This window comes from Cydia splendana, chromosome 1 (assembly GCF_910591565.1).
Source record: "Cydia splendana chromosome 1, ilCydSple1.2, whole genome shotgun sequence".
NCBI classification, from domain to species: Eukaryota; Metazoa; Arthropoda; class Insecta; order Lepidoptera; family Tortricidae; genus Cydia; species Cydia splendana.
The window spans coordinates 31,766,599-31,910,777 of NC_085960.1; the positions used below are offsets into that span (position 1 = coordinate 31,766,599).

At 39.1% G+C, this 144,179-nt stretch overlaps 9 protein-coding genes and 1 long non-coding RNA gene across 11 annotated transcripts; 6 read left to right on the forward strand and 4 right to left on the reverse strand.

The window, feature by feature from the left end:
- Window positions 1–306: 306 nt before the first annotated feature.
- On the reverse strand, window positions 307–10,413 carry LOC134793204 (ATP-dependent DNA helicase Q5-like). Its single transcript, XM_063764786.1, has 12 exons — window positions 10,098–10,413; window positions 8,923–9,569; window positions 8,373–8,478; window positions 7,423–7,523; window positions 6,990–7,049; window positions 6,514–6,704; window positions 4,331–4,537; window positions 3,746–3,953; window positions 3,447–3,656; window positions 2,582–2,741; window positions 1,112–2,503; window positions 307–615 (listed from the first exon to the last, which is right to left on the reverse strand). The coding sequence occupies exons 1-12, from the start codon at window positions 10,189–10,191 to the stop codon at window positions 515–517; spliced, it is 3,477 nt and encodes a 1,158-aa protein (XP_063620856.1). The 5' UTR covers window positions 10,192–10,413; the 3' UTR covers window positions 307–514.
- A 136-nt stretch (window positions 10,414–10,549) lies between these two features.
- On the forward strand, window positions 10,550–14,666 carry LOC134793338 (DNA polymerase beta-like). Its single transcript, XM_063764883.1, has 5 exons — window positions 10,550–10,982; window positions 11,269–11,391; window positions 12,635–12,797; window positions 13,129–13,315; window positions 13,677–14,666. The coding sequence occupies exons 1-5, from the start codon at window positions 10,555–10,557 to the stop codon at window positions 13,769–13,771; spliced, it is 996 nt and encodes a 331-aa protein (XP_063620953.1). The 5' UTR covers window positions 10,550–10,554; the 3' UTR covers window positions 13,772–14,666.
- Window positions 13,933–51,174, reverse strand: LOC134793193 (ATP-binding cassette sub-family C member 10). The gene is given in 23 exon segments (XM_063764777.1): window positions 13,933–15,381; window positions 31,280–31,511; window positions 31,952–32,146; window positions 33,447–33,538; window positions 34,648–34,775; window positions 35,329–35,535; window positions 35,932–36,105; window positions 36,430–36,562; window positions 36,748–37,233; window positions 37,720–37,859; window positions 38,173–38,352; window positions 38,650–38,763; window positions 42,610–42,732; window positions 44,067–44,262; window positions 44,816–44,998; window positions 45,399–45,518; window positions 46,210–46,358; window positions 46,849–47,086; window positions 47,463–47,727; window positions 48,269–48,512; window positions 49,405–49,563; window positions 50,104–50,221; window positions 50,399–51,174. Coding segments are annotated over 23 exon segments (4,731 nt in total). The 5' UTR covers window positions 51,005–51,174; the 3' UTR covers window positions 13,933–15,132.
- LOC134793391 (uncharacterized) lies at window positions 41,782–41,988 on the forward strand. Its single transcript, XR_010144538.1, has 2 exons — window positions 41,782–41,891; window positions 41,932–41,988. It is a non-coding gene; the product is annotated as an uncharacterized LOC134793391 (long non-coding RNA).
- A 443-nt stretch (window positions 51,175–51,617) lies between the features above and the next one.
- Window positions 51,618–52,714, forward strand: LOC134793157 (coiled-coil domain-containing protein 97). The gene has a single exon (XM_063764743.1). It carries the CDS (start codon window positions 51,692–51,694, stop codon window positions 52,709–52,711), a length of 1,020 nt encoding a protein of 339 aa, XP_063620813.1. The 5' UTR covers window positions 51,618–51,691; the 3' UTR covers window positions 52,712–52,714.
- A 647-nt stretch (window positions 52,715–53,361) lies between these two features.
- On the forward strand, window positions 53,362–79,874 carry LOC134793164 (mucin-2). Of its 2 annotated transcripts, none has more exons than XM_063764761.1 (3): window positions 53,362–53,381; window positions 77,561–77,663; window positions 77,812–79,874. In XM_063764761.1, the coding sequence occupies exons 2-3, from the start codon at window positions 77,576–77,578 to the stop codon at window positions 79,764–79,766; spliced, it is 2,043 nt and encodes a 680-aa protein (XP_063620831.1). In that variant the 5' UTR covers window positions 53,362–53,381; window positions 77,561–77,575; the 3' UTR covers window positions 79,767–79,874. The 2 variants fall into 2 exon arrangements, with proteins under 2 accessions (XP_063620831.1, XP_063620824.1); XM_063764754.1 differs by lacking the exon at window positions 53,362–53,381 and adding an exon at window positions 60,921–61,102.
- Window positions 79,875–83,418: 3,544 nt separating this feature from the next.
- LOC134804165 (uncharacterized) lies at window positions 83,419–85,934 on the reverse strand. The gene is made up of 3 exons (XM_063777138.1): window positions 85,722–85,934; window positions 83,703–83,850; window positions 83,419–83,584 (listed from the first exon to the last, which is right to left on the reverse strand). The coding sequence occupies exons 1-3, from the start codon at window positions 85,915–85,917 to the stop codon at window positions 83,443–83,445; spliced, it is 486 nt and encodes a 161-aa protein (XP_063633208.1). The 5' UTR covers window positions 85,918–85,934; the 3' UTR covers window positions 83,419–83,442.
- A 251-nt stretch (window positions 85,935–86,185) lies between these two features.
- Window positions 86,186–91,107, reverse strand: LOC134793275 (mitochondrial import receptor subunit TOM70). The gene is made up of 2 exons (XM_063764845.1): window positions 89,446–91,107; window positions 86,186–88,170 (listed from the first exon to the last, which is right to left on the reverse strand). Exons 1-2 carry the CDS (start codon window positions 90,936–90,938, stop codon window positions 88,017–88,019), a joined length of 1,647 nt encoding a protein of 548 aa, XP_063620915.1. The 5' UTR covers window positions 90,939–91,107; the 3' UTR covers window positions 86,186–88,016.
- Window positions 91,108–92,552: 1,445 nt separating this feature from the next.
- Window positions 92,553–94,758, forward strand: LOC134804246 (uncharacterized). The gene is made up of 5 exons (XM_063777257.1): window positions 92,553–92,688; window positions 92,782–92,889; window positions 92,960–93,093; window positions 93,877–93,979; window positions 94,502–94,758. Exons 1-5 carry the CDS (start codon window positions 92,662–92,664, stop codon window positions 94,703–94,705), a joined length of 576 nt encoding a protein of 191 aa, XP_063633327.1. The 5' UTR covers window positions 92,553–92,661; the 3' UTR covers window positions 94,706–94,758.
- Window positions 94,759–140,759: 46,001 nt separating this feature from the next.
- LOC134798400 (keratin, type I cytoskeletal 9-like) lies at window positions 140,760–142,916 on the forward strand. Its single transcript, XM_063770819.1, has 4 exons — window positions 140,760–140,964; window positions 141,520–141,751; window positions 142,176–142,216; window positions 142,587–142,916. Exons 1-4 carry the CDS (start codon window positions 140,959–140,961, stop codon window positions 142,914–142,916), a joined length of 609 nt encoding a protein of 202 aa, XP_063626889.1. The 5' UTR covers window positions 140,760–140,958.
- The last annotated feature ends 1,263 nt before the right edge of the window (window positions 142,917–144,179 follow it).

Sequence of the window (144,179 nt, forward strand, 5' to 3'; positions counted from 1 at the left end):
CTCTACGTGTTGTTCGCTTCGACTCCGCGCACGCATACCAAATGTCCGCAAACAGCAAAGTTCCGTCTGGGTAGACATCAGCGGCGGTAGCATTGTCACCATGCCTGCCACGTTCATACAAGTGCGAAAGAGACGCATGACACACCAGGCGATAAAACGCGACCATGCTACTGCCGCAGGATTTCTAAAATAAGTGGATCTACATGATATTTTGTGAATTAGCGTAAAATGGACAATTTATTATAAGAATATTTATTTAATTAGTTGCATTAATAGTGGAATTAGTTGAAATCATACTTGAAATCATTTTAGAGAAACAGTGGTTTTAATCGTGATTTGATCAATCAAACCATTTGTTACAACAATAAAATAGCTGTATTAAGCTTATTTACAAACAAGATATTTCTTATCTCATGCTTGACCATAAAAATAATTTTATTATGTAGGGAATAATCACACAACCGCGACAATAAATATAAATAATGTAAATACTATATAAATAAAACAGAAACCGTCATTGGCCAAGGTTCAGCTTCACCGCCAAGTCACTTTCATTCTCGATTTTTATTTCTTTGCTAAACGCTTTCTTGAGTAACATGTCGATAGCCGCTTCCTCTGCAAAAATAACATCGTGTTAAATCACTACACCTTATAAAACAAAGTCCGCCGCCGCGTCTGTCTGTTTGTGTGTTTGTTCGCACTCAAAAACTACTAAACGGATTTCCATGCGGTTTTCACCTATTAATAAAGTGGTTCTTGAGGAAGGTTTAGGTGTATAATTTGTTAATTTGTTAACCCGTGCAAAGCCGGGGCGGGTCGCTAGTTATATATATAAAAGTACTTATACTTTGTTGACAATAACGGCCGCGCAGACACCGACAGACAACTCAATATTAGTAAAAAAAAGCACGGCAAGTGTCTGGCACGCTCAATGTCTGTAGATATCAATGGACCCTAGGGCTGATTTAGACGGCACGCGAACTCGTATGTACATTGAGGACTATTGGTTACAACCAATTCAGCCTAACAATCAATAAATGAAACTCGCATGCGAGTTTTCGCGCCGTCTAAATGAGCCTTAAAACTGTAATATATCAGACTGTAGTCTTACCGGTGACTTGTATGGCCAGCAGCTGGTGCACGATGTGCCGCGCCGTGACCTTGAACAGGTCCCGGTTGTCGATCTTCTTCTTCTTGTAGTACGGCATCAGCAGCTTCACCACCAGCCCCGCCACGTCCACCTTCTCAGATTTCTTCTCCTCCTTCACTATCTTCTCAATTTTATGTTTTTTCTCCTTATGCCTTTCTTTATGTTCCTTATGTTCTTTAGATTTACGTCTTAAACTTAACTTACTTCTATCTTTAGAGTGATGATCACTTTTATGCTTATGTGATGTTTTTGTTTTAGTAGGAGAGATCGGCTCTTTAATAGGCTTTTCTTTTTCTACAGGCTTTTCTATAACTACTGGTTCGGGTGGATTTTCTGAGAACATTTTCAGCGCTTGTAATACTTTGTCGGCTTCTTTGCTGAGCTGGTGCGCTTTGTCCAACTTTGCGTCTTCCTCGCTCATTTCCACTGGGTTAGAACTGGCTGCTGATGAATTATGAGATTGCTCGGATGAAATATTTTCAATACTTTTTTCTGTTTTATTCTCGTTGTTAGATTCAATTTGATCATCTATAACTAGCTCTTTTTCTGACTCACTACCTGAATTATTGTCCTCTGCGATTGATATCGGTTCTGGTTTAATTTGTTCTTTTGGAGCAACCGTTTCTATGGGTTTCTTTTCATGCGAATGGTCAGTCTTTTTGTGATGCTTCTTATCTTCGTGCTTTTTGCTATCCTTTCGTTTTTTCTCTTCTGTTTTAAATTTCTTAACTTCCGGTTTTTCTTCGTCACTTCCAGACGATTCTCCAAACAAATCTTTAAGTTTTCTTTTTGCTTGTTTTGGTGATTTACTAGGTGATTTATTTTCATTAGATTTGTTATGTTTATGCTCTTTATGTTTTCTATCAGATTTGTGTCGTTCAGGCTCTTTCTTGTGGCTTTCACTCTTTGAATGTTTCGATTCTTTATTGTTTTTGCTGCTATGTTTATCTTTATTAGGCACACCTTGCAACGTAATATTGATCACAAAAGTTTTCGTTTCAGAATCTTCTTTAGAGTCATTTTTAGAATCATCGGTTGTCTCAATATTATCTTCAGGTTCAGAGTTATTTTCTATCTTGAAGGTGGTGTTGTTGTGAATATCTTCTGCGTGTTTAGATGTAACATCTTTAGTGTCTTCCAGTTTGAATGTGTCTTCACACGGGCTCTTGTTGTCGTCTATGAAAAGTGCGTCATCCTCACTTTCATCGGGAGTATTATCTGAAGATATTTGAGAGGCCTTTTTGAAGAAGCTCTGCAACTTTGTTTGTTGAAACGGGTCTCTTTTGAAAGAGTTCGCTTTTCTTTGTGCCTCTTTGTCCGCTTTAGAGAGAACTCTTTCTTCTTTTTTCGATTCTACGACATAAAATAAATAAAATATATAATTATGAAAAGGCAAAAGTAAATTGATGTAAAGATTTAGACTTAACATACCCATTTCTAGTTCGGCCGCTGTGACAAAGCCCATGTTCTTCTTCCCCTGCTTCGATTGTTCAAACTCCTTCACAAACTCTCTGAGAGTATTACGTTTCTTCGGTTCGTAGGTTTTGAGCGCCGGATAGAGACTGTCGTCGTGAGATTTTATCGAAGATATCTGAAATGAAAGTGGTGTTGGTGATGTATCTAATAACGTAACTATAGGATGTTAATTATATAGGATACCACTCCGGGTAGAGGGTTGTTTCATTTGAAAGTAATGCCATTCGGGTCAGTAAACTCTTCTTAAACACTGCTTTGACTTAAAGATTAATGTCGCGTTTTACTTGAATGTTGAACGGGTGAACTCGTACGCGGTATGGCGGATGGGCGACGTGTACAAAATGTTTGGTTGTCCCATTGACAACCCCTATGGGTTGTACGTAATGTTTATTTTTCTACTCGTCGACTGTAATCTTTGAATTAAGATTTCGTATACCAAATTGCAATTGTATACCAACTTTTAATGTTTGGGCTCCCAACTCAACCATAATATTCACTTCGATACGGTTTATTCTATAATGAAATTAACCAATCACAGCTCGCCGCGGTCAAGAGGGCTAAACATTTTGTTGACTCGTAGAAAAAGTATTGTATACAATAGTGATATAATCAAGCTTTTCAATCTCGTACCCACTAAGGCCACTCAGCAGCTGCATCGTGGCCTTAACACGGTAATCGACTTAAAAGCTCTCCATTAATATATCACGATTGTATAAAATACTATTTTCACCTATGATTTGCGGGCCCCGGCGACTTCCCATAGAACAGCATATACGGTTTGAAGAACTCTGTTATGTATATTTAAGCCGTTATTACACACCGTTTTGAGAACAGCGCGGCGGTAAAGACTGATGACGGTGCTGGCGCAGAACGCTTCATACTCCAAGTCTGCGGCGCACTGCTCCACGTCGGTGCGAGTGAGAGGGTGCACCGGTTCCTCCCTCCCTTTCATAGCCGCCATGTTGTTGTTTAACGCGTCTTTCACGAGGGACAGGTAGCTCTCGCGGGTTGCCACTGTTAGCCCATTTACCTGAAATTAAAAACTTGTTTGGACTCAAAACATTAAAACCTACAGAAAATCAATAGTATTTAAAGTTGTAGTTATTTCAGTAAACATACCTTTGTGCCCGTGCTTTCCGCGGCCCTGCACTTGGAGTATTTAGCAGCCTGTTCGTCGCCATCTTTATCCTTTCTTTTGTCCTTCTCTGTACTCTTCTTTCTTTTGGCGAACTCCTCGAGTATGAGCGAGCGCGTCTCCTGCGCGACGCGGCGGCGGCTCTCCTCGCTGTCCGAGCCGCTGTCATCGGCGCCGTATGCATCCGCTTCCCTGTAAACAAATAGTATTATTTTTATTTTAGGGCATAATAAAAATAAATACAAATGATGAAATTAATTCCTTTGTAAATTTTACATTTTCAACGCTTTAATAGCCATGACATCCGCTGATGCTCAACAAGACTGACTGAGTTAGGGCTTATTTAGACGATGCGAGAACTCGCATGCCAGTTACATTACATTGCGAGTTTTGATCGGTCGGTTGAATTGGACGTAACCAAACAGTCCGCAATGTAACTAAAATCGCATGCGAGTTCGCGCGCCGTCTAAATCAGCCCTTATGCATGTTGATGTGACGACTTAACGTGCCCAATTTCCTCTCTGATGTTGCATCCTTCTCTAACCTACATATGTGTCCATAGCACTCACCTCTTCTGCCCGTACCGCCCCTCCCCGTACAGCTGCGCGGGGTCGACATTAGACACCAGCCCGCCCTGTAGCCGCGCCGACATGGCTCTCCTCTGATGTTGGTCTAGCGCTCGCCTGACCGCTCGCTCGTCGGCGCAGACGTCGCAGCGGTCTACGCATTTCGGCGACTCCTCGCCGAAGAAATCCGCGAACGTTTTGTGTCGACATCTGTGGATTTAAAAAAGTACTCTTATTACAAAATCATATATTATGTGTTCCGTTCTCCGCCTGAGATCATTATGAGAGAGCAACGTCCATTGTCCGATCAATAGATGTCGCCAACCTCTATGTAGTCGCTCCGCTTCTCGCCGTGACGTAGTTTCCTCCTCCCCTCGCTGTAGCGTCGGTGGGCGTCGAGTACATAAAGTAGGCCCGTGGTTGCTCTACTTTGGTTACTTCCATAGTATAATTACTTACGGCCTTATATTGTGGGGAAAAGCTGATGAGAATTAGCGTATCGCCGGTCAGTTTCCTAATTCGTCAATTTTGCTGATTCAACAGTTTAATGATTAGACTGTTTCTTAATTCACCAATTTCCTTTTTTGCCAGTTTCACTAAATTGTCAGAGCCCCTATTAAGCCAGTTTCTTGAGTCGCAAACTTCCTTATTCCTCAATTATCTTAAGTTGTCAGTTTTGCTATTTCGTCATTTTCCCAATCCGTTACTTTCCTTGTTCATCTCATGGTCTAATAAAACATGGTCTTCCATTCCCAGAGTGACACGCGATTACGTCACAATAACATTGCCACTTTATTTCAACATAACATGTTACATGGGTACATTATACCTATGGTTAATAAGTTAAAATATTTCTTTATAATTTTATAATTTTCATTTATATGTATTTTAGCTTAAATTTTACAATAACACGTCATTTTTAATTACTCGTTAGCAATATCTTCCGATTCACGAAAGAAATTTCAGACTTTCGGGTAATTCTGTTTATACTACTGGCAGCACAGGATAGCGCTGGGGACATTTGACAATTCGGATCTAGATAACTTCATGCCCTGACCGTCATCCTTGTCGAACGCGTGTTAATTGTTATTTCCTTCTCGCTCAGTGTCAGCAGTCGCAGTGTTTTCCAAACTTTTCACGTCGTAAGCTTGGTAATTAATGTGTAACTGTGAATTAGTTTTTTAAACGTTTGTCTTGTATAGATAAATAAAGTTTAATTTAATACATTAGATTTGTTTTATTTTACTATGTTTCTACATAAATAACTTAAAATTAATGCCGTTAAAATAATTTTCACCGTTGGTTAAAATTCTCCCACATTTCAAAGTTTGAGAACCTGTAAACAGCATGATGACGTAGGCGCGTGTCAGTTAGGTCATACGCGAATCTCGGAATGGAGTACCAGGCGGAGTATATTATTATACCATGGTTCATCTGATAGTTTAGTTTGTCAGTTTTCCCATCTCGTCATGTTTATGATTTGCTACTTTTTTGGGGTTCCGTAGTAAACTAGGAACCCAGCTGTTTTTAAGGCGATCTTAAGGCGATACAAGACATATTTTTGTACTCAGCTAAAAGTCACGAAATGTAAGTTTAATATTTTTAAACCACATTGCCATATTCTTTTTAAAAAAACATAGTCATGTCTTATTTTACACTAAAACTGATGGAATAATAAATAGATATTAAATATTATAGGACAATCTTTACACAAATCAACCTAGTCCCACGGTAAGCTCAATAAGGCTTGTGTTGAGATTATCTGGTGATACAAGGCACTACGGTACGCGGGACACAATAATCCCAAGGTATATTTTATACACCGAAACACGACTATAAGACCCTGGCAACTAGTGAAACTGTCGAATATAGAAACCGATTATCTAGGGGAAATGACCATTCGACCAAACTGACGAATAATTAAATTAGCACATAAGGAAACTAGCAAATTTACGAAACTGAAGCCTAGCAAAACTGGCGAAAGAGTAAACTGAAGGTTTAGGAAAATGACCCACTAGCGAAATTGTCAACCTAGTGAAAATGACCAGAAGGTAAACTGTTGAATCAGCAAAATTGACGAATTAGGAAACTGACCGGCGATACGCTAATTCGCTGATGATTTATGTAATATTTATTTTACAAAAAAACTTTTCTATCCTAATACGTATATTTTGAATAAACCTAACCTGATTTGCTCGCAGTAGTTGACCATGATCTCGAAGCTCTTGTAGGCGTTCTTGCAGCGTTTCTTCTGGTCGGGCGTCTTGGCGCGGCCGAGCTCCGTCTTCAGCAAGAAGTCCACGGCGTTGCGCTCCGAGCGGCAGTAGTACACGCGGCAGAATGACGGCTTCCCATCGCGGCCGGCGCGACCTGATTCCTGGGATGATTGTCATTGTTTGATTAGACGATTTATAGAACAGGTGGAAACTACAATAAAAATAAAATATGTACAAAAGCGAACTTTTGCCTTTAAGGGATCTCTTGCAGTTAACATTTAAAGTCACTTTGGTTTTTTTACTTGGGTATTTTTTTTTTTAATTTAGTGGGTTTAAATTGGGGTTATTCGACGAAAAAGATATGCGAATTAAAATTTCATTGCTTGTTTTCTATTACTGATGAAAAGTTAAGGAAGAATAGTGCAATGAACAGCCCTTTAACGTACCTGGTAATAGGCCGCGACGTTTTGAGCCAGCCCCCAGTGCGCCACAGCTCTCACGGTCGCCTACACACATTTAGATAAATACATCAATAACATATATTCATGCAATTTACACAAATACGTTACCCGCATTTCAAAATTAAACCTACTTGGTAGCAGCGATACTATTTGTCAACCGCGCCGTTATCTTTCTATTTCCGAACTTACAGTAAACACATTTACTACAATGTTCGAGAAGCTGTTATGTTAAAATAGGTACTAAAAATAATTAATACCTACTCCTTCATACTCAAAAAGACCGGACTGCTCCCGCAGGAATTCCCTCGAGAAACGGGTCGTTGTTTATGGACATCTGTTGCGCACGCCTCCATTTTCGCCCTCTAAAGATCAATAGTTGGCTAGATGCTAGTGCTACACTATAGTAGCATGATCTGACCTTATCCACGCCCATGCCGAAGGAGACGGTGGCGCACACGCACGGCACCTCGCCGCGCGACCAGCGCTCCTGCACAGACACGCGCTCCGCGGATTTCATACCTGCAGAGTTTCGTGACAGGGGTAATGATTATATCATCAAATTATTGCATACAACAGGCTCTGATGGACGAGAAACTACTACTGGGAAAAAATAAGGAGGCCTCTTCCATCTTGAATATATTGACTTCCCATCAAAGCGATATTGAGATGTCAAATAGAACCCAATAATTTTAAACTTGAAGGTCGTTTTTTGGCTGGCAAACTTAAGATTCTTGGGAGTTGAGAGGTTTAGTATGTACTGTACTGGACAATTGTCTCTCGCAACTATTTAAGCCAATACGAAAACGCCCTTTACATCCCCAATTGTGGAATTTGTTTGCAAGCTTTTTGGCCAACGGCCAAACAAATGTATTTATGTGCTGGCGATAAAAATAATATTGGATCAAAAATAGTCATAAGAGAAAACAAACTTTCCACAAAAATAAACATTTAGGGTAATTCACCAGTAACTGGCCACCCTAAACTAAAAATGAATTTGATTTACCTATATACAATAACTTATGTCGGTGCCATAACCTACTCAAGAATGCATTTTAGTATAAGGTTTCAATAACTGGCCATCAGCCTTCAATAACTAGCCACCTTATACTAAAATAAATTCTGTTTATAAGTAAATATAATTCATTTTTAGTTTAGGGTGGCCAGTTACTAACAGGTGGCCAGTCACTGGCCAATTACCCTACATAGCTCAGGTAAAATTTGTTTATTTGGCGGCAGACTGCGTTTCGAGTTAAACGTCAAATAATATAAACCTGATCAAACAACAGCTGCATGCATTGCTTGAACAGCTACTATCCACATATTTACCTAACATGAAATTTTCCATAGGTACATAGAGTAGGTACATACCTCCATGATATGCCAATGATGGTAAACCTCTTTTGTTCAGCATATTTGATATTTCCTCAGTTTGATCGCGAGTTCTACAGTAAACAATAACAGCATTATTGTCTTTCTGAAATATAACAAAAATTGTATTAGAATATTTCATAATGTCAACAAAAAGTTAGAATAAAAGCAACAAAAATAGTAGTTTGTGTTACAATGGATCAAAATGATATATTTCCGTCAAGGGCGTACATTGAATCCTGAATGAAGCGATGGATTCTAAAGTAGAATCTTGAGCATAATGAGGGATTCAAGTGTTAACGCCCAAGACGAAATAATTTTGATACCGTGTGACACATACTGCTTTTCACAAAATATGTATTATTTGACCAAAAAAAATAGTATGCAAGAAAGAAAAAATCGTGTCCTAGAACAAAAAAGTACAACTTTAATCCCTCCTAGCAGGGAAGAAAAGTGCCACTTTGATCCCTCCTAGCGGGGAAGAAAAAGCCCTTTTTCGAATATAGGTGATATAGGTGAAAAGTAAATTTACAAAATCTGTGAAACTCACTGGCTTAACATTTTCATCCTCCTTTAAACTCTTCTTTAAAAATTCCATTAAATGTCCAATTTCATCATCAATACAATTTTGATAAACAACATCATAAAATAAATTCTTCCTAAAACTAGGCGTCTTGAACTGTGCTACCGGGGTCAGAAGCTTGAGATTTGCCATTATGTCTTTGGTGACTTCTGAACTCGCTGTAGCAGTTAGGGCAACCCATGTCACAGATTTATATTTCTCTCTCAGATCACCTAACTTCAAATAATCTGGCCGGAAGTCATGACCCCATTCACTGACACAATGAGCTTCATCAACAACTACATATGAGATCTTCTTATACTTAATGAGATGTTCCATCAATGATTTGAAAGTCGCTGTTGCAGCCTGCTCAGGCGTTACATAAAGAAACCTTGTGTTGGGCTTCATACTTCTCAAATCATTTAGCACTCTTTCTCTATCTTTTGTAGTCATTTTAGAGTTGATTGATTCTGCAGTGATTTTGATCTTGGTGAGGTGGTCTATCTGGTCCTTGATCAGGGCCAGCAGTGGTGAGAACACAATAGCCACCTTGTTGTCTTGCAACATGGCAGGCAGCTGGAAGCACAGGGACTTGCCCGAGCCCGTGGGCATGGACACATACACATCATGGACCCCTGTAAGTGTACATTATAAATCTTTCAAGTTTTGAGCCAGTAAGTATAATGAAGTTAAAAAATAAATAAAATGATAGGAAAATAATCTTTGTAGCATCTTGCCTGATAAAAGATAAGTTTGCATTGCATTTTAAGACCTTATTTAGTCTTTATATTTTGATAATAAAATTGTGACTTGATGACTGAGATTAAATAATTAATTAAGATATTTTTCAAGATTTATTACAAATATAATAACAATTATTTTGAAATCCCTTTTCAATTTGTTGTTTTTGTTTGATAATAACTGATAATAATGAGATAAAAGAAAACAAAAAGAAAGTGCGATTTTATCATACCTATCGCATCTTTAATTTGGCAGCACTGATATAATACGACTATTTTGAAGCGTGATTCTTCTCGTGCAATACAAGACCTTTGTGTTCTTACCAAATATAGCAGTATAAAAAATATTGCGTGTAATATTTGGTGTTTATTTATAAATTATTACTGAACTCTTATACATATTTGTCTGTTTCACACGCTTACCTCTAGCTACCGCCCTTACAGCACGTTCTTGAAGTTCACTTTTAAACTTTCGGTGTCCAAAATACTGCGACAGTTTCTGTGTTATATTATCCATATCGAAGACTTTCTTTTTGTCGCACAGTCGTAACAGGTATTTCACTTAATTTTAAACACACAACACAGTGAACTGTGTTATCATCATAACACATTATTTATTTAAATATATGCAAGTATTTTCAACAAAAATAACAATTATCAAAACAACCTCAAAATCAATCTGACATTTGCGAATTGCCATAGAAATTCCGCCAACCGCTAACTTTTATCAGACCGTTCAGATCAGGCTGTCCAACTGCAGAACCAGACACCCGCAAAAATTTAAACTTTGTTAGACATTTGCTTTAGATATTTTAATAAAATGTGTATCGTATATCGTATCATAAAATATTCAAAGTTTTTGCCACAGATTATACCTACAATGAGTAAACGCAAAAATCCTTCGGGAACGGACAACTTAAATGGGGACTTCTGCGAGTTCTTGATGGAATTAGCAGAATTTGAAAAAAATGTTAGTCGGAACATACACAAGTACAATGCCTACAGGAAAGCAGCAAGTGTTCTAGCTTCTCACAGCAAGAGAATAGAATCCGGAGATGAGGCCAAAAAATTAAACGGAATTGGTGAAAAAATTTCAAAGAAAATTGATGAATTTCTACAAACCGGAAAACTGCAGAAGCTTGAAAATATCCATCATGATGCGGAAGCTCAATCCATCAGTTTACTTACGCGAGTTTCAGGAATAGGTCCCGTGAAAGCAGCTGACTTAGTTAAGAGCGGAATTAAAACTATAGAAGATCTCAGAACTAACCAGAACAAATTAAACCATCATCAACTAATAGGTCTAAAGTAAGTACACATAAAGATAATTATAGGTACCACGTCGATGGCAAATAAACAAACGGCCCGCCTTGTGATAAGTGGTTACCGTAACCTATGGACGCCTACACCTCCAGACAAGCAAAATGCGCGTTGCAGACTCTTTACAAACCTGTACACTCCTTTTTAGAAGAACCCCATACCTACTAACTGTAATCTCTCGACGAAACAAAAATGATTGAATTTTTTGTAAAATTTCACACATTTATTATCAAAAAGATGGTGATGTGGTTGTAAAACTAATGTTAATTTTCAGATATTTTGAAGATTTTGAAAAGAAGATACCAAGATCGGAGATACAAGAAATTGAAACAAAATTGAGAGCCAACATCTTGCAACTAGATCCTCAATTCACCGTGACAATTTGTGGCAGTTACAGGTCAGTTTACAATTGTTCTTCTTTTGTAGGTAGGTAGGCTACATACCTTTATAAAGATTAGGTTGATTTACGATGCTTTCCTTGTTGAACTCTCATTTAACCTCTGCAATACGGTCCCAATTTGTTGCTAGACTAGGGTCTAGGTAAGCCGGTAAGGGTGTTGTTGGTAGGCCAAAGAGGTCCAGCATATCTGCAGTTTAACCCTTAAATGCATGGTGTACGATGCAGCGTGCAGCGTACATTACAAAAATATCTAATTTTATACATAATTAGATAAAATCTATTTATTCCTATATATTATTCCAATTGTAAAACCAATCCGTTTTCCGATTTTTTACTTAAATTAACGCAATATTTTAATTTATAAAAATTACATTAATTTTAAGACGAAATGTCGGAAAATTTGAAAATATCCAGTTTGATGATTTTTAGTATGTGATTTTGGACGTTTTTTTTTGGGGTTTGTAATTATTTTATATTTAAAAACTTTATCATAAGTGTATCTAAAATAGTGTATCTTTCTGATGGTAGTAAGATTTTTCATATATCTCTTCCTGATAATTATATATTTACATAAATATGATTTAGCCTATGCAACTTCTAACACTGATTTCGCAGTGAAAATCGATATTGTAATTTTTTTACCATTTTTCCCATAATCAGCAAACAATTACGTAACACATATACACCGTGTTTTTATTGAATTCCGTTAACTTCGGGGTATAGTTAAGTACGTTTATAAGAACTAAATGGCATAGTTAATTTTCAAAAAAAAATTTTTTTTTTGTTTTCTTTTTTGTTTTTTTTTTGTTTAAAAAGTAATTAAATGTAGCATATAGCGTTGTTGTAACACGGGCATTACATTTAACTCAACCAAACAATTGAAATCTGTGACATATCAATGTCATTTCGTACATCAATCGACCGAGATTGTACTTAAGTTTAGTAGCAAATGTATGAACTCATTCTAAACACTAATCAATATGTAAGCCGGCCCTAAGGCAAGTGTACACGCTTGTAGAGGCCTTATAGGAAAAAAATAAATTATGGATTATCTCCGAAATGGACTTAATTAGAACATCGGTGTCTTTGAGAAAGTTACTTGATTTAAGCTCAGGAATGCACCCTTGAAATTAACGGAAATCAAAAAAAACACGGTGTATTAATTTCGGGCAAAAAGAAAAATTCATGCATTTAAGAGTTAATAAGAAATACTTTTATCTCCTTCTGTAAATAAATGCAGGCGCGGCAAGCAGGAAAGCGGTGATATAGACGCGCTCGTGACCCACCCTTCTGTGGTAGCGGACAGTAAGAAGAAGCACAACGAGCAACTGCTTAGGAACACAGTGGATGCCCTGAGCGGATTGGTTACTGACACTATTTCTATGGGAGACACTAAATTCATGGTATGTGGACTAACGCTTTGTAACTAAAACATTTTTCACGAGAGGTAACGCTAAAAAGTTTACTCTGCTCATTTTATTCTCTATTATTATACGGCATACTCATCTGGGGTAACCTAACGTACCTATGCGATATGAGTGTGCATGTGTGATGTGTGTGTAGAATGACGTGTACGATTGCTTCATATCGTGTTGACAAAGCATTTGCATGGAACATAGTTTCTAGTAATGAACAAGTGCTTTAAATGCGACTCATTATTTACTTTATATGATTTCGCAATTAAACATTGCAATGATGAGTAAGCTAAAACTGACATTTCCCATTTTTTACTAGGGCGTATGTCGACTACCCGCATTACCGGCGCGCCGCTTGGACATCAGACTAGTCCCACCCGCGCAGTACCACTGCGCCGTGCTGTACTTCACGGGCAGCGACGTGTTCAACAAGCAGATGCGTGCACACGCACTCGAGAAGGGGTTCACGCTCAACGAGTACTCGCTGAGACCGGTAGGAGTTACAGGTAGACACAGACTTCTGTCTCTGTAGTGTAGGAGAGTAGTGTCGGGTCTGAAGGAACTTTTATTTTTGACCTGCTAAAAGGAAGCGTCTCTCGCGTTTCTCTTCGCCAAAGGCCATACCTCGGATCAAAACGTACGCCGCTACTTCTGTGTCTCGCTTAAAAGGCGGCTATAGCATTTTTTGTTTGCGAGCTTTTCAGGTGGTATAATAGCAATACAATTTTGTGACACTATTTAATGGCGAGACAACGACCTTGTCTGACCCGCATCGGGCTAGTTTTATGACTGGGGCGTCCTAATCGTATTCGTTCGACAATCAAGAAGTTTCTGGCCTTTAACACAATAACTATTACTGCTCCCCAGGTGTGCCTGGAGAACCAGTGCCGGTATCCTCGGAAGAAGACATATTCGAGTACATTGACTACCCTTACAAGAAACCCGAGGATCGCAACATGTAGGCGGGCATAACACCGTAGCACCCGAAAACCGCTTCAGTGTGTAGCCACCATAAAGGAGTTATTACATCTATCCTTTTTTACAAAGTTACAAGATACAAAAGGTGCTCGGCAAATGGATGGCAATAACCCCTTATAATGGCGCCAAAATAAAAGTTTCGTGAATTGGATATAAAAATATAATATCACAAGGGAAACTAGGACGAGATAACATAATTCAATTAACAAAGTAATTGTCTTACAACTAGTTTCGTATTAAATTTATTACATAAGGAAGTCATGAGGTCGAATTTAATTGACTAATTATTAGATTTTTTAACAATTTCAGTCAGTTCATTGCTTTTTACAATTTAAAAAAGTCTGTATTATTTTACTTTTAATATCAAAAAACTATAATCTCATTATCTGCCAATTAATTTGTCATGTGATTGTTAAATGATTATTTTATAAATACGATATTTAAGTTATAATGGAGCAACATGATTCTTGAATACCTACACTAAAACTATTGTTTAACATTACAAGTACAGTATGCAAGTAAACTTTGGTAATCACATAACTGTTTTATCATAAATACTTGAATTCATAAGTAAATAATTAACCTAAAAGTACAAATATTCATTCAACATACTCGTAATAATATTATATCACACCATATCATAGTAATCTTTTGCAGACTAGTAATATTTTAGCCTTATTATGCTTGACTTCAAATAGTACTGTTTTCATTTAAATACAACATAAAAGTTTTCATAATACTTAACGTAAAAGGAATGCCATCATTCAAACTTCAAAGTACATATAAATCAGGCTGAATTAATTTAAAAATAAGTATGTTTCGTCTTCTATTGGGTTAATATTGTGTCGTTTATGAAAATAAATTGATTTTGCCACTGAAGCTATATTTTATATGTTTTTAGATTGAATATCGTGAAACTCCATGTGATGTCAGTCTCCTGCCTTCTATCACGAGAACTCACGATTACTTTGATGACTCGATGTTAGCATTGTCCCGCATGTAACAAAGACAGATCAGCCGATGTTATTTCTTGTCTTGTGTGTCATAGACGAATCTTAATTTGACTATTACATTTATTGTGTAAAGAGTTTAATTCAATCTTCGATTTCATTGGTCGTGACTGCGACGTAGAGTTCGCAACTCTGTTGGTGTGTCAAACTTTAGCAACCTCCCCTCGCCCATGACGAGCACTAGAGCTTACCGACCACTCCATTCATAATCAGACTTGCGTTCGTGTTTCGTATCACAGACAGATCAACCGACGTTAAATCTTGTTTTCGTATTTTTACGCGCGCGTCATTAATAAGACTACTTTTCACTTTATAATAAGGGCTAAAGAGATCGGTCACTGGTCGTGAGCATGCACCAACGCGTACAACTGCGACGTAGGGTCCGCGAGCAACTCCGTGGGCGTGTCGAACTCGAGCAACCTCCCCCCGCCCATGACGAGCACTCTCGAGCACTCGAGCACGCCGACCACGCGGTGCGCGATTAGGAGCACGGTGGAGCCGCCGAACGCGCTGCGTATCGTGTCGAGGATGAGCCGCTCGGTTTCTTGGTCGAGGTTCGCTGTCGCTTCGTCTATTAGGACGATCTGAAATGAAATTGGAAATTCTCATGACTAACGCTGGGCAGTAGCCCACAAGGCAAAGTCTATGTCCAATAGTGGACGTTTTTCAGCTGATATGATGTAAAATGATGATTATTAGATTTAGATTTCTTTATTTCAGGATGAAAATTACAAAGCTGTGGAAGCAGCCATTTGTTACTCCTGTTTTCAAATGCGGAAATAAGCATGACGTACAGAACTATAGGCCCATTTCTAAACTTAACACAGTGTGCCTAAATTGTTTGAGAAAATCATTTATGATCAGATTTTTCCTGTTCTCAGACCCCTGTTAGTACAAGAACAGCATGGATTTATTGATAAGAAGTCCACCGAAACTAATCTTTGCGAATACGTTGATAGAATCTTATCTGGCATGAATGATGGTTACCAGGTAGATGTTGTGTATACCGATTACTCTAAAGCCTTTGACAAAATATCTCATCCTATACTTTTACAAAAACTAGAGTTAGTCGGAGTGCATGGCGATCTCCTACGGTGGGTTACCTCGTATCTGCGGGACCGATCTCAGGCAGTAGCCGTTAAGGGTTTCAGTTCTAGTTTTGTCCCTATCAGTTCAGGCGTCCCTCAAGGATCTCATTTGGGACCCCTGTTCTTTAATGTTTTTATAAATGACGTGACTTCCCATCTAAAATCTTCAACCTGCCTTTTATACGCCGACGATAAAAAGATACTAAAACTTGTTAAGAGCATTAGTGATTGTCAAGCTCTACAGGAAGACTTAACCCGATTTCATACATATTGTCAATTAAATCGTTGGCACTTAAATATAAATAAGTGTAATATAATTACCTTCAGTAGAAAAAAACAAATTATTTACTACGACTACCATATAAATAACGTGTCATTATGTAGAGTTTCTACCATTAAAGACTTAGGTATTCATTTGGATAGCAAATTATTATTCAGCGACCACACTGAGAGCATAATAAATAGGGCCTTCAGTTTACTTGGGTTCATCTTGAGAACTTGTAAAGAATTCAAAGAAGCTATCACCTTACTCACACTCTTCAACTCGCTAGTCAGGCCAATTCTAGAATATGGATCTACAGTATGGAACCCTAACTATAAATGTTATATTCATAGTATTGAAGGAATTCAAAAGAAGCTCATCAAACATTTAAAGTATAAAAACCTTCGGTCAACCCAATCGTTTAACCTGGATAAACTGGTGTCGCTCGAAAGCCATTAAGAGCCAACAGGAGTGGTCATTCCTCCATACAAACGTAGTCCTCGTTTTCCTCCGTGGTTTTTGAAGCTAGAGCAATGATTTTTTCAACACAGATTAATATTGTCAATATCTGTGTCGGACCGTTTTGCTTTTTTTGATATTTTTGTTTTTTAAGGCGCTAGAGCCCTTCAAAAACGGCCAAAATGGCCTAATAGACTATGCCGCAATGAGAGGCGTGGTATTCAAAACTGATATCAATTAGCCAAAAAAGCAAAACGGTCCGACACAGATAATTTCATAATCATTTAGATTTCCAAATTTGGTTACGATTGGTTAAGTTTTGGGGGAGGAAAAAGAGGACTACGAAACCTCGATTTTTGTCATTTTTACGCAGGATTTTTCGCCTCAGCTGCAGTTGTCCCTATCGCACTAATTTTAGGGGCGGAGTCAAGTTTCTAAATACGTACACAGCCAGAAAAGTGATGGGCAATAGTCGACATTTAATGTCGATAATCTAGTGATGTAAGAAGTTATCGATAAACCGTCTTGTGTGAAAATATCTAGATCCTAAGATACAAGGGGTTTTGGGTTGAGAGTAGGGAACACATTTTTGTAGTTATGATATACAATCTATTATGAACTTTTTGATTCTAATATTTCAAATTAGAAATCAAAATCAAAAATATTTTATTGCATGGTTAAAATGGGTTAACAAAATTTTTAGGTACCTACAGGCACGCTTCGTAATTGTCGAGCAATTTAGGGTCCTAGCTGAATTGGTTGTTCCATACTTACTCGTGCTCTATGGAATGTCCAATTTAGCTAGAACCCTAAATGGCTCAACAATCACGGAGCGTGACAGTACAAATGATTCATGTTCTGTATATCCTGCCCTACAATGGCGTTAATATTTGGTTGTCATGTCTAAGGTACCTGCGCCTTGTAAGGCCCATTTTTTGCAATACTTAAATAAATCAAAAATAAAAAAATATTTCGGAAATAAAACTTTATTGAAATATTCCTTATTTATTTGCGAATAAAATCAACATAAAAGTTAACAAATAAAATTAAAATTTTTAAAGAAAATAATCATTTTTAAAAACCTCGAATGTGGGTCTTTTTAGGGACATAGGCACTTATCATGGCCCAATTTTAAGCAAGTAATTTTTAAACGCTATCGAAACAAAAATTCTCTTTATGCATTAAAATTTACGTATTAAATGCGTTTCTTAGGTAATCAGTCTCTTATAATATATTTTTTGGTCATAATTGGACGGTGGGCCACCTTGGGCTTAGCAAAACATAATCTATCAAAAAAACAAATAAAAACTTTATAAAACATAAAAATAACATTTTTCCTCTGCTTATTCTAACATTTGTTTAAATTTAAACAACGAATAACCTTACAAATTGCAAACATTTTTTTAAACAATTTTAGTGGGCCTTATTAGGAGTATAGAAAAAAGTTTCCGATCCCTTTAGTATTTGGCGCCATGAAAAGTATTAAAAAAAACCGGGCAAGTGCGAGTCGGACTCGCGCACGAAGGGTTCCGTACCATAATGCAAAAAAAAAAAACGAAAAAAAAGCAAAAAAAAAACGGTCACCCATCCAAGTACTGACCACTCCCGACGTTGCTTAACTTTGGTCAAAAATCACGTTTGTTGTATGGGAGCCTCATTTAAATCTTTATTTTATTCTGTTTTTAGTATTTGTTGTTAAAGCGGCAACAGAAATACATCATCTGTGAAAATTTCAACTGTCTAGCTATCACGGTTCGTGAGATACAGCCTGGTGACAGACGGACGGACGGACGGACGGACGGACGGACAGCGAAATCTTAGTAATAGGGTCCCGTTTTACCCTTTGGGTACGGAACCCTAAAAATTACATTGAACAAACCAAAGATCTGACAACTTTAAATTCAAACCAAAAATAGTAAAATAAAGTATTTTAACCTATAAAAAATAAAAATATTTTATTTTGCTACTATTTCTATTACGATAGTTATATTATATTTAAAAAAGAAATTATAATGGCCCATTGTCATTCTATGATCCAAAAAATTATCATATTCAACAGTCCTAATAAGGCCCATCCCATCGGGCTATCTTGGGAGCCCGTGTGGTGGGCCTTTATAGGCACTTCTCTCGGCAGCGACAATTATTTCTATATAATGAAAATAAACAAAAAATATAAACAACGCTTACCTTCATAGGAATGTCTTTGAATCTTAGAAACTTTGTATCAAAAAGGAATACTAAAACTATTTGTTTTTTTAAAGAAACACTAAAAAGTATGTGAGTGTGAGGGTATAAACAGCAAGCCATTTGCGACGTGACTGACAAAGTGTCAACCACTACAAAGATGGCGGCATCTACCATTTGACATGAACTTGCAGTTATCTCTATAGCACTAACCGAACACGGGCGCGAAATTTTAAATCATTCGAACGGTTGTAAGTATAAATTTTTGAAAGTGGGCCATCTTAGGAACAGGGCCATCTTTGGCGGAGGTACCTTATACTTCGTTTTTAAGCATTATTGAAAAAAAAATAGTAAATACTAATATTAACCACTAAGTACATAACTACATATTACAAAAAAAGCTAAATAATTATACGATTGCATGCTTAAAAAAGACACGTCACCTTCACTCTAATGCTAAACAAACGAAGAATAAGAACTAACAGCGATAAGACCGCCTGTTGCTACCTTTATCTACATTGTAAATCGGTTTTAGGGTTCCGTACCCAAAGGGTAAAACACGGGACCCTATTACTAAGATTCCGCTGTCCGTCCGTCCGTCTGTCACCAGGCTGTATCTCACGAACCGTGATAGCTAGACAGTTGAAATTTTCACAGATGATTTATTTCTGTTGCCGCTATAACAACAAATACTAAAAACAGGATAAAATAAAAAATTTAGTGGGGCCTCCCATACAACAAACGTGATTTTTGACCGAAGTTAAGCAACGTCGGGCGGGGTCAGTACTTGGATGGGTGACCGTTTTTATAAATAATGGTACGGAACCCTTCGTGTGCGAGTCCGACTTGCACTTCGCCGGTTTTTTTTAAATTTGTTTTTATGTTTGTGGTGTAATAAAGAATATTTTAGAGTCAGACCAAGAAAAGTCTACAGCAATTTTGATAGCACACGCAGTGCAAGTCTTATTTATATGTCACAATTTCATAGAAGCGACGTTTGAAATAATACTTGCACTGCGTGTTCTATCAAAATCGCTATAGATTTTTCTTGGCCTAACTCTACTTTAAATTACAAAGTAAGGCCTAAATTATAAAATAAGGCCCATCAATGTTTTTTTTTTTGTGTTTATTAAACTTGATATTTTGTCTATAGTATTAGCGGACATGGCCTCAAAATTTAAACCCGCTTAAGAATCGGGCCTTATTTCGTGCATTATATACAATACTACCCATTTTTGTGTAGTCATTATTTATACTATAGAAGCATTGTTTGAGTAGCCAATTATTTAAACAGTATTTTTTTAAAGGGCAACGGTGGCAATATTTTAAGGTCTGGATAATAAGATACAGATCTTAATAAGGATATCAATGTAAGTGAATGTTACCATGACTACCAAACAAACAAATGTGATAGAATTTCCCAGCTGGCATTGTAACATTCAGACAGTTACCTATGTACCTAATCTGAAATATGAATAAATTAGTAATATTTTAAACAGGAAAGTAAACCGAATTTTGGCCTTTTGCTGGACACAATCACAATAGTAATTTGTTTTACAAGAGGGCAAAGATTATCGCCACCGGTTGATGCATTTGCAGCACCAATGGTAGAAAATGCAAGCTCATCATCAACTGCATAATCGACGTTTGATATGACTATTGAATCCGAGCTTTTTGATCATGAATCATGATAAAACAAAATTTTAGAAGGTCGCAGAATAGTGGATTTAAAATATTTATTTTCTGTGATCTCAAATATCAGGCACGATCATACAAATTGTACATTTGCTGATCTTGCCTTTGTCATTGAAAGACGTAAGGGTTTACACAGAGAATATATATTTAAGTGTAATATGTGCAAAAAAAAGGAAACGATACACTCTGAAGACCCAAAAAGAAAATGTTAGTAAATATTGCTCCTCCCCATGGTTACTTGGTTCCTTATTCAACCTACCTGAAATTAAACGAGTAGGTTAGTAAATTATATCATTTTACATTATAAAGTTAAATGTTTAGGTATCTCAATCACTTACTCACTGGTGGACATGGACGCAAAATTTTTGCCCATCTACTTATACTATCTTATAAAAAATGAAATTTTGAAAGTTAGCACGCTTAAAGTTCGTTTTTTTTGCATTAAGGTAACAGATTTTGACATGTCTTATTAAAAATTACCATTGAAAAATAAGTCATAGCAAATATGTTAGAATTATAAATCATATTAATCATATTAATGAGCAAGAGCAACCTAAACCGGCGAGCGTGTATGAGGAATGTTATGAATGTGAAGGAAGCGAAAGTGGTATGTCAGGATCGTAGCAAGTGGAAATCCGTGGTCTCTGCCTACCCCTCCGGGAAATAGGCGTGATTGTATGTATGTATGTATGTATGTATTAATCATATACTTTTTTATATTCTTTTGCTTTCATAAGATCATAAGTAATATAAACTAATTTTTGAAAGCGTTTTTCAATAATTATTAATAAAAAGACACGTCATGATTGTTTACCTTCTTTCTAATGCTAAAAAATAACGAACTATAATAACCGGGCCTTATTTGGTACAGAACCTTGATTTGATAGGTACATCGGATATTCTGGGCCCCTGAGTTTGTTACGTAAAGGACAAAATGGTGACATGTGGTTAGAGCTGATACTGTTAAACTAGTGGTTCTGTGCGCTAAGTATAAAAAATAAGCTTCAGCGAACTCATTAAGCCTAGAAAAAACCCTACACCCTACTGCCACTTAAGTCAGTCTTGAGTCTTTGAATCAATTTCCGTAGTAGTACTACTACTACTAAGGTACTAGGAGGTAATAAGGCCTATAGTAGGTATAATAAGGCCTACCTGAAAAATAATGTTCTTACAACAGTGTAACCGTGTTAGTTATTTGAGTAACATATATGTAAAGTGATACAATTAAAAGCTAACAGCAAACCAGTACATAAATTATATCTTATGTACTTCTTATGAATTACACTCTTATAAAGGTTTCGGCTAATTACGCTTAATTACTTGAATAAAGGTAGATGAATTGCGTGCGGTCCAATAGGTAACCACAACTCACGGAGTCCAAAACAATAAGCTGATCAGCAAAGTCAAGTAAACAAAGCCAAGTCACAGTAGTAGAAAGATTATCGAGTTCCGTAAACGTAAGCCGGGTCAAAAAATTCAATCGCAACACAGTAAGTAATAAGTGAACGCCTCGTGGCAGTAACGCACGAAAAATAACATTGCAAATTGTCGGCAATGAGGCGCGCGCGGGTGCAAGCGTACGCATCTGTGTGCGTGCATTACACACACAAATACAGTCTCTCACGCCCCGTCAGAGCGACGGGTATATTCAGCTTGAAATCTCAAAATTGACTTTTAGCTCAGCTCCCGTTTCGTCTTAAAAGATCAAATATTTTTGTATAAAGTATTAAGAAATTTAATTGACTCCCCTTATTTGTTAAGTAGACTTAGCTTTACAAACGACGTAGCAATAAATTATTCCATATTCCCTTTACTAAAAAGAAATACAAATCAAACTCCTTTCTGATAAGAGCTTGTAGATTCCAAAATGATTTTTTCTCAAAAATTGATATATTTAATGACTCCTTGACTAAATTCAAACATCAAGTACTTCTGGTTTTAAATGAACAATCGAATTAAAGACACTGTAACTTTACACTTTAATTGTATATTTAATGTATAACAATAGTTATATCTTCATTAATTAAGCCCTTGTCCTAATTTGACTGTTGTTGTTAATTTTTAATTTTAGTTATCCCGTATTTTGTTTTTCTTTAATGAGCTAATAAGTGGTGGCAACTGTATTGGTTTATGAAGTTTGTATACATTAGTTATAAGAATCATGTACCGTTTGTGCCCAAATAAACATTAAAACAAAACACTATAAATTTGCTACATTCGTGTTCGATATCAATAGTCCTCTGCTAGCCAGGTAGGTATTGGAATTTGAATTAACGAAGCAAAGCCAGTATGGTATCTTCAGCCCCACACCGTTCTATATCATGTTATATCTTCGCGTCAGAATTGAAGTATAGCAGGAGATCTAAGGTCCACCACCTTGCATTTTGGAGACAAAGCAAACCGCTTGGAACAGGTGTTCCTGGGGGTGATCTGAGCTGATTAAGCCCGGTTGCCAAGAGGTTCCCCCCAGCAGGTGGGCAGGGGGGGGGGGGGAAAAGTGCCTCCGGCGCGCCTCACTCTAAGCTTTATATCTGCATACATCTTGCAACTATTTTCTGTTGCATGAAAGAGATGAATGATGTGATGAATGATAGGGGAGGTATCCTGGATGTCGTCCTATCTCGGGAGTGCGTTGGTGAGGTGAGAGTGACTCGTGCTGATACAGACCTGGTGTCTCTGGACGCCTACCACCCACCGCTAGACATAGATATCACATTTAGTGCCAAGGTAAGGTCACGACCGCAGGATCCTAGTAACGTAAATGTAGATCGCGACTACAATTTCAAAAAAGGGGACTATTCACGTCTATATAATTTACTTAAAAGCGAACAGTGGCAAAATGTATTTAGGGAATCTGACTGCCTAAACACGGCTACAAACCACTTTTACGAAACCCTGTATTCACATTTTAACGCCTGTATACCAAAGAAACGACGCGCAAAAGGTCGTAGCAAGACGTACCCCGTTTGGTTTAATGGCGAAATAATAAAGGACTTGCGCCGTAAAACGGAGTTACATCGCCGATGGAAACGCACTGGTGACGAGGACACCGGTCAGCTGTACAACACCCTACGAAATGAATTAAAGGTAAGAACAGTAGATGCATACAACATACATATGAAACGTACTGAAAATAATATTAAAAATAACCCACGGGATTTCTGGCAACACATATCTAGCTTAAAATCCAAAGGCGGTATGGTGCACTATGTTACGTACAAAGACGAAGCGCACAGTGGCATTGAGGCGGCAAATGCATTTGCTAATTACTTTAGTAGTGTATTTCTCCCAAATAACCCTACTCTCAGCGCCGACAGCTGTAGCAATGCACGCGAGTCCCTTACATCTAGCAGTAACCTAAATATACACATCCGACGTATTACAACAAAACAAGTCTGTGACGCACTAAAAACTTTAAAACCTAACAGTGCAATTGGACCCGATGGAGTGCCGCCATACATCCTACGTGCCTGCGATGGTATCCTTGCCAAACCGCTGTGTCATATTTTCAACCTTTCACTTACAAGACATACATACCCATCCCCATGGAAACTCTCCCGGGTCACGCCTATACCGAAAACTGATGATAAGGTAAAAGTAGATGGGTATCGACCAATAGCCGTTCTCAACTCAGCAGCTAAAACTTTTGAGACTATTTTACATAAGGAAATTTACCGACAAATCGATCCATTCATCTGCGACGCCCAGCACGCTTTTAGGTCAGGCAGGTCAGTGAATACTAATCTACTGATTCATGTTGACTTCATCAGTAAGTGTCTTGATAACGGTACCCAAGCTGATGTAATTTATCTCGATTTCCAGAAAGCATTTGATACCGTTGACAATGACGTACTTCTAACTAAACTATGGGGTATAGGGTTCAACCACGAACTACTCGCTTTTTTTGCTGACTATCTAAAAGACAGGACACAATTTGTCAAATATGGACCCTATATTTCATCTCCGTACCATACTCGATCGGGTGTAAGTCAGGGATCAAGCCTCGGACCTTTGCTTTTCTTAATCATGGTGAACGATCTTGTGAGTGACCTCAAGTACGCCAAATGCTTACTATACGCGGATGACCTCAAGCTGGTGATGGGTATCGAGCAGGAGTCGGATTGCTTAAAGCTTCAGGAGGATCTCGATCGGGTATATCATTGGAGCGTCGCGAACAAACTTCACTTCAATAACAGCAAGTGCCAAATAATGACATTTACACGTCGTCAACGTCCAATTAACTTTAACTATGAGATAAACGCTCAGGCGATAAATCGTGTAGTTTCAGTTAAAGACCTTGGAGTCAAGTTTGACCGCGAGCTCACATTCCATGAGCACATTAATAGCCTCGCCAAAGAGTCGTATCGGAGGTTAGGTTTCGTGATGAGGAACGTTAGGGACTTTCACAATGCCGGCGTCATCAAACTCCTCTATACGGCTCTAGTTCGTTGCAAGCTGGAAGCTGGCGCCTGTGTCTGGAGTCCTAGTGAGGCCAAGTATAAGCTTATTTTAGAAAAGGTCCAAAAAGCGTTCCTGCGCTTTTTCTACAAAAAGCTCTATGGATATTACCCATTTATGTATCCAACTAAGTTTTTACTTGGCGTTCTAGGTCTTAACTCATTGGAGGTTCGTAGAGGATGCGAGCGGTTGGTAACAGTGTGTAAGGTGCTTAGTAACAAAACTAACAGCATGGAGCTACACAATGTTCTCAACTACATAGTTGTGCCTCCGAATAACTCTCGCCGGCGACCATACCTACAGCTGTGGGACGGTACAGGACCGCGCGCGACCGCTGCGCGTCGCAACTCACCGCTGTGCGACATGATCAACTCAATCAACGGGCTCCTGCGCACGAATCCACAAGTGGATTTTTTCATGGATAAGTGGCCTAAACTAATGTCCAGGTGCCTCGCTTATAGTGAGAGTGAATGAACGTGTGATATGTGATATAATAGGTGATGAATGGAAAACTTGTAATGTGAGATTTTATTGTTATAATTGTATAATTTTTAATGATGTTATGATGTGGTTAATTTTTTAAAATTCTATTGATATAATTGTATAAGTAGTAGCAAGTGTAATTGGTATAAGTACTGTAACCGTTCTTGTGATATTAATAATAAATAAATAAATAAATAAATAAATCAAGTTTGGTGTCTTTTTCGTGTAATTCGAGGATGAAGAATTCATTTCTGTGACTAAATTTTCACTCACCCATACAAAAAAATCGAGAAATTCAAAATTAAAAAAAAATCTTGTAATTTTTTTTTTCGTAAATCCTCTAAAAAATTTATACTATGAGGATTTGCTCTAGAAAAAAAATACCTGTGAATAGCCCAGTTATCCTACTATACAGAATAGTAAACTTGTCCAACATTTTTTTTCATAACTCTGTTTAAAAAAAAATTTTTGTGTCGCGCGGCGTACCTGCATTGTAAGAACGGTATGCAGCGTTTAGGATTTTTAAGTATGTTTAGATGATTTCTGATAAGTTGTTATTCTTCTGGTTGTAGATTGCATTAATAAATTACTTCTGGACGTGATATATATACAAATATAAATTAAATATATAAATATAGATGTTGGGAAAACCTTCGCCAACAGAGTTAAGTATTATAAATGTGATAAAATTAACATTATTATTTGTATGTCTTTTCCATATCTCGGGACCATGGGGTCCCGGACCTTTGGGAGGCGTACGTGGGGCCGAAGCCAACAGAGCAGAGGCCCTTTAAGGCACTTTAATCTAAAAGCAAGGGATACATGTGGTGGATACTATCCCCGAACGCACAATGTGATACATCCGGATATGGTCCCCGCCAGGTGCAAAGACTATTGCAGTGCAGCACTTTTGTGCTGCGATGGGAACTAAGGTCATGGGCTATAGATTTGAAAGTTGGATGGACTGGATAATGGGCTATGGGAGACTCTAGCGGACACCTGCCGTGACAATCAGTCTCAAAATTGTAAATGACAGGTGGTGACTCGGCAACTCCTTGAGTGGGCCCCGCAATGGCCGCACGCACAATGCGACAACAGGGCAACACTTTGGAGTGGCTGTGAGGTTGTCGAGATGTGAGTCTGCGGTAGCCAGATCCCGGTAATCCGTTCAGCAGGCCGCCGGCGTTATCACATTTTACACTTCCAACCTGGATCATAGGTCCCGCTCTTGCGACTCCATTCTGGCCGGCCAATCAAGGCAAGCACAGAGGCGAGGGCCATATGACAGGGCCCTCTGGAATAAGGGTCCGCGGTGTCGCCACTCACCGTCAGCTCGCCACAAGCTGCCCCCGCGGGACATTATTATTATTATTGTGGTGTTGTGGGCCTTTGAGTGATGCATTGACCAGCATTGATCTATTGTGACGGCCCTTTAAGTTCATTACTAATGCCCGTTGCATCCAGAAAGTTCCAGATTCTTTGGGCCGTAATGTTTTGTACCTCATAGGATTGCACTACGTGTCATTGCAGTCTTCTCTGACTCCTGACTAGATATGAGCGCCGATAGGCATTTAGCCGGCGGCGGCGCGCCGGTCAAAATCGGTCGGCGGCGGCGGCGAATCGGCGGCGTGGCCTTGAAACACCTTTTATTAATGAAAAAAGAATTCAAACCAAAATATTACCGAAAAAACATGTTTTTGCTGTAAGAAAGTTATAAAATAAGTTTATTTTTCAATTTCAAGCAAATTGTATTGAATAAAGGTACGAAAAAAGTTTTATATAGTCTAAACGGCATTGCGCGGCATCAGATGCGGTCTTAATCTTGGCGAGGCCCTGGCCAGAAGATCTTTGCGAGGCCCTTGTCTTTTGTGCTTAGTAAAAAGTAGCGGATTGACTGTATCAGGGATACGTCTGGTCGACAGTCCAAAGAGCCGAAGTGAGGAAAATCAAGCTCCGTCATTAACCAATATCGACCCAACAAACCGGTTTATGTCAAAAAGTGAGGCCCAAGGCCGAGCTCAACCTAACCCCGAACACCTGATTTCGACGCCTTCCCATGCGAGGCCAGAGGCTGAGCTGCAAGTAAGCATACAGCTTAGAATCGAACGCCAAGTGAGCCCGGAGCGCCGATTACGACGCGCTTCTGTGCGAGGCCGAAGGCCAAGCTGCAAGAGAGCAGAGCTTAGAATTGAACTTGGTCCAGTGTAAGCAAGTCCGAAGGCCGTTAAAGACCGATGCCATGTGTTAAAGACCAGGAGCTTTCTGCAGGTGCATTCGTGCGAGGCCAAAGGCCGTGCTGAAGTGGAACTAAGATCGGAGAAGAATGCATTTTAAATGCGAGGCCGAAAGTTAGGCTCCAAACAGGGCCGAAAACTTGGAGGTTCAGGTAGCGTCTTACTTCTATGCAAGCGATGCGAGGCCAAAGATTGAGCTGCGAGAGAGCAAAGCTTGAAATTTGAACAATGGCCAAGCTTAAATGAGACCCGATTCCGTTTTCGACGACTTCCGTGCGAAGCCAACGGCCGGGCCTTTGAGCGTGAAAACGCTTAATATCTGAAATTAACCCCTTTTTACACCTTTAAAGACATTCAAACCATGGTTGCAGTAGTTGCAATGATTAAATTCGCGGTGAAGACGGATGAGCTAGCCAGCTGGCAAAATAAGTCATTTCGTTGCCCTGACACTAGTAGCGCGGTTACCAAACAGAAAAGTTTGAATTTACCATCAATATTTTTGAATTATATGGATCTAAAATACCTTTTGAATGTCTATAAGCTATTCAGACTGGCGCCGTTAAAGATCTAAACTAGATAAAATATATATTATCTGATTCTGAAAGTAGTAGTATCTAACAAGGTCACGCCGATGCCACGCCGATAGCGCAGCGTCGGCGGCGGCGGCGCGAAAATTTTGTCGGCGGCGGCGGCGCGCCGGCGCGGCGCTCATATCTACTCCTGACAGAACCTGCATGTCGCATCTTGTTTCTTGCCAATTTGAAACATACGTTTGTTCAACTTGCAGTGTCCAGTCAGTATTCTGGTCACCGCGCAGGTTTTGTGCCCTTTGAGTCCTAAAAGCTCCTTAGCAGTTTTGCTGTTGAACCCTTTGATCAGAGCTTTCGAGTGTTCTTGTCCTTTAACGAACTTCCACCAATCGATTGCTCTCGTTTTTTCTGTTGCTGAGCAGAGAATATGCATCTCGTTTTGTGCTTCCACAGAACGGTTCTGGGCCGACCAGGGGTGTGTCTGCGCCCTTTCTAGCAAGTTCGTCCGCTTCTTCGTTTCCGTTAATGTCGGAGTGCCCTGGTACCCATCTAAGTGTAACTTTGTTGGAGTAAGCCAGTGCATTTAGGTTTGTTTTACAGTTCTGGACTAGTTTTGAGTTTGACTCAAGGGATTCTAGTGCCAGCGGAGCAGCCTGGCTGTCTGAGTTGATTTAGAAATGCTGGTGTCTTAGGTTTCTATCCAGATTGATCTCCGCACATTTGTTGATGGCGAAGACTTCTGCCTGCAAGATTGAGGCCAGTGTGCCCATGCTAGCTAGCGCTCTGAGCTTAGATCTCTCACCATAGATCCCACATCCTACATCATTGCCTTTCTTGGAACCATCTGTAAGTATACCAGATGTGGCTTCCCTTTTCGACGTACATTTGGTTGTTGATCCATTTGTCTCTAAGAGGTATTTCTACTGTGTACAGTTTGGTGAGATGACATTCGGTGTGCGTGTCATCAGTGGGTATGCTAAGAGTTCTATTCGCAAAAACCCAGGCCTTTAGATCGGTTAATGCCTGAGAGCGCCATTTTGGCCTGTTTAGCGTGCATATTCTGTAGACGCACTGCTTGGCCTCCTTTTGCACCTGCAAGTGGAGTGGTATGATGTCCAGCAGTGCATCTAGGGCCGCTCCCGGTGTCGAGGAGTAGGCGCCTGTTACTGTTAAACAAGTCGTGCGTTGCAGGCTGTTTAGAGTGTCTATTGCTGTCTTTTGGCTGGTTTTGTTACACCAGACTGCGGAGGCGTAGGTGACAATTGGCCTCACTACCGCTGTGTATAACCACATAGCAATTTGGGTCTTAAGCCCCATCTTGCTCCTGCCATTCGACAGCATGACCACATGGCCATTTTCGCTTTTTGTATAATGTTTCTCAGGTGAGGGTTCCAAGTTAACTTTTGGTCGAAGGTGAAGGTGATTTGTCCATTAAGTCTTGGTTTTGTGAGTTTATCGAGCTTCCGTTTCCTTGTGAATGGTTAAATGGCTATTACAGTCTTGCTCGGATTAATGGACAAGTCATTTTCTCTACACCATTTGAATATTGTGTTTAGAGCTCCTTGCATTAGGTTGGATATTGTGTTGAGGCAAGGGCCTTTGACGATGACTACAAGGTCGTCGGCATATCCTTGTGTATCAAAGTCTTGGCCTGACATGATTGCAAGAAGTTGGTCCACCGCTAGGGTCCATAATAGTGGGGATAAAACGCCTCCTTGTAGGCACCCTTTAGTGGTATAAAATTCATGCTCTATATATAGTATTGATGGTCAGAGTGGCTACTCTGTTCGAGAGCATGCTATGTACCCATCTGGTGGTTTCGTCTACTCCCTTTGATTTCATACCATTGAGTATGGTCTCTGTGGGTGTATTGTCGAAAGCACCTTCAACATCAAGGAACGCACATAGAGCGGTTTGCTTTTCCTCTAGGGTTTTCTGCACCTTGTCAACCAGGTTGACATTTCGGCGACACGGCGGTTTTCAGTTGTGTCGCATGTTCCGGTGTAGGATTTGGTCTATGTTTGGGGACAGATTATAGCCCCTCAGCAACAGCCACCATGCCCTGCTGACTGGGGCTGGTCCAAACAACATGGTTATTCGGAGCCCATATGGACAAGCCTACCTGCGGCGGCTGCTGCTTGTTTAGAGCTTATTCGTTGTCGCTGCAAAACAAAATGCTCAGGGAGGTGCAACTGCGTTAAAAAAAACCTAAAATGCACAGTCCCATGGGCATGTAATGGCAATTACGAACAATATATATCTTATTTTAACCCGCATTTTTTGTCAAACATCTCCTATGTTAATTTTATCACATTTACACAACACAAGCTTTCTTAAGCTTACCGTGGGGCTTAGTCAATTTGTGTAAAAATGTCCTTAATATTTATTTAATTATTTTATTTTTAATACTTAACTCTATTAGCGAAAGTATTCCCAACATCTTTATTTATATATTTAATTTATATTTGTATATATATCACGTCCAAAAGTAATAACAACTTATCAGAAATCATCTAAACATACTTAAAAATCCTAAACGTTGCATACCGCTCTTACAATGCAGGTACGCCGCGCGACACAAAACATTTTTTTTTAACAGAGTTATGAAAAAAAATGTTTGACAAGTTTACTATTCTGTATAGTAGGATAACTGGGCTATTCACAGGTATTTTTTTTCTAGAGCAAATCCTCATAGTATACATTTTGTACAGGATTTTCGAAAAGAAAAATTAAAAGATTTTTTTTGAATTTTGAATTTTTCGTATTTTTTGTATGGGTGAGTGAAAATTTAGCCACAGAAATGAATTCTTCATCCTCGAATTATACGAAAATGACACCAAACTTGATATAGTTGCGAGATGTATGCAGATATAAAGCTTAGAGTGAGGCGCGCCGGAGTCACTTTCCCCCCCCCCCCCCCCCCCCCCCCCCCCTCCCTTGCCCACCTGCTGGGGGGAACCTCTTGGCAACCGGGCTTAATCAGCTCAGGTCACCCCCAGGAATACCTGTTCCAAGCGGTTTGCTTTGTCTCCAAAATGCAAGGTCCCCTTAGAAAACGGGACCTTAGATCTCCTGCTAGTACAACTAACCTTAGCCCGCTGCAGCAGCGCCCTCGCAAGGCACAACAGTTGCGCTAACCCCCTGGACAGCTGTGCGGCGGGCGCGGCCAGGCCTCCTCGAGCACGCAGCGCCTCCTCGGCGCCGCAGCGCTGCAGCGCGCGCCACACCTCCGTGTCCGAGTGCTGGCGCAGCGGGTCCACGTTCTCGCGGACGCTGCCCGTGAACACGAAGGGTTCTTGCGGGATCATGCCTATCCGGGACCTAACAAACGAATGGAATATTATGTAATTTTTATTAAAAGTAAACGTGAGGTAATCCCTTCTAGTGGTAGGCAGCCCGATTTTAATTTGATAATAAATTTACAAAAAATCTCATTCCAAGAGATCCAAAATGAAATATTCCACTTGAGGGATAAGCCGGAGCGAGTGTTACGAAAATGGGTACCGCATCTATGTATTTAAACGGTTGCCTTCTATCTATAACACTGCTCACGCTTATATTCACGCTTTGTGCCTTGAATACCTACTTGTATTTTTGCGCGCGGAAATGAAAGAACTCCTGTGGCATATTGTACACAATACAGTACTCTTTACTCCACACCTCAATGATGATGATGATATCCTGTTATCCCTCATCAGGGACATAGGCTTCTCAGAAGGGATTTCCACACCTCAATACAAGAAAGAATATAGCTAATGCACCTGAGCGCGTGCAGCTGCAGCGTGTGCACGGGCACGCCGTCCACCACGACGCGGCCGGCGGCGGCGGGCGCCAGCTGCAGCACGGCGTGCAGCAGCGAGCTCTTGCCGGCGCCGGTGCGGCCCACCACGCCGAGCTTCTCGCCCGGGTAGCTCGCGAACGTGACGCCGCGCAGCGCCGCGCCGCGACCGTCGCGACTAGAATATCATATGTCGCTCAATTGAAGAAGGCATTTTAATTCAAACAACGTATGTAATCAAAGATACCAATACATTAGAGTGAAGTTACCTATCCCACTAGACCTTAGGGGCTGTCCATAAATTACGTCATCGATTTTTGACGATTTTTGACCCCCCCCCCCCCTATAATCATCCAAAAATCATGCTTCAAATGACCCCATTTCCTCCTACTTCATGCTACCGTCATCCGATGTCCAGACCCCCCCCCCCCCTAATTTGAAATGACGTAATTTATGAATAGCCCCTTAGCCGCTTCACCTAAAAGATACAGGTTAATTGAACTTTTTAATTATCCCATTATCCCACTGACTGTGCCAATTAACAAAGGATTTATAAAAAAAAAATGTGCATGCTAGCATTTTTTTACGTTTTGTTCAGATTTATTAAGTTAAAAAATACGTACGTAAATGTATAGATTAGATTAGATTTATTTATTTCATAATACAGATTACATTATAAATTGCAGGCATGTCAATCTACAGGAATTCATATTATGATCGTCAAAAACAGGGATGTCACAACAATATAATCAATAAAATATCAAATTAAAAGTGAAATGATAAGATTTTAAAATAATGTCAAGATAGTATCTCCTGTGGTGGATCGTCAAAATCTATACATCATTGATAAATTCACTAACAGAATACAACGGTTTATCCAACAAAAAATCTCTTAATCGGCGTTTGAATGCTTGATCACACAATTCATTTCTTACAACGGCCGGAAGTCGTTCATAATAGGTAGGTCCTATGACACGAGGGTTTTTCTGTGCTAGGGCCATACGGCGAGGAACCGTTCTTAGCCGTCCCGTGGAACGGACGTTTATACCCTCAACGTGAACCCGTTTAAATTCTGATATATTGTTTCTCACGTACATTATGATTTCAAAAAGATATAGTGAAAAATGCGTCATAATGCGATATTCAACAAACAGATCCCTACACGAGCGTCTAGTTTTCACCCCAGCCAAAATACGTAGCGCGCGCTTTTGAATAGTAAAAACTCGTTTTGCATCTGTCGAGTTTCCCCACATTATTATTCCGTATGATATCAATGAGTGGAAATGTGCGTAGTACACAGATCTTAAGGCATCCTGAGATATAAGGGGTTTTAGTTTTCGTAGTGCAAAAACGGCACCACTCAGTCTAGCGCAGAGTTTATCCACGTGACATTTCCAGTTCAGGTTTGAGTCAATCGTGAACCCCAGAAACCGGTTTTTATCGCACATTTATACGTTTATACGTTATTAATTTATTACCTGTAATTAAGATGGACATCCTCGAAGCTCACTACTCCCTGCGAAGGCCAACCGTACGGCGGTGGTTCGCCGTCAATTTTCTCACTCTCCACCTAAAAAAGAAACTATTGTATCCTCTGTGCAATTGTACTGTATTTCGATTTAATTACAAAGTTTTCAAAAACGAGCGGCAGGCCGGATCTTAGTCTCGAGCCCTTACTTTTAACCCTCGGAAAAGAAACGGGAGAGCCAATAACCATACAATTCCGCCCGCGAACCAATTCCGCCAATTCCGAACGGGATAGCTGATGGTTAAGCGTGGTATCCGGGTCAAAAAGTTTGGACGCCTTATTTAATTAATTAATGTATTTTTCACCTCAGCAGCTCGAACAAGGGTACTTTGCTTCTTAAAAACAGTGAGCAAAATGCGATTTTGCTCACTGAGTCATTTTGTCTCACCCAGTGAGCAAAATCGCATTTTGCTCACTGAATGAGACAACTCAGTGAGAGTGAGACAAAATGACATTCAAGTGACCTTTATAGTCAAATGTCATTTCAACATGCGGGGTCTAATACAAGTTCGATACTTGGGTTCTATTACCTCTGTCCCTCTAGGTATGTTCTCACTGCTTAGGGTGAAAAATTTTGTGTACTACACGAGATCAAAGTTATTTACATCTCGTGCGCTTTTGAATCCCTTACTACGCTCAAGATTCTAAATTAGATTCACTCGCTACGCTCGTGAATCTATTATAGAATCTTTCGCTTGCACGGGACTCAAAATAAGCACTCGAAGAAATATCAAACTTTGATCTCTTGTTGTACAAATAACTAATTCATCATAAAGTCAGTCATAAAGTAGGTACACAACAATTTTCTAATAATTTTATTCTTCGCCAAACTGCGATTGCAGTTTGTTGGCAAGATAGCGCTCATTTTTACATTTTAAGCATGCACTAAATACTAAACTTAGATCATATCCGAAAATTTGTGCGATTAATAAAATAACATGTCGCTTTTATACTCCTACAATATTTGTCTAGTATAATTTGAGACGTCCCACGGGTAAAGGTACCTTATGGCGATTGGCGCTTGCGCTATTATTAACGCCGCTCCAATATTATTGCGGCGCTATGCGACGTAAGCGTTAGCCGCAATAAGGTACATTTTGCCGTGGAATGTCACAATAAGAATTTTAAGACATACTACAAGCTCATCCCACCTGTGTAATGTACTCGCCGACGCGCTCGACGGCGATCATCTCGCGCTCGGTCTCGGTGAAGGAGTTGAGCACGTTGCTGAGCATGGACGTCATGGACAGTGCGTAGGAGATCGCCAGACCCACCAGACCTAAACGAGTAAATAATACACTGTAGGTATGGTATTCTTTTGTGTTATGGCCAAACTACAGACTATGTATAGAGCCAACATCAAGTAGAAAATAGAAATTTCAAAAATTTCGTTAAACTTTTTTTTTTACAACTTTATTGAAGTTGAGTGACTCATAAAACCTGGACAGGGAGCTCTCTTTTCGGCCGGATAATTTTCTTGATCCAAGTCGCACGAAACAGTTTTTCTTCATACAAAAAATACCGGTATTATTACGTTCTTTTTCGTTCTTTGGTTTATTATTTCATTTTTGATGGGTCAATCAAATAATACGAAGTCGTTACCTAAATACATGATTCAGTCCTACGGAAAGAGCATAAAATAATTAAAAATATTAAGCTATTTTGGGATTAAAAAAAACCGGTTCCGAGCCCTGGTCTGCAAGTTAGGTATTCTCATCGCGTAGGAAGATAATACATGCTTTGTTTCCGGGAGTGTGTATGTGTAGAGTGCTAAAGTAAGAGGCCCGGCCCCTACCTCCCCTGACATCTGAATACATGTCGTCTTAACATACCCGGGTCTAAAGCATGAGTAGCGCGCTGCGCAGCAGCCAGCAGCGCCGCAGCGGCCACACAGGCGCCAGCACAAGCCTGCAGCCTCAGGCCGAGCCACTGCGCGGCGGCAGCGCCGCACAGCGCGGCGCGCTGCCACGCCTCCACCAGCTCCTCGCCGCGGTCCGCCCAGCGCGGCCCGGAGCCCAGCGCGCGGATTGTCGATAAACCTGGATGCACCGTTTACTTTACATTGACAGAATTAATATTGGACACCGAGTAGATATAGAATAGGTACTTTACAAGTAATAGTAGCCGTTTCATATCGGCAGTTGGACTTTTGCACATAAAAGAAGGCTCCTTGGACCCTAAAATATATATAAATGCATTTTATTGTTCGAAGACTACACACTAACATCTCTGAAACGCACGTTCGACGCTGACACCTACCGTCATAAATTGGTAAAAAGATATATGTCGGCGTCGAACGTGCGTTCTATAGCCCTTAGGTAACGCGCTGCATTGATCTATCTTAGCGAGTGTTAAGCAGCATAATCAATTGATCGCAATCGCAAGCACGCAGACATTGATTTCCATATTCCCTTCAAAATGGGGAAATTCTATACCTTCTAGCGTATCGTTGAAATGTGCGTACACAGGTGATAGAGTAACGCTCTGTAGCCGTTTGAGTTGTCGAGATGTGACGCGGTATAAACGCTGCAACCGGTAGTATATGAATGCCACGGGAACCACGCCCGCTAGAAGCCACGGAAGTCCGTATACTGTCACTGCCACCGCCCCTGAGTAGAAAAAACATTCAAAAATTAACTTTAAATTAACGTTGGTAGAGTTTACTTTACAATGCAAGATCTATTGAAAAAACAATCGTAATAAACCGTCGAATTTAAACTGAGTAGTACTAACATTAAACTAATTTCACGGTTTAACTCATGTATTTTTATTCACTCACGCAACCCAGCCAATGCGAATGTTGCTCATGCCCTGTTAATACTTGAATTGGTGACCTAGGCGCTGAAATATATCGCGCAAGATACGTGAACACAAAAAATACGTGAATTAAACCGTAAAATGAGTTTAATGGTAATAAACCGATTTTGACTTACCTACTAAACCGAATACTTGAGCTAAAAATATGTTCATAATAAATGGCAGCGAGTCGTCAACTGTATACGTGTCAGATGAGAAGCGATTGAGAATCCGCCCCGTCGGGGTCACGTCGAAGAATTTTATTTTTGCCTAAAACAACGGTATAAAATGATAAATGTACCAATGTAAATTAAATGTATGTTTTAAAAAATGACAAAAAGCCTCCATTGTTAATGTACAATTATAGTTTTACTCAGTAAAATGGTCTAAAAACAAAAACATCAAGCAATTCGTAAAAAATATCATAAATTATCATTTACTAGTAGGTTGCTTACCTTTGTCACGACTCTAAGAAGGATCTTATGTATCCTAGTGGCCGCTTGCACGCCGCCGTAAGCGAACAGGAACGCTCGCATCACCGTAAACAACAAATTTAACCCCGCTAGTCCAAAATACACTTCCAAATAGAAGTCATCGTCATAACTCGGCGTCACATTCGCTGGCGCTTGTAGTCTTATAGTTGGCGTAACGTTGCGATCCAAGTGGCTGATAAACTGTTGTGACATGTTCATTATCGTGTCAATAACTGTGTCTATAGCGTTAAATCCATGGTCTAAAGCTGTTGTGTTCTCGTGGGCGGTGGTCTCGGTGATGTTGCGCGATTTGTTGCGCACCCAGAAGGTGAGCCACACGAAGGTGAAGTTCTGAGAGAGCTGCATGAGGATGAGGGAGAGAATGATGGCCACGGAGAGGAAGAAACCGACGGAGCGGAGGTACAGGCCTAGCACCCACCAGCCGACCGTGCCTTCCGACATCGCTTCCTAGAATAAAAAAATTATATGTAAAAGCCTGCCAATAACAACTAACCAAATAAGATAAAACTAGATGCAATAATAATTCTGGTCACGGCACCAAAACGTAAATTATTTGTCATGCTTTTATTTTATGATTTTCAAAGGAACATAACTAATTTATTCGCAACAACAACAACATTCATTTTCAACTATTTCTAGTTTAAAATGAATGGAGACGCTTTTAATACATTTATTTTTATGCCTAAACGTAAACAGAATAAAGTATCTGTAAACAACAAACTAGTGGTAATTAAGGTATTTAATGGTTACGTCTTAGTGGAGCCCAGGTTCAAAAGATGGGTGCAGACATATTGCGAAAACGACTGTCATCCGAACTTCCATTACAGCGGAGGATAGAAGACTATAGCGAGGTTCGGATTCATTTACTTGCGGCGATAATTGATACAAAAACGTACTGCGTTCTAAGTCCATAAGGTAATTAACAGAACTTACATCCTCGTCCAAGCTGTTTCGACTGACACTGTCTTGATTATCCGCTACGGGTGCGATGGCCTTGGGAGGCTCCTCTTCGAACGCATCTGAGTCGCTCGGTAGGAACTCCTCGATCTCACTTAGCACCGCTTCTGGAGGTCCTGATTAAAAAAACAATAATATTCCGACATTATCATGTAGTGACATAAAATAATAATAGTGCAACGCAGATGGCGTCGCTGAGGTCGTGTTCCATAGACAGATCGGTTGACAAAAGACTTCATTAAAACGAATCGTTAAAAGATAAGAAAGAAAGAAATCGTGCCGTGTTATTGAAGAAGGCATTCACGTTATTTACCTGCTTCAAACTGCATATTAACCCTTATTAGGGTTAGCTGTGTTACAAATGTTACAGTGTACTTACACTGTAATATTTATACATGGCGACCCTGCCGTAATATAGTAGGTACTTACCCAACGCTTGTATGCGGCCGTCATGTACAAGCACCGTTCGTGAACAGCGCGCGAGTATACGCGGCGATGGTGACACCAGTATTCGTGTTGTTCGCTTCAGCAGGCCCAGCACACAGCGCTGCATAATATGTTGAGCTACGCGCGTGTCCACGCCGGAGAATATGTCGTCTAGTAGATACACTGCAACACACAGAAAAGTATAGATTAGAAAAGGTGCACGATTATGACGCCGCCTCATATTTGACAATCGAAAGATGTCCTACATTTTTTCTATGATTGTCATAACTTTTGATTTTTCGCGATCTTTGCATTTAAGAGTAAATTCATTCTCTTCAAAGTGTCATTACACGCCAGAATTCGCACCAATCAAGTAGAAATATTGCACCCAATTCTTAACGTTATGATAGCAAATGGCCTCAAAGATGGCCTTCACTCTTGGTTAAGAAAAGCCAAATGACGCGCATAGTTTCTTGTTACCTTGCTTGTCCTGATAAACGGCTCGTGCTAGAGCGATGCGCGCGCGCTGGCCGCCGCTGAGCGTGCAGCCGCCCTCGCCCACGTGCGCGCCTCAGCCCAGCACGTTCAGGTCCTCTGTGAACATTCATGGTCATTTTCATTTTTTTTTTCATTTTTTAGTGTTCCGTACAAAACTTTGTTTACGGAACACTTATGGGATCACTTCGGTCTTGCAAATCAGTTAAATACGTTTTTCTCAGAGACCGTTTGACATAGATACCTAAAATTTGGAACAGTTATAGCAATTACCACCACTCATATTGTAAATAAGTCAAAACTGCTTATTTCTTATTAAAGGGGGAAATTTAGGGGGTTGAGAGGGGTAGGCTGAAACTTTTTTCATTTGTAAGAATCGTGTGGGGTACCATTAGAAAGCTTGCAAAAAATTGAGTCGATGGACTGATTTTGACTTCATTTTAGACTGCAATAGTTTCGTCAAAAAATGCATTTAAAGTTGCAAGTTTTCATACAAAAATTTTCACCTCTGTCCTGGCGATTTTCGCGAAAACTATAGCTAACAGGCAGCTGACCAGTCAATACCCAACTTAAAGAAGCATGGAGACGGCGGGAAAATTATCAGCTTAACTTTATCTTTATTAGTTTTTCAACTGCAGCTTGATCTTTGGTTGCTTAGGGCTAGCTAACTGATGCTTACACTGGTCAATTCATATTAGACAGTAATTTTAGCGAGAAAGATCCTTAGTTAAAACTTTGGCATTGAAATTTATGACTTATGTCTTTGACACAAAGTTTAATTCTGCTTGCTTATTTTTGTGGGATATTTAATTTTATCTGAATAGCCTACTATAAGTATGAGAGAGATCTACAAAATTCGACCTTATTATATTGCAAATAAGTTTAAATTTCGAACGGGCTTTCCAACCAATGGACTAGGCATCTCAAAAATCTGAAAAATTCAAATTAAGAATTCCGTTCTTCACTGTCGTTGTGTTTTATTTTTCCACAATAGGACACATAGAGTTAGTAAGGCGTATAGAGATAATAAAGTCATTTAATATTTATTATGAACAGCTGTGTGGCCTCATCTGTAGATTTTATTGAGAGTATCTGATTCGTCGAAACAATATACACAATATTCCTTTTCATTAAGTACCATTACATTTATGTATTAATTGTATAATTATAATATCTATTAATTATATTCAGTACTTATGTATATTTTTGAACGGATAGGTGAGCAACAAGATTCAGGGCTATAACTGCGAAAATAGAAGTTCGCAAATTGCGAGCATTTTTCTCTGTCACTCTAATTAGGCCTTCTTTGGAGTAAAAGAGAAAGATCCCCGCAAGTTGCGAATTTCGGTTTTCGCGGTAGCCCCTCAGTCCTGTTACGAGAAAATAATTTTGGAAGACATTAATAGTACCTATATGACATTTAAATATAACAGTTTTTAGAAACAAAGGTAAAATTTACGAAATATTTAAAGTAAGCCGATCTTGTTCAAACTTGTTTGAGAGATATTTCGTCAACCTTACAGCCAGCGCAGAGACAAAAATGTAAGTTAAGATTTGGTACTCATGAATCCCAGTTCTACTAAAAAAAATTTCTTTTAAATACAGTAATCGCAAAAATTTTCTTTTTTAAATTCTCTGAAAAACACGTTTCCTCGGCCAAAATTCAAGACGTGCAGAAAATATTAATAACTCACTCATACTCATAACTTATATTTTTTGTCAGCTTAACTCTACAGTAATAACACTAAATAACCTATTAATGCGGTTTATATTGCATTAGAAGTACTTACATTATAAAAACTTTAAGTTAGACCAAGAAAAGTCTGCAGCGATTCGATTTTGATAGCCCACGCAGTGCTTATTTATACGTCATAATTTCATAGAAGTATGATGTTTAAAATAACGCTTGCACTGCGAGTGCTATCAAAATCGCTGCAGACTTTTCTTGGTCTAACTCTAATTATATAAACTCGGACTGAGTTTAGTATCAATTGAACGTAGTTTAGCGAAAAGGATTCATCCATAAACTACGTCTCTTATACTCTCTCACTTTGTTAGCTTAGACGGACTCTTTATTTTTTAGTAGTTCTAAATAATATTAAAGTCTATATATATGGCATGGAACTAGAAACAAAATCAAATAAAAAAAATAATGAGTTCTAAATTCAAATTGTAGGATATATATTGTAGGATATTTATTATATAGGCCAAGCGCGCAGCACGATTTTAATTTTTGCGACACGATTTTAGAATCGCGCTGTAATATATCGCAGAAAATTCACTGCGCGCACTGAGATGAAAAAGTCGACGATTTGTTCATTCTCAACATGGATTTTGTACCAGTCGCTTGTCATGAAACGTGTCTTTAATATGCGATTGCTGTATGACTTTGAGCATTTATAACACAAAGGTGATCCCCGTCTATTTCCATAATTAAATGGTCAACATCTAGCGTCTCATTTTGAGACTCCATTGGAGATGCAGGTGCCGAGATGTTGGGGTTTGCAGAGCGAAATGCCGACTGAGGTCCAGCCGGGGTGCGATTTTATTATCATAGTGCGCGCGGGGCCATACAACTCCGCATGCTGCAATTCACTTTGCGACAATCGCGTCGCGAACAATCGCGGAAAAATTTGACAAATCACAATTTTAAAATCGCTGCGATTTTTTTGTCGCATATGCGCGCACTAACATATAAACACATACGTTGCATTTCTGCGACAAAATTATCGCACGACAAAAAATCGTGGTGCGTGCTGCTTGGCCTTACTCTAAATTATTATAATACATCAAGCATTCGCGAGATGCTCGACTTCGGTATTTAAACACAAAGTAATAGTACAAGAATCTAACTAAATGCAAAGGCCGAAGGAGCGATTCGAAGATCCGAAGCGTCCGACAGACGCGCGCCTCCCGTAACTTTTCCAAGTATTTTTAAGTACAAGTGTCTAAATCGTAAGATCCAAAGGCTGAAGTCGCATTGGGCCGAAAGCCCGAAGCATCCAGGAGGTCAGTTCTAAACACAGGTAATTAATACAAGTGTCTAAATGCGAAGGCCGAAGGCCGAGCTCCGCGAAGGGCCGAAGGCCCGAAGCCTGCAAGATGTCAGTGGTTGCCTGGCATTGACATAAACGCTACCGTGGGCGTGAACGTAATTTACTTTCTATGCATCTCGCTCGTACTGACATATTAGTGCGAAAAAGATATACCTATAGGAAGTAAATTACGTTCACGATATCTTTTATGTCAATGCCAAACCGATGGTAGCCGTACGGAACACTAAATGCCTCGAGCTATCTCGGGCTTGGCCAAATTATTTTCAAACATATTTACATAACATTACAGTCATAACGAATGCGTCATCAAATATAAATTAACAGCTTAAAACTACACAACAGTTGACGGCCTAGCATCCATCATCTCACAAAATCTCAGGCATTCTCAGGCATTAGGTAATAGAAGACAAGTCATGAGCACCTCTTTCAGCACGAGATATTTCGAAACTTCGAAACACACATACGACCCGAATCCATTCGACAACACCCGACACTCGAAAGCTATCACACATTCTATAGTATTTGATAATTTGCAGCATAAATAGTCCTTACAAAATCAGCATTTAACTGAGTAACATTTAGGGCCAGTTGCACCAACCACATTTAACGGACTGACTAACGTTAATCAGCAGTGTAGTATGAAACTTCCCATACAATAAAATTTAGCGAACGCTTTAACGGTGACAGACGGTGCAACCGACCCATCATCTTTCTGGGGTAAAACTGACTAAGGGCCGGTTGCACCAAACCGTCTGTCACCAAATGTGGTTGGTCCAACTGGGCCTAAGTTTATAGTCAATATTTTAGCGGACCGAGAAACTTCCGAATTTTAGTGGGTTTGGGCTTAACGGTACCTAAATTTACCACTCAATAATAATTTTTCACTTACCGGTAAGAGCACAAGCTTCCACAACTGTCTGGAATTTGGTTTCGTCGTACGGTTTCCCGAATAAAATGTTATCCCGGATTGTTCCCCGTATCAACCACGGTTTCTGAGACACGTAGCCAAAACCTAAAAATAAAAATTGCCCAATTAAATTTTTAGAAGGACTTCTTTCATCTCGAGACAACAGGTTTGAATCATATCGTTACCGACGGTGACGATGACGATAATGATGACGTGTTGACGTGTCAGTAGGAGAGTTGGGGTGAATGATTACTGATTACATACACATCGACATAACTATACAGGGTGGCCAAAAAATAACTACATTCCCGTTGCCAGGGAGGTTTTGGGATTATACTGAGCAACTTATACTATGAGACCAACCCCGAAATCGCGATTAAAAATTTGGCTGTTTCATACATTTTGGCTGGTCCACTTTCTATGGGAGGATACATTTTTTTTTCGCGATTTCGGGGTTGGTCCCATAGTAAAAGTTGATCAGTATAATCCCAAAACCTCACGGGCAACGGAAATGCAGTTATTTTTTAGCCACCGTGTTTACACAACTTGCAAAAAAGGTAGTGAAAGGAAGAAACTTCCTCTTCATAACCACGCGATGGTTTACTAATGTGTCGCAGAAAGATTTTTGACATATTTTTGTATTGCATAATGTTACTTGGCAGAAATGTCGTTTGGCAGAATTACCTTTCCCATATATCATTTAGCATACAATCATTTCGCAGAGTTTTAAAATCCAGAACCATATTTTGGCATACTGTTGATGATCATAATAGTCTTTTAAACGAGTATTAATTTCGCAGATAAATGTATTGCATAATATTTAGGTAGCATAAAGTTATCAAGATGCATTAAAGTTAATCAGATAACCTAACCTAACCTAACCCACTTTTCTGGTGGCCGTTCGTTTTGTATGAGGTCGCAGTTCTAACCTAACCTAACCCACTTTTCTGGTGGCCGTTCGTTTTGTATGAGGTCGCAGTTCTAACCTAACCTAACCCACTTTTCTGGGAGCCGTTCGTTTTATACAGGAGGCCGCAGTAACAACCTAACATAATCTTCTTATCTGGCACAGGTTCAATTTTGTTTGGGTGTCACAGTTCTTACTTAACGTAATCCACTTTTCTGCAAGTATAACTTTATGCTGCAGGATAATTATGGTACATAAAATTATGCTAAACCAAAGTCTGCAAAAGTAATCTTCTGCTAAATGTATTGTATGCTTAGTAATAATAATGCAAAGTCATATTTATGCCTAATTATCATTCTACTAAAAGTGTTTCTGCGATACATGTTTTGCGAAGTGTATTTCTGACAAACAATATTATGCCAGAAGAGGGGAACCCCCACGCGATGGGAGTAATGTCATCCCACTGCCAACGCTGCCAGTGATTCCTATTAGCTTCTCGCTCGTACTCTAGCGGTATAAAAATGATACTCACTGTTAAGGCTCTCTGGGACCTGTATAACCCCACTCTTCCTAACCATGTCCCCCATAATGGCGTGTAGAAGGGACGTTTTCCCACTGCCAACGCTCCCGGTGATGCCTATTAGCTCCCCTCGCTCGATTTCTAGCGATATATGGCGCAGCATGAATGGTTCGCTGTGTTCCACCACTTCGTTTGACGAATCGCTGGCCTGCATAAAATAATAGAAATATCTTCAGTCTACCTACTATACAAGATGTTCATTTAAATGAGCAGTGATCCTTAACATCAGAAACTACTAAAGAGGAAGTTTTTTTATAGGAAATACGACGTCGAATTTCAAGATAAAACAAATCTACTTTAGTTCAAAGGATTCTCTTAATAAGACTTTCTTTCTGTAGATTATTTCGACATTTGTCTCTGTTTAGAGAACCTCCTTCTTTTTTTTTAAATGACGGTTTTAGTTTATCGTCAACACAATACAATGATCCCTCAACAATATCTGGTTCGTAGTATATAATTCTCGGTTCGGAGGTCAAGATTCTCTTTGGATCGCTGAGCCAAAATAGTTAGTTACTTAGGGCCACTTGCACCATCCCACTAACCCGGGGTTAACTGGTTAAACCTGGAGTTACCATGGTTACCAGTACAATTTGATACTAGGTTAACGGTTTCCCCAATTAACCCCGGGTTAGTGGGGCGGTGCAAGTGGCGCTTAGTAAACTATCCATTTCCAGAAGGTGCGTTATAAATTGTAAGACTACCTGAATGTTCCTCTTAGACTGTTTCTTCTTGGACTTGCCCTTGCTTCTCCTACTCGGTTGGGGTGTCCTACGCTCGGGCGGCTTGGCCCAGGCGAAGGTTGCGTTGTTTATCATGAACATGTTGTCTTCGTTGCGATTCGTGTTCAGTTTGTCGTAGTAACGCTCCGGGTCCATGTCTGGGAGCTAAAACAGATATGTTAAGTAACATTTATGTACATACTGGGCTAACCAGTCCAGCTTTTATATCAATGTATATTTATTTGTGTGTCATTGGCGAACGTGTCGCCATACATCAACTTTAGATTAAGTCAGGTCCCCACAGAAAACCAGCGCCACGGTTTGCCGCGGCTGAGTGGGATCCTATTTTAGCGTCCAAATGTCTTTTATGTCATGCAGCCTTTCTTTTTTTCATGTACTATGTTGTGGCGTTAAAATAAATGTATTTCTCCTTTCTTCTTCTTCTTCTAAAAAAGGCGCTAAATTTTTAAAAATCTACAGACACTCCATGTTTTGCGCTCACTTTTTTTCAACTTACCGCTTTTTCGCTTTAACTATAAATATAAAATAAAAAACCTTTACTCACGTCTAATAGTTTCTGTATCCGCTTGATAGACACCCAGGCCTCAGTAAGCCCGTTCAGCACCCACGGGAACGCGTTCAGCGGCGCGATCAGCATGTTGATTAGAGCCACTGTTGTAAACACCTGGAAAATGTTTTAAATTTAGTCTTTATATGAACGGGGATATAATGGTTGTCAGTTGTGCAAGATATTATTACAGGTGTGAGAGCGCACACTAGGGCAGGCGTGATGGGCCCGTTGACGGAATACGTATAGAGTAAATACTAATCTCTCATTATTCTCTCAGTACAAACATGACTTCCAAAAACTTTTCAGATATTATACTGACAGTTATCCTATCTCCATACACAATTTTCGTCACAAAAAAGTTGTGATTGGTCTGGATTGGGTTGGCTAAAACATACGCATTACAATATTTGACGTTGTCAAACTGCGCGCTGAACAATTTATACGCTCGGGGCACAACGTGGGGTAATTTTTAGGGTTCCGTACCCAAAGGGTAAAAACGGGACCCTATTACTAAGATTCCACTATCCGTCTGTTCGTCTGTCTATCTGTCACCAGGCTGTATCTCATGAACCGTGATAGCTAGACAGTTGAAATTTTTACAGATGATATATTTCTGTTCCCGCTATAACAACAAATACTAAAAACAGAATAAAATAAATATTTAAGTGGGGCTCCCGTACAACAAACGTGTTTTTTTTTGCCATTTTTTGCGTAATGGTACGGAACTCTTCGTGCGCGAGTCCGACTCACGCTTGGCCGGTTTTCGAGCTCTAGTCAGGTTGTTCTAGTTGTTTGTTGTACGTACGGTGGGCGCTAGGAGCGGCTGCCCGCGCAGCGCGTGCACGCCCAGCGTGAGCGCGCACACCAGCACGGGCGTGGTGGCCCACAGTACCACGCAGATTGCGTCCAGGTACTTGCGCCAGCGCAGGTACTTCAGCTCCAATGTTCGGGACTCTGTCAACAATAGTATATTGTGTTTTTTTTTAAAGTGGGACTTGAGAAAATCGAAAATATCCTTACTCTAATAATATTAATACGATAGTATTTCTGTCTGTCCGTATGTTACCTTTTCACACTTAAACCTCTGAACCGATTTAGATAAATTTTGGTATGGAGATAGTTTGAGCCTTGGAAAAGGACATAGGATGGTTGTTATCCTGGAAATCATCTCTAAGTAAAGTGGAATATACATATAACTACATACTCAGTCTACGCAGACATGGGCGCGGAAGAAAAAATCGACCCTTAATAGTAAAACGTTAGTTTAATAAATTACCTGTTACTCTGTATATGAAGTAGTCCTCCCAAACACTTTCACGGTCCTAATGCCCCGGAGTAAACCACTGATCAGAGTAACACAGGAATCCTTACGTTTCATCAGCTCTTAAAATTGCCCGATTTTGTTGTAGAGAAGGAAATATGCAAGTTAATATTTATTAGTTACCTGTTACTCTGTTTATGAAGTAGTCCTCCCAAACATGCACTTTCACGGTCCTAATGCCCCGGAGTAAATCGCTGATCAGAGTAACACGGGAGTCCTTGTGTTTCATCAGCTCCGTGCTGAGCTGGCCGATCTTGTTGGCGATGAGCTTGTTTATGGGGATGAGGAGGACGGAGAACGCCACGCCGGCGAGGAAGGAGATACCCACTTGTTGGTAGAGGAGGAATAGGGTGATGAAGAGCTGTAACAATAATTAATTTACATTAAAATGTTTTAACGATTGACTGGTACATAATTGTGGGTGGCCTTTACATTAGGGGTTTGCTCTAGTTTCGGCCGAAATGACACCTTAGGCCGAAATATCATTATTATGCCGAAACCGAAACGTTCGGCAATTTTTTAGCCGATACCGAACCTTCGGCTGAAACACGATTTTTATGCCTAAACATGCCGAAATGACCGAAACTTCGATCGGACACTCCCATTACTGCAAATACGATGGCACCAGATATTTTTGAGCGTTTCAGTACGTACAATGTTTTGACGTTTTGGTGTGTCAGTTGGCGATCACCAAAATACAGAAAAGTTTTAATCTAGAAACATAATTTCATACACACCTGTAAAGGAATACTCCACAAAGAATGAAAACTCGGACAAGAATTCACAATTCTATCCGTATCCGTGGACATAAAATTCGTTATCTCTCCAACGGAAAACGACTTATTGAGCTCAGTGGACGTCACGCTCAGGGTCTTGCGGAGTATGGTCGAGACGATGGCGCCGCGCATCTTGAGGCCGATGAGAGACATCAGCCAGTTGAAGTGCACGTTGAACAGGGTGGAGATTAGGGTGGAGGCCATGAGACCTGCTGCATAAATGTAGCTGAAAAAAAAAAAGTGATTTATGAGCAATAACAATGGAATTACTAACAGGGCGTGAAGCTAAGAGTTCTAAATTAAAAATGGCGCTGACAGTTTCATGTTTACAGACAAGGCGTGCGACTTTAAAACTGAAGGTCGCAGGTACAGTCGACGTCAAAGATATGTTTACACTTTTGCACCTTACTCCATTGTAATAAGGCGACAAATGTAAACATATATTTGACGTCGACTGTACAAACCCCAACTTGTACTATTAACTAGTGAGCTTCTTTCAACTTATGTCCGAGATATCATTTGATAGGTACTTAGCAGTCACTTTTAGGTGTTGAAAAACATTGTGAGGAACTGATTTCAGTTAAGCCAAGTATCCCTTCTTAGTTAAAAGGCCAAAATGGCTGTCACTCTCATGAAGGCTGTTTCTTGCGCCAGCTCTTGGGGTTAGGTTAGAATGACAAAGCGGCCGTCGGGCTCCTTTATGATTCAACAACGAAAGCGCAAAAATAAGGAGTTACACAAGTCGTCTTGCCAGAACAAAATCTTACCCATAATGCTGATCAATACTCTCATCCTCCACGAACGCGACCAGCCTATTGAGTAGCATAGGGCCAGCGAAGCCAGCCATGTCCGATACCAACTTCAACACGCCGATGCTATAGAATTGGTACGCGAAGCACGAGTGCAGTGCCCGGAAAAGAGTCACATTTCGGCGACGGCGCAGCGGTACACGCGAGGTCGGCGTTACCGGCGTGGACGACTGCGGCGCCGACTCGCCCAGCGCGCCGTAGCCTGCCAATTCATGTTTAATGTCAGTCCATGTCTGACTCGCGAAAATGGTGGTTCCACTAATTGTAAATAATAATATGTTACTGACAAAGCAATTAAAGAGTATTTTTCCTTTAATTATTACCATACATCGGGGTTTTCGGTGCGGGAATGTTTTACACTAGCCAAATAACAGGTAAAAACTGTAAAAAACGATACTAATTTAACATTTCTAAGCACATTTGGAGCTTACTACCTACGTTTAATTCATAGTTTGGTATTTATTTTACAATAAACAAAGTTATAAATACACGAAATCATTCCCGCACCGAAAACCCCAATGTATGCTTATTACTTACATAAATGCATCGATAGTTTAGTGAGTCACAATACAGCCCTAAAGTAATTTTACTGAGGTAGGTAGGTAAGTACATAAAAATACCTAAACATTTATGTCATACTTCGTATATTCTCCTTTTGTTTACTTCAATGTTATTTAAGGAAAAAGTCTACATAATCTATATCCTGGACGACCTTGATTTGTTAATTACTTTTATCAGCTAGTCAAGGTCTAGGTATACTGGTATAGGGATTCTTTAGAATTGAAAACACTAAGATAGGGTAAAGAAGGCCAATTGGAAGTGTTCTGTAAGCAACTATTTTTTTTCTCATATACATCATCATCAGTCGTTCCCTCAATGCTGAGGATCGTGACATCATGTCCTAATGTTACTGACCAGTCTCTTCCATAGGCTTCTGTCACCCGCCATATGTACGGCTTCCTGCAGATGTAGATGCAGCGGTGTCGTGACTTGTGCGCTCCATCTAGCGGGTGGTCTGCCGCGTCTCATATACATACTTGCTTGAAAAGATTTGTTTGCATTAAATGTGTTGAAATGTACTAATTGTTTCTGACCTGAACTGATAAAAGGTTCATGTGGTATCTCCGCATACTGCTGGTAGTTGTCTACATTGCCAATCAGTGCTCTGTCCATCTTAGCACCAACATAAGCACACCGGTACTTTGCAGGGATGTCAAATAGTTCCTCTGGGTCTTGCAGTTTCTTGTCAAAACCTAAAATTAATTTTTAAATAAGTTTTGGAAGTTAAAACAGGATACTATACTTGGTCAAGCAGATCTTGTCAGTAGAAAAAGGCGGCAAATTTGAAAAATGTAGGCGCGAAGGGATATCGTCCCATAGAAAATTTGAATTTCGCGCCTTTTTCTACTGACAAGATTTGCTTGACCATCTATATATTCTTTATTGCTCCCATTAATAAATATAAAATGGAAATGTATACTTGGTGCATACAACACTCAATACAACACAAAGGAATCAACAAATATGAGTAGGGTGACGCTAGCCAAATAAATACATATTTTCCTGCACAACAGATGTTTTTAGCTGGCTGATTTAATTAATGTAAAAGTTGTACAGTCACCTGCAATAGTATGCCGCAAAAATATCTGACACGATCTTATTTGTAGAGCCATAAGAGCGTGTCACATATTTTTGCGGCCTTCGCGGAGTAACATATTATTGCAGGTGACTGTACTCCTACAAGTGTAATTAGTGAAACTTTTCGTGTAAAAAATAAATAAATAGTTAGTTACCTTTCTTTAGCAGTGGATTCACCCATAAAAACAGTAATTGTGATATGCAGCCATTGCCTTGCATAGCCGTGCCTAAGACACCTTCGTCCATATGGGGCAACAATGGTGTATACTCATCCTGTAACATCAAATTATGAGTCAGGTTTTAAAAATATTTTTTAATGAAAATAATGTATTTCACATAATATATCTTCTTTGAATCTTATGAATATGGGTAAATATGCATTAAAAACTATAATTATTTGGGAAACCCATGCATTAAGATTCAACTTACATAAAGTTAAAAAACACTTACATGACCATGTTGTGATCCAACCAGGCAAGCTGAGTAGTAAGTAGGCCTGGATTCACTTGATGGTATTAGAGTAATAAAGTACACTACATGGCAACACAGTGTGGCAACATAGAAGGCAACAGGGCCTCCGAGAATAACACAGCTACGCAGAGATATCACATTGAGCACCACCGTCAGCCCCCAGAGGAACAGCAGCACTGACGGCCCGCGGGAACTCGAGCCCAGACGGTGCTTCAGAGACAACACATATCCAAAATGCACCAGCCAAGACAAGCATGATGCTCCAGCCACAAAATAATCTACAGGCAGCAACACAAAGTCCACTTTCGTAATAAAAATATACAGTTCTACTATCGGTATAAAAACTAAAGTCAGCACAACAAAACTACGGAGGACTATTGCACGCTCCTGCAACTTCTCTCTTATCACCCAATCCCTCCTGTAACCGATATAGTACCCCGACACGACCGCAATGATGAAGTACAGAGGAATTTGCAGAAACAACTGCTGGAAGCACAGTCCCAGGTCCTTTGACGCGTGATCCCAGGGCTGCAGCCCGGCCGATCCACACATATCTTCCCATCTCCATGGTATGTCCCAAAACATTCCAGCCAAGATAAACAGTTTCAGCACCAACACACCAAGTCATTTACCCAACTATAAAATAACTTGTTCCAATTTATGACTTTATTATGCTAACGTTGATCTAATTATGAGTAATACGCATCTGGATTTCTAGTTTTCTGTCGTTAGTGAATCCCCGAATCAATGCAAAATATTTATTTGTCAACCCATACACATAATACACCTTGACAGCCTGACTCAATAAAATTATGACAGTTGGCTCTGAAATTTATACAATTATAGTAATATTCAAACGGTTATTTCTGTATCTGAAACAGATTTTTCTTAATATGGCGTACGTTCAGCAACACCACTAAATCAGCATTCTTTTCATGCTCTTTTTGCAACACAATGATATTATCAGGTTTACTATATCATGCAACTATGTTGAAACACAAATGATAAAATTCTGTAACAATAAATATCGATGAACTAACCCGTAGAATTTATTAATTATGTTGTTACAAGATCTAGACAGTAAATTAATTCAAGGTTTCTGAATTAAAAAAAATACAAATGTCATTGAACTGTCAAAACTCAATTGTCAATTTTATGTCAATTGTCTGAAATAAATTGCTAATCTCGGCTCGTAGTTAACAAATTACAACACGGTATTGAAGATAGGTCTTGATTTTACGTTTATCTTTGGTAAAAGATCAATAATTTACCATGTCGGTTAATGAAAACTGTTATGCTGAAGACGATATCGAAGATCCTATCACAGATATTGTAGATTATTTAGTGAGATGCGCAAAGATTTCAATAAAAACAGCTCACGTTAATGAATCAGAAATACGGACACGGGACAAAATAAAGTTGGCCTGTGATCTCTTCAGAAGGGCGCCGACTGATTTTTTACTACAATTTGGAAAATACTTAGCACCACATCACATAGAATACTTTGATAACTATCGTCCTGAAAGTGGGGATAGCAAATATCGGGAATGTATAAAGGAATTAAAACAATATCACTCTGATGATACAAGGCATAAAAGAGTGAGAAATAGAAGGTACAATGCATTGAAGAAGCTGCAAGATGAATCTGATTATTTTAATGAAAAGCAAATGATGTATAGAAGCCCTCTTCTCTATGATCAACTAGTGGGGCAGTATTTGACAGAAGCAGAAATAAAGGAGCGAGACGGAGTGGACAATGAAAACCTTACATTTCTAAACTTGATATTGGAGACAGTTGATAGAAATCAAATGAGACAAACAAAAGACCAACAAATGCTTGAGGAAGATATAGAGTCTATGGATATTAATGGACCAAAAGAAGACCATGATGAAGATAAACAGTTTAAGAAAAAGCAATGGGGCGAGTTTGATGATCATGAAATACCCGAGTCTTCTTCTAAGCCTGAAGTGAGAACCCAGAAAACAATAAGCGCTCCAGAAAGAAAACTTCTTAGAGAGGAATTCATGCAGGAGATGTACTCCAGCTTCGTGGAAGGCAGAGATGATATAGACTACACTACCATAGACAACAATGAGCAGTATGATGACCTAAAGCAAGTTTCACAAGACGCTGAGGACAAGTACTTTGATTCGGAGCCAAATGACTCGGAGAACCTGGAGGAGCACATGCAACTGGTCACGGAGTACGGAAGGAAAAACTCCACTGACAGTGGTGAAGACCCTTTAGATTTATTTATGGAACATCTCAATAAAAGGCATGTTGAGAGTTGAAACTGTTTTTTTTACTTTTCTCATGTCGGTAAGTGCTTTCCCAATTATTGTAATAGTCATGTTACTTCCTCATCATGTTAGCACTAGATGCACTAGTCAACTTAATTCCAGGAATTGGCAATTTTCATATGGAAATTAAAAGGAGCTGCCTCATCTTTCTTTCTCTTGCCCAGAGGGAAAACTAGGCAAGTGTTGGGTTAGTCCAATTTCCTCGCAATGTTTTCTTTTCTAAAGAGCTATGGCCAAATATCAAGTGATAATAATCTGTCAGTCTCTGACAGAAACCAATTTTTTTTTCAAAACCAAAACTTCGGTTGGACATTACTGAAAATACATGGTATGGTGCGGCAGTTTTTTAGCTGAAACCAAACCTTCCAAATCTTCATTTTTATCACTATACACAGGTCCTAAGATTTATTGATATGAGTTGGAGTATACACCTGCATGCTTTACACTCTCCCAATTATCAGTCTTATTTAAACAGATAGTTTAAATATTTCTGACCTCCTTGGTTCTTTATTTATCTGTTTTTTTTTGTTCTATCCAAACTTTTTTCTTCTTCCAATAGCAAACATTGACCAACTGCCGAATCTGAAATAAAAAAAGAAAATTGCACAAGATACGGTTGTACCCAATGATCAAGTCCTCATATTGAAGATCCAGTTTACAGGTATGTTTTAAAAGTTTCTCTCCTACACTGAACTTGAAGACTTGACATCTAATAGGTAATTTCGCTTTTATTGGCAATTTGGCAGTGCACCCTTGCACGTGCGCGTGATGGTGGCTAGGGAATGCAATCTCTAGTCAATATTGGAGATTCGAAATCACGTGCGAAAAAAATTAAATCCAGATTTCGGGCCTATTGCATAATAAAACACAAGCTAATACTATTTTACATACAAAATCACTAATAGGATTAGCTTGTATTTTATTATGCGATAGGTGTGTTGGTGTTTCGATTTATCTCGATGAGATCGATATTTGACTAAGTAATAAAAAATTAGTTATTTTGAGCATAAATCCCTCAGAATTCAGTATATACTCGTACTAGGTAGTTTAGGGTACTTGCTGTTATATTCACAAAGTAAAACAGCAAGTTACAGAAAAATGTAGGATAAGCGATCAAAAATCATATATAATTGTGGATATAGGTACGCTAAGTCCGCCCGATTCTTCCGCGCAGAGCGCGCCACAGCGTTAAAGCCGGCATAAAGTACAGTACAGGTAATAATTATGTATATTAAATTTGAGCTTTCTTTAGATATTTGATATTTACTGCCTAATCAAATAAATAAGTGCTTATTCACATCAACATCGGCACGTATTTAACGACAGTTGGAAGCTAATCCCATAAATTAATGAACACTTTGATTTCCGGTTTTCCCTAGAGGTAGGTAATGGGTAGGTAAGGTACTACGGTAATTAGATAGTCATGATGGAAACGGGAAACATATACAATTTACCCCTCGTAAGTAATAAACGGTCGTATCAATATCAATACTAATCCTGTCAATACGCAGCTATAATTGAAAAAAAGAGGTTTCCTAAAAAAAATAGGTAGAAATTATAGATGGTCAAGCAAATCTTGTCAGTAGAAAAAGGCGCTAAATTCTAATTTTCAATGAGACGATATCCCTTCGCGCCTACATTTTTCAAATTTGCTGCCTTTTTCTACTGACAAGATCTGCTTGACCAAGTATATAATATACCTACTGAAATAGACTAGCGGGTGGCCTAGTGGTGAAAGCCGCGTCAAGCTGAAGACGCCGGTTCGATTCCGGCCTCGGCCACACAAATATTTAATAAAATAATTTTGATTTGTTCCCTAGGTTCAACTGGTAGGTAACTAGGTAGTCATTTGGCTCTCCCCCTAGAGTTTTTTTTTCGTCCCCAGGTTCGGTAGTAAGTAATTAAGTAAAGAGGCATCAACCGGAGCTAACATTCACATTTTATTATATTAGTATGGACATTTACAGCCGATATCCATTTTGGTGTTAGAATATATAAGAATAAGATGTATTATAGGTTAAGTTTTATGTTTTACACCAAAAAAAAAAATTGAAGTACCTGAGCGCGACCATACCAGCTTTCAATCTGGAGGTCGCGGGTTCGGACCCCGGCTCGTACCGAGTTTTTTCGGAACTTATATACATACGAAATATCATTTGATATTTACCAGTCGCTTTTCGGTGAAGGAAAACTCGTGAGGAAACCGGATGAATCCCAATAAGGCCTAGTGGCTCTCTGGGTTGGAAGGTAAGATGGCAGTCGCTTTCGTAAAATTTAGTGCCTACACCAATTCTTGGGATTAGTTGCCAAGCGGACCCGGGGTTCCCATGAGTCGTGGCAAAATGCCGGGACAACGCGAGGAAGATGATGATTTGTTGAACTACCTACCTATCATGACTTTTATCACTATCATCAAACAAACGATAATCAACAATGGCAACGATAGCATGCAATTAAAGTAGCCTGCTCCTTCTATTACATTGTTAGCTTGTTGATATAACACAAGTAACACTTCCTTGTCTCAAAGATAGAGATGTTGCACAACCTTAATGTATATTCGGTCGTTTGGACCCTGGCGGCGTTTCACTATCATGTAGGCTGGCTGTTTCTCTAAATGGTCCTGGCGGGCATGGCATGCATACGAATTAAAGGAGAATTTCACATTTCTGACGCTTGACTTTATTTCCCCGATGAATTCTTGATATAACTGCGCGTATTTTGTACTACAACGACCCGGATAAAGGCAAGCGAACACCTCTATGGGAGCTTGCATCTCCAGAGGGCGCGTTGTCGACCCTTTATAGCTTTACAAGGATTAATGAAATGGTTCAATTCAAGGATTCATCAAAATTTTAACTACATTACCTAACCTAGAAAGGCAGATTATCTTGCTTGGGCCAAATAGAGGGCAAGCGAGCGCGAGGATAAGCACCCACGAGATGGTCTGATGTTGTGAAGAGGGTGGTTGGCGGCAACATGCAGTGCGTGACCCATATGGCCTATTATGATCGCACACTGTGGAGACGAAGCATACCTACATGGTCGCGATCCTCAGCAATGAGGGACCGAGGAAGAAGAAGACCTAACCTAACCGAATTTTACCCAGCACAGGAAAAGGCTCATCCTCATTGATCAAGCCATCAGAAGTCACAAACACTTCAAACTTAATATATGTACTTGAGCGCTTGTCAGGTGAACTTTTGACTCCGCCAGCCACCATCAGCCCAAGCCGAAAAGTTCACCTTTAGCTTTACTGTACCCGTATTAGCTAGGCAATCTCATCATGCAAAAATCGCTATAAATAGCAATCTGCGAACATAGCTAATAGTTATTACATATTTATTTAATACGACTGTTTATGTTGTCATATTAAATTTCTCTTGTTACGTAAGGTTACCGTAATCGGCTGGCCACGCACACCGTTATCATTAAGTAACAATTATCACTCATCGAATGTTAGATTGATGTGAAATCGGCGAATAAAATATCGGCGAGCTTAATCGGCATCAACAAATGTTTGAGTGTTTTAGGATTTGCGCGCAAGTTTCGCGGTCCCCTATTTACCTATTTTGCACGTACTGATGTTCCAATTTTTAGGGTTCCGTACACAAAGGGTAAAAACGGGACCCTATTATATACTAACACTCCGCCGTCCGTCTGTCTGTCACCAGGCTGTATTTCGTGAACCGTGATAGCTAGGCAGTTGAAGTTTTCACAGAGAATGTATTTCTGTTGCCCGTAAAATAAATATTTAAGTGGGGCTCCCATACAACAAACGCGATTTTTTTGCCGTTTTTTGCGTAATGGTACGGTAACGGATAATAGTACATTATTGTCGAGGCTCGGAAGTAGCTACTTGCAGGCTGAGGATTCGTTTTAAACGGACGACCTTGGGAGTCCGTTTAATTGAATCCGAAGCCAGCAAGTAGCCTTCCAGCCGAGTCATATATAGTGCTTTTCTCAAAAATGGTGGAAGAAATATAAATATCATAGACATATTTTACAAAAGCAACGTTGTTACGTATATATTTTCACAGAAGAAAGCCCTTGCCGCCTTTTTATTTTTTTAATAAAAAAATAGAAGTGTATTTTTCTGCCGAAAATACGCCAACCTATTTGAGACAACTAAATAGTCGCGGCACTAATCATCTGTTTGGCTGTTCAAAGGGCCTGTGCCTTCAATTGATATGGCCATTTCAACTTTTAAAAAGTTTGGAACTCGACAAATAATGGAATTTGTATGCGACATTGCAGTCCCAAAATCGAGACTGCAATGTTTTTAACTTTTTAATTTTTGACTGACCATAAACTAAGCGCTTCGCAACCTATTTTTTAGACGGCAAAGTCGACTTTGCCGTCCATTTTTGAGAAAAAATAATTACCCCTGAGACGTCGGCCCACCGCTCTGCGAAGTGATCTATCGAAAATTCCGCAGATTTTGAAGAAGCTTTACAAAGTTGGTTGTTGTTGCACCTTCGTTTTATTATTGTTAGGGTTCCGCAGCCAAAATGAGAAAAACGAAACACTTAGGCCGGTCGTACATTGGATACGGATTCAATTTGTACGGTTTTTGTAGATATCATTATTTTAATTTTACGTGGCATAGAGCGGCGCCTCTTCTATAAGACCAGGTAAACGTTATTCCATAAGCGATCTCTTCCATAACATCATGACTAGGTATCTTGTCTTGTGCCACGATCCCGCCGCAAAAAATCCGCTCCCATATACACATTTTTAAACGACATCGACATGCTGAAATAATATGAAACTTGGCATGTACATTTTTAATGTTAGGTACCTATTTAATTGAGAATGATTATTCATCGATAGATACAATTTTGTGTTACTCAGGTGACCCACCCGCGCTTGCCAACGAAATAATCTGTCGGTCTCTAGCATGAGTTGCGTTCTCGCGCGCGACTCCATACATCTAGCGCGACTACCTACTTATGCTGGACCGCCTGGAATGGTTTAATTATTTAGACACGATAATTAAATAAAAAATAACCAGACAGGAACACAAATGATTACAGGTTATTGTGTAAAGTCTTAATCAAGTAAGAAGCTCGGTGGACGTGTATCGTATGATAATTAGTAGGCGCACCGCGGCGCGCGCGGCGCTTTCTCGCGCAGGCGCGGGGTCAGCTCGGGCCCACAGTATTCTCTTTGCTGATCGAAATTAAGCGAGTTGAACCCAAGGGAAACCATATAATGCACACTTGGTTTTTGCACAACAACGATAAGGCTAAAATTAAGGGTAATTTTGGTGTTTGACTATTGACCAAACTTCGAAAAGTATTACATTATTTATAGAGTCGCACCATGAAAAGTCTGCAGCGGATTTGATAGCCAACGCAGTGTAAGTGTCAATTATACGTCATAATTTCATAGATGTTTGACGTTTAAAATAACACGTGCACTGCGTGGGCTGTCAAATCCGCTGCAGACTTTTCTTGGTCTGACTCTAGACCCTCTTATCTTGGCAATAGAGCCCACAGCAAAAACTATTTACCCGCCGGGCAGCAGCCGTACCTAACGCCTTCAACGCTGCTCTCCTCCACCTAGACCAGAGGCCCCAGGGGGCCTACCGCAAAAATCTAAAATGGAAATTTCGTTTTATGCTTCTTTATCGCTTTTGCAGATAAGTATTCGCTGTATTCGAGCGGGCAGATAACGAAATTTATATTTACGATTTACGCGGCAGACCTTCAGTTACAAGTTTAAATACGGTAAAATAACCTTAAATAGTTATGTTACATTCTGTTTATTTCCCTCCTTGAGTATAAATAACCATAAATTTTATCCTCGAATTATATCAGCTCTCGTCTAGTGGCAGGCGTGGCTCACTCCGCGATTTCGTCGCTTTGCTCCAGGTAGCTAAAAGACTAAAAGTACATCCGTTCCACACCAATTTTGGTGGCTATTAGCCATAAGCCGCGCGTGGCGCTGTCGCCACCTAGCGGCCATATCTGTGCTGATCGTAACAGACGCGTTTTGTTAGAGAGTGAGTCTTCTGTACCTAGTACTATTATTTATTCTGTGCTAGTGGTTCGATCTCGTGATTCCGGTACCACTGGCCAGCTTGAGCCCTCGACTCGTTTGTTCTTAAGAGCAAAGAACATGCGTACTTGTCACAGAATAATGACTAATATGGAGTCCCCTCAGACCCGGCATTACCATACAATACCCAGCGGCTCGAGGATTATGAATGACCCAAACTCCACTGGTTACCAAAAGCAAAAGTTTGCATACCTATAGCATCTTATGACAATTTCATTCTGATATTAGTTAATCTTTAATCTTCGGATAACAGAGTTGTTTTTACACGCTTTTAATTAGGTTCAACCTGAATAATACAGGCTGATTTTGTTGTCTGATCAGTGATCATACAGACATCAACGTAACTCAGTGAAAAATTCTCAGAGTATAGTCAGATGTATTAATAAAATCACCCTGAATTCCGTACCACAGGTATATTTGATCCATATCCCGATGTCTGATTTTGTTGCAATTTGGCAAACTAACGTAACTTGTTCCTCAAGCTGAGCAAAATATTAGATCCAGTAACCACCGGAGTCACCTTCTCCCGTTTTTTCTCGTCTGGAGATTGATTCATATCTTTCAGCATATCTTTAATTGTCTCGATGTCATCTTTCTTCTGTCTTAACAGCGCACTCTATGACGCCTTAGCGGCACTATTAGCAGGCGTGGCTCACTCCGCGATTTCGTCGCTTTGCTACAGGTAGCTAAAAGTACATCCGTTCCACACCAATTTTGGTGGCTAGCTATAAGCCGCGTGTGGCGCTGTTGCAACCTAACGGCCATATCTATCCTGATCGTAACAGACGCGTTTTGTTAGAGAGTGAGTCTTCTGTACCTAGTTAGTACTATTATTTATTCTGTGCTATTAGGAAGGTCTTGTTTTAAAAGATATATTTAAAAGATTGGGTTGATCGAATATCGTATGTAGGTCATAGTTATGTAAATTAAATTGACTACTCTTTCGATCTCGTTAGACGCTTCCTGTAAAGATAAAGATAAGATAAAGATAAGATACGAACTATGGCGCGAGTGAGGTTGATGAATGTCGATTCACTTGTTTAATTGGAATTATTAACATCTAACATGAGAATACTGTTATTTTAAGAGCTTTTATAGGATGTGTCATATATGTTTTAGCAAGTCTGTTACTAAGCCGACAAGGAAAGGCCGATTTCACATAGTTCGACGTTGGTGGGCGGTGTTGGGTCCATACAACATTTAGACGGTGCGAGAACTCGTCGTATCGCATGCGAGTTTCATTATATTGCGTTATTGTTATTTGGTCGGTCGGTTGAATTGTTGTAACTAAAATCGCATGCGAGTTCGCGCGCCGTGTAATTAGGGTAGGTTGCACCAAACCGTCTGTCGCCATTTAGAACGCTCGCTAAATTTTATTGTTTTGGGAAATCTCAGTTTACTGAACATGCACATGTCTATCTTGATAGTGGGTATATTCTACGATCTAGATATTGTTACTTGAATGTTCATGTCAAGTTTCATGTTATTTTAAAATGTAGGTTGAATTGAAAATGAGAGTGTAACTTCGATTGTATGGTAGCGGCTACAATCGTGTGACTCTTAACAGCGCGTTTATAAACTACACAAAACGTATGAATATCCGGTGTTAACATCTACTTAAGATTAAGATTGCGCTTGTTTGAAGACTTTAAGTATCTGCAAATACTCCCACTGGCTTTTCCATTGGTTTCTCTGTATAAAAGATTTGTTCTTTTTACGTTTACATGGACATGATGACAATACAAATACACAATACATTGTAGGGCCAACAATCAGAAATTAACCCTTGGTCCTGTCGTTACTCAGTAACGTAAGAAAAAATCTGCGACAGAAATATAAGATCAATAGGAGTAAGTGAGGCCGAGGGATAAGCTTTCACACTGGGTTTGGGACCTGTTTACACCTTGCTTAGTGTTTAGTTGCAAATATATGAACTCGTACTATCCACTAATTATTCTAATTAATGTGCGAATGGCGGTACACTTATCCCACAGCCACACTTATCCGTATTGCCTTATAGGAAATAGTCATGTTGGTGAAATAGGCGCCAGAAATTAAGTTATAATCATCCTTAACTGTTGGGGAGGGACAACTTTTGTTTAAATTCTGTAGTGTGTAGGTAGGTATACTGTGTATGACCCTTAAATAGACGTTAGAGGCACCTCGACCAGCAGGTTCGGTGGCATCGTAAACACTTCGCCGGCGGGCGCGTGCGCTATGGCGGCCTGCGCAGACGCGCCGCAGACGTCGCGAAGCACGCGCACCCCATGCCCGTGCGTGTTCCCACCGTAGTGAAGTGATAAATGAATCATGACGTGTTCGGTGAGTTCGGATCATACGTTTTATATATCTGTTTAAGTTAGTTTTTTTTGTGGTGAAGTGCTTTAGCGTGTATAAAAGACAAACGCGTGCGGGTAACTAACTTTGCCGGCTATTTTTTTTTGTGATTAATGTTAAATATATATTTACTTGTAGTTTTTTCATTAATGACAATTTAACTGGGCTTGCCCGCGTAGAACTGGAAGAAAAGTATGGTATGCCCTTCGGAATAGTAACAAAGTAGGGACCTCGATAAATTTATGAAAACCTATGTAACATACAGACAAAATTACTTAAGCATAAATGCTACCTACATATACCTATTGTATACAATACAATACAAATACTCTTTATTGAGCACCTCATTACAGTAATTACAGAAAACAATATACTAATAAGAGGTTAAACAACAGGCGGTCTTATCGCTAAAATGTATATTATGTATGATGTAGTTTCAAATCGTCGGGTGACAAGCAAAAGTCACTAACTAACACCATTGAAATTATTGGACAATAAACCGTGTTACAAGTGTAATAAAGTGCATTGTTACTTTAATTTTTTGATAGTACTTAGTGACTTTTGCTTGTCACTCGACTAAATACAAAATACCTATTGTTTTAAACTTTTTAAGTCGTTTTAACAGATTTAATTGAAATATATTTACCTAGTATTTTTATCAGTAAGCAATAGACTTTAATCTCAATAACACTTACACGTGTGACATCCGGACCAACTTTCCATTTCATTAATTAACACCATAAGATAATCAGAAAAAAACCACATAAACTTAAATAGACAAAAAAAGCTCATCCACCGACCACCGGAAGTTGTCTCCGCGGCGACGAATGACGAACAATATCCGGAAGTTAGTACACTTGGTTGCAAAGAAAAGGAATACTTTGGGTACCTAAACGGAAAAATGTGGCCACCATTTCCGTTTAGTTGATAACGCGAAAAATAAGCAAAATAAAACGTATGTGACAAAAACCGAAAGTTGAGGAATCAGTAGGACAACAATATTAATATATCACTATGATTTATACATAAGTACATTTATTGGTTTATTAATTTTATTAGAGAACACAATTCCCCCAATGAGAGCGTCACTGGACGGTCGACGCGGTCTTAAGCGCGAGATGTACAGATGTAGTGCATAATTGTTTTCCATCTAATAAGATAAAAACAACATATTCTCGATTTTAGATTTAAAATATTCTCGGAAACGTTCGTATTTGTCATGCTACTTCAGTCAACCTCACTACTTTTTGTACCGAGAGACCGAGACTGACTGAAATACAAGACACGTTCGTACGTTTCCGTAAAAAAACTATCGAAAATAATTATGGACTACATCTTTAAACAACGACTTCGCTCCCTTTGATGACAAATAGGTAGAGTTAGACCAAGAAAAGTCTGCAGCGATTTTGATAGCCGACGCAGTGCAAGTGTTATTTATAGGTCATAAACTCATAATTTCATAGAAGTTTGACGTTTATCGCTGCAGACTTTTCTTGGTCTAACTCTAGGGAACTATTACCATTACCACTGAACTTATTGTGAGCGTTAGGTGAGATATAAACAAACCTCGTTATCAATGTTGCAATTCATTGAAAATCAGGGTTGGCAAAAGTATCTATACCGTAGGTAGGGTAGGGAACCCACCCTAACTTCGCCATTGGTGACCATTGCAACTTCGTAAAAATAATATATTAAAATAATAATTTTACCAAGAAACGAATGATATGCATTGAATTCACAATAAACTTAAACTTATTCCAAATCCTAAATGTTGAACGAATACGCCCATGAATCCCATGGTACAATTTATAGCTATTATGATTTAATGCTAGGTCAAGGTCCAGTAACTAAGTGTTCTTCTCTCTCTCTCACTGAGCGTAAGCACAGAATAAATAATAGGCGTAAGCGAGATGGAAGTGCGTGCCCGGGAGCGCGGATATCATGTATTTTTTTATTTTAATTTTTTGTACGTTTAAATAAAATAAAAAGTATCTATATGGGTGCCAAGTTCTAGTTTGCTTGGGGTGTAATTAAAGTTCAGGATTTGACTTGTGTAATTTTTAACTTGGGTTTCGTGGATTTTTTATTTTATTTATTTCATTGCATGTTTGAGAAAAGCACTATACATACCTCGGCGGGAAATGGGGTTGCCCGCGCTCAGACCTATCCGCTATATTATTTCTCCTATGTTATACTTTTCTAAAATTTAGTTTTTTGGTATAAAAACTAGCCAAGACAAATCCTAAACTTTAATTACACCCCAAGCAAACTAGAATTTGGCACCCATATAGATCTCAATTCTTTTTCCGGCGAAGTCAACAACGACGAATATTCTTAATATTGAACTTGGCTCTCATTTCACATTTATGTTTTTGATGGGATATCATTACTTTTTGTACGGAAATTATTAGTATTCATTAGTTGATTTCGAAACTAAAAATTATTTTTGCTATTACAAAATCGTTAGGCGCTAAGTAAACACAAACTGTTTTTTGGGCAATTTTACAAATCGTAAAAATACACTGTTTCTTTATCTCAATTTCGTAACCACACAGTTAACCAGCTGGATGCCTAATTTCAGCTTGCTAGGTCATCTGGAAGTGGGTTAGGTTTTTGATGATAGGTCAGTACGTAGGTACGTGAGTCAGTCAGAAAAATCCCGATTTTTAGATGTTTGTATCTTAATAACCGGTTGAGCTATATTCAGGAAATGTGTGGTTCTAGTTAGCCTTAAAAATGAACCAAATTTCATATCTTTATGTTTAATAGATTCTGAGTTACGCAGGGGTTAAAACTGGCTCCAAATGGTTCGTGTGGTATAACACACGGCCGCTGCGTGAGCTGCGTCGCCAGTTCTTTTTAGGGTTCCGTACCCACGAGGGTAAAAACGGGACCCTATTACTAAGACTCCGCTGTCCGTCCGTCCGTCCGTCCGTCTGTCACCAGGCTGTATCTCATGAAACGTGATAGCTAGGCAGTTGAAATTTTCACAGATGATGTATTTCTGTTGCCGCTATAACAACAAATACTAAAAACAGAATAAAATAAAGATTTAAGTGGGGCTTCCATACAACAAACGTGATTTTTGACCGAAGTTAAGCAACGTCGGGCGGGATCAGTACTTGGATGGGTGACCGTTTTTTTTTTGCCGTTTATTGCATTATGGTACGGAACCCTTCGTGCGCGAGTCCGACTCGCACTTGCCCGGTTTTTAACCGACTTCCATTTCATAGAAGGAGGAGGTTCTGTATTCGGTTGTGGCTGTTTTTTTTTTTTATGTATGTTCATCGATTACTCCGAGACCCGTGGGCCGATTTGAGTAATTCTTTTTTTGTTCGAAAGGAGGTACTTCCAAGGTGGTCCCACATTAATCTGGTGCTGTTCTGATGATGGGATCCATGAGGAATTGAGGGAACTCCTCAATTTTTAAATGCACATGTAGGGTGATTTGGATGTTTTCTTAAGCAACTCGAGCATTTTCTCTCGAAAACCACCAATTTGATGAAGTGGACCTGATGATGATGATTGTTTTGATGATAATCATAACGATTTCTTAAAATGTACGACGTTCTGCGATTGTTCCGAGACCCGTGGTCCGATTTGAGCAATTCTTTTTTTGTTTGAAGGGAACTGCCTCCAAGAGCGTCCCACATTAGTCTGGTGCTGTTATGATGGGATCCGTGAAGAATTGAGGGAACTCCTCAATTTTTAAAGGCACATGTATGGTGATTTGGGTATTGTCTTAAGCAAATCAAGCATTTCCTCTTAAAAACCACTAGTTTGATGGAGTGGACCTGATGATGATGATTGTTGATGATAAATGATGATGATTTTATAAGTGCAGATTCCTCCGGAACCCGTGGTCCGATTTGAATAATTATTTTTTTGTTTGAACGAAGTTACCTCCAAGGTGTTCCCATAATATTGTTAGTTATAATCTGGTGACGGAATTCATAAGGAAATGAGGGAACTCCTCAATTTTTAAAGGTACGAGTATGGCGACATCGTTGTTTTTTATAGTAACTCAAACATTTCCTCCCGTTAATAACCCATTTGATGAAGTACAACTGTAGCCTTACCACGAGTTTGACACTACATCTTCGCTATCGTCTTCGTAACTTACTTTCTATACATCTCGCTCGCACTAATAGGATGCCAGTACGAGCGAGACGCATAGAAAGTAAGTTACGCACACAGGAGTCGGGAAATGGCGGTTGAAGGGTTGGTGGTTCAGGCTTCAGGGTCGAGGGGTTCCGTGATCAGGGGTTGCTGTGCTGTGAGGTTGAGTGATCTGGGGGTTGAGGGATTGGGTCAGTGGCAGGGCGGAGGATGGATTTTGTGTTTGTGCGCTGTATAGTGACAGGAATGATTACGAATTTAGTGATACGCATCATTATTATTTTCATTCATGCGTCACGCGTCACTCATAAGCTGTTAACAATGCCTTACAATTAAAAATGGAAAAATAAAAACTTTTACAAAAAAAAAGAAGACCGACTTCAAAAAGGATAAAATAAAATATAATCCGTTTTTAAGTATATGCGTTACTAACTGATATGTTTGAAGTCGGTGCCAAGACAAATAGTAACAATACCGGTCAAAAATAATCAGCTTTATGTCTATAAATCACATTACGACTGTACTAATAGGTATTATAATAGTGAAAGTAATTCTGTCAGTCTCTTTGTCACCTTTTCAGCTAAACAACTGCCATGTAAACTGGTGAAATTTGCCATGCAGGTAAAAAGTTAAAGCCCTGTAGATGGTTCTTGAATTGTTTTATATTTTGAAATCAAGTTCTCTGGATAAGAGGCGGGAAATAACTCAGCCCCAATCCCACACCTGAGTACTATGGACAGTTCGAAAATTAGTAAAAATTGCTGTTTAAAAAACATATCGGCAATCGCATTGGTTTTATACACTAGTACCGACAAACATGGTACGCACTGCGCCAAGGTGGATTGACAGTGGGTTCTTAGGTATCTACAGAAAGTATGATAATTGCTGTCGTGTAAGGCAATCCTTGTTATGGCAAACATTGTTACCGGATCGCCCTAAAATCATGGTATGTTTCAAATTTGGCTTGGCACCGACTTCAAACATATCAGTTAGTAACGCATATACTTAAAAACGGATTATATTTTATTTTATCCTTTTTGAAGTCGGTCTTCTTTTTTTTGTAAAAGTTTTTATTTCTTTTTAACTTGGCTTGACACGCTGCCGCGTGCCTAGATCGTTCGCGCGTGTATTTCGCTCTTACTCGTTCGTAGGACCTTACTCTCTTGTAGTCGTTGTATATGTGTCGTAGGCCGATTGTAAGATCAGGCAGATCGTAATGTTCCTGTGTAATGTTTTGACGATAGTCACATTAAACCAATACATAGGTAGGATAGGTTCGTTAGGTTGCTTCAGATGCCCGAAGGGCAAACTGCCCAGAAATAGGAGCCCCGCGTAGCGGACGGTTTCTGCTCGAGAATTCTCGAGGCGAGAAATCTCGAGAAATTTGTCCTAAGTCGAGACGGGGAAAAAACACTTAATGCCTCGAGAACTCAAGAAATAAATCTCTTGTGATAAGTAACAAGAAAACACGCGTATAACACGTGATGTGTCTATTAGTGTTGTTTAGGTAGTTAAATAAATGTAAACAATGTTTTTTTTTTTACATTTTCAGGTACTTAAAACATTTATTAGGTACCTAGTTAAGCAAAAAATAAAACTCTGCCTTAATCTGTCCCTTATCCTATCGTTCTGGCTTCAACCGATTTTCATCTTTTTTTTATTAAAAAACGCTTTAAAATATATTACTATTACTTCTGAAAGCAAAATAATGTAAACTATCGTATATGATTTGTAATTGTTACAATTTAATTTTTAAAATTACTTTTCAATAAAAAGCGATCGCTTATCTTCTTTCTAAAGCTAAAAAACGAATTATAGGGCCATATAATATTTAACAAATATACTAAATTACTATTGATAAATCAAATCATCCCGATATATTCCTATTAGCAAAATATCACAATTTTAGCAGCTTCATTGTTACGTTGACTATTTCGTAGTAAAACTTATTGACTTGAATATTCTTGCCTAATAAAATACCATAGGTATTGTGGTTTGATAAAATTTTGTTAAATACCTAAAGAAATACACTATAGCATGTCACATCGTCGGCGCACACGGCTGCACCTATAGTTTTTTTGTTGGTTGTTTAATTTTTTGATTATTAAGTGAAATTTATTGTAACTAAAAATTTACCCTATGTTTATCAATTATTGATTTCTCCTACGATTCCTATGAGTCTGATTTGTAATAAAGCAAAAAAAATAAAAATAACATGGTGTTTTTTGATACTTTCAAAATTTCTCGAGATACTCGAGAAACTCGAGAAATCTTGGCCGAGAAATCCCGTGCCTCGAGAAATTAAAAAGGTCGAGAAACCAGAAACCCTAGTAGCGGGGCTCCGTCGACTCAGGGAACGAATCAAAGATTTTCACGTTTCACGATATGCCTAGGAATTTCACGATATGCCTGATCTTACGATCGGCCGCCGACATATGTATGACGTCGACTGTATAATTGTATATGTATTGGCTCGAACGAGACACACGGGCGAATGCTAGCAAAACGACATCACTTAAATAAACTCTGACCACGCTAACTTTGCACAAACTTTCCAGTAAGAATGCATACATACCCTAAAGCACTTGTCATGAAAACTAAGCGTGGTCCGACTCTATCAAAATGTACGTTCAAATTGGCCTCCTTATTTATTAATTTTATGACCGTAAGAGTTGACATTTACATAGTCCCGAATGTAATGTTAACCGGCGAAGGTACAGTGACATTCAATTACTAAAAGCAACTCAAATGAAAATGGCAACCGACTTTCACTACCGACCTGATCCGAACAAATTCTGAAAATCGCTTCTGAAATGGCCTATCTTTAATTCGATTAAGTAACGACTTATGGGCGTTTATGCACTTTTGTTTACCGAAGTACTACTTCTATTTCACGCTATGTTAAGTAAAATATCTTTAAAAGGCTCTTCGAGTTATTACTTGTGTGAAAATTCGTATTCATCAAAATATGCACGAACGGCATTACCTTTGAATACACACAACACATAGGTAGTTTTCTTAAACTCACGAAGGAATTGTAATTGCTTAGGGGTCATCCATACATTACGTCACACGAATTCATGATTTTTTTACCCTTCTCCCCTCATTGTCACACCAGTACGGTTACCATCAGTTTGTCACTGACATAAACGCCGTCGAGAACGTAATTTACTTTCTATACATCTCGCTCGCACTCGCATATTAGTGCAAACGGGATGTATAGAAAGTAAATTACGTTCTCGACGGCGTTTATGTCAGTGACAAACTGTACGGCTACCACCAGTTTTGACATTGACATAACGCTCACGTTTAAGTAACTTACTTTCTATGCATCTCGCTCGTACTCGCATATGCGAGCAATAGTGGAAGCGAGATGTACAGAAAGTAAATTACGTAGACGTGAGCGTTATGTCAATGTTAAAACTGATGGTAGAGGCTCTGATGGTAACCGTACTGGTCACATTTGGCAACACCTTCACCCCTGATGTGACGTCATATTATTGGCATTTTTTTTTTACGAAATCAGCAATTCAAATTAGGTACTTAGGAATTATTATGTTAGTAAAAATATTTTTGATAAAAGCAATATTAGACGTTTTATAACATAAAACCGATTAATAATCAAATGTGTATTAATAAAAACGTTTTATCATTGCAATCAAACTAGTTATTTAACTGTATAGCTAATAACAAAATTATTTTTCGGTTACAGATGAAGTTAAAGTGACGTCAGCGTCACAAAGTTTGGGACTCCCCCTCCCCCTTATCACAACATGTCACATTTTCTTGTCCCCGCTCCCTGCCTCTAATTGCGTGACGTAACTTAGGTAACAATTAGGTACTTTTACCTACGCGCTACATGTTAAACGACCTCTCGGTGTTACAAACGGTCTCATTCGGCAAGGGGTCATCCATTAATTACGTCACACGTTTAGGGGGAGGGAGGGGTCAAGAAAATGTGACATGTTGTGACATGGGGGAGGGGGGAGTCACTAACATTGTGACGTCACTTTAACTTCATCAGTAACCGAAAATTAATTTATATTTTTTAATGTGTTTTTGGAAGTCATTTTCGTTCCTAATTGGTTTTGTGTTATAAAATTACTTAAGTACTAATATTTCTTTTACCAAAAATATTTTTTTATTAAAAAAATTATGCCGAGTTAGTATTGCCGATTTCGTTGAAAACAAAATTGCCTAAAATGTGATTCACACCAGGTGGGGAGGGATTTGCAAAATGTGACCAAGTGTGACAAGGAAGGGGGGAGGGGTCAAAAACCTAGAAATTCGTGTGACGTAATTAATGGATGATCCCCAATAATTAATTAAAAAAATCAATGTAATTATCAGAGCATCGCGGTTAAGCATATTTTGCACGTACTAGGGCCAAGAGGTATCTAAATATACACATTTAATCAACACTATATCGACATCGTCATAGAAAAAGCTTTTGGAACAGATTTATTAATTTTATAGCCATTTAATTAACTCCGATAATGAGAGGATGTTGAACGGTGCGGTGTCAAAATATTAGACTGCATGAAACTCGTATAAACATAGTGCCTTATATATACATGTTATTTATGTTACTTTCAGACAACAGTAGATTCTCATGCCCACCACGTGCTCAGGTTACAATACAAATCACGGATTCGTCTGCTATTCCTGTAACTCACCCAGCGCTTAAAGTTCAACCGATATATTATGACCCCCAGATTTGCAGTTAGTATAAATTTGTAATCAAAGATTACACTTACACTGGCTCGCTTGAGACTGAGACTAACACTCGGCAACCGATGACAATGCAGCAACTGTCTCCTTAGTACCTGGTTAGAAAGTTTTAAACTTCACATTTACTAATGTTAGGTAAATTTATAAATCCTTCTAAACTCTGACATGAGTAATAGCGCGTGGGTGGCGGTCATCGGCACAGCACTAAAGAAAGTGTTATTTATTCCTTATGAGCCCACACGTCTAGGACGAGAGGACACCAAACTGAATTGTATTCATTTATGCTTGTCCACTTTCTGTGCGGTTTCGTCTGACGCCAAATTTGGCGTGATGAGCTTTGACATTATGTCTCTTCAGTTCATTAAGAACTGGTTTGTTTGACCATTAACCTCAATTTGAGGAAAAAAAAATAAATACCTACCATACAAGCTTTGATTAATTTCAATAATGGAAAAAACTGACTGAAAAGTTTAACCTTCTAAGACCCTGCGTACAATTTACAATTCCACAATCTATTTTGAACTTTTATTGAGTAAATAAGGGTCCAAATTAAAAAACGAAAGAAATGCTTCTGTGAGTTCTGGGTCTGAGGAGGAAGACTATTTTCCTTGTACAAAATCGAGGGTCGGACTGATCTTTCAAAAAGCTTTTAACCAGTGCATACAACATTTTCAGGATAAAGTATAATTGTCGGCATACCTTCCAACGTACATCAGCGCGCTGCATAATTTCATGCATAAAGTGACCTGACCACTGCGACTGAGTGTACAATCCTTGAGTATTTTACCTACCGTATGTTAATTGCTGTATCCTGAAATGAATCTAGAGAGATAGATAATTCGCCCTCGCCAGACAAAGAATGAAGGACTTTGGAGCAGGATACCTGTAACCAAAGGACTTTAAAACGCTACCCATGAGCTCCATCATCCGACACATGGATATGGTGGGAAAAGCTCTTGAGTAGTTGACGGATCTTTTCTAGGGGGCAATTGCACAAAAGATCCCTATGGGTCGAAGTGCTGTATCCGCACGGGCCCCCGCAAACAATAAGATAAGATAAGATAGATAATTCGTCAATGAATAAAGCGTCATAAACACGCAACCTTCGACTCCCAACTACCCCAAGTAGACCCGCTCCGCTGCCACGTGTCTGTTTTTCTTAAAAAGTTATGTCCTATAACCGCATAAACTTTTTCGACTTGTGTCCCTAGCCGGTGTTATCTCCGTTGACATCAGCGCTGATAGTGGTGAGTGGTGACAGGTCGAATACGGTAGGACGGCGCACTTGCGCAGCGACAGATGTGTCGGGCGCATGTCGGACGAGATTAATGGCCTGCATGCACCCGCGGCGGTGCGGCGGCGACAGCCACAGAAGCCCCGTTCTGTATTTACTGAATGTATGACTCTTTTGCACTTATTTCCTTATAGGTATTCATATATCTAGTATATAACTGGATCTGGCATGAGTGGTGGGGTGAAGCGACCGAACAGGATAGTCTTATGTATCTTTCAGTAGGAGTAGCAGCGAAAGAGCTACTATTGTTTGTCCTTGTCACAGTCTCACATTTTATTTGTTCCTCACCATAATTTTGTATGGATTATGGTGAGCAACAAATAAATTCGACCAATCATAGTGTCGCATTGCGTATGTTTTGTCCCTCACGGAGGCACGCGTATACCACTTCTATAGGATCCTAACCTTCTATGCTTATATTATGTATTTGAGTTTTTGTATTGCCTCTTCGATCTCCTTTCGGAGTAGTTATAGCAGGTTTCAGATCACTGGCTGTGTCATCTCGTTAAATTAATCGAGACAGCTGAACCTGATGATAAATTTTCAGTTTTCGAAGAGGATTGTTGGACTCACATATTATTTGCTTTGACATCCAAAAAGGGGCAGTAGATTGGTGCTTTACTGCTTCATGTTCTCTCTTTTGCACTGTAATAGGGTTATTTGGATAGTCTTTCCCATACTTTTATGCCACTGCCCCCATAATTTAGTTATAGTCCTCTGACACTCTGACTTCGACTTATTACGCATGACGATTGCCTTCGTTTCTAAAATAAGACATAGCAACAGCATCTTTGGCCGGAAAGCAGCTTCAATCATTATCTGCGGACCTTCTGTAGGCTCGCTGGCTTGCGTCAGCGTGGGCGCGAACCGCCCGTGGCGCCACTCGGTCTGCGCGCGCGTTCCCACGCCTCCCCACACCCCGGCCGCCCCGCCCGCCGTATCTTCTCGTGTATCAACCAATATGACGTTTTATAAATAAATGCTCAAAACTTTCACCGCCAAATAAAATACGGGTTTTGCTGAAGTGCGTGAATAATTATTTAACCATGTAAAAAACCTGTTTAATTCAGACGCTTAGAGACAAACGTAGTGTGTCGTGTCGCATTATCTTCTCTGGCCAATATCACTTCTCGCCATAGATCGTCATAATTCATAAATCATGGATCTACTCGGCTGCTATTTTCCGAACTACAACAATTCAGAGATAATTTTGAATTATTGATTTAATAACAGGGTTGTTCCAAAGTTCCATATTGCATCTTAAGATAAATTCGTAGGTTCCTATATTACATCAGTAGGTAGATTAGCCCATCTTTTTTAAAGTTTATTATGTATTATGGTACATTGCACTCCATACTCACAGGTAAACTGTTTACCTACTCGTGAAACTGGTTTAACCTGTATACCTATAATCCCAACGTTGATGGCTAGGTCTAGTACTCTTTATTATACTGTGGCTAGGTGCTGCTGGTGCAGTGAGTGTTTGCGATAACGATACATCGTGACATTCTTCAAATTTCTTAGCGAATGTCACTATTGACCGTGCAACCGCGAAGCGCGAGCGGAGCGTCTTCTTTGTTTCAGCTTGAGCAAAATGCTTTCGTATTATGTCGGGTAGTCCCGCTGTTCTTCTCTACAGGTCCCATTTCTCAGCCGATTTTCGTGAAATTCTGTGACCATGCAGCAGGTTAGATAGAATACTCTTTATGCCAACACCTCAGTAAAAGATACAACTTAAGGAAAAAACAATTAATTGGCAGACTACAGGCTGCCTTATCGCTAAACAACTTTGTCAGTAGTTAACAAAAAGGCGCTATATTCAAATTCTTTATGGGACGATAACCCTTCGCGCCTACATTTTTTAACCTTTTCGACGCCGTGTCAAACGCAAAATGTCTTGGGTAGTCCCATTCGTTTTTCGTCATGTTCTTAAATTAGTCCTATTCTGCTTTCGTCGTTCATTAAATTCTACATTCCTCACAATCGTCGGTGGTTTTCAATGTAGAATGCGTGACGAAACCAGAATAGGACTAATTTAAGAACTTGACGAAAAACGAATGGGACGACCCAAGACGACCCGCAAAAGCTGTCACTCGGACGCCACGTCACCCAAGTGTCAAAACTGAAATTGAACTTTATGCATATGCACTTAGGTCTATGTTACTCTGTGGTCTGTGACCGATTAATCGGTCTTTGGCGTTGAAACTGCGGTGCGGATATATCGGTCATTGGCGTCCAAAAGGTTGAAATGGCTTAACACTTACAGGCAGACAATTTAGCTATGGGAGTTGTCGAGGTCTACACCTCACAGAGCCACTAGTATAGCAGCTAGATATTAGATATCCGCTGTAGCAAAGGCAGTCCGTTTCTAGGTAGATGTTTATTATGTGACAGACTACAGTAGGTCGCATACAAGCGTAGCCAAGTGTTCCAAGTTTATTGAAGCCTAACGGAACCTTTGTTGAGGACAGGTTCAGGGGTCCGGCGCCAAAGTGTAGCTTTGTCTAGATAAAATTACATGCAAACATTGCAAATCAACATAACATTATGTAAATCTGCTCGTCGCCCCGCATTTAGAATCGAGGAGATACATTTAAATATCCTGTATATTAATAGGTATCTCAACAGATGTCGCCTCGACTGCTGCAGAGGTACCTCTACAGCAGACATCTTATATTACCAATTTTTATACATTTGGGGGCGTCCATTAATTATGTTAGGTGTTCAGGAGAGAGAGGGTAGGTCACGTCACGCCGAATCCTCAAAAACACCTCACGCAATTAATGGACGCCCCCTTATTAAATCAGCCGTCTGACCTTCCAACATAACAGAAGAAAAAAGGTCGAGCATTCAGAACTAAACTTAATCTTGATATTCCGTTCATATTTTACATATACGTTATAACTGGCAGCAACAAAGCAAGGTAATCTGCGATTAATCTACCCCTCCACCTCCACGCATAACAGCCGTATAGAAACTGAAGAAACAGTTTGCACGATATTTAATGCGATACCATGGAGTTTTCCGATGACGGTTACTGCTGTTATGCATGACGACAATAATAAATAAATAAATAAATGTTATTTATTAAGGTATCAAGCCATTACATTAAAATTAGGTACATGTCAAATATTAAATACAAATCAAATCACGTAATATCTTTTCTAAATCAGATCTTTCTAAGTTCTAATGCGCTCTAGCTTTTATCAGACTTTCAGGCGTTTGTATCCGATGCGATATTATTATTTATAATAAGCCCATTGTGTCTCGCATACTTTTTATTGTAGACGATAATGTTGTTGGTTGCATGTCGTAAATCCAGAGGAGCCGAGAGCGGACTCGGGCATGTTCTAAAACGTTAATGGCGGTTAATATCGCTCGTCCGCCAAATTACGCCCCATAAAAATTATAATATTATCGCAACTTACCTAGAAATACATCCATCAACTTGTTTGATCCATTTTCAGCCGGTTCGATAAATGGGCACGCGGCCTATAATTAAACGATTTTAGTTCAAAAGTACATTATTGGAGCTGTTCAAGCTGTTTCAACAAAAATTAAGTGATTGAATTAATCCCACTTCATCAGTAGTTTACTCTGTTTTCTAGATCGTAGTCGTAGTCACGTGTACCTACTCAGGTGACATATCACCTACTGTCACTTTCTCGAATCATATTGTGTAGTCAGCAAAATTTTGCCTATTTATAAGAAAATCCAAGTTCACTTTTCTCATAATCGCCCCGCAAATAGCACGTAACATAATACACCAACCACCAGCCGCGGGTAACATGCAGCTCTCATGCGTTGATTTCACTAGCACGTGGTCGTGTGGATTTCATCCGGCCGGTCCGAGTAAAACTAGAGGATTACCACAATAGTTTATGAATTAGAAATGGAAAGTCGCGTCCGGACAAATGTTTGCTGAACGTGCTGATTGCGCGGACATGTGATGATGCTAATCGAGCGTGGAGCGAAGTTGTCGACAAATTCCACCCAAAACGCACAATAGAACGGAGACTTTAGGTGTAGGTGCAATCAGTAAAACTATTAGCTTAGCACCCCCGCATAAAAATAATTATGTATGCAGGTGCGCTAAGTAATCGTTTTGCTGACGGTATGTGATCTGATTTAAATATCTGAGCTGATTTAAATGATTTAAAATGCAGCTTTATTGTTAGCTAGCTAGCTAGTGTCACTAGGAACTTAATTCACCCCGGGCATTCCGGTAGACAGTTTAAAACCTTCATCCAGCTTATTTTATTATCAGAGTAATTAGCAACATTTTAATAACTTAACTTAACGTTATGATGGGAAAATATCTAAATGTTCTGATATGTACCAGTGTACCTCCATGTACCTACTGTCAGCATAAAAATGCGGCAGCATGCAGCTGACTGACTGATTCTACTCTTTTTGAGAAAGGTTTAGGATAACTAATACTTATTAGAATATTTAATGAATTCAAACTTTGAAGAAATTGTCGCCAATTCAAAAGTGTAGGTAAGAATTAAAACCGTATTCCGACAAAATACTAAAACATAGAAAGTAAAACAACAAACCGGGACAAAATACACTATGACAAAGAGAGTGAAAGGGCCAAGAATAGAAGGTAATAGATGTAAAACACCTTAGCGGGATTCCCGTCAGGTGCGCTCCCGCTCGCGATGCGGCGCACGCGCGGCTTTCACTGCGCATCCTGGTTAGCGGCTCCTGCTCCTTTGAGACAATAAGTGACAGACTATAAGTTGGCAGTGCGAGATTAATCAATAAGCAAAATAGTTTTCATATCGAGTGCCACGTCAAGTATATGTAGATTACTGCCAAATTTATACAAAGTTAGTGTGGTCAGAATTTAAGCCGTTTCTTAGGACACCACGTCAATAGTTGACCCCGAAAGGAAGAGGTCTAGAAATTGTATGCTGGGGCATCAAAGTGTATAAGTACAGAGTGATTTTGTTATGTCTGACCATACTCTAAGGGGTGAATATGTAGGTCATACTGTTACTGAACAAATTTTATTAAGGGACCGACCCCGAAAACGCACATAAAAATCTGTTGTCTCATACATTTCGGAGAATCGTATATGTCAATGTTTTCTAAGGAACAGTATTTTTTTTTCGTGATTTTGGTATTGGCCCCATAGGAAATGTTGTCCAGTATGACCTACATATTCACCCCTCAGAGTATGGTCAGACATAACGAAATCACCCTGTATCTAGGGTTAAGAAATCCGATCGGTAGTGAACATAGCGTTCGCAATTAGCCCGCATACTCGTATATGAATCTGAAAGTAGGTATACATAATTAAATTAAAACTATTGTTCATATACCTACGTCGAATCGATAATGGGACACGAACCGGTCGAATCCAAGTTTTTTGAGGCAGAGAAAGAAATCCATAATAAGGTATCGGGGTCAGGCCGTATGGGAACAGGGGATGGCTGGTTAATGCGTTCTTTGCCGGCGCGGCATTTTAACGAGCCGCGGCCAAAAAACCCGCGGCAACGAACAGCTCTAATTGCACAAAAATCGCGAGGCGGGTATTCTGCACCATTCACAATGGTCCCGAACGCATCGCCTCTGGCGATCCTGTATGAGCGATGAGCGATCTTTCATAACGATTGAAGTTACGGGTAGGTACCTAAAGATATGTAAATAAAACATAGGTACTTATACCTAGGTAGATAGGACAAAAGAGTAAAGACTAGGACTAGGGGATATTACTTATAGGTATTTAGGACTCTTAATCTAGAATATCTAGATGGTTTTTTACAAGGTTTTAATAATCGTTGTTAGTTAGTTTGCTTATGTATTTGCATAGTCAAATCTTGCCAACAAAAGTTTTTAACTGTCCCGATATTACCTACCTATATTTGCCTATATCAACTTGCAATTTAAATAGCATAACTACGTAACTTCGGTGGCAATATTCTGAGCAGGACAGGGCCGGATAGCCTGGAAAAGCTCCTTATTACTGGCCGCATGGCAAGGAAGCGTAGGGGTGGACGTATGGCCACACGTTGGGCGGACAGAATAACGTCAGAGACAAACGCCACATTGCAGGCTAGCATGCACTGGGCCCAAGACAGAGCGGCTTGGAGAGCGCTGGTGAAAAGTGTCCACATTCGTCACGTCCCTCAGCCATGAGGATACGACAAAGAAGAATTATAGGTATTATTAAGTTGGCCGGTGAACAGACTGTAGACAGTTGAACTCGGCAGATCGTCGGGGTGGTTGCGCTCATTGAAATCGTGTTGATTATGATTGATAATTTTTCATGCTATTTATCGTATCCACAGAACCACATCCGTACTATGGTGCTGCTCGGGCTGCTGGCGGCGGCGGCGGCAGAGTTCAGCGCGGCTGACAGCTCCTCGCTCAAGCACATAGCCAACGTGTCATGTGAGTTAACCCAACGATATTAGCCCGTTCGTTCCATAAAGGAAAGAACGAGACAATTTATGATAACCATACGAAAATGTCACAATTCACATTCAATTGACATTAACGCACATTTATATAATATAAAGTAATTTTATTTGAATTCCAGTCGCCGCAGAGGACCCGATGGCAAGCGGATCCGCGTCGATGTTCTCCCCGCGGATGGACTTCGAGCAATGGCGGCCGCTGACGGGGCGCGGCGACCCGCTGCGGAACGACCCCACCTACGACTACGAGCCGCCCGTGCTCGAGCGCGTGCACTACTGGGCCGACGACACCCGCCTCGAGAGAGAACACTACCCCGAAAGGAAATCAGAAGTACTCATGCTCGGAGTCTCCTCCCGCAAGCCCAGTTTGGGGACCCGACAACCCCTTCCTTCCCGACGGCCCCACCGACCCCCGCCCCCCAAATACGAAGACTTCCAATACAAACTCAACGACCATTACCCTATGACTATCCTAGTTCCACCGCCACCTCCGCCTCCGGGCCACAAGACTCCACTCTTCGTCCTCGATGATAAACCTCACCAAACCCCACACCCCAAACCAGAACCACAAACAAAAGAACCCACAACTAACGGTCCGGAGCACCTTACGTCACTGTACGCCCTACAGGAATCAAATTTGATCTACCAGTCGTCGTCAACGAATCAAAATTGGATACTTAACACCAATCAAACAAAATCTAACTACAGTTCGGTGAGCAGCGACTACGCCGGCTGGGGACCAACGACGCCGCTCGACGAGAGCAACGTCAACGACACGCTCAACTTCATCCTCAACGACCACTTCGACTTGTCCAAGCAACCGTACGCGTTCTACAAACCAGTGTTGTCGGAGGCGCCCCCTCCGCCCCAGAAGACTCTTAATCCGATATTGCTGCCAATGTTCGTTCCTACGGCTCTTCCGCCCACTGAGACACCCGCACCTGCCGCACCAATCACAAGTTTCACTGATGCTTCAAGCGCTTGGACAGTGTATGAATCCACGACGGAAACCTCAGAATACTATGAAGATACGACAACCGACAAGCAAACTTCATATTTCCAGCCCAGTCCTGTCCCCACGCCGGTGCCTGCTCCTAGACCGACCCCTGAGAAGACCTCTTTATTCGATATGTTAGGCTCCATGATGAGCATGCCGCTGGTAAATGGTCCGGAGAGACCCGAGGACAACCTGTACGCGCACGCGTCCAACAACATCCACGTGTTCAAGGAGACCGAAGACCCGGCCAAACTAGATACCATTCAAACTATGCAGCCGCCGCCAGTTACAAATACAAAAACCACAGAAGGCTCGTCAACACCTGTCAAACAGGCTCAGAATGTGAATCCCTTCATTCCAAGTGGCTTCACTCCGAGACCCCCGCCGACTAACGTTCCATATTTGCACTTGCGACAGACCACACCGGTGACTTTAACTGCCGATGTTTCAGAACGAAAGCCGACAACGGAGGTACCTTCAGTACCGTACTTGATCATACAAGGACATTCAAAAGTCAAAACATACGGATCGAAACCTAAACCAACTCCAATTCGCAATGATGCAATTAGTAATGAAATTATAAAACAGAATGAAACTAACGAAGTGAAACATTTACACACCAAAGAGAAGGTTAGACATGACAAACCTTCAGCGTATAGAACAAGCCGAACACAGAATTTACAAGCGTTAGTAGAGAACGGGTTAGGTTCTATAGAAATTCAGGAAGCTAACGTAGGCATAAAGTATGACGTCAGTGATGGAAGCAATGTTCCTGTGGAAATATACAGGAAGGGAATTGTCGACAGCGACGTCGACATAAATAATTACAAGAAGAAAGGCAAGAAAGAGCCACGAAAGAAAAGACAGGTAGATTTGGAGGATTTGATACCTTTTGACGAAGATACTATAGAAGAATTTGTGTTTGACTTTCTGAAGAGCCGTAAGAACGACACGAGCGTGACGGGGCTGATCGCGCAGGCGGTGACGAGCAACGCGGCCAGCGAGATCGTCGACGACCTCGACGACGACGACGACGATGAAAACGATGACGATGATGATGATGACGACGACGATAGATGAGCTCTGTGAAAGAATGTTTAGGTAAATTATTAAAATGTAGTTATTGTTATTATCGACTGACCATATTAAGTTATTTCCGTTATTAATAAAGTTAGATAAATAATGCAATCCATTTATTTTATTTCTCGAACCAAACCCAGAAGACTTAAAATAAGAATAGTTTTTTTAAGTTAAATTCATACGTTTATTATATTTTACGAAATAACTCCTATGTACCTTTTTCTTAGGTAGAGAAGGTACGTAGTTTTGTTTGGAACCCAATATCGTTTCTATCGCACTCAGAAACGTTACATTTTTACATCCTGAATATTTCTTGGAAAGAACTATAAAAAGCTAAGGTCTGTGAAAAACAGGTTTTAGAGATTTTTGTTCGGAATTACCCGAATAGACTGGTTTTATTTTTCATAAAATCGATTTCGACTGGCAAATCATATTACTTTTTGGCAACCGGGTTTTTTAACCTAATTAGACCCCGCTGAATCCGAAAACCTAAAAATAGGGACCTGGAAATTGATTACAATTAACTTACCCCCTTTAATACCTCTTTAAATATTGATCGTAACGAAAAAGTGTACAGAACCTTTTTTGTGGACAATTTTATGTTTAATGTTTATGTATAATATTGTTTTGCAACGGGCCACCGTTTACGAGTTATTTACGAAAAACTAAAAAAAAGTGACCTGTGAACTGATTGTAATCAACTTTCTTCCTTTAATATCGCTTTAAATATTGATCCTAGAGAAAAGTATTCGAGATATTTTTTGAGGAAATTTTATGTAGATAACTTATTTTTAAAAACCTATTTTGCAATGGGACACCGTTTACGAGTTATTTACAAAAAACTAAAAAGGGACTTTAAAATTGATTATTTATAACTTACCCGCTGCTCTGTCTTTTTAAATATTGATCCTAGCGAAAAGTGTTCTACATGTTTCTTGTAGGAAATTTTATGTTTATTATTTATGTATAAGATATTTTTTGCTATGAGTCACACTTTTCAAATTATTAACGAATAAATAAAAACAAGGAAACTTAGAATTTATTATACTAGAACTTTCCCTCTTTATTATCTTTTTAAATATTGATCCCTGCGAAAAGTGTACTGAATCTTTTTTGTTCAAAAATGTGTGTAGATTATTATCGTTTAACAACATTTTTGATATTGGCCATCGTTTATGAGTTATTTACGAAAAACTAAAAAAAGGGACCTTAGAAGTGATTATAATTAAATTTCCCGCGTTAATATCTCTTTGAATATTGTTCCTAGCGAAAAATTGTACTGAATCTTTCTTGTAGGCAATTTTATGCAGATTACTTGTGTAATAGAACATTTTTTGCTATGCGCCACCGTTTAAGAGCTATTTACGAAAAACTAAAAAAAGGGACCTTTAATGTCAAATATCTCACTTCCGGTCAAGATTTCGATTAAGCAACCGGCAAATTCGGATTCAGCGGGGTCTAATTATGTTAAAAAACCCGGTTGCCAAAAAGTAATATGATTTGCCAGTCGAATCAAGAAGGAGAGCGATTTTGAATTTTTATGTCTAGTCTAGAATACCTATTACACACGTTTAACTTTTGATCACGGTGAATGATGAATTCCTTTATCCTTAACTTTGAAGTAGGTTAAAAGTTAAAAGAACAACAAAAAACCGGACAAGTGCGAGTCGGACTCGCCCACCGAGGGTTCCGTACTTTTTAGTATTTGTTGTTATAGCGGCAACAGAAATACATCATCTGTGAAAATTTCAACTGTCTAGCTATCACGGTTCATGAGATAAAGCCTGGTGACAGACAGACGGGCAGTGGAGTCTTAGTAATAGGATCCCGTTTTACCCTTTGGGTATGACACCAAAAAGTAGGAACCTTTGGTGCATAATAGTACATTGTGTATTAAGGGCGGGAAATAAGAAATTACGAACGAGTGTCAATTTTAAGCCCGACGCGAAGCGAGGGCTTAAAATGTTCACGAGTTCGGAATTTCTTTACCGCCCGTGGCACACACAATGTTTTTCATCACACTTGTAAGGAAAAAAAGGAGAATTAATAAAAACAAACTTCTGTATAAAACACTTTTCCGCCCTAGGGCGAAAATTTCAATTTCCCGCCCGCAAGCCCTACGTGTAAATAAGTGTTTTTCATCACACTTGCTCGGAAAAGATTTTTTCCGCCCTAGGGCGAAAAATTCAATTTCCCGCCCGCAAGCCCTACGTGTAAATACATCTTTTCCGAGCAAGTGTGATGAAAAAATATTTTTCTTCAGACGCTCCAAACAGATACTCGTACCTACGTGCTTTTATCTTTATAAACTTACTCATCTTTTTGCATCGGGGGTAACAAACTTGAGATGTGTCAGACAGTCTTAATGGTAGTTCAGAGATATCCAAACGCCATAAATAAAACGACACGGCCGGCACCTGTCTCCACCGTGAACGTAAACACATTAATGCGATCTAAGTAGCCCAATATCTATTGATGGCAATGAGAAAATTATTTTCTTCTTAATTATGTAGGTTCTGACACGGCGTACAAAAACCGAGCACGCAGGGACGTTTTCACAACTTGCCATTGTAACGGCAGCAAAGCCAGTTTACAGAGATCTGCGATTGCTTACAGTTGTTGCGAGTATTGAAGTCTAATTATAAATGGGAACGAATGGGCAGTCGAGACGAGTTTAATAGTGAATATCACACAGGTTCTCGCGGCCATGTTGGGCGCTCCCGAAGCGGCGGACGCGGCACACTGACACACACTTACTTACCATCCTTTTCGTGGAAATAGACCTCAGATAAAGTGAAAGCGGCAATAGATAATCCAGCATTTGTTGAAACTCGAGGCGCAGTGTAGGAAAGTTTTCTTCAACATTGACAGGTACCTACTTCCTGTACATTTTGAACCCATATGTAAACATAATACCTATAAGTTGTAAGAAGGTACAGTCAGCATCAAAAGTAGCGGATTAGACTATGAGTCTAAGCACCTACCATCCTCTAATAAGTTAACAAAAAGAGATACGAGTATGTATCTATATGTAAAACAATTAGACTGCTGTTACAGATACTTTTGAATGCTTCTATTTCGAAAAGTATTCCATATTTTTGGCACGTTGATTCATCCCCTACTAATCCTACTATTGAATTGATGTTAACTGGTTCTATAGGTATCATATATGTGATGTCATGCATCATCAGCATCGTAAGTGTAGCGCAGGAGATTTTTGCTTGAAGCTGTCTTAGGTAATTAATAAATTTAATAATGAGGAGGATTTTGTTCTGAATGAGGTTCTTATTGAGGATTTAGCTTTGTTTTAAGTTCTAATCTGACTGACAAGAAAGGGGTAAGTTATGAATTTCGAGTGTATTACTGCAGGCTACATGTAGGTAAGTATATGGCATTCTAAGTTAATTTCAAGTTGACGTAAATAGCAATACCTACACTGTAAGAAAGTAAGAATATTTATGCCTAAAGAATTTAAAAGAAATAACAAAATATTCAAGGCGCCTGCTAACAATTGACACGCAATCGACACCATACTTAAAAGTTGATTCATAAGCTGGCTGGCTGGCTATTGACTATTTTTCTTCCCGTCATTGACCTATTCAGGCATCGATTATGCCATGTACCCAACTAGGATAACAAAATACACATGACATCGTAATCTGTATTAATTTAATGATTATGGCAGATATAAGCAGCGTAATACATTCGCTAACCCGACAAATAAGGTGCTCACATGGAGTGGCGTATGCAGGTCCCACTTCGCAGAGTTGCACCAGTCCGCTTGGCAGAGGCAGACTCTGTATTCTGCGTCTCTGTACCTGGAATAATATCGCTTGTTTCACTTGACTGTCTAACCATTGACACTTATCAAAATGAGTAAAATTAGGTAAAACGAGGGTACTAAATTACTACTAAAGCGAAAGCAAGCTATTATACCTCTCTCGTTTACACGTCATGGCCCTGGTGGGGCTGCGCACGGTGTGCGGCAGCGGGTCGTCGGGGCTGGACTTGTAGCAGCCGCGCTGCACCAGCCACGCGTGTTTAGCGCGCGCCGACCAGGAGCGGACGAAGCACATGGCGTTTTCTGCAAGCATAGAGGTGTAAGAAGTAAAGTGTAAAGCGCTGTCGTCCAAAACAGATTATTCAAATTAATTTATCGTGTGCGACCTAAAATTCTCGTGGGTTCGGAACCCTCTCCTTCTTCCTCGCGTTATCCCGGCATTTTGCCACGGCTCATGGGAGCCTGGGGTCCGCTTGACAACTAATCCCATGATTTGACGTAGGCACTAGTTTTTACGAAAGCGACTGTCATCTGACCTCTTCCAACCCAGAGGGGAAACTATTAGGCCTTATTGGGAATTAGTCCGGTTTCCTCACGATGTTTTCCTTCACCGAAACGCGACTGGCAAATATCAAATGATATTTCATACATAAGTTCCGAAAAACTCATTGGTACGAGCCGGGGTTTGAACCCGCGACCTCCGGATTGAAAGTCGCACGCTCTTACCGCTAGGCCACCAGCGCTTCCAGCGTAGGTTCGGAACCCATGAGTTTCTTATTCGTTAAGTACCTAATTAGATACGAAAAGTACCTACCTAAGGTGCGAAATATCATTTGATAACCAACTCTTTGGTGAAGGACAATACTGTGAGGAAACCAAAATACCTACGAGAGTACTAAGCTAATACGTTTCCTCTTTGGGTTTGGAAGTAAGTGGGTGGTGGTAAGCATTCGAAAAAAACAGTTACTGAGTCTTGGGATTAGACTGCTAAAAGCACGGTACCTCGAGCTGCTGCAGGATGCAACCGGGAATATGCTACGACGAGGAAGAGGGTAGAGCACGTCCGCTCGTTGTCATTATCTTTTGCAATTAAAATAATAGGCTAAGTACAACTTTTATTCCTTCCTCCCGATCGAACATACCTACCTAATACAAACAGTAGCTTTCATAGCATATGATATAACGTTTGAGTGTAGGTAGATAAGGTGTCGGTGTGGCGTCAGCCAGTGAAAGACCAAAATCCGCTACCACCAGTAGGTAAAGTCCATAAAATCTACACAAATACTCATAAACTTATTACGCAATGCAAATACTGTTGGAAATGCTAAGATTACCGTAGCACTCAGATTAAATCTTCGCTGCAAAGTGCAAAGTAATCACTAATTGTAAGTATTCGCTTTTATCACCAGGTTGAACCATCTATGTTAAAAAAGGGTACGCAAGAGATCAGAAACCTCCCGTGCAGGTAGCCAATCGCAGCCTGGAAGCATTGAACCAGATGGCGCCCGTGCCGAAGCTGCCAGCGCACTGGTTGGTCTCGTGCTGCGTCTCCGAGCAGTTGTAGCAGTCCAGGCCCACTGCCGCTCCCGCCACAGTCAGCAGCACGAAGCACTGTGTGCTCCACATTGCGACAAGTGTTATGAAAATTTATCCCGAAATTTTTGCATAGCTCAAACTCTTGACATTTGACTGTAAGTAGGTTCTTACTAACAGGTTGTATGTACCTACTACCTATATAGACTTTTATACTCTTTGAGTTAGAGTAGGTATTGAGATCCAATCCTAGTGAGTATTATATTCTTTGGATCCAATTGAGATCGAACCCCAGGGATAAAAAATAATTTTCAATAAACTTATCATGTTTTGAATCTACTTACCTAAGTATTTAGCAAGTAGGTAATAAGGCCGATAATTAAACAGCCTTGTTAAACCGATGTTTGTCAATTCATTTTACCTACCTTACACCTTATAATTTTAAAGGTCTCGATCTCCTAGTGAGAACCTATTATATTCTTTGGTCTCAATTGCTTTCATGTATAGGTATACCTAAACGCGACCAAAACTAGGGTAAGGCAATCATTAAATCCCTACAGTCCCCTTGACTATCATTAACGTGATAAAGTGGGCAGGACTGTTGACTAAAGTCACAAGGTAGCTATCAAGCTGTAAGTTACCTTCACACCGTATCGTCATAGCGCACCGCAGCCGCGCAAGGCCCACGCCGCCGCCGACCAGGGACTCCGCGCTCAGGGGGTCGTCCCCGAACCGCGCGGACGTGAGCGTGCCGTTGTAGCAGAGCAGCCCCGAGCCCGAGCTCGCCAGCACCAATACTAATGTGAACACTTTAGTACGATGACGTGCGACACTCATGGCCGACTTGAATACATATGGACGACGCCAAATAACACCATGATAAGACAACCCTAGTTGCAGACGTAGGAACGATACTAATCGTTGGGACTTTAACCCTTATTCTAAAGCAGCTATGGTGACTTTTTAGTGCTTGTCATCTTTTTTTAGTAGTTTACCCCTACTTCTGACATAGATACATAAGATTTCAAGGGTAGGTACTATTTTCCGAAGGCCCTACTCAGGTTTTCGGTTATCTGTGATACATGCAGGAAGAAGTAAAAGATGATTTAATTGTTTCGAATAATGTATTTCGTATTTTTCATAAATTTAATCTATCCACTATCGGTGAGGTAACAACTCGTACAAACATCCGCGAGCAGTTCTAATTTCACGATCTACCTAACTGGTAAAATAGAGGGGTGCATCCAAAACATCTGCCGTCATTTAATTTGTGATTAAACTCGTATCTAGGATAATAGGCAAAACATAATGTGTTTATTGCAAGCCCCGCCCCGGCCTGCCAGGCGGCCGCGACGCCCTGGCTGCACCCGCGCGGCCCGGCGCCACTAACGATCACTCTACCGTCTCCGCGGCACTTACAGAACCAATGATGTATCATTTACCAAAACAAAACAATGGCAGTTGAAACGGTTATGCTCAAATCATCTAGAATTGTTACCACTGCACTGCACAACAAACTATAATTTAATAATTAAAATGACATTTCGAAATATTCGTAGCTACGTTATTTCTAGTACGTTTATTTAATTAAAATATCAGGAAATTGGTATCGAGTAGTAATGCCAAAGTAGGTACATAACTATTTAGTATTTACTCGACTCGACTTGAACAATTCAGTGTTCGAGTGCCACAAGAAAATGAAGGCATCACTCATCGACATCATTTGTGTACAACAAATATACTCTGAAAATGATGGATATAGGATATTCGTATAGTACGTCTTTAGCGGGGTATGTTGCTAGTGAAGCCGCTTTACAATTAAAACGTTAGTTAAAGTTGTGATTCAAACAGCTTTTAAATATTCATTATGTATATCAATCAACTATTGAAACTGCAAAAACATACACAATTGGTTTCAATAATTTTCTCGAATAGCCAGTGAAAACGAGTCAATTTACGACAATACAAAACAATTGTATCACTAATATATATGTATCTGTATTTCACAAGAATATATTTGCAGCATACCTAATAAAAAATATACATAGATATGTACAAAAGCCGTGACGAGATGAGATAAATCATCCTTTATTTCTTTAAAATGCCTGGTGTTCGAGATATTTACCACATCCATTCAAGGTAGCCGCTCATTCTAGGTTTATCTTAAATATATACATACAGCATTTTGTTAATTACCTACAGACGCAAAATATATTGTAATATTTTAAATGCAAGATAGCTATCACTACATAATTTAACAATAGGTACATTTCATTTCCAAATAAATTCAGCGAGAACTTCAATATGAAGTGTAATAAAACAGAGGGGGATACACGTGGGCCGCACTAGCTAGCTACAATTGTACTCTGTTCTGCTTCTTATGAAGCTTGAAATATTACCTAAGTATTGAACTACACATCAATTTGTAGTGCGGCACCCTGTACTTCCCATAAACAAATTTATACAAGATTGTAATTTCACATTGAAGCTCCTAATATGGGCCTAATACAAGGTCATTTAAAGAATTGAAATTCAAGTTAAATTACATTTCCAAAAATATCTTACTTCTAACTTCATCATTCATCAAACAGGCATTCTTGTCCATAACAATTTGTGATACGAAGTTCGATATATATCAAAGTGCACCTAACATTTACGAGCTAATGGCAAATGAGGAAAGCGGCTTAGAGTAGAGCATAGTTATTTGTAACACCGTACTAGACATAAGATGCGGCGGCGGCGCGGCGGGTCGCTGAATCCGAGACTTGGCCGTAAGTTAAAAATGTATTATACTGAAGTTAATTTTCCAAAACAAGCTTGCAAACTTTAAGTACTGTTTTCACAAAAAAATGGCAGATTTTAAATAAAATCGTCGTCTAAAACAAAGTATGTAAGGCCAATCTCACTTGGCAAATGCCTTGTAGTATGCGGGGTGCCTAGCTAACGGTCCAGTCGAGCCCCCAGCGCTCGGACACCTTGAGCTGCGCGGCGGCGGCGTCCTTCAGCGAGAACAGGTGCGTCATCTCCAGCTCAGTCTTGGCCAGCGCGATCGCCTTCTCAAACAACTCCAGTGATCGTTTTAGGTTACCCCTGGAAAGCAAAAATAATAATGTAAGATTATTGAGTGGAATATGAGAGCTCAAGGGCCAGCTCTGCGATTTCTAGCCGGCAATTACATAATTATCCATAAAACATTAGTGAAACAGTAAATAAAACATGATCGTTTCACTCAAGTAGTGTTCAAGTTAACAACACTATAAAAATGGAAATAGGTATAAAAATTAACTCATCTCATTGAGTTTTTAATCGCAGTATATATAAATTTGTTTTTCCTCATAGTTACTTAACTATTTAGAATAGAATAGAATAGTTTTTTATTCGTAAACACACAGACAACAGACATACATTGAAAAAACATAGTGAAAAATAAAGTGTCACGAAATGGTCCCATCTCAGCATGTTGCTGGCGACTTCCAGCGCTGATCTTCCGATTAGACCATCAAGTGAGAAATAATCACGGATCGTCATCCTTACAACAAATCTGTGTTTACCTAACACATATTAAGTTGGTTAAAAACATGGTGATGTAACAAACCAAATACTTGAGATAAAACCGTTCATTCCCCTTCAGGTGTTGATGCAGAGAAATGATAATCTGTTACTATCTTTAACACCTCAAGGACATACTACTGATAATGACTAATCTAAACCTAACAACGCGATGGATAAAGTTAATTCATAAAATTATTTCTTAACATGTAGTTAGCCAAGACAATAGATTAATAGGAACACAATGCAGTTTCAGACAGAGGTGGCCTAAATTATGTTGGCGGAACGCCACAAGTCACTGATAATGACACTGCAAGTGATTACAAACTACTGGGCTGACCTCTGACCCTGAACAATGTATTAAGATATGTTGACATCCAGTCAACATAAGAAATAAGACAAAGCATTTGTTGTTTGTCATTTGCAGGGCTATTATTAGATTGGGGAAGAGATTTTGGTACATTTACTAAATCACTAAACAAAACTTGGTGGTATTATTTTAAACATCATCTCCATGAAAATTAATGAACCCAATGCATTTTTTTTATAAGATTGTAAAAATTGTTATAAATTAGATTCAGTAAACAAGAAATTTAGCAGAATTTAATAAATAATAATTTTTATGTGTAAAAATTGTGAGTTTTTTATTTTATTTTAGTGTTTTTAATAATGTAGTGCTAAAATTTTTTTGTATACCTACATGTTTTTTCTAAATTGTTTCAGTTATAATTATGAAAATGTGAAAAGGATTTTTGGTAACTTTAGATCTGTTTTGTTTATTTACCATCTAAAACACATGAAAACAGAGTGTCTTACCTTTGAACTTCAATGGTTCCAAGTGTTTCATATGCAAAATCACATTTATCATCCATCTCAATAGCTTTGTTAATAAGTTTGACAGCCTTGTCAAAGTCTGTGCTCTTTTGCAACTGCACCAACCCCTTGTGCACATACAGAGTGGCATTGTGGGGGTCCACTGTCAGTGCTGAGTCAAACAGGGACTCTGCTCGTCCCCACTCTTGCTGGTCTGATAAGACTTGAGCAAACAGGATGTACGCTTCAGCACATTTCGGGAACCTCTCCAGTGCACGTTCGAAGTCTGCCCGGACCTGTGTCAGAGCACCCACATTCTTGCTCAACTGGGCATGTCTGTAGTCAGCATAGCATTTCTGAATATAAGCAATGGAGAAGTCAGGGTTTAGTTGGACGGCTTTAGCAAACTCAGCGGTGGCCTCATCCATGCGCTCCAGCAACAGGTACACTTGGCCTCGGTGGTGGTAAATGTCCGAGTTATTAGGATCCAGCTGGGCAGCCTTGGCAAAGTCTTCCAAGCAGCGTTCCGTGTTTTCCAGCTGAGTGTACAGAGAGGCCCTCTTGATCAGAGCATTCACTTTCACCTTGGTTGAAGCATCACTGTCAATCACCCTGCCAAGATCAGCCTGAGCCTCCTCGTGGCGGCCCAGCAACAAATAAAAGGTAGCTCGCAGAAGCAGTGCCTCATTTTTGTACTTTCCATCTGCCTGCAACTCTGCAGTGCAAGCATCTACAATTGAATCATAATCCTGTGCATCAAGAGCTTGTTTTGCCTTTGCAAAGCCACCGGTTGCCTTGTCGTCCAATTGGATCTTGGCAATAGGGTCCTCAGAGAAGGCAGAGAAGTATGTTTTGATAAAATGCTTGGACGGCATGACGGGGTGCCGCCGCGCCAGCGCCTCGCGTGCGTGCTGGCGGCCTAGCGCCTTTAGGATGCGGTCGGCGTTGACTAGGGAGCTTTGCACTTGGAACCTTTCTAGGATGCAGGCGGAAGTGACGTCCTCTAGGGCCAGGACGAGGTCGCCACTCTTCTCGGCCGCGCGGGAGCGCCGCAGGAACGCCTTAACGTACTTCTCGTTAAGCTTGAGCGCGAAGGTGCAGTCCTCCTTCACCTGCTCCCACATCTCGCGCTTTTCGTAGCACGCGGAGCGGTTCTGGTAGAACGTGGCGAGGTCCACCGGCCGGTCGGGCGGACACGACTCGATGGCTTCGTTGTACAGCGAGATCGCCTTGTCGTACTCGCCTGCGTGGAAAGCTCGGTTTCCTGCACCTTTCAGCTTCATGGCGCGGTCGATAGCGCTTTCGGCGGCTTTCACATTGTTCTCCTCATTGTCTAGTGAAATTGTAGTCTTGGCTTTTAGCTCCGCGACTTTTTTCTTTTCCGGATCCTCTAATCTATTTCTTAGATAAAGGTAACCTAAGCCGATGGCCAAAGGTGCGCCGAGAAGGATGGCCAGTTGCCATTTAGGAAAGGGTGTGCTGCCGGTTGACGCCATGTCCTACAAGGATTTCTTCAAGAAGTTTCAAGATTACACCATTTATTTTGTCTTTACACAATTACAAGAAAACCTACAAAAACTATAACTATTACACCGCTCTTTCCATTTCGATACCAAGGCAAGTTCCAAGCGAGGAGCATACATAGACAAAATTTTGACAACTAAGTTTTTTCTATAATTGATTAATCATGTGCACACATCCTGCCAGTAGGCAGAACCATTCATAGAATAAATATTTTAAGCGAATAAAAGTATACGTTTCCATTTAAATTACGCAAACATTTCAAGTATTTCCAATTTTCCTTTTAAGTACTATGAGAAACTATTTAGTGCAATAAATTATATATAAAAAAAATAATTGTGCAGTGTAAAAATTGTATCGTGTAAATGCTCTTTAAATACATTATATGTTGCCCAAACTAAATGTAAACTCATGTTGTTGAGGATGTTGCCCATCCCATATAAAATGTATTATTATAGCTGGTCAAGCAAATCTTGTCAGTAAAAAAAGGCGCGAAATTCAAATTTTCTATGGGACGATATCCCTTCGCGCCTACATTTTTCAAATTTGCCGCCTTTTTCTACTGACAAGATCTGCTTGACCAGCTTTATATCTTGGTCAAGCAAATCTCGTCAGTAGAAAAAGGCGCGAAATTCAAATTTTCTATGGGACGATATCCCTTCGCGCCTACATTTTTTAAATTTGCTGCCTTATTCTACTGACAACATTTGCTTGACCATCTATACATGTGAGTGATATATTTTTTGTTATCTTAGTGTGTATCTTAAAATTGAAATTGAGTTTATAAAAAGATAATAATAGTTGATAATAAGCCCGCAGGGCAGCTTGTGGCGAGGTGTTGGGGAGTAACGACCCCACGGACCCGAGTGCTCCCGAGAGTCGGTCAGGGTCTCCGTCTCCGGCGTGTCTTCGTCGGTCGGAGTGGACCCCAAGGGGACCCGCAGGACTCTCAGCTCTGGCTTGCCTTCATTGGCCGTCCAGAGAGGAGTCGCTAGAGCTATATGCTCCAGGGGTGGAAGTGAAAGATGCATAAGACGCGAGTTGGCACAGTGGCTGGTAACAGCCACTGGGTAGAAAGCGGCGCACACCTCTCGACACCCCTGAGCCGCTCACACCGATGTTGCTCCTGGTCGTCTTTACGACGGCAGTTTCAGGGGCCCATCTAGTCAGCGGCGAATCACCGCCTGCCTCGATGACGGTGTTAACATTGTTATGGCAGGTGTCCGGACCTCTTTACAATAGCCCAGTTTCATTGTCCACCCAAACTTCAATCCATAGACCGGTATACTGTTCACTTTTTCTACAATAGTCCCAATGCCTGCTGCGACCGGTTCATGGGTGTTTATTGTTGCGCCTGTGAACGGGTTCCAGCAGGCGTTCTACATGACATTAAAGCTCTCCAAGGGGCCTCTACGTGTTGGATCTATATCCCCACGCAAGCCTATCAAAAGACCGGGATTTATAGGCCCGTGAAACCCGAAATTGTGGTAAAACGCCTTATAACTGTCAAATCAATTGGCTTAAAGAACTCGCAACCAGGCCATAATAGTTGAAGAAAAAAAAAGGCAAATCAATTAAATGTCAATGTCATTTTAGGGCTTGATTTGGTTTATTTAGGTTTAGATTTTTATGGTTCTATAATTAATAATTACTGACGAGATAGCTTGTAAATACAATTTTCTAATTGAAATCACAACAATGTTTAGTTCAAAAATTACTAGGCTTGTAAGTCTCAGTCAACAATTTTGATATAATCTAACATTCTTTAGGTTATGTATATATCCTTACTGAAATTATTCTTTATTCATATACTTACAGGCAAGATTCTCCCAATTGCTTAAATCCAACAGCAGGCCTAGCTTAGGAGTCTCAGTATGCCATCAGATACGAACAAAAACCGATCTATATGAACCAGACTATCTAATCGTAAGTACATAAAAATAAATTAATCAAGATATTTGAAAATCAATTGTGTATACAAACTTGAAATTTTTAGAGTATGGAGCCGGACGAGCCGGTGTACGACTGCCTGAACCTGCAGTTGAAGGGTTATGACTTTGCCGTGCTGGAGGCCTGCCAGAAGCAGATCCACAGATATGCTGAAATTATGGGCATACAGGTTGATGACAGGTAAGTTAAACATATACAGTTAATTATACCTAGTTGGTCAAAATTATTTGTCAGTCAGTAAGAACCAGGAAAACTATACTCATCCTTTTCTTTTGGGTGCTAGTACTAGTGTAAGACAAAGATAGTATGATTTTCTCTGTCTATGATTGAAATGAGACAGTCCTTTGACAAACTATTACCTAATTAATTTATAGGTTTAATTAATTACCTAATTAATGAATTCTTGCAAATAAATAGTTTGATATTTAAAAGACTACAGCTTTTATAATGATATTGTTACTACTTTGAAAAACATCTTGTGTTTCACACTGCTACTCTAAGTTGAAACCCAGTAAATGTATGTAACATCTCATACATAGTAACCAATTTTTTTAATTGACAGAACAAGATTCAAATTTTTCAAAGTATGTAGTAATGATATGTCAAAACTATATCTTTATGGTGATCTGAACTAGTTTGAGTAACAGAGTCAGGGCTTAGAAAAGTTAACTTGTGTTTTTCTTGCAGTATCACCAATATATGTAATATTTTTTGTTTTATTTTGTAACCACTAGCCTTTGATGGCAAACATAAATTTTAAATGTAAATACCAAAACATGGAACATAATTTAAAAATATATCTATCAGCTAAAATTAATATATTTATTAGAATTTATGGATTTATCAAAGACCTTCATAAAATTATTACTAAAACTACTCTACCTAACTACCTAACTATTAAACCTTGCATTTAATACACCTATCAAACATAATGATGTGTATAAAAGCGATGGTTGTGTGCAGTTGGGCCACGCCGGCTCAGAAGCTGAAGGTGCAGCGGTTCAAGCCGGGAGGCACCATTGTTGATGCAGAATACAACCTCAGTGTCTATGAACGCAATGTACAGGTAAATTAAAACTTTCGTATTTATATTGTCTTTAGATCTATGCTGAACCTTGAGGTTTATAAAATATATTTAAATTCTCGAAGAATTTGAATACCACCCACTCCCACTCAGTCAATTTGGTCCTTTAGTTGCTATTTTATGAAGTGCTATGTGGCACATATTAATAAATATAAGTTTTTATAAATTATAAGCACAGCAATTTAAGTGTGAAATTGAAATAGAAGACATATATGAAATGTCGATTTTCGCGATATTCGGTTTCGCTCATCTGAAGGCATGAAGAACGAAAGCGACATCTGCAAATAAAAAGAATAATTATATTACTTACATATAACTCCTCAAACACCTATATCGTCAGGTGACAAGCAAAAGTCACTAATTACCTACCTAAAAAAATTTAAACAAAAATGACCTTCTATTAGTACTAATATGGTTCACTATGGCTATGAACTTGTGGTAATTAGTGAGTTTTGCTTGTCACCTGACGATATATTCTGCAACGTTCTATAACATTCTTGTCAGGTAGTGGACGTGCCTGCGTGGGCGCTGGGCACGCTGCTGCGGTGCGCGCGCGCCGCGCTCCCGCAGGGCTGCGAGCTGCGCGTGCACGAGCACGCCGTCGAGCACGAGGAGGTCCGCTACGTGCCCGACAACCAGCTGCTCGAGCTCAAGCAACAACTTGAGGATATGGGCGGCAGCCGCGCTGAGAAGAAGAAGAGGAAGTAGACTTGTAGGTTAATGTAGAGTAGGTCTAGTAGGTTAATAAAGTTTTATTGTTATATTATCGTTTTATTTCTTAGGAAAAGTTATGGTACAAACCTATATAAGATAAGGCCGGCAATGCACTTGGTATTGCGGGTATCCATGGGTGACGGTAATCGCTTACCATCAGGCGATCCGTCTGCTTGTTTGCGTTCTAGTTATATCATAAAAAAACTTGCTTAATTATTTCATTAGGGAGGATTGAATTCGTCAAAGTTTATAAGCCATTAGGTATTGCTTTTTTTATCGCGCTGAAATCCCACCATGCGGTGCGGTACGACGAAATTTAAACTTGGAAGAAAAAAGGAAACTTCTCATATTTTTGTACAGGAATCGAAATAATCCATTTCTAAAATGAAAGTTGTTGTGTAAATTTCCTGAAATTTCCATGAACACTTGCACAAATGCGCATCTGTAATATATATAGGTACCTACCCCAACAGGTATTTCTCAGGTTATCCGGGACTATTATTATAGTTAGTTGTTTCGATGCAATCTGCCTGTGTACGGGTGTAGTTTCGGTTCAGTTCGATAGGTAGTTGACAACGAAACCGTAAAAATAACGCCTTGTTTTAGTCATATTTAATCAAGCCAGCCTTTGAGAACTTATTTTACCTTTGTTCATACATAATAAACGCCGCACAAAACAGTATACTAGTAACAACGTAATCGTTTTAGCGGATCACTTATCTGTATTCGTCTAATAATGGTTCTACAAAGCTATAATTCCGTGGGACGCGTACGGCCTTGGCTGTCCATTTTTATTCTTTATCTTATTACGCGCGACAAGTCATAAACAAAGACTGCTAAAGTTAAAAGTTAAAGTTGCTTTCTTCGTATTATTATATGTAATTGTCATTTTAAAGTGAGTAGATATACCTACTCGTATGCAGATTAGAGTCCATTTTTAATCCAATTCAAAAATGAAGACTCGGTAAATAATAATTTAGATAAAACTTTTAATAACACATAATCTAAACATAAGACTATTAAAAACTAAACTTAATTATAAATGTACACTAAATATGTATAAAATAAACTACCTACCTACTGAAACCCGTCCCGGGCTGCCCCCGACGCAAAGGTGCCCATCACGCTCGCTGCGTTGGATTGCGATGAACAGCCATCACGAAATGAAATTGAAATGATGAAACCTAGTTTTGCAAAATGAGTAGGTGCTGGCATTTTGTTTATTTAGATTGTAGGTAGGTACGTATTGTTATTCGACTGAAGTCCTCTATATTCACGCTTCGTGACATTAAGACATCGATAAAGAGAGTCCTCATTGAAAGCGTAGTCTAATCTAATCTCCTATAGTAGATTGTTAACCAAGGGATGAAATGATGCCTTTCACCCTAGTTCAATCTACTTTTCATTTCGAAAACATGACTAAGTATAACGTTTTATAGTATTTTTTGAACCCTCAAGAAATACTATAATGACCCTCATTTAGAGCATGAGAAATGGAAAAAAAATTACATCTCTTAGTTTTTTTTTTTCGTCCATCAGGACAGGCTAAAGCTCTAAGCCATACTGCCTTGTCATAAGTAGATTTTTTGTCTTTTCAGTAAGTTCAATCCGGTAAACGTCTTCAGTAAATACTATTCATACGAGCCCCGAATCCCCGATGCACATGTTTTCGTCTAGTGAGACCATTTTTTGAGATTCTCGCGTTTATTCAAAAATAATGGTATTGTTTAAAAATTACTAATATTTAATGCTTATACTAATTTAATTTAATTTTATATGGTAATACTCTGCAATAACTAATTCCAAATACAAGAAATACCGTTTGTACTGAAAGAAAAAAAATTATGATTTTTTATTTTTTTATTGACGGGTAGGATTACACCATATGTGAAAAGGGCTATTACTAGGGAAAGCAATAGGGCTCTGCCAATATACTGACAATTTTGTTTCGAGCCCATGCATGCAGCAGAGTGCTGTAGGAGAGGACAATATAATTTGGACAACGTTTTTGAAAAGTCCATTTTTTCAGCAATAAAAGTCTCATGCAAGTTTATTATACGATCAAAATAAACTACATTAAACATTGCTGTTATGGTTTCCATTACTGGGTCATTTTAAGTTCATGTGTAAAATTTATTAAAAAAAACAAAATTGTTGCGTGGAACTAGACGAAATCATTTGCATCGGGGCTCGTATTAGGTTAATTCCGATAGTAATGTCTTCAGTAGTCTTCATTTTCAAAATACTTTAAGTAAAAGCGTCTCTTCTAGTTATTTGGTCATATCCATTAAACATCCATTCTCATTCTGTTTCATTAAAATCTTGTTCGGTAGTTGAGATTTGAGGATCTTGTAAGGCGATAGCTGGACGTTACAAGGACCCGCGTGTGCTACCCGGCGTTGACGCCAGAATGGTGGTTAAACGCGTTTCATGATCAATTTTTCATTATCTGCACACTTCCACATTAATTTACTGCATAATACGCTATCAATATTACACTTTAAACAACATTAATGGGCAAAAACAAAGAAATGAATCACGAGGCGACGCCACCAATATGGCGGTCGACGAATAACCTTACATCTCTTAGACTCGTACAACATTAAATAACTTTGTTTGAATGACGGTCTGTATCAGAAACTGGTCTCTGTCGACTTACTCTCGTTGTTCCGAACCAGCGGTGATGTTATCGTGTCCGGTGGAAACCTCGGAGATCAAACACATTGTCAGCGCATCAAATCTTAATGCGCTTTAGGGCGCTATCACACTAGTGATTTTGTTTTCACTGTTGAGTTTTACTTCTTTTTATTTATGATTTGATAATGTGTCTTATCTTCTATTTTACCGCGTAAGCGAATTGGTAAACTACTGTAAGCTTATATGTATGAGAGAAATAAATGGTATTGTATTGTATTGTATTTACAAACGATACGATATCAATGAGCGTGCCCGCAGCTAGCTCACTCACGGCGAGTTCGCCGCGGTTCCTCAGCGTGGCGTTTTATTTCATACTACCTAAATAGCGTCTGCCCGTGCCCTGGACTTCGCCTGCGGGGATGATGATGATGAGTGATAAAAACTATCCTAAGTATATGTACAACCCAGGGCCTCAAACTACCTGGTACTTTCTCCATACCAAAATTCTATCTAAATCGGATCAGCGGTTGAAGCGTGAACAGACAGAGTTACTTTGGTATTTATATGTATGTATATTAATATTTATTTGTATATTAGTAGGTACCTAGGGATTGTAAAGAAAGTATTTTTATCTCTGAACCTATTTTTTTGGGTTGTTCTTATTCTTAAAATTCGGATCGTTAGCAAAATAGCAATCGATCCAAATAATGCGTTCGCTCGTTCGCTCGCATAAACCGCCATCGCCAGTGCAGTGATGTGATAAAGCCCTTAGGTTAGGCCCTGTTCAGAATGATGGACCTTCAATCTCCGGTACTATAAAAAACTATTCCGGCGTGATTTTGCGTAGGTAACTACCTTTACATAGGTATATGAACATAATATATGATATAGAGGTATGTATAATTCGTAATTTTAACATTTTTAACGTGATTCAGATTCGGTTAACAATTCTAATAAGATATCCTTGGGATGTGTGAAGTGCGTTCCTTTTAATACCACTCAGACAATATTTGTGTAATCAGCACAAAAACAAATGATGTCAGGAATTACGTACGTGGTAATGGTAACACGTGATACAGAAGCTGATGTACAAATTGGGAAAAAAATTGAAATGTTTTTGGATATTTCATGAAACTAAAAATAATTTTAATTTTAGAGAGTAGAAGTTTCGGTCCATTGAATTAAAAGGTAATAGTGAAACTTTTCGTCAATAGGTACAGTTAGCATCAAAAGTAGCGTATGAAACGTAGTTGTTCTACATATAGAGTACATTGTATCCCTTTTTGTTAAATTACCTATTAGAGAATACTAAATATTTTTGACGCGTAGTTTTGATGCTGACTGTACAATACTGTACATCACCAAGGGGCTATTCATAAATTACGTCATTTCAAATTAGGGGGGGGGGGGTCTGGACATCGGATGACGGTAGCATGAAGTAGGAGGAAATGGGGTCATTTGAAGCATGATTTTTGGATGATTATAGGGGGGGGGGGGTCCAAAATCGTCAAAAATCGATGACGTAATTTATGGACAGCCCCCAAGGAGTAAGCTGATAAGATTAAGTAGCTTAATTTGAATGCGGTCTGTCTCGAGTCCGTGTGTGCAAGATGGACGTTGCATCAAGTTGCGTAAGGTCAATTACATTTCGTGCAAATCCTAACAACGGGTGCATTTTCGCAACTGCTAGGCAAACAATGATAATTGCTAAGTTATCCACGTTTCCAGATGCGATCTAGGCGATACTTACCTAACACATATCTTCAAGTGAAGGACAGGGTTGTTGCCACTGCAAACCGAGAGTTCGACTTCGCTTTTAAAGCTCCAATCTAAGGCGGTCTTCACATTGGATACAACTCCGAACGCCGCTCTGGTATGCGAGCGGGACATCGCTGTAGGTAAATACCTATTTATCCAAGGCCCCAACGCTGTCTGTTCTCTTTCACGGCGCAGCAACTAGTATCATTTCTCTCTCCTTGGTCTTTTAAAAATGCCGTTTGTCAAAAAAGGACAACCATACTGTTGACAAGATGGACTTCAAATCCAGGTGTCCCCTTTTTAGGTAGACCCAGGTTGTGTATGTGTGCGTAAAAACGTATATGTGTGCTCTTTTAGGGATGTGAAAAGTCGATTTTAATCATGTTATATATCGATAAACGCTAAACAGCGGAACGCAATAGCGATATTAATTGAAGCTTCAATATCTTCGTTAAACATAAACATAATTGAAATGCTAATGGATAATGAATATAAGTATTAGAATATAATAAAATAATTCAATTATTGCGGAACACATATTTTAGTAGGTATTTATGTATCCCTGCTGGGGCGTGACGATAAAATTGTGATCTGATAACCACAACAAAGAATAAAAGCGGTTTTGTTCATTTTAGGTATCGTTAAACCTTTGAAGTAAAATTAAAATTGCAAGAAATGTCGATAGTTTATCGATATGACTTTATCGACATGGCTACATTGTTAATCGTACACTAAACAAAAGTGGTCCCACTGACAGCTCGCTTGGAAGGTATCCCTGTATATTATTATATCTATGTATTTATCATAATGTGACACGCGTGCTTGTTTTATCAAGTAACCTTTGTGAATATGCTAATAAAAAGTTTAGTCACTAGTGACTAGATAAAGGAAAAGGGAGTGCTAATTTTAGTACATACCTGTCTAAAATTAGCCGTGCTGCATTCCTACAACATTAGGTAGAGTCAGACCAAGCTAAGTTGGCAGCGATTTTGATAGCCCAGACGGAACGTCATAATTTCGACCACCAGCAGGTGGTAGGTATGCATATTACTTGATGTTAATTTAGTGGTCGTTAATTTTCCAGCAATTTTGGTGCAGCATAGTAAAAATAAAGGATTTTCTTAAAAAAAAATCTAGGGAGAGGATTGGTTAAGGTTAATATTAGGTACTGTTATTAACCCTAATTATCTATTCCACCTAGAGTATGGCATACAGATGCTTTTAGCCAACAATGCTGCACCAAAATTGCTGGAAAATTAACGATCACTGCACATTACAGACTACTCGTATATTTCGGTATATCAGTTGATTCTGACACGACTAGTAGATATACTTAGGGCCACCCAACACTAGTCTTTTGAGCGTCGGCGTCTAGTCAGCGCTATAGAAAATGGCGGCGCAGCGCAGTTGCGCCAACGTTGCGTCCAGTAGGAGCTAGGAGCCATAGAGTTGACTAGACGCCGACGCTCGGAAGTCGTTTTCCCTAAATAAGATAGTATCAAAACCTTAGACCAAAACGCACCGTAGTCATAGCGGCGGGATAATTTTGCAAATCGCAAAATATCTACTATACCAGAAGCACTTAAATTCATACTTTGGTAACACTTACACGCTACTGCAACGTTTAAAAGGCAGCTTAGGCGGTGCTTACTGATGCTACAGTAAAACGTGGTTCTTTCTAGTCAGATATCTGCATTTTACAAAGTTACTCGCCCCCACTTTCGAAGTTACCTCAATCAATGCTCCTTACCTAGTACGAGTAGGTAATATTTTCACCATCTATGTTAAGCTTCGGTTAAGCTTAGAAGATTAATTCTATGTTTACGAAATTGACTGGTCTATCCTTTAGGACCTTTAGGTCACTAAAGGCCAGTGGTCATTTCTGCACAAGCTAATTCAAGTCGTTCCCTATTCGCCCTACAAACACTCACTAAAACTCTTGCAACAAAACTTTTACAGCAAAGCTTTATGCAATCCATAAACGGATCTAAGCATCAGACTCGATCAATCAGCGGGCGGAGTGATCCATTATATGCACTGTGAATGACCGGTGGTCGTTGCGAAATTGCCACTCCTAGCTACTAAGCAATTAGGTGTAAGGTTCCTGCAACTAAACTTCTTCGCAGCGTAAATCGTGAACCTCGGCGCTCTCATACAATCGAAGTTACGCTCTGAAATAACGTGAACATTATTTAAGTTTCGACTGGCGTATACTATCAACGATTGTCATTTTGGCTAACCCCTCTGATAGATATTATCTACCCCGCAGTTACAAATTCGTGCCAGAGGCAACTAGTGAACGAGGTGTGTTAAGCCAAAAAACTTAAAAAAACCCTTAACATCATTTGCCTCGTCACCCGCACAAATGAGTCTATCCTTTGGTTCAAGTTATACTAGATTGTCCCAGAGATGAGCTGTTCTGTGAATAGATGGCCAGTATTGAGGACGAGTGGGCAAGGTACCGATGGGCGCTCCCTTCGTCCTTCAAGACGGTATATTTATAGGGGGCATTATCATATGCTGACACGGATTTAAAAAGGTACTTGTTGGTAGTTAATTAACAGATTAGTGACGCATTAGACTTTACCTAATGATGGTAACGTCGACAGTAGATCATGATAATGAAAAATACTTTGTTGCTTTTGTGATAGGTAATTATATGTTAGGGATTTTGAATGCATCAAATTTCAAATGCATTTAGTGATCAAAGAGGAAATGCTGTTTCACAAGATCCTATTTAGCTCACAATGTTTTTTAGTTTGCTTTGATATCTTGAAGGCCGTGATTTCAGAATTGGTGCCCAAGTAAAGTCGTACAAGTATAGGTACGAGTAGGTATGCCCTACACATTTTCGCCTCGCGGAGATCCCCTGGCATATAGGCAGATAGGGGTACAGTTATAAGCCCTTTCCAGTAGGAGTAGGAGTAATGGTTCATCTACTTAGCATATCCATGCTAATATTATAAATGCGAAAGCGTGTCTGTTACCTTTACCTCTTCACGCTTAAACCGCTGAACTGATTTGGACAAAATTTGGATATATAGTAGTATACCCTATAATGGACACGGAACCAGTAATGGGACAAAAAAACACAATGCCTCTAAAATAAGTATATAAAAGTAGTTTATAAACACTGGATATATTTTTATCATAAATAAGAGTCCTAGAGCTGATTATGTTTGAATTTTTATTAAATTCGGTTATTTTTTAAGAAATGTGCGTCAACCCAAAAGTTGTCGTGCCACTGAAAAAAAATATCACTAAAAATTCTTAACAACTTCGCTAAGAGAGGTGAGTTAATTTATTAAATTTTAATTAATTAATACTTGATGAAAACTAGAATGTGTTTTGTTAATTGCATTTACCATGAGATAAGGTATACAACACACTATGTTGTGACTCCACAGATGTAAAAAAATAGTGGTATTTGGCCCAATCCCATTATAGGAGCTGTAAAACTGCATACCTCCTATGATGGGACAATTGACATAATGATGCTTGCCATGCCATAATTTCATGTTTTAAACAATACAGAAGTAAAATGTAGTTACGAAATATGTCAACCAGGAGGTATTCTCGGACTTAGGATAAATTAATATCGTTTTTCCAAACTTTTATTTAACTTGCCTTGTTAGTTAGTGTGGGTCAAATCTTGGTAGCTGAATTTGACCCACTTTTCGATTTCCGATTCAGTTGAAATTTTGTGTAAGTACGTAATTAAGTATGCAAATCGGATGATAATGCAATATTATGATAACATGGACTTGATCTGATGATGGAGACAGGAGGTGGCCATGGGAACTTTATCGCAATAAACCCTAACTAATTGTGTTTGGGTATATTAGAATTGTCTCGATGAATCTAATACAATAATAATTGGCTGTGGAAAGAAAAATACATTCAGCGATAAAAGCTTATACCAAAAATTGTTTTTTTGCCATAACTTATTCCCCATTTCAAAATGTTATACTGATAGAGCAATGTCCATTATAGGGGGCCCATTACTGGATCCACGTCCATTACCGGGGGCCCATTACTGGAGCTTTGGTGTCCATGACTGGAGAAAAAAAGCATAGTTTTAATTTGTTAATTATGTGGAAACTCATTGCAGTATCTTTGATACAACACGCCTAAAACATGAAAGGCGGATATATATATATAAGCGGAAGACCATTTACATGTACAAGGGAAATATCATAAATACTCCAAATTTCCTCTTAAATGTCCCATGACTGGTGCTGTTACTATATGTAGTTTATTAGGTCCCGAGAAAGGATATAGGGTAATTTTGAAAAATAATTGTCTCCTGATTGACAGGACAGATTAGCAACAAAAAAAATTGATACAACTGACGTGATGCGCCACTACTTTTCATTAAAATCACACCTCGTGTAAAATCGGCCAACAAAATCTGAGTGAGCATTTTGTAATCTACTTACTTATGCAAATTAAGCGCAATAATGTTATCTATTTAGCTTAATCTAAGACAAATGGTTATTTTAGTGTTTTAATACCTAGGTTTCATAAAAAGAAATTAAATGCCTACCTAACCAAACCATGAAAAAAACAGCTACGTTGGGCCTAGATCAGCAAGTATGAAAATCTATTGCCGGCGTGTCTCATCATATGAGGTAACAGCTACGTTGGGCCTAGATCAGCAAGTATGAAAATCTATTGCCGGCGTGTCTCATCATATGAGGTAACAGCTACGTTGGGCCTAGATCAGCAAGTATGAAAATCTATTGCCGGCGTGTCTCATCATATGAGGTAACGACAATGATAATTAAGGAATAAGGATGACTCACGCTAGAACGGTTCGGGCCCGGGCGACAGACACTTCTTTTCCTATAACAGGTGATCGGTGTTCATGATCGAGTGTTGCTTTCTATATAAAATCGAAGTGTCGGGCGTCCCCGCCCGGGCCTGGACCGTTGTAGCGTGAGTATCATTTAAGTCGCATGTTTGAGAAAAAACTATTTTCACTCGACGCCTCTCAGCTAAACATAAGTTGTCAAATGCTAACATGATATTTATTTTGTAAATATTGTAATGTCAAATTTGCTAGACAAGCATTCGTTTGATCAACCAATTAAAGTTAAATGTACTAGTTAACTATAAATCCTTGCAACAATCTTAGTGAGTCACTAGTGAGTACATAGTAAACGTTTACCTACTTATTTATTCTGTCTTCGACTTTGGCTTTTGAAGCAGTGTTATTACTTAAATGAATTGTTATTCTATGCAACGTTACGACATACATACATAGGTACCCACAGACAAGTAGACATACAACAGAAGGTGCTCATATTTGGAATTGTACTTAAATATTCATTTGCTTTGAAAGACTATTAGGTAAATAAGTACAAGGCATACAAACATGTATATATCACCGGCTATACCGTAAAGGTAATTTACACGAATCATACTTACGAGCTTTATGCATTAGCCTAATGACTTACTCTGTACACCCTTTGTATTTACGTCAGTGCCGGATTTACCACTAGGCTGAGTAGGCTGAAGCCTAGGGCGGCAGATTTTAGGGGGCGGCAAATTTGGGTCAAATAAATATTTTATTTGCTGTTCAGATAGGGTCGACCAGAACTTTTTTTATTTTTATTTTTTAGAAATTTAATTCAGGCAACAAGGCCCATATTACAAATACCTTACAGACTAACATACATATGTATTTTATAAACTTAAAACTAAACACTATTTAGTCGACAAAACGGCGTGGCTCCGTTGCATCGGCTGCTCTTGTGTCGGATTCGGCAGTTTGCCCCGGAACCTGCGAAACACGACACCTTTCGGCCAGAAGTCGACGCACTCGATGGTTCCCTGCAGCGGTCGCGGCACGCGCACCACAAAAGAGTTGAAGTGCACGTAGTGGCGCGATCGAAGCTGGAACACCCTCAGCGTGTAGCCGGTCTTCTGGTGTACATACTCCACCACTTCAGCAGCCGTGGCGGTGTAATGCAGGCGCGATACGTACAGCGCCTTACTCGGTGTAGCAATCCGCAAGCCAGAATCAGCCGGTTCGGCGGTACCACACTGAGTCTTACGAGGCGCCGTGCGCGCCTTCTTCTTTCTTGATACCACTGTGAAATCCTCCTCATCCACACTGGTAACAGGGAGCTTCTCCTTGGGAGCCGCTCGATCTTCGGTACCCTTTACAGGTACACTAACCCGGTTCGGTGCGACTTTCGGACCGGCGACGACATCCGCGTAAACACGATGACGTGATTCTTTGCCGCTTCCCTTAATTTGTAACATTTAAATAACAAGCAAGCATATATTATTTGTCGGATTTGCCGCCCTCTGTCATGTCAAGACCCTTTATATTGAGATAGACAGACGGTCGGACTTCCTTTTGAACTACGGAACCCTAAATAATATATGTACTATTTTATGGAAAAAATTTCGCGCTCGCTACGCTCGCGTTTTCATTTAGGTACCTACATTATTTGTGACCCATCTAACTGCAAATATATCGAGGAAAACCAAGAGAAAATTAATTAAAAGTTTTATATTGAGCATAGCATTGCATTGTATGGATTTGAAGCAGGGACCATGACACAAAAGACAGAGAACTACTAGAAGCGTTTGAAATGTGGTGCTGGCGTAGACGTGTGCGCCGATTAAAAAATGATCGGCGGCGGCGTTTGCCAAAAAATCGGCGGCGGCGGCGTGTTTTCGGCGTGAAATCGGCGTGACCTTGACTTTCGGTTTTCTTAAGAAAAATCATAGATTTGTTGTTTTTCTTGAAAATTTTATCAATGCAGGTTACTGGTCAGTTAACTACGTATAGTTTGAATATGCTGTGAGTAAAATAGGGTTTTTAAATGAATATAGGATAGGTATAATAACTTATTTTCCCTAGTTAAGAGGTTACCTGGTCCCAATGACCTTCGATCCGATCTGGAACTCTCCGTTTTCTCAAGCTTTCCTTGGCTTATCCTATTAACAATGACGTACTTTAACAAAACAGAACTCCACATATCCTAGACATTTGCTAGACTATAGTGGACTGCTATGGCTGGTTTTCTTGTCGTACAACCACCAGGCTTACTGAGACGTATCTTCTTTCTCGTTTTCTCATTGCTGAGGCTCGCGACCACATGTAATCTGTCTCCATTTCGTGCGGTCATAAGCCGTATGGACTGCACGGTGCAGACTGCTGCAAGCCGACCTCTTCATAGCGTTCGACCATCTCACACATGCTCCAACTCGAGCACGTTTACCATTCATTCGGCTTAAATTCATGTGTTTCTTCACATCATGCGTTGGATAATATGTCCGAAGAATCTAAGGGCTCACGCATGGCATGTTGGGAAGAGATGAGTGGCGATATAGAGCTCTTTGAGAATGGAGGCGTTTGTTCTTCTAGCTGTCCAAGGTATAAGCAGCACTGGCAGCAGTCTTCGTTCGTTCGTTAACATTTGACGGTGAATAATTAGGATTACTCAGTTACTTTAATTGGTGTGTCAAATAGTTTCTGCAACTGGCTATTCAGTTTCATTTAATTAATAATTGATGTACTTATTTAGTTGGTTTAGTTGATTTAGTTACGCTTCCGGCCTGACCGAGGCACCTGTGAAGCTATATTCTCTGTGCGTCAACTAAAAGAGAAAAGCAGAGTGCAAGGTCGTCAACTGTCTCTCTGCTTTGTTGACCTCGAGAAGGCGTTTGACAGCGTGCCTCGTGAAGCCCTCTGGATAGTTCTGAGCAAGCTTGGATGCACGGAGAAGTTTGTAAGGCTAGTGAGACTCCTACACGACGACATGGAGTGCTGCGTTGCTACTGACGACGAACAATCGGACTTCTTCCCCGTTACGTGCGGGGTGAAGCAAGGTTGCGTCCTAGCACCCACTCTGTTAGCGTTGTATTTTTCGGTCATAGTCCAAGAAGTCTTACTCACATGCTCTGAAGGTGTTCGCGTCCGCTTTCGCACTGACGGCAACATTTTCAACCTGGCCAGGTTTAAAGCACGCACAAAAGTCTCATACTCAGTGATCACAGAGATCATGTATGCAGATGACTTGTGCTTTGTGACTGAGTCCCCGGAAGGCATGCAACAGCTCATGTCCAGCTTCGACGAGTCCTGTCGCAGATTTGGGCTCAAGATCAGTGTCAAGAAGACTGAGGTGATGTCGCTGGACGTTGTCAGTCAACAGGCACTGGTCGCTAACGACGTGTCTAAACACGGCGAGGACCAGCTGAAGCAGGTGGACAAGTTCCGTTACCTGGGGAGCACCTTAACATCCAAGTGCGACCTTGATGCTGAAATTAACGGCTGCAGCTTTTGGCAAGTTAGACCACAAGGTCCTCAGCTCGCACGATTAAAACTGGCCACTAAGATATCCGTTTATATGGCGGTCGTACTGCCCAACCTTCTATACTCCGTTGAGACGTGGACCGTTTATCGCCGCCATATCCGCACGCTGGATCGATTCCACCTCAGATGCCTACGCAAGATACTGAAGATCCGATGGTCTGATCGTGTTCGGAATACCGAAGTGCTGCGTGAAGCAAATGTGGGTGGTATCGAGGTATACCTCATGCGACGTCAGCTTCGGTGGTGCGGTCACGTTTCGCGGATGAACGACCAGCGTGTGGCTAAGCGCATCTTTTATTCCGAGCTTGATGAGGGCAAGCGGAAACAGGGCGGCCAATTCCTCAGGTACAAAGATGTGCTTAAGCGGCACATGAAAAAGTGTCGGATAGAACCCTCTCGATGGGAGCAGCAGGCAGCCATACGGACGGAAGGGCGGCAGCAATAAATGCCAACGTAACTGATTTTGGATCGCGACGGCGCTTAGAGCTGGATGCCAAGCGCTATGAAGTAAACGCCAGACCAGCTGCGGCAATACATTATAATTACTCAAATGGTGTGCTCACATGCCCGCAATGTTCGCGAACTTTTATATTTGTGTGCGAAGTATATTTGACAACTGTAAAATAAATAATACAAAAAATACATTTTGTAATCCAAAAATCAACTTGGAATAGCTAATTAACAACACTCAAGGTCACGCCGATTTCACGCCGATCATTTATCGGCGGCGGCGGCGTGGTCAAAAAGCCCGGCGGCGGCGGCGCGCCGGCGCGGCGCACACGTCTATGCTGGCGGAGAATGGAAAAGATCAAATGGACAGAAAGAATCACAAACGAAGAAGTGTTAAAAAGAGTAGGAGAGAAAAGGCAACTGTGGAGGACAATAGAGAGTAGGAGACTGAAAATGATTGGTCACCTTATACGACATGACGCTTTTATAAATAATAATATAATAGAAGGAAAGGTTGCAGGCAAGAGAGGAAGGGGAAGGCCGACGATAATAAGCTACATAACACAAGTAAAAGAAAAGGTAGCTGTAATGTCGTATAAGGAAATCAAGGAAGCGGCCCTGGATTGAGTCAAATGGAGAGAGCTACACCGACAAGAGTCTAACTCTTAAATTTACTATGACGACTGACTACATTGTGAGTTTGGGATGGTCGGCGATTCTTGTGCCTTCGTGGTATTGAATCTCACTAAATTGTTCCGATCCCATGCCGAAACTCAGGATAGAGTGCTCTCGATATCAGATACAAGCTTTTCATGACTTTCCAGCACCACAGAATGAGGGATATTGGCACGGCCTGTGTAATACGCATCCCTACTACTGTCGTCTGCATAGCAACGATTATCATTGATATGCAGCAATGACAGCACAGAACCTAGTGAAACGCCAGCGGTAATGTCCACACTATCGGAGCAGCTTCCGTCTACTATACGGCTCATATTATACGTCTACCGGACAAAAAGCTGGCGATCCATTTGTATAGCATAGTTCCCCGAGCAGACTCGATGCCAGACCCGATCAAACTCTTTATCTATATCCAGCCTGACAGCCTATGCCTCACCTTGATTCTCAAATCGCCAAAACCCAGCGGTACCCACCGGTCACCGATCAGATCAGGCAAATATAACGAGGTCGCATCGTCATTGAGTGACCAAAACGGCTCATATAAATCTGTATCTCGAATAGTGACATTAGTGACGTCACCTTATATGCATTTTAATATTTTTAATGTGGCTATGGTGTGTTGTAGGTACTTTAAATTAAACCGTCTTTAAAAAACCTATAGCGAGGCGGATAGGGGCGGCAAAATCGGTATAGCCTACGGGCGGCAAATGTCTAAATCCGGCACTGATTTACGTTATGATCACTATGATTCAATCATTAAATCTTAATGAAAGGGGGTATTTTACGTATCATCCTTGTAGTAGATCATTAGTAGGATAATAATGTTTCAAAATGCAAATACCACACATACCACAAAACAATCCACTTAAAAATAAAAGAGATGATAGTTCATTTCACACTTCACACTGCACTAGACTAGGTAGGTATACATTTGTTATTGATGTTATTAACCCGGAGTAAGCGAAACGCAAACAAACGAGCCAAACTGTAGGTAATTATGAGCCCCCTACAGTGTAATCATAATGATCTACTAGGTATGATTTTACTTGTAATAGGTACCTACGCTACCGCTTTAAGTATCTGTCAAGTCACAATTGCAGACAAATTAGTTTATGATTATTGGTGAGGGTCATTAAATATGTACATATGAGGGTTTAAACATAATAAAATATAGAACTTCAGAAATATATAGTTAGAATTTGGTAGCCGACACTAAACTTAAGTTAACACATAATTAACGTAAGTATAGTGTAAGTACATATGCATAGGCATATAATTATAATTTATGTTTATTTCGTAAAGTAAGAGAAAATAACTATAATAAAATTAATAAGCACGATTTACATTATACGAGATTAGGTATATAATTAAATTATTCAGGATGTAACGGTAACCAATTTAATAAACTATTACGTCATCAAACATTTCAAGTTTGTGTAAACGGAAGTTAATGCTAATGGTGAGAGGTATATATTGATTATGAGATTACGTAGATCTTCCACTTAAATGAATATTAACAGAGCTTACGTACTTTTGGCCATGCCGGTGCTTGAAAGTTGAAATAATGGTCCATAATTTTGGGTAAATAAAACTTTGAGTCTTATTATCTAGACATGAAGACTCAAATTGCATCAAGGATTTTTGTAGGCATTGTTTATCTCAAAGAATCGCTACAGTTTCGATTAAGAGCGCTATTACATTTCGGCGTTGAGCGAGTTTAGGTATTTTACGCGCTGCGGCAGGCCGTGCGAGCTCAGTACGCCGATCCCTTCTACCACACTCGCACTACAATGATGGATTAAACATTCTTGATCCTTCGCGAAGCATATTGAAATCAACCATAACAACACTAACTGTACTTAACTTTTAAAGTTCTAAAACTGTTATTTGGTAAGTACGAAAATACTAAATGCAGTGCAAATGTACATAGGGGCTGTTCATAAATTACGTCATCTATTTTTGACGATTTTTGACCCCCCCCCCCCTCAAATCATCCAAAAATCAAGCTTCGGATGAATCTGTTTCCTCCTACGTCATGTTACCATCATCCGATGTCCAGACCCCCCCCCACTCCTCCCATTTGAAACGACGTAATTTATGAATAGCCCCATACTTGTACTTATGAAGGTATATTACTCGAAAGAAATTATAGGTACCTACTCGCTTATTTACATGTTTCGTCATTGCATTTGGTACCTATAGGTTGTAAAGTTTGTATCAACGAGGGTTTAAAAACGAACTGGTACTGAGGATCTGATGATGATTAAGGTGGTCACGGATACCAATCAACCATGTAGTAACATGATTAGGCTCGTTTGATTCGTCTCAACAAGATCTTTGACTTAAGATAGTACTCAGGGTCTGATGATGGAGCCGGAAGGTGGTCACCGGTACCAATCAACCATGCAACTAAACCACTTCGTGTTTGGGCTCGTTTGATTCATCTCAACAAGATCTTTGACACAAGATAGTACTCAGGGTCTGATGATGGAGCCGGAAGGTGGTCACCGGTACCAATCAACCATGCAACTAAACCACTTCGTGTTTGGGCTCGTTTGATTCGGCTCAACAAGATCTTTGACTTAAGATAGTACTCAGGGTCTGATGATGGAGCCGGAAGGTGGTCACCAGTACCAATCAACAATGCAACTAAACCACTTCGTGTTTAGGCTCGTTTGATTCGTCTCAACAAGATCTTTGACTTAAGATAGTACTCAGGGTCTGATGTTGGAGCCGGAAGGTGGTCACCGGTACCAATCAACCATGCAACTAAACCATTTCGTGTTTAGGCACGTTTTATTCATCTCAACAAGATCTTTGACACAAGGTAGTACTCAGGGTCTGATGATGGAGCGCGAAGGTGGCGACGGGTACCTGTCTATCATCATCAGCTCCATCATCAGACCCTGAGTAGTATCTTGTGTCAAACATCTTATTGCGACGAATCAAACGAGCCCAAACACGAAGTGGTTCAGTTACATGGTAGACTGGTACCCGTGGCCACAGTCCAGCTCCATCATCAGACCCTGAGTACTAACTTGTGTCAAAGATCTTGTTGAGACGAATCAAACGAGCCTAAACACGAAGTGGTTTAGTTGCATGGTTGATTGGTACCGGTGACCACCTTCCGGCTCCAACATCAGACCCTGAGTACTATCTTGTGTCAAAGATCTTATAGAAACGAATAAAACGAGCCTAAACACGAAGTGGTTTAGTGGCATGGTTGATTGGTACCGGTGACCACCTGCCGGCTCCATCATCAGACCCTGAGTACTATCTTGTGTCAAAGATCTTGTTGAGACGAATCAAACGAGCCTAAACACGAAGTGGTTTAGTTGCATGGTTGATTGGTACCGGTGACCACCTTCCGGCTCTATCATCAGACCCTGAGTATTATCTTGTGCCAAAGATCTTGTTGAGACGAATCAAACGAGCCCAAACACGAAGTGGTTTAGTTGCATGGTTGATTGGTACCGGTGACCACCTTCCGGCTCCATCATCAGACCCTGAGTACTATCTTAAGTCAAAGATCTTGTTGAGACGAATAAAACGAGCCTAAACACGAAGTGGTTTAGTTGCATTGTTGATTGGTACTGGTGACCACCTTTCGGCTCCATCATCAGACCCTGAGTACTATCTTAAGTCAAAGATCTTGTTGAGCCGAATCAAACGAGCCCAAACACGAAGTGGTTTAGTTGCATGGTTGATTGGTACCGGTGACCACCTTCCGGCTCCATCATCAGACCCTGAGTACTATCTTGTGTCAAAGATCTTGTTGAGATGAATCAAACGAGCCCAAACACGAAGTGGTTTAGTTGCATGGTTGATTGGTACCGGTGACCACCTTCCGGCTCCATCATCAGACCCTGAGTACTATCTTAAGTCAAAGATCTTGTTGAGACGAATAAAACGAGTCTAAACACGAAGTGGTTTAGTTGCATTGTTGATTGGTACTGGTGACCACCTTCCGGCTCCATCATCAGACCCTGAGTACTATCTTAAGTCAAAGATCTTGTTGAGCCGAATCAAACGAGCCCAAACACGAAGTGGTTTAGTTGCATGGTTGATTGATACCGGTGACCACCTTCCGGCTCCATCATCAGACCCTGAGTCAAACTATCTTGAGTCAAATAAATACATATAGAATGTCAGGTCGTTTCAAATATTTTTAATCCTGTCCGGTAGTTTATTAAACTGTATCATTATAAATTATAATACTATAAAAACGGTGCTAGGATCAAAGTCTCTCGTTGCGGTTTACACGCACACAGTATAGCGTTTTACACGGCGCCCGCCGCACACAATGATAAAAAACCTCGTCGTCGCCGTTGAAAATGTGGGGAGCCGACCGACACACGTCCTGCCTCTACAAGCTCTGCCGCGGCACTGAGCTGGCGCAGCGCGCGTCATCGGTAATATAGAGTAGTTTTCAAAAAATTGCCAAAAAATTATAGTAGAATTTCATAAACACTAATGTATACCAACAGTATAAGCAAACGTTGCAGATTGCTTGAGTATGAAAATGACTTCGATATTAAGTAGATTTTCGTAGGAATTGACACTTGTTTCGGAGAGAAAATCGAGTTCGTTTTACTTTGATTTTCTCTTTCTCAAAGGTATGTAGGAAAAATATAGTTTGATATGCCTAAAGTACAGGGTATTAGTAATACAAAATAGCCAGGTTTAGCAGAGTAAAATTCTCAACATTTCCAAATAAGAGCTCGCCATTCAGTGCTTCACGGGGTTTTTCGGAAACGACCATCAGAAAAAAAATCATTACTAATTTAATAAGTCCTTTTTCTAATATTTACAACGATATTTATAAAGATAAGAAGACGCTTTTACTGGAACACGTACTCATTGTTTCTAATAATGAGCGCAAAGTCCTGAATTTCGTCGACTAGTATCATCAATTTTGCATTATTTCGACTTTTCTTGTAAGAGCGCTCTTAAGTATGCGCAATGAAATTATCTTGCGGTCAAAACGAAATATTATGAGCTCAAGATGGTTCATTCATAAGTTCGAGATAACATATTATAAAGTTGCCGTAATTTTTGCCTTGACTACATAATATTTGAATTAGAGATTTATGAATCAAGCTATAATGGCATACTGCAAACTACTATAATTTTATGCTGAATACTAATACTGAAATATTCATTAAGTATACAGCGTGGATTTTGATACGACCACATATAGGTAGTACGGGTTGTTAGTACGAGGGCTGATCCGAAAGTTGTTAGCTGCTCCGGCTCTACTCATGTGATTGCAATATGATTTATACCATTGTGAGGGATATTTCAGTATGTAAAGAGGTGACGTCAATTAGTTTTTAGAAAACGCATAGTTTTTTTTTCAATATTTTTTTTCTGCGACGTGCCGAAGCCTAACCATCAGCCAGGATGGTTAGTAATTGGGTCATTCCATAATAAACGATACCGAGGCCGCAAAAACGAATATTGGTTTAGGAAGTCAATTCTAACCTGTTTCTATAGCTAACATACCCAACCTTAATGATCAGAAAAGAAAAACATAAAAAAAACATTTTTTTTATGTTTTCCATCTACTTGAACGCAGCGCTTACAAGATAGTCGTATAGGTACTTTTTTAATCCATATATGGCAACACTAATTAAAAAGAAAGTAACTGTCAAATGTCACAAATTTCCCGCGGTAAATTGAGGTAAGATATTGTAATTATATAATTCGTCTTTAAAAATATTAAAAAGCATGGATTAATCGGTTTTTAGAAGAGTATTCTGAACTGTGGTCTCAAAGTAACGCCCGAAACGAAAAAGAGATAAAAGTACGTGTAAGTTTTCGCTTAATAAACTGTAGCCTAGCATGTTTTGCCAAAGTAAGGTTATGGTGTGGATCTATTCAAAAGTGTGATAATTATTATCATAACATGTACTTTAGTCCTATGTTTTAAAGTTTGAAGTTGTGTAACACCCGAAACGTTTCGGGCGTTACATTGACGTAAGTCGACCTAAAACTGATTTTACATACTAACTTGGGGTTATACCGTCCTTTTCATAATGCATGGGTGTGTGTTATGATGGTGTTTGTATTTTTTAAGGTATATCATCATGCCATCATCAACAAAAGAACGTTTAGCAAAACTGAGAGAAAACAGAAAGAAAGATCCTGTGAAATATACCGAATATTTGGCCAAAGAGAGGGAAAGGGATGCTATTAGACGGAAAAAAAAGAAAGTAGAGCTATGTACAGAAGGTCTTAAATTGGAATATCGTCTAAAAGTGCGTGAAAGAGTACGAGCGCATAGAGCAAAGAAAAAAATGAATGCAGAAGTTGTAAGTTGTGATTCTCCAATAGGGTCGTATAACTGCGTGCAAACCTTTTCAAAAGCAGTCAAAAAGGTAAAGAAATCTCTCCCAGTTTCACCGATAAAAAAGGCTGCTGTTATCCAAAAAGTTATAACTGACGTGTTAGGTGGGCCTAGTGAAATAAAAACGTCTGAGTTTTTCAAAAATAAATGCCCAACACTCAGACTGGAGACACAGAGAGCAGTAAAAGATTTTTTTTTAAGGGATGATGTAAGTCGTCAAGCCCCTGGGATGAAAGATTATAAAACAGTAAGAGACCCTGAATCTGGTGTGAAAATAAAAAAGCAGAAACGCACAATGGTTTTCACTATTCGTGAAGCATTCCAATACTTTAAAGAACTACACCCTGAATTAAATATTGGAAAGTCATCGTTTTATAATCTAAGACCAACTGAGGTTCTTCCGATAGCTGACACGCCCCACAATGTCTGCGTTTGCACGCAACACTCAAATTACATAAACTTATTAGAATCTCTGAAAAAATATCTACCTTTGCCAGAAAACCACAAAAAAGTGTTGGAGATGATATCTTGTGACGTTACAAATGAGGATTGTATGTCAGGATCTTGTGACAAATGTCCGAAAAACTTTTGGAGTAGCTTTGATACGACTCATGTAGGTGAGAAACAAGTAACATGGAACCAATGGTCTACTCTCAATAACCGTCCTGAAAAGATCACAAAAACAACAACATGTAAAGAGGCTTTAAAAGAATTAGAAAACATGTCAGACAAATTCAGACTTCACTGTTATATAAAGAAAGTACAGTCTGACCATTTTGAAAACAGGAGGATGTGTCCCTTGAAAAATGAAGCAGTGATCCAAATCGATTTTGCCGAAAATTACGCACTCGTTCATCAAGATGAAATACAAAGTGCACATTGGAGCCATAAACAAGTGACTATTTTTACTTGCTGCATCTGGTTCGATAATGAGACGAAATCAGTTGCCATCATCAGTAATGACACTTCTCATACAAAACAAGCCGTCTGGACCTATTTAAAGAACATTGTTGATTACATCCAAGCTATACGTAGCCATTCAATCACGACATTTATCATCTTCAGTGACAATTGTGCTGCCCAATTCAAAAATAAATATACCTTGTCATCACTCCATGAACTCAAAAAGCGCGGAAACGCCACACAGCTGCAGTGGCACTTTTTCGCTGCATCTCACGGAAAGGGAGCTGTTGACGGCATTGGGGGCACAATAAAGAGATTGGCATGGTTGGGTGTTAAATCAAGACAGGTTATCATGAATTCCGCTGCAGATTTTTATGCCTTCGTCAAAACTCAGACCCAGGCCATACACGTTATGTACATCGAAAAAGAAGATATTGAAACAGATACTCAGTTTTTAAAAGAGCTATGGGATGATGTTCAACCTATACCCGAGCTTCGAAAGCAGCATTATTTTGAAGTGCTGGACTACAGGCGAGTGATCGTAGCCAAAACATCCAAATCCATTTCTGTTCAAGTAGTAGTTGTAAAGCAAGACATATGGGAGGATGAATACCTGGAACCGCTAGCTACACTGAAAAAACACCAAGAAGAAGAACAGGAGGTATCTGATGTCGAAAGTTACTCTGATCCTGACCTGACATCTGCATCCGTGCCTGATTTTCAGGCTGCGGATTGTTCGAAAAGACGGCTTCGGTATAGTGAAGTTTATACAGATTCAGAAGAGGATGAACCTCATCCCGATGGATCCGTGCAGAATATAAAAACTGGGACATTTGTTCTAGTCAAATTTCAACTAAAAGGCAGAAAGAAAACAGAATATCGATATGCAGGCATTTGCCAGAGTTTCATTGGTGATGATGATGGTGAGGTAAAAATAATGTTTTTAAAAGTAGTTGGTGATACCGCAACTACGTTCAGACCTGACGAAGAGGATGTAAGTTATGTGCGTTATGAGGACATAATTTGTGTATTGCCTCGTGCTGCTTCATACATAGAAAATGGTCACACTTACTACGAATTCCCAAGCGAAATTGATGTCTTCGAGAAATAGTTATTTTTACTGTTAAATATGCATATATTTTATAGTAATTCTGCCTTTGCTGCTATTGTTCTAAATAGGATTTGTTAAAAATACAATAATTTCAATAAAATGTCTCATAATTTCGTATAAATCTGTTTTAATTTCGTACTCGTAACACCCGAAACGAATCATTAGTAACACCCGAAACGGATACTTTAATTCATTAAAATTAATTAAAAAGCGATATTAAGTGTTATTTTAGTGTTTTAGTAGACTACAACAAAACTATTATGACTTGTTATGAATAAAACTGGGGGTTACTTAAGAAAATTCGCTGAATTATGCATTTTGAGACTGATGGTCAGAAGGTATAGGCCAATTCGCGTAACGCCCGAAACACTACTTTTTCGTCATTTTCTCGTTATTGCTCTTATATTTTAACTATGGGTGATCAGGAATAGAAAATATTATCAAAGTAGTTGATGAATCAATAGTTGTAACTTCCTAGTTCCTTAATAAAATATCGAATAAAACCTTATTTTATTAGTTCAAGTGTAACACCCGAAACGGTGGAATGACCCAATTGAGACTCCATTATGTGGTATAATTTTATAAACATTTTTATTTTAAAAATATATAATTATTTTAGGTGCTGCTAATTGCGAATCTCGATCGTCTTTTTACGTATAAATAATTTTGGTTGAGTAAACCTAATTATGACTTTAATAGGTGTCAATAATGAGTAATTTCATCAAAAGTAGTAATTTCAGATACTTATTCAAAAATGTGCTTTATCATATAAAATTATTAATCCATGATACATCGAAAATAGCAGAAGGAACCGAATAATTAGACCCGGGTAAATATAAGTTGATTCTTAAAGATTTCAATACGAAATTAATCAAATTGTGAAAAAAACACGTTTTTTTCTTAGTAATTTAGAACTCCATACAAAACAGCTTTCAGTAAAAAATATATTAAGTATATACGAAATAAACATAAGTAACAAAAAAATGGCCCTAATTAGCATTGAAATATCCCTCACAATGGTATAAATCATATTGCAGTTGCATGAGTAGAGCCGGAGCAGCTAACAACTTTCGGATCAGCCCTCGTATATAACAGGTACGAGCCGTACGAGAAGGCTCAAATGAATTAAATTTCATAATATACATTTGTAATCAAAATTAACGATTGTTAATTTTCTTATAATATTATTCAGCACGCAATTAATCATTACTTTAATACTTTGTTTTATTCAAAATGTGACGCGACGTCACTACTCAATTCAATGCTCGAAAAGAAAATCTAAAATTAATTGCACTCTGTTTAGCTAAGGCTAAATTAAAAATGTATTTAAAAATCGTTTCATGGTTCTTAAACCTACGCCACGATTCAATATGCGTTTGTATTCAAAATACAATAAGCATGTACTAAACAGCAACACTCCTAACTGTACATTGGTGGACTTTATTGCAAAAGGCATAAGGTCCACGGTCCACCGATGTACAGAGCGTGGGCGTGGGCGATCGTATGTATTTACTACACTCACTCGCTGAATCGAACAAACGACATCAACGCGTTCTCGCGAACTGTTTGAGCATCTATTTACAATCAACTGTAAAAATATGGGTGTACTAATCATCTCAAAAATATGTCCCATAACTCTTATGTCAGTGAATTAAGAACTATGGGACATATTTTTGAGTAAGTGTCTACACCCATATTTTTACAGTTGACTGTACTAGATTCTACGGGCATATGGATTTTAAAGAGGTAATACCTACCTTGTTTGCATTATTTATTATTCCGAAGAAAAACGTAATGATTTATTACTCACAGGTCTATGATAGGTATATGCGAATTCGTTTACCTTTACCTACTGAAAACCGACACCGACTCATCCGACTGATTACAGCGCTCTTACCTAAAATATTTGTTATATTAATAAATAAAAGGCAAAATATGAAATTAATATACTACTTGTCTGGACTTTCTAGCTACATATTTAGTTACTTGGTCTCGGTTCAGATTTGAAAACTGAGAACCAAACTTGCACAACCCGAAATATAACTGAGTAGGAAATAAAATACTGCGCGACAACGACATAGGATATCACTTATGTGCAATCTGGCCGTGAGATATTGCACTTGTTCTAGCGGGCTGTGGAGAAACTCCCAGCGGTTATAGGAGATTTGTAAAATAAGGATTTGTTCGGCCATAATGGCCATATAATTAAATCACGAATAAGTACCTATCGTTTTTGTAAATACTTCCAATCGTAACGGTAACTGCTTTTTCATTGCATCCGAAGCAAATAAATATTGATTATTGATGATTATTCAGTAGTATTTTTCTACCTTTTTCATGACCCGGCCTCTATCACAGGAGACATGTTTCTTTTTATTAACCCTTTACTGCATTACCTACATATAAAATTATTTATATAAATTCGAAATTTTAATAGCTAACTTCCATATATGGCTTTGTATGCGTTAAGTTAAGCTATATAGCTGCCATCCCCGACAAAGTAGACCTAGCTTTTTTGGAATGCCATATTATTTCTATTGCTTCGATTTCCGCGCTTCGTTTGGCCGCAGCCTCTGGTGGCAGTTCACATGTTCAAGTGTCTTCTGCCGCAATACCGTGACGTCACCGTCACCGAGGCGATGACTTCAGCGAAGTGCATGCTAATGCTAACCATATGAGAAAGGTATCACCCTGAACGCGGATTTCGGGGCCTTGTATACCGTGATTCGGATTATAGTTTACGAGTATACAAGCGGATCGACTTGAACTTTAGATAATTAGTAGGTAGCTATAATTACGATAATCAATGCACTTTAATACTAAAAATGCATGTGTTTTTTTGTAGCTAAAATTGAAGGTGAGATGGGGAGGCCCTTTTGATGAAAAGCTGAATTTTAATTTAATTATAAGCTGAAGTTCGAGTCACGAAAATGGAGAGACAGAAAAAAATATCTATTTCTTTTTTAATGTTAGAAGGATGCCCCGAAATTGCAGGCGTCTATAGGCTATAAGCACAGGCGGGCCGTATACTTGTTTGCCACAAAAGTGATATAAAAAATGACAGATAAAACCACAGTAGAAACTATTAAGAACACGTTCCTGTACTAACATTTATTATTGTAGGTGTGGGCATGGTTTATAATTATAATTTATAATATCCTCAGGGCAAAGGCGAAGGCAATAATTAAAATATTTGAATTGAATTTCTTGTACTCGGGTAGTAAATCTTTTAAGCCGGGGCCGGACCAATGTCCATGGAATTGGACCAGACATTGTTCATAAAAATGGATTCTCTAGTAAAATTATGCATGACGGGATACTCAAGGTTTCAAGTCCAATAAAACTGAAAATGCAACTATTTTTAAGGTTTTGTTATTTTTATTTTTGTATCTTTTGTTATTAGTCTTTCATACTCAACACTTAGTAGGAACTCTAATTCATTAATTAAATAAAATAAAAAAAAATAGCAAAAGGTCCCTTTTCCCCATCTTGCCCCCTAGGTAGGGTAAGATGGGGCACCCCTATGGGACAAGATGGGGTTATAGGAATGATTCATATAAACAGTATCTTTAGGGCCTAAACAAAACTTCAATTGATGGATGGATGGATGGACTATTGGAATCGTCGTCTAATAACTTCTCACAAACTGTTTTTTTTTTACTTTTATTTCTTAGTCGTCTGCGGGACAGAAAATATTTTTTCTCAAAAATGGACGGCAAAGTCGACTTTGCCGTTTAAAAAATAGGTTGCGAAGCGCGTAGTTTATGGTCAGTCAAAAATTAAAAAGTTAAAAACATTGCAGTCTCGATTTTGGGACTGCAATGTTGCATACAAATTCCATTATTTGTCGAGTTCCAAACTTTTTAAAAGTTGAAATGGCCATATCAAATGAAGGCACAGGCCCATTAAACAGCCAAACAGATGATTAGTACCGCGACTATTTAGCTGTCTCAAATAGGTTGGCGTATTTTCGGCAGAAAAATACACTTCTATTTTTTTTTTTTTAATAAAAAGGCGGCAAAGCTAAATTTTTCAATTGTTTCTACTTTTTTCTGTGAAAATATATACGTAAGAAAGTTGCTTTTGTAAAATATTTCTATGATATTTATATTTCTTGCACCATTTTTGAGAAAAGCACTATATATGACTCGGCTGGAAGGCTACTTGCTGGCTTCGGATTCAATTAAACGGACTCCCAAGGTCGTCCGTTTAAAACGAATCCTCAGCCTGCAAGTAGCTACTTCCGAGCCTCGACAATAATGTACTATTGCAGCTAACATGTATCCCATCTTCTTTTCTATAACACCATCCACCGCTTTTTTCATGGCCTCCACTGACCATTCTCCTCTATTTGACTTTCTTTTTATGCGTTTTCACCATTCTACGAGAGTAGAAATAAATACATTCAACTCTGCAATTTCATCACTTTATAACTACGGAGGGGCAATGTACCCCATCTTGCCCCCCTGTGCCTGATGAAATTTGTTTTTTTTTTGTAACAAAAACCATTACGTATTTGAATCCAAACAAGTCCTTAGCTGCTGGCGTGATTACTGGTCCATAGGAATAAATTAACACTGTATTTGTGCTGGTGATATTAAGGCAACAAACACAAACCAAATAAAACATTAAAATAAGAAGGAATATGACAAAAACCGTTTATTTTGCAAATAAATAATTAACGACACCTTTTGTCTAGCTGGTCACCGTGCGAACTGATTACCATGATGGCGACGCATCGTCATCATGCACTAACGGGATTCTGGTTGGTCAGTCGTATCGCCAAATAAAGCCCCTATCCCGTCTTACCCGCCACCCCGTCTTACCCCGCTCTCCCCTACCTACTTAAGTGTATTAGGTATGTAGTAAATCAAACACGCTCGATATGACTATTTGGTGTAATCAGTGTTGGGCATTCAAGAATAAAATTATTATTTGAATAAGAATTCGTAGGAATAAAATCATCTCGATTTTATTCCCGTCAAAAATATTCAAATAATTTTGGTCGGGAATAATTCGTATGAGAAAAAATTGAATGAGAATAACTTATTCTTAATCAAATAAATATAATCATGATTTTTATTCGAAATAATATTCCACGCATAAAAATGTAGTCCGGGTACGGTATAGGTACTAATTATACGTTTAGTTAGGTAGATGTAAAAGTAGTTAGTCCCTTGCCTAATTTATACCTATTTTATGGAATAAAATCTTACAAATTGACAGTCGCATATCGCATAGTTTCAGTAACCGTATTATTTTTAATTTACTAACCAAATCATTAGGTTCAATTTAGCTGGTCTAAGGGCCTAGCCATGATGCCAATCATTTGCGCTCCGACAACGAAGCGCTTGTCTCTATCACTCTTACATATTAGTGCGATAGAGAGACAAAGATAGCGTTTCGTTGTCGTAGCGCAAACAATTGGCATGTTGGCTATGCACCCAATGTGGCTAGCCAAGATGTCAATTTTTATTTTTAATTTAATAACGAAATCTTTGGGTACAATTTAGCTGTTCTGGGGGCCTAGCCATTATGCCAATCGTTTGCGCTCCGACAACGAAGCTCTCTCTCTGCCTCTCTATCGCACTAATATGTAAGAGTGATAGAGACAGAAAGTGCTTCGTTGTTGGAGCGCAAGCGATTGGCATGTTGGCTAGGACCCCAGAACAGCTAAATTTACCTAATGATTTGGTTATTAAAATAAACAAAAATTGGCATCTTGGCTAGGCACCTTGGGAGCGTAGCCAACATGCCAAACGTTTGCACCACGACAACAAAACGCTATTTCTGTATCTCTATCGCACTAATATGTAAGAGTGATAGAAACAGAAAGCACTTCGTTGGGAGCGCAAGCGATTGGCATGTTGGCTAGGCCCCCAGAACAGCTTAATTTACCTAATGATTTGGTTATTAAATTAAAAACTAAAATTTGCATCTTGGTTAGGCACATTGGGAGTGTAGCCAACATGCCAAACGTTTGCGCCATGACAACAAAACGATATTTCTGTCACTATCGCACTAATATGTAGGAGTGATAGAGACAGAAAGTGCTTTGTTGTCGGAGCTCAAGCGATTGGCATCTTGGCTAGGACCCCAGAACAGCTAAATTTACCTAATGATTTGGTTATTAAATTAAAAACAAAAATCGGGCAAGTGCGAGTCGGACTCGCGCACGAAGGGTTCCGTACCATATAAAAAAAAACAAAAAAAAAAGCAAAAAAAAAACGGTCACCCATCCAAGTACTGACCACTCCCGACGTTGCTTAACTTTGGTCAAAAATCACGTTTGTTGTATGGGAGCCCCATTTAAATCTTTATTTTATTCTGTTTTTAGTATTTGTTGTTATAGCGGCAACAGAAATACATCATCTGTGAAAATTTCAACTGTCTAGCTATCACGGTTCGTGAGATACAGCCTGGTGACAGACGGACGGACGGACGGACGGACGGACGGACGGACGGACGGACGGACGGACGGACGGACGGACAGCGAAGTCTTAGTAATAGGGTCCCGTTTTACCCTTTGGGTACGGAACCCTAAAAATTGTCATCTTGGCTAGGCACCTTGGGTGCGCAAGCGATTGGCATGTTGGCTAGGCCCCCAGAACAGCTTAATTTACCTAATGATTTGGTTATTAAATTAAAAACTAAAATTTGCATATTGGCTAGGCACATTGAGAGTGTAGCCAACATGCCAAACGTTTGCCCCACGACAACAAAACGCTATTTCTGTCACTATCGCACTAATATGTAAGAGTGAGAGTCAGAAAGCGCTAAAAGCAGCTAAATTAAACCTAATGATTTGGTTATTAAATTAAAAACAAAAATTGGCATCTTAGCTAGGCACCCAATCGTTTGCGCTACGACACGCTATCTGTCTCTCTATCGCACTAATATGTAAGAGTGATAGAGAGAGACTATGCGCAACTCTACGGAGCATCAACGTTTGGCATATTGGCTAAGCACCCTGATCGGATGATAGAACTAGATAGTGTATAGCGGAACTCTTCAATGTGTACTATACCTAAACTAAAGTAACAAATATCAAATCAATCAGACTTTTAAATAGAAGGTTGAAAATCAACTTACAAAATATAACCAATTGTACTACAAAAATTAACTTAATTCTAAATAACATTTTAATTGAATAAAACCTTAGTTAGAATAGTCCCACTTCTAGAATAATTATTCTGTTTTTTATTCCGCATTTAAAATAAAAGTCGCATGATTTATTCACCTTAATTTTATTCTAAAATAACTAGTGTAAGAATTATTCTAATTCAAATCGATTTGAATAAGAATAAAATTTCTGTTTTTATTCTTATTCTTATTGAAGTTAATTTTTGCCCAACTCTGGGTGTAATATCATGCTTGATGATTAATATGTAGATCACGCTCAATATTCTTAGGCTATTCACCTATTACCTAAACTAGAACACATTGTAATAAAGAACCATGAACCACCTGCATCTAATACCAAATGACCAAGCGTGATTTATGACCAAGAGTAATCCGTCAGCAAAGCACCTAGATGTGGATTCAAATATAGCATTTTTAATGGGTTTCGAACTGGTTTTGACACGACTTTGATCGTCGATCGTCTTGGTGATTGGCGCGCATCTCACGCACAACTTCCTCTAAACATTCTTATTAGAGCTCCGTGCTCCGTACAAAACTTTGTTCACGGAGCTCTTATGGAATCACTTCGGTCTTGCAAATCGATTAAATGCGTTTTTTTTAATGTAGTTTTGTGTAATCTGTTAAATTGATAGCCGCAACATATCGGTGTTCTGTATTCCTCTAAGATCCCCACGTTACAGGCTGAGCCTAGTGTGGGATCACTGTACTGCCTCTCTTGGATTGCTAATTTATTGAAATAAGTATTTTTTTTTTTAATTTTGCATGAACCAATCAGCGTGAGCGGTCTTCAGGGTCGTATCAAAACCTTAATAAGTTGTTAAATCTGATTTGGGCTCCTAAGTCACAGTCAGTCGACGTAATTAGCCTTTATATACTGCCGCCATTAAAAATATACGAGTAATACGAGTGATCGGAATGATTCGAATGCACTGCACGCAAAAGTTCAAGATATAATTTAGAGCGAAGGCCGCAAGGCGGGTGAAGACTAATTATTAACGTGTGCTTCCAAATAATATGTGGCAACCAGTAAGGTCAGCTTTAGAATTGTTGATTTGACCAGCCACCGCCAACATTAAGTACACGAAAATGCATGTTTTGATGTGTTTTGTACATCAGTAATGTGAGGCCGGACCGAAATGAGGTTCATAATTAAAAACATTAACTAAATTGACACCGTGTAGAATTGAAATGAGCTATGAAGAAGATCGATTTAAATAAATATATATACAATTATACATGCCTCGATACATCAGTTAACTCTTAATTCCGAATTACTGAGTACCTAGGCGACATGTTCAATTGCAAATTTTGACATATGTATTATCGCCACTTAAATAATTGTCGTAAAATTTCGCGCTATGGCACCACGGCACTTTACGAAGCATATAATACCTACCTAGGGGCCCTGAGTGCCTTAGCCAAGGTGACAAAAAATGTATTGGGATGACAGATGCTACGAAAAGTCCATTGACTATTTTCATACAATATTAAAGTTTCCATTGGCGTTTTCTATCAACGATTGCTAATGTATCTTGCAAAGGCCCCTAGGTCTGTGTACATTTTTGGCACCGAATTCTGAAAGTCATATCAGTCATATGATAATCAGTGGACGACACAGAATGTGTCTCAACATAGCATTGTGATATTGTGAAACTTCGGCAGATTAAGCAGGCAATGTCGAAAATCTCTGCTCACGGTCCGGAACTGCATTATCACTACATCTTACACAATTATATTAATGCATGCATACCCATATAATTACTAATCTACCTACCTACTATATATATTGTAATATTTTGCACACAATTTTTTGATTTTGAGCTAAGCGGGAGATTGCGCAGGATCGAGACAACTGGCGTTTACTCGTGTCGGAGGGCACTCATTTTGGGCCGCATTCAATATGAGCCGTGTTGCCTGATTTAAATTTCTAAATAAATAAATTAATATGGTACAGTCGACGTCAAAGATATGTTTACACTTTTGCACCTTGTTCCTTTGTGATAAGACGAAAAATGTAAACACACATATCTTTGACGTCGACTGTACTAGCTATATCTACGTACTTGTATAAAATATATCAATATTAATTTAGGTAAGAGCAAAATATATTTACCAGCAAGCAATACAAATAGCAAGTTAGCAACCAGTGTAAGTTTGTACGAAAAAATCTAAAGCGCATCTTAATATTTAATTTCAACGTCATTGATAGGCCACAATACTCATTTATAGGCCACAATATTCTATCGTAAAATCGTAATATTACTTCGGGCCTATTTGACTCGAGAAAGGAAGGAAAGGAAGGAAGGCAACATGACATATTAGGTCCTTACCTATGAAATTGGCGTTTTTGTTCATAGATATAAGTCTGATCCTAGTTTTTTTTTTTTTACAAAAGTACATACACAATTACAATAAAACTACAGTGCACTCAATAAACAACGATTTTACATACAATTAATTGTTATTTTTTATTGTTAAGTGTTCAGAATTAAGCCTTGAAAATAGGTCTTTTCATGTGCTGTCGGTTCGAGTATTAAAATTACTTATATTTTTCTAATGGTACCAATTTTCAAGAAATGGAGATATTGAAAACATACCTTAAAGGTGTCAAAAATTACTGGAAAAATTTTGTTTGGTTTGAATTAGCCATCAAAAAAATATCCGCAAAATTAATTGTATGGAAATTCGTGTTTCGTTGAAATTCTCCGAACAAAACGCCAATTTCATAGGTAATGACCTAATATGAACTCACACTAACCACTCACCACGTAAGACTAGGTAGAGTTGCACAACAGACCAAAGTGAGGCAGTGTCATCAATGTCATCATAAACGTCTATTTTGTCATTGCAATTACCATGCAGAGTTAGTTTGGACCGACTCTGTAACAACCGTAATTGACATTGGAAAATAAGGTTGTACTTGGGATTAATGGCGCGAGAACACGTAAACATTTGAATGATGAATCCACAGATCTATTATAGCTTCGATGTGGGTGAGTGCAGTGTAGTGCATGAAACCCCATAGGCTAAGTATATAAAAATTATTTAATACTTTTCAGTGGGTTGGTTTTTGAAGGCGGTTCCCTTTTTTTTTAAAAGAAATAAAATTAAGTTGTTTTGTTTTTGTTTTTAATTTATTTTTATTTTTTACTTTTTAGTGATAGGTACTTTATTTATTTTAGGTTTTGGACTAAAATAGTAGTTTGTTTATACATACATGTGCTCTCCATTTCCGTTTCCGTTTTAAGCTAGTACTAGTGTTGGCGATAGCACAGAAGAAATAATAGTACTACCGTACAGAAAGGACACTTCCTACAAACCCGAACTTTGACAGCGATTCAGGGTCGAATTGTGCTATCCCTTTCTAATATATGGCACTATCCCTTTCGGCTATTTAGGGTTGTCAAAATTCAAGTGATTATCTTATCTGTGGTCGTGCACGCACAAGGAAGTCAAGTAGTGCCAACCCTAATAATTGCTCGGAGCAATGCTGAGCCGAGTGGAGCCGAGTTCGACCGAAGTCAGGAGTGTCTCCCCACTGGCGATAGTTAACCTATCCGATAATCGCGACGAAACTTTGACGTTTCGGTGCTAAACGATTTGTAAATAGTTTACAGCTAATATGTTTAATCAAATCTTGTTATTGTAACTTAATTTGCCTAGGGTTAAAATCAATACTTACATCTCAATACATATTATACAACAAAGTCCCCCACCTCGTCTGTATGTAAATATGTTCGCGATAAACTCAATAACGACTGAGAGAATTTTTACACGGCTTTCACCTTTCAATAGAGTGATTCTTGAGAAAGGTTTACGTGTATAATTTGTAATTTTGTGTAAATTAGTTGAACTACCCGTGCCGAGCCACGGCGTATATTAATATATCTGCCCAAATAGATTAAGATTTGTAAAGAAAAATTTAACTCTCAAATTACTCGACAAGATACGAGTATAGGCATGTAAATGATAGACCTTACTTCCGCTCCCACTCCCACTGCCACTCCCACTTCCTCTTCCACTCCCTCTGCTACTCCCCCTCCCACCCCCACTCCTACTCCTACTCCCACTCCGACAATTTCATCTATCTAATCTAAACACAAAATTTCATCTAAATCGGTTTCAGCAAATCAAATTTGACGATATACTGATAGCAGCGCCACCTATCGAGCCCAAGTGGTACCATCCATGTATACTAAAACCTTCTCCAGAATTTAATAAATACTTTTCTGAAAACCGCATCAAAATCGGTTCAGCCAAACGCGTGATAATCGCCAACAAACATGCAGACATACATACAAACATACGGGTCAAACTGAGAACCTCATTTGTTTTTGAAGGCGATTAGAAAAAAGTTAATCGATCCACCTAGAGGAACCCTGCAACATGGACACAAGACGACGAGTCGGTTAACCAAAACAGTAGGTGCCTATGTTGCACCAAACCCTAGTTCCACTAGGTACAGCCAAGGTTCAGCATCAGCTCTATTTTGGGTACTGCTCTCCCAACTGTTCATCAAGGCGTGTCGGATGACCAAAACAGCATGTGGCTATGTTGCACCAAACCTGAGTTCCACTAGGTACAGCCAGGGTTCAGCATCAGCTCTATCTTGGGTACTGCTCTCCCAACTGCTCATCAAGGCGTGTCGGATGACCAAAACAGCATGTGGCTATGTTGCACCAAACCTGACTTCCACTAGGTACAGCCAGGGTTCAGCATTAGCTCTATCTTTGGTCTGCTCTCCCAAGTGCTTATCAAGACGTGTTGGATGATCAAAACAGCGTGTGCCTATGTTGCACTAAACCTGAGTTTCACTAGGTACAGACAGGGTTCAGCATCAGCTCTATCTTGAGTACTGTTCTCCCAAGTGCTCATCAAGGCGTGTCGGATGACCAAAACAGCATGTGGCTATGTTGCACCAAACCTGAGTTCCACTACGTACATCCAGGGTTCAGCATCAGCTCTATCTTTGATACTGCTCTCCCAAGTGCTTATCAAGACGTGTCGGATGACCAAAACAGCGTGTGCCTATGTTGCACTAAACCTGAGTGCCACTAGGTACAGCCAGGGTTCAGCATCAGCTCTATCTTGGGTACTGCTCTCCCAACTGCTCATCAAGGCATGTCGGATGACCAAAACAGTATGTGGCTATGTTGCACCAAACCTGAGTTCCACTAGGTACATCCAGGGTTCAGCATCAGCTCTATCTTGGGTACTGCTCTCCCAACTGCTCATCAAGGCGTGTCGGATGACCAAAACAGCATGTGGCTATGTTGCACCAAACCTGAGTTCCACTAGGTACAATCCAGGGTCCAGCATCAGGTCAGCTCTATGTGTACTAAAACCTTCTCCAGAATGTAACTAACACTTTTCTGAAAACCACATCAAAATCGGTTCAGCCAAACGCGAGATAATCGCGGACAAACATACATAGAAACATACGGGTCAAACAGAGAACATCCTTTTTTTTTGAAGGCGGTTAAAAAAGGAAATCTGATTTTAGTTAGATTTCAATCTTACGGCAATGTGTTTTACGCAATGAGTGCATCTACGAATAGTACGTACTACTTACATGACGTTTTTGTTTTGATGTTATACATGTTTACCGACACACAAGGCTAAGATGAAAACGAACTCGCCGCCTTAACCTTTGACCTCAATTTTAAGCACACAACGTACTTAAATTGTTAACTTAAGTTAATTATTGACGTAATCAAGTCGGGAGATAACTACCGATCGGTAACTAATAAAAATCTCTTAAAATCATCATAGCCTCGTTGTCAGTCTGTATTCCGGCAGTATTTAATATAAGCCTTAAGATATTGAAATACATTTGTTTTCCGGTGATTCTTGCAATTGCGTAAATAAATTAATGAACGTAAATGTAAAAAACCTTCGTTGTGCGGTGTGCGGGTTGAACGACTCCTTTATGGCAGAAGAAGGCTGACCATGGTATAATAATATACTCCGCCTGGTACTCTATTCCGAGATTCGCGTATGACCTAACTGACACGGGCCTACGTCATCATGCTGTTTACAGGTTCTCAAACTTTAAAATGTGGGAGAATTTTAACCAACGGTGAAAATTATTTTAACGGCATTAATTTTAAGGGGCCGGTATATGACGTTTTCGATTTAGACCTCACTTTGTAACCATAATTTGTTCAATAAATGTTTGATAATTGCATTAAATTACACGTAAATTTATTCACGAAGAAACCGTGTACCGACTCTTTATGCCATTATATTTTTAATTTGCTGTTATTCTCTACAAATCGACACTAAAAGTATCAAAAAATCAAAATATGGAGTTCCGTTTGAGACAGAAGCAAAACAATTTTGTCTTTGACAGTAATTGAATTATTGTATGATTTTGGAAGCTAGATAATTCAGCTGCCAATTTATTATCGATTTATATTTTTACTCACAAAGACAACACAGAAATTCAATATCAAATGTAAACTTTCGAACAATTTCCATACATTGACGACATCACTCAAAATTCTTCTTCAAGTCAGATGCCCGTTGGGGCTACACCGGAGCACACGTGTACTTCTTCAAATGAAAATGACAGCTTGATTTTCTTGCTTTTGACAATTATATTGACATTAAATCATATACGCACACGAGAAAGCATACCAGTAGATAAAATGTATTTCAAAAAATAGGGTAAATAAATATCAGCTCGCGTCTCATTTAAATTTCATTTGCTGTTATTTACGGGTCATTATTGTTGAAAACCGCAGTAAACTATCTTAAAATAATACGATTACAGTCGAATTTAAGTATTATCTTCCTTCAATACTCGCTTAAAATGAAAAAAGTTTAAAGACTCATCTTTACTGATTGGGATCAATTTTTATTATGCTGGTATCATTTTGCGTCATTTTAAAAACGTATTTGACTTCTGTATGTCAATGAATTTTGATGACATCTGTAATCTTGTATTATATTATAGAACTTTTATATTAAAATATTGCCTATTAACAGGAAGAGTTATGTAATTCGTATAAGTAATACCTGAAAGTCTTGTAACTAGATCTGTAATACCATGGATTGCGACGAATAAATTATTATGATTATGCCGTTCGTTCCGTCTATATGTATAATGCGTGTACGTGCTGTTCTCTGAAAATCTTCAAGAAAAAATAAAGGCTAGACCAGCACTAAGTACTAGCAAGTTTTTGCGGCTTTGGAGACCGAGATGAAGCTTACAGGCCAATAGCGTTGTGGCCTGGTTATTGTTATGTATACCTATGTATCGAATGTTTTATAAATTTACTATAAAAAGCAATGTTTTATTTCGATTAGGTCTACATTTTGTGCATATTGCAATATCTGAAGTATTTTCGTACTAAACTTGAAACTTTCGTTGAAACTAAATAAAATAATTATTCCAAATGTACAGTCACCTGCAATTTATGTTACACAACGAAGGCCGCAAAAATATCTAACACGATCTTATTTGTAGAACCATAAGAGCATGTCACATATTTTTGCGACCTTCGAAGAGTAGGTACCGTCATTACTCATTATCATCAACTTTGCCCGCTTTTTTTTTAAACGAATTTCTCAAAAAAAATCACATCATATGACTTTTTTTTGCTCAGCACGTCCATTGTGAGCAAACGCATCAGTTTATGTGAAGAAAACATTTTTTTATCGTGTTTTTACCCATTTTTTTGCGTTTTAGAGGGCGGGCAAATAAAAAAATATCCGGGGTTTTCGCCAACATTGCCCACGTCAATTTGGTATTCAAATACAGCTCGTATATATGATGATGATGTCTAAGGATCACTTAAAGGTTTTGGGCAATCCTACCATTCCCTGTTAATAACTTAGCGATAAGTGTAAAAACTTTTAAATAAATTTGCTGGGCAATGTTGCCTACCCGTTTTTGCCCATTTCCAAATAAGGCTCGCCTAAGCATTTTACAAAGGCTAGGGTTGTCACTTTTGAGAAAATCTGTTACAATAGTTTAATGACCAAAAATATGATTTTTGTTGTGTTTTCATTCGTTAACGGGATAAAACATCTAAATAAAGGATAATAAGAGAAATTAAATACAGTATATACTTATAAACTTATTTTAGTGTACAAACATAACCTTCTTTTACTTGCGAAGTTGGGTAAATTAGATGAAAGTGACAACCCTAATCCGTTTTTGGTGGTGGGCAATGTTGGTATGGATGCCAAATTACCGGATTACTTTGCCCACCGCTAAAACTTTTGTGTATTTAGGCCTTATTAATTTAAATCTCAATAGACATAATCTATGCTTCATGTGTTATAACTGAAACCCGGAAATATTTGTCAAAGGGTTCTCAATTTTTTCTACTTGCATTCATTATTTATCAATTTTTTGCCCGCCGAAATATACCCTATATTAGACAACTCGCTCAGACTCAAAATTCCCAAGTCAAGTTATGCACAAGTTTGGCATATACTTTGTCAGAAATATAACCAATTTTCTACTAAAAACAGCAGGGTGGCCATAACTATTATCAATTTTCCTACATTAACGAATTTGTTTAAAATTGTCGTTTTGGGCAAAGTTTCCCTGGAGGCAAAGTTGGCGCTAATGACGTAACATATTATTGCAGGTGACTGTACATAAATGTTTCGGTGATTTTGAGATTATTTTCCAGGTTAGTTTACTAACAATCAAGTTATGCAGATACCGATTTCGTGAACGTATAAGTAGTAAGGTACCGCTATTGTTTAGCGATACCGATTATTTTTGAAGGTAAAACTATACCGGTTGAAATATAAAGATATTAAAATTACAGCAGGGACAATCATTTTTTATAGGTGTACCTAAACCATCATTGGCCGAGCGTTAGCAAAGGTCTCCGTTTCAGCTTGGGCAAAAATGCTTTTGTATGTTCTCCTTTGCAGATCACATTTCTCAACTGATTCTCGTGAAAATTTGTAAGCAAGTTCGATAGAACTATTCTGTTTCGCTTTATCCGCCAAAATGGAATTGCCACCCTGCTGAAACTTTATTTATTTAAATTCCTATTGAATGGATTTTGCACCTTATGAAAAACCGTATAGAGTAGTAAATAACATTTTACATCTGACTTAATGACATCTTGTTTTATTCGCTTTAATTGTACAAACCGCGTATCTCGACAAAGAAATAGTAGGTAGTAAAACAGTCAACAATCAAATGAATTAAATAGGTACGTCACGTGTGACATGAACAGACAAGGAAAGCAAGATTAAATGCATTGTTTCTCTTTCATCTTTAAATGGAATGCTTTTACCCTCAAAGGAGGCTAGTGGTCAATACTAAACTAAAAGTCCAATCTTAAAAAAAACATGATGGGTCACTGACCTGTCCCAGTAAAGTGAGGTAGTGTGCGTGAAGTGCGCTTGTGTGTGAAATGGGGTAAATTGACAGAATCGGATATTTTACCCACCGCTACCGTCGCCTTAAGTTCTTCATGTAGAAACATAGTAAAATAAAACAAATCTAATGTATTAAATTAAACTTTATTTATCTATACAAGACAAACGTTTGAAAAACTAATTCACAGTTACACATTAATTACCAAGCTTACGACATGAAAAGTTTGGAAAACACTGCGACTGCTGACACTGAGCGAGAAGGAAATAACAATTAACACGCGTTCGACAAGGATGACGGTCAGGGCATGAAGTTATCTAGATCCCAATTGTCAAATGTGACAGCGCTATCCTGTGTTGCCAGTAATGTAAACAGATTTACCCGAACGTCTGAAATTTCTTTCGTGAATCGGAAGATATTGCTAACGAATAATTAAAAATGACGTGTTATTGTAAAATTTAAGATAAAATACATATAAATGAAAATTATAAAATTAAAGAAATATTTTAACTTATTAACCATAGGTAGGGGAGAGGGGGGCAGCTATCACTGGATGCAGCTTAGAACAAATGCGTTTAAAAATGTATTTTTGATGCGATAATGATCCAAATCCATATTTTGGGCTTGCAACATCGACCCACACAACTGTCACCTGGCATATTTGAAGTTTGACAGAACATGAACGAACCAGTAGCTTAGTTTGTTTTCGATGCTACCCGCTAGCGGTATTTGTGCAGATTTGTAAGGTTTCTCAGGCTGTATTTGAAGGAAGTGGTTAGTGAAACTTAATTTATTAGATAGAACAATCTATTATGTTTAGTGACGAAGGATGAATAATCAAAATTTGCAATGTTTCTACAAAATAACGACGTTTATTTTTTTAAGTAGTTATTGGGGTAGTTATGAAAAATAATTAGGAGGCAGTTTTGATTAGCAGTCTGTTCAAAACTACCCCGGCCATAAGAAATGTTCATATCTGCCCCGATATTGACTAGCATTTAGGTATGTAAATTAAAACCGTAATAATATTTTAGTTATTTTAGTAAATGATAATAATGCATTTACCTAAATTCCATGAACTAAGTGGTTCAGTACTTATTAGGTACGTTTAGTCATGTTTAATACTCGTATAATATTTATTCGAATTTTGCATTTAGGTACTTACAATATTACAAAATATTAAAATTAAATTCTATAAATAATTAAAACATTGCAGTTTATTCATTTATTTGTTAACAGGTAAAAATGGAAAGGAATTATAAAAATAAAGAGAATCAGAGAGAACCAAAATATAATAAATACTCATACAATCCACTGTTAAAACATTATTGGGGTAGTTTTGATAAATGGTATGTGCAAAACTGCCTCAAAGGGGTAGCTTTAGTAAGATTTCAATACTTTTCAAAGGTACCCCCACTGAGGCACCTTTGAACACTCAAAAAAACATGAATGTACAAAACTACCCCATCTTTGTTGTAACTGCAAATTATACGAGTAAACTGTTAACACAATTATTTCTAGTGACAAATTGTACCAAGTACAGATAAAAAAAACGCGTATATCTCGAAATTATTGCCATTACAGTCCATTTTTCAAATCTGCCCCCTGTAAGTTCAAAGCTACCCAGTACCCACTCTTGGGGCAGTATCGAACATTATTCCTTGAGTTGCAAAAATCTAATTTGTACTATTATCTTTAGCTTTATATATGTGCAAATGCAGTAATTACATAGGTTAATAACGTAGGTTATTGTGTAAAGGGTTAAAACTGGTTTCAATAGGTAATATTTTGAACTATGACAATTAATGTAAAAAGTGTACCAGGCTGTCCCCCTCTCCCCTATAATGTACCCATGTAACATGTTATGTTGAAATAAAGTGGCGATGTTATTGTGACGTAGGCCCGTGTCACTCTGGGAATAGAAGAACATGTTTTATTAGACCATGAGGCTGACGAAAATTTTCAAGCGATTTACGAACTACTTAATTTCCTGTAAAAATATATTTAAGATTCTTCAAGATGTCCAAAGATTTTTGGTATAGTAGACCGAGGCGCATCGAATCAGACTAAAAAATCTATTAATATTTCTTATGACAATATTTGAAAGATCAACGGATTTTTAATCTTTCGAATATCGTCGTCCGATCCGCCTCTGTTTATTCGCTATAAGAACTCTTCCTACCATTCGGACACCTTAAAACTTCTAACTACACTTTGTGTCTGATATTTTGGCTTTTTAAATAACTTAAAATAGAAGAGGTTCTCAATTCTGTACAATAATATAATTTATTGTTAAAATGGTATTTTATTTTTATTCGTTAAAAATAGCACCCGGTGAAGTCAGACTGATGAAAACAAAAGCAGAACTAAACGAGATTACTACTTATTTCACGTTAAGCTATTCGTATTCTTTGCTTTGTCTGTTGAGCCACTTGTCTGTATGTTCATAATATAACTTATGAAGTGGAACTAATCATTGGACTATGCTATAAAATATGATCAGCGGCGATTCGTTAATAATGAATCGAGCGATGTAAGGCTCCTAAAGTTAGACCAAGAAAAGTCTGCAACGATTTTGATAGCACACGCAGTGCCAGTGTTATTTTAAATGTCAAACTTATATGAAATTATGACGTATAAATAAAATTTGCATTGCATATGCTATCAAAACCGTTGCAGACGTTTCTTGGTCTAAGTCTAGCTGTGTTTGGTTGGGCGAATTGTATGTAATCAGATATCATTGTATCTAATATGTATTTATCATGGGGTAAATGTTTAAAAACGTTTTCATAAGAATTGGTGCAAAAATCAATTTATTAGATAATCGTTTCGTTATAACGTTTATCACCTCTTTAAATTGCTGACGAGTTGGTACCTACTTTGTGTTACCGGTTTCCAGTCAAACTAGGTATCATTTGCTTCCGCCGATCTAATTACTGTTCTTGTGAGCATCCAGTAGTGTCGTTGCATGCAGTTGCACTCAATATAATATGTCGTAAGTTGCTTTCATTTGCCTGATGTTTTGGATGGTTCATGCCACAATCTGAGATAACTGCTCGCGGGTTGCGAATTATGCTATTGGGAAATTAGCTCCTTTCACGGAACAGTTTTTTCCTGCTTGCCCACTTGTGCCATTAAGCCGCAGTATGGAGCGTACGAAGACAGATCTACTTATAAGGCTTTTTATACGACAGCACGACTATAGGGAGGGTAATGTCTTTCTACATGCTGTCATTCCACGCGCATCTCTATAAATCGTACTTAAATTAGAAAAATATTAGGACAAAATATACGGAGCGTAAGCAATTGGCATGTCGGCTACGCGGCCTGATCGGTGCAAGTCGGTTCAGTGACCCAATTTTTATTTAAATTCAATTACCTATAGTCGCACCAAACAAAGTCTACAGCGGATTTGATAGGCCACGCAGTGTAAATGTTATGTATACGTCATAATTTCATAGAAGTTTGACGTTTAAAATGACACTTGCACTGAGTGGGCTATCAAAATCGCTGCAGACTTTTTACGGTCTGACTTTACCTATATTTATCGTCGAAGCACACATCATTTTTAAAACATTAAAAATGTGTAGTTATTAAGGACTTTTATCTCGGGCTTGGCATTTAGATCACACGGGGCCTATTTAGCCAGCTAGCTAGCTAGATGACCATCGATTGCGCTACGACAACGAAACGCCATCTGTCTCTCAATCGGTCTAATATAAGTATTATGTAGAGTGATAGAGACTCAAATAGCGTTTCCAGACCTTTATTTAGGCACAAAAAAATTGAGATTAGTCACCACACGGGATTGTTATGCCATTTAGGGTTCTTGCTAAATTGGAAATTCTATAGCGTAAGTATTGTACAACCAATTTATCTAGGACCCTAAATGGCGCAACAATAGCGGAGCGTGATGGTACCTACAATGTATCTATGTACATACATCTGGATGCTGAAAAGCAATAACCCACATCCATTTTGCAATAAGATGTCAACTCAAAAAATTGACGCTTAAGGTTGACATTTTATTGTGGATTGACATATTTTTGCTAAACAGTATCATCTGTGAAAAATGTATTTTTGTCAAACGTTTTAAAACTAGAGTTAGACCAAGAAAAGTCTGCAGCGATTTTGATAGTCCACGCAGTGCAAGCGTTATTTATACGTCATAACTTCATAGACGTTTGACGTTTAAAATAACACTTGCACTGCGCGGGCTATCAAAATCGCTGCAGACTTTTCTTGGTCTAACTCTATCACCATGTACCTAATCTACAAGAAGTACATTATACCTAGACATAATGCCCATGACGAACCTTTCACTGAGCAGGAAAAGCATGAATTAGGTACATGGCAATAAAATTATTTAATCCTTTATTGACGATTTTAAGGCCTTTCCAATAAAATTACCTTTAAGAAATATTTATATGACCATTTCATAGAAAATGGTTATTATTCAACTGGTGACGAACATGTAACTCATAGGTAATAGAAATTCAATGTTTTGTTCATCAATTAATGACACGGAATGTTTGTGTATTTCTTTACTTATTTGTATTTACTATATTTAGGTACTGTTTGTGTTTACTTGCCTATTTTAAAATTGTATTTTGTGTATTGTTAAAATTAACAAATATTAGACAAAATATTAATTGAAATGGTATGATTTATGTCTTTCCTATCACGGAACAATGGTGTTCCGGATTCCGGGTCTTTGGCAGACGTGCACGTGCGCGGAGCCGAAGCCAACACTTTTGACACTTTATAATGAAATGTAAGGTACATACTAAATGGTATTATTAATATTTTAATCATTTTGTTTTTAATATTTTTTCAATGTGATATTTTTCTGATAATTTCATACGATATAAATTTAAGTAATTAGTTTGATTTTAGAATATTTTTAGGTACTTATAGGTATTATGGTTGATTAAGGACGGAAACACAATTACATAACACCATCAATTTATACCCTTTTTACACTAATAAAATAGGTATTCAATACTTATACCTACCTACCTACGAAGGTAGGTATAAGTAAAATCAAGCACGTGCTTATTTTACTTACTGCTTAGTTTCAAAACAAGTCCTACCAAGCATGACTAAAGTGCTTTACAAGCTAACGTTAACATTAGATAGTAGGTATGCCTACGGATTTTACTCTCGTCTCGTCTCAATGCAAGCCTGGCCGTGTATGACGTTGTATTACGCACTTTGTATAGGTACAATACAATGGAAACATTACTGACAGACACTAAACAGGCTATTTACACCTTGTAAAACATTGTCGTTTGTCACATTTCGGGGCTACCGCGATTGCGTAGGTATACAGTCACCATCAGATATATCTGAGAGGGGTTCACAAATATCTGAACATATCTAGTCTTTATTTTCAAGACGTTAAAGTGCATGTTTAGATGTTTTTGAGCACCTTAGCCGCTCCTATTCATATATCTGAAGGCGATTGTAGGTACCATGCGCATAACGCGCGATACGCCATCATCAGTCTCCCTTTCACTGTTAGTACTAATTAAAAAGATAGAATACAAACAAATTATCTGCAGAAAAAAGGGAAATCGCATTATTGATTAGCCAAAAATGCTATCGGATGTTCTCCCCTGCAATGCAGGTCACATTTCTCAACCGATTCTCGTAAAATTTTGTGAACAGGTTCGGTGTTAGATTTCTGTCGTTTCGTTTTTTTTTAAAACGTTCTAAATGGTGGGAATTGGCTTAAGTTAATGGACTTCAGGTGCCATTAGGGTTTATGGCACTTAAGACCATTGTGAACACGCTGTAATAATGACTCGACGAAGTATTTATTGTTATTATATTTTTTAAGATATTTATCGCGAGGTTTAACAGCTCACAGAGCTACTGCATGGTAGTTAAACATGTATTGTATACCTATCATGCATGACCATAGAGAAAAATATACATAGAGTGCTCACTCCATACTTCAGTTTTAGTACCAAAAAGACTATTATTTTCGTAGTCGACATCTGATCTGGTCGTGATTCTCTATGTGCATGGCGAAGAACTAAAACCCGATATCAACTGTCAAATGACAAACGCGGTTCAAAGGCTCCAGGCGGTGCAATAGCCGTACTCATAGCCAATAGCCATAACCAGCAAGGCTTCAGTTTCAGCACTTGCACTTTGCATTTCTCTATTACGAGTTTTTTGTGCGAGGGTACCTGCCTACTTCTATTCCACATTGTTACTTGATAAGTTGATAGCTCGTGACATTGCTAAGTTTGCGACATGGTTTTGGAATCCTTTACTTAATATTCTCATTTCGACATCGTGTAACTTAATGCATTTTAAAAACCGTCCAACTTTGCCCTATATAGCAGTGGTTCCCAAAGTTATTAACTTGGGATCCGACCCGACCCACCTACCAAAAACTGCCGAATTCAAAGGGAGCATAAAATATTATGTATAGGTACATTGGTAACGCCACAGAATAAATAATATATAGTCTGTACCTAGACAGAAGACTCACTCTCTAACAAAACGCGTCTATTGCGATCAGGACAGATATGTCCGCTAGGTGGCGACAGCGCCACGCGCGGCTTAAGGCTCCTCTTCACTTTGGGCCAACGCCAACGCCAACGAGCGACGCAGCCATGCCGTAGAATGAGATAGCAATATCACTTGCTCCCTCTAACGCATAAATGCGTCCCTCGTTGGCGTTGGCGTTGGCCCAACGTAAAGAGGAGCCTTTATGGCTAGCCACCAAAATTGGTGTGGAACGGATGTACTTGTAGCTACCTGTTGCAAAGCGACGAAATCGCGGAGTGAGCCACGCCTGGTAACGCTCAGATTTCCTAGTTGTTTCAGGACCCACTCAATATTTACTCGCGACCCAAATGCTGCCCTAGAGAGTAAATGTCGCCAACTATCAAACATCTGACCAAAATGGGACGGTGTAAAACGTTATTATATAATTAATCAACAAATCACTAATTACTCGTAATATCCTAGGTACTCTACACTATTTTTTGTCAGTTACCTATCATTATCAGGTGCAATCGTAGGTATTACCTAAGCGATTTATCAATGAGAGAATTTACCCACCATGAACGGCCCAACTAGACGTTTTCACTCACTGTCTGTGTTTTCATCGAACACAGTTTGATAATTCACCGATGACATCACCACAAAACCGCCATATGTTACGAGTTATCATTACAAGTCGAATTAACCTCTCGAGCTCAAGGCATCATGTCGGGCTGGGAGCAAGCCACAATGGGTTGCATCAGCTCGTAGGAACCGCTTCCGCTCCAAAACCAACCTAATTCACAACAGATTTCGTATCTTATGCGAGCACGACCAATATAACTTGACATTCACACCAGTACCAGCTAAGTACGCGTCGGCGATCACGCTTCTACTGGTTCATCAAAGGCAAATCGGTCGTTGAGCTCTATAAATCCAGTTCAGACCTCGCCGTGAGTGGGAGATGCCTTTTAGTATATAACGCACGACCACCGACCCCTAGACAAGCACTCATCGTTCAGCTTCAAGCATGAAGGTAACTAAATTACATTACACAAATTCGGCAGTATTTAGGTTTTAAACATTAACCTCATCATGGTAATCATAACTGCCTTTCATATTGCACTTTCAATTTTTTCGGTGAGATAATAATTATGTCGCTCCAACAGTAACGATCTGTGGCTTGGAACGTACATTATCTAAGAGTGTGAGAAGATTCAGGCTTGATTGCAAAATAGCTTTATAAACAATAAGGTAAACGTCCCAGTACTTGACGCTCAGTTTTATTCCTCAAAGATATTGCATATTGCTGTGGATTTAAAAAAAAGTATTAATTTGGTTTTATTCAAGTAATCGAGCAAAGTCGAGCATTGAGATATTTACCTCATTAAACATTTAATAATCCTAGGAGGTGACATAGTGTTCTCAGAACGAAACGAACAAAAAGGTTAACCACCTGTTTACAGTTTCTGTGGGTAGCCCTTAAATTAGGGCACACCTTTTCTTCTGTTAAAATTCAATAATTCAAAAAATCAAGAATAACACTAAAGCAAGACAACAACAGTTATTTATGAACTAATCTCTATTCCAGGTATTCGTGTGCTTGTTGGCTTTGGCCGTAGCGGCGCGCGCTGGCTCTATTGGCTGGTCCAGCGGCGGCGGTGGCGGCTACGGCGGCGGCGGCGGCGGCTGGTCGGGCGGCGGCGGTGGCGGCGGCTGGCCGAGTGGCGGCAGCAGTGGCTGGTCTAGCGGTGGTGGCGGCGGCTATGGAGGCGGCGGCTGGTCGGGCGGCGGCGGCGGCGGTGGCCACGGCGGTGGTGGACGTAAGTTAAACATTGTCTTGACCGGTATCTTACATATGGGACTAGATAGGTACACCTATAGGGCACCCACTTTGACGCACGCTAGGCACGAATGAAAGAATGTGTATTAATATCGCATCTAATAAGGGTAACATGTAAATAATAGTGTTTACATATTGAAAGTTAAAAAATTACAATCGAGAGTCTAGCCGTGTTCCGTAGTGTTTATCTGGTTCAATGTATATAATTCAAGTTGTTGCACGCTGACAAGTTTCCAATCTCATAAAAAAACCTTAAACTTAAATTCTAACATAATTTAAACTTATAACAACTTACGCTTACTTAGAAATGCTTCTATTTAGAAACCTGAAACATAGACCTTGCCAGTAAATAGTATTACACCATACACATTATATAAGTCGCACCCTTCTTTGTTCTATTACAGAAGTGAAGATCATTAAAATCATCACCACCGGCGGCGGCGGAGGTAAGAACAGTTCACGTTCACACAATAATTCTACATCCTCACGGTTTAATCCACATATTTTTAGATTTTGAATGGTGTCAATCTATAAATTCCTATTTCCACAACCATTCCCAAAATTTTTAATTTGTTTTTAACCATAAAATCAGATATTTTCGGCAAATGTTTACAATTTCATTGTATTTGCGACAGTAAAATTACGTGATTAATAAAATGTAAATATAAAACGACACAATTATCTGATGTTTTTTTCGTAAATAAAATTGAGCACTTTATATTTAGAGCTTGTTAAAAAGCACCCGTTACCGAGTAGGTATCTAAAGTATTAATTTTGAATGTACAGGCGGCAGTGGTTGGTCTAGCGGCGGCGGCGGCGGCGGCGGCGGCTGGAAGAGCGGCGGCGGCGGTGGCGGCTTCTCCGGTTGGCCCAGCGGTGGTTCATCCGGTTGGTCAAGCGGTGGATCCTCCGGTTGGCCCAGCAGCGGCTCCTCCGGCTGGTCGAGCGGCGGCTATGGTGGCGGCAGCGGCGGAGGATGGAAGTCCGGTGGCGGCGGCGGGTACGGCGGCGGCAGCAGCGGCTGGTCGCTCGGAGGTAGCAGCGGCGGATGGAAATCTGGCGGCGGCGGCGGCTATGGCGGCGGCAGCGGCGGCTGGTCGCTCGGTGGCGGCGGCGGTGGCTGGAAGTCCGGCGGATCATGGTGATCACCATTCTTAGCTCAATTGTCAACAATACATTAATACTTTCATATGAATTCGTTTTATTTACACTTGACCTTGTCTGAATCATAGGCTAAGTGTCACATCACATACGAATACGATGAAAATACCTACCGCGGTACTGATAGAAATCTTTTCAATAGGTACGACCATGATCCTTCATTACCTATTTCCTCCTCGCTTTGAAGAGCTAATTAATAAGACTGAAATATAGTAGGTACATATTATACACGAGACGTATCGGAAAGCATTAAGGAATATCGGAAACAGAGTTGTGCCTTGTGCCATTAGTATAGCACAGTTAATAGGTATACTTATGGCATATATCGATTACATATAACTGTTTTTTGTGCTACAAGACCACCAAAGTAATTTTTGCTACCAATACTGATTTAAAATATTCTAAAACTATTGTACTTATACCTAAGACTTGGTCTTGGGTAGCACATATAATTTTTCATCTAAAAGTTATTAAAGTTAATATTTATAATAAAAAATACAACATGAAATGATTTATAGGTAGGTATCACTGGAAAATTATAAAATAATATATAAAAGTAAGGCGCTGATAATTTAAACGTGTAGAGGAAAATAGCCGGACATACGAGTAAGCAGTTTTGCCAAAACTGAAAAAGACCCTTCGGAATTGCTCGGTCAATTATGTTTCAAATAAATAGGTTCATTCAACTTCTATTCTCGAATGTTATAATAATGCAAGCTGAAAAGGTTAATAGTAGTTTATGTGACTGCTACATAATGAAAGGCATTAAAATACGAGTGTGGGTTTATGAAACGAATGAAATGAGTTTCATAATAGTATCACACGAGTGTTTTAATGCCTAATTATGTACAGTTACATACACTGCTTTATCTACACACATATTATAAACTTTCTATGATATATTCACTAACCTCATATTACAGCCGACATTGGGGCACTTTCCTCTCTGGCGGAACTCGCGGATATGAGATGGCGTCTCCGAAATATCTTTATCGTACATTTTACACGAAACTTTTGTATAGTTACTTTAAAAACAACAAAACAAATTATTTTTTACTTACAAACTAATTAAAAGATAAACTGTACATCAAATGGCGGCAAATGAAAACTTTTTTCACGCATGTCACGCATCCGTAGTTTTTTTTTAATTCAAAGACAAACTAGAGTCGGGGTCGATTACCATATCGTCCGATACCAACTTACAAGCGAGATTTGTCAATATTGTATGCAATTGTCATTTGATTTCG

Bases quoted from the DNA above. Each gene is read 5' to 3' on its own strand.
- LOC134793275 (XM_063764845.1), bottom strand. From the start codon at position 90,938: ATGGCGTCAACCGGCAGCACACCCTTTCCTAAATGGCAACTGGCCATC. The intron at 88,171-89,445 runs GTAAGACACTCT...TTTGCTTTCCAG, and splicing joins GGAACCATTGAAGTTCAAAG to GGGTAACCTAAAACGATCAC.
- LOC134793204 (XM_063764786.1), bottom strand. From the start codon at position 10,191: ATGGATAATATAACACAGAAACTGTCGCAGTATTTTGGACACCGAAAG. The intron at 7,524-8,372 runs GTATGTACCTAC...GAAACTCTGCAG, and splicing joins ATCATTGGCATATCATGGAG to GTATGAAATCCGCGGAGCGC. The intron at 4,538-6,513 runs GTTAGGTTTATT...TTAAATCCACAG, and splicing joins AACTACTGCGAGCAAATCAG to ATGTCGACACAAAACGTTCG.
- LOC134804246 (XM_063777257.1), top strand. From the start codon at position 92,662: ATGTTTAGTTCAAAAATTACTAGGCTT. The intron at 92,890-92,959 runs GTAAGTACATAA...TGAAATTTTTAG, and splicing joins ATGAACCAGACTATCTAATC to AGTATGGAGCCGGACGAGCC. The intron at 93,094-93,876 runs GTAAGTTAAACA...GGTTGTGTGCAG, and splicing joins GGCATACAGGTTGATGACAG to TTGGGCCACGCCGGCTCAGA.
- LOC134793338 (XM_063764883.1), top strand. From the start codon at position 10,555: ATGAGTAAACGCAAAAATCCTTCGGGAACGGACAACTTAAATGGGGAC. The intron at 11,392-12,634 runs GTCAGTTTACAA...AAATAAATGCAG, and splicing joins ACAATTTGTGGCAGTTACAG to GCGCGGCAAGCAGGAAAGCG. The intron at 12,798-13,128 runs GTATGTGGACTA...ATTTTTTACTAG, and splicing joins TGGGAGACACTAAATTCATG to GGCGTATGTCGACTACCCGC.
- LOC134793164 (XM_063764754.1), top strand. The intron at 77,664-77,811 runs GTGAGTTAACCC...TTTGAATTCCAG, and splicing joins GCACATAGCCAACGTGTCAT to TCGCCGCAGAGGACCCGATG.
- LOC134804165 (XM_063777138.1), bottom strand. From the start codon at position 85,917: ATGAGTGTCGCACGTCATCGTACTAAAGTGTTCACATTAGTATTGGTG. The intron at 83,851-85,721 runs GTAACTTACAGC...CTATGCTTGCAG, and splicing joins TATGACGATACGGTGTGAAG to AAAACGCCATGTGCTTCGTC. The intron at 83,585-83,702 runs GTATAATAGCTT...ATATTATTCCAG, and splicing joins ATGACGTGTAAACGAGAGAG to GTACAGAGACGCAGAATACA.
- LOC134793157 (XM_063764743.1), top strand. From the start codon at position 51,692: ATGTCGGTTAATGAAAACTGTTATGCTGAAGACGATATCGAAGATCCT.
- LOC134798400 (XM_063770819.1), top strand. The intron at 141,752-142,175 runs GTAAGTTAAACA...GTTCTATTACAG, and splicing joins TGGCCACGGCGGTGGTGGAC to AAGTGAAGATCATTAAAATC. The intron at 142,217-142,586 runs GGTAAGAACAGT...AGCGGCGGCGGC, and splicing joins TCACCACCGGCGGCGGCGGA to GGCGGCGGCGGCGGCTGGAA.